We start from the raw sequence: 144179 nt of genomic DNA on the forward strand, positions 1-144179 counted from the left end.
ACACACCAGACAAATCCAAAGAGGTCAGAAACCTAAAAAGAAAAGAAAAAGAAATTACAAGAGGGGGTGGAGAGAGAATATAATCTCCCGGGTGGACGAAACATGGTGATCCACTTGGTCCTGGGTGTATTTTGGTCTGTTTGTTACAAGGCACTAAATCCCAACATTGTAAAGAAAGCAAAACTTATATACACACAAAAATAAAATTGAATACAGTAAAAGGAAGCCAAAAATGAAGAATATATCTATAAAATGTAAATATAAAAAATGAAAGTTAAAAAAAGACTTAAAAACAAAGAGTTGAGAAAGTAAGAAACTAGTTGAAAAGGAAAAAAAGAGAAAAAGAAAAGGAAAATTTTGAACTGAAAGATAAATCATGACAAAAAACTCTTGAATTCTATATATTATTTTCCCCTAGCCCTGGAGTTTTGCAGTCCTGCATGCTCTGTAAACTTGGTTTTCCTCCGTTGTTTCAGCTGGTCTGGGAGAGGGGCCTGCGGTGCTGATTCTCAGGTGTCTTCGCTTGGGTGGAGTTGCACGGCCCCTTGCCCGGGGACTGGGCTCAGCGGAAACCGCTTCTGGCTGCTCTAGGTGACTTTTGTTCCCTGCAGGCCTTCGCCTCTCTAGAGGATGAAAACAAAAATGGTTGCGCCACGATCTCGGGTCCTGGAGCTGAAAGACCTAGGTCCCCTCTCCTCAGCGAACCCTCAGGTACGAGCGGTATTCACTTCTGTGTGTGCCAAACTCTGCACTCTCCTGCAGTGCGCGCCGGCACCGATCCTCTGGGGAAAGGCAGAGGGTCCCCGTGTCTTGGTCCTTTGCAGTACGCCCACATTGCAAATGGTTGCCTGGTCACACGAACTCCCATGCTGCCCTTCCTGGGGAAGGCGGAGGTCCGCGGGTCTGTCCTTTACAGGACCCTGCAAAAGAGCTCTCACTCCATCATGCTGTGGCTTGCAGTTCATGGCAAGATGAGCTGAGAGCCCCCTCCCAGTCTCGCTGACCCTAATGGGTTTCCATGCTTCAATGCTTGGGAACTCTGCCATCTCAGGCACCCCCATTCTTTGTGTGACCCTGGTGGACCTGAGACCGCACTGTCCCGCCAAGGATTCTGCCTCACTTCACCACCTGAGCACCTTTCAGGCAGGGACATCTCTCACTGGAGCAGATTTCTAAAGGTTCTGATTTTGCACGTCAGCTTATGGTAGCCAGCTTATGGAGGCTCCCTCCCCCACTAATTATCTTCTGATATATCCCCTCAGATTCACTTCTTCCTACCTCCTACCTTGCAAAAAGTGGTCACTTTTCTATTTGTAGAAGTCCAGCAATTCTTTTCTTACCTCTCAGGTTGAATTCATAGGTATTCAGAATGATTTGATAGTTATCTATTTTTTTTTGTTAAGTTCAATTAGCCAACATATAGCACATCATTAGTTTTTGATGTAGTGTTCAATGATTCATTAGTTGCATATAACACCCAGTGTTCACGAGATCACGTGCCCTCCTTAATACCCATCACCCAGTTACCCCACCTCCCACTCCTCCCTTCTACAATCTAAATTCAGGGGACCAGATGAAATGAGGTTCCTTACTCTTCTGCCATCTTGCCTGCCTTCAGAATTTTCTAGAACTTCCCGTTATTGGACTGTGTGATGGTTAATCTTATATGTCTGCTTGGCTGGAGTCTGGTGATCCGTTGCATGGTCAAACACAAGTCTAGATGCTTCTGTGAGGGTATTTTAAAGATGTGATTAACATTGAGGTCAGTAGACTTTGAGAAAAGCTGATGGCCCTCCATAATGTGGGTGGGTATCATTTAATCAGTCAAAGGTCTTTTGAGCAAAACCTGAGGTTTCCCAAGGAAGAAGGAATTCTGCTTCCAGACTGGAACATGGAAATCTGGAAATCCTGCCTGAGTTTCCAACCTTCCGACTCAAGATGGCGGCATCAACTCTTACCTGGGTCCCCAGGTAAGATGGCTGGCGTACAGATCTTGGACTTGACAGCTCCCACAATCAGGAGAGCCAATTCCTTGGGATCCCTCTCCTGTTGCTTTTGCTTCTCTGGAGAACCTCAATACAGAATTCTTCGAGTGTTTCCTCTTTTGTGTCCTTTATGTTTGGCTTCTTTTCCTCATCATAAAGTCTTTGAGATTCATCCATGCTGTTGAGGGTCCTAGTAGTTCCTGCCTGCATTACATAGACATATCCCCTGTCCACGGACGTCCGAACTCTGTCCAGCATTCAGCAATTGTGAGCAAAGCAGTTGTGAACAAGCACTATATGGTCCAGTGATCCCACTTCTGGGTATATAACCATAGGCAATCAAAACCGGATATCAGAAAGATAATCGGCACCTCCACATCCGTTGCAGGATTGCTCACAAAGCCAAGACATGGAAACAATCTAAGCCTCCATCAGTGGATGAATGGATAAAGAACATATCATACACACACACACTGGAATATTATTCAGCTACGAGAAAGAAGGGAATCCTGCCATTTGTAACAATGTGGGTGACCCTGAGAGCGTTAAGTGAAAGAAGTCTGACAGAGAAAGACAAACGATGTATATCACTTAACATGTAAAACCTAAAAAAGTGAAACATGTAGAAACAGCATAAGATAGCCATTACCAGGAGTGGGGGTGGTGGGGGAACTGGGGAGACATTGGCCAAAGGGTACAAACTTGCAGTTAGGAGAGGAGTGAGTTCTGGGGATCGAATGCAGAGCAACGTGATTACAGTTAACAGTACGGTATCCTAGACTTGAAAGTTGCAGAGATACTGAATCTTAAACGTTCTCACCAGAAACAAAACTGGCAATTACATAACATGATAGAGGTGTTAGCTAATGTTCTGGCAGCCATCAGATTGCAATATACAAACATATCAAATCAACATGTTGTAACCCTTACGCTTAAGAAGATATGGAAATATTTCCATTCTAGTTGGTAAGTAGTCTTGACTGCAAGCCAACTGCATATCTAGCCTTTACCTTAAGATACCCCATGATCCAGCTGCTGATGGGTTAGTGGCTGGCACCAGAGCTGGCCCCTGGATCTTGTCTGAGGTTCACAGCCAGCATCGATTCTGACCACACAGTGCCCTGCTTAGACCAGGTATCTCATACTTTGGATATCACCTTGTAGGCGTGCTGACCGCACTGACTCCTTCTCTGGTCCTCCGCCCTGCTCCTGCCTGTGCACTGACCTTCCTGGGGACTATGTGTTCCAGGCCCCATGGAGGTTAATGTGTGCTCTGACCGGAGAGTGGGAAGGCTTCTTCTGATCTTCCCTAAAGTGATGCAGAGAAGGCCTCACTTCAGGCAACCAGTAAATATTCTCCGGCGCACAGATGACCCCACTTTCGGTAACTACCCTGTGACCTCACTGCCATGCCCGTCGCTCCATAAATGCTGGGGATGACGTCTGGACTGGCTGGAGAGTAGCTGTGGAGAATGGCTATGTACCCCGTGGGCAGTCATCTGCCCAATCCCCCTGTCCGTAAGTTACCCTGAACACAGCCCTGTGCAAGTGCTATGGAGAGGCTTGCTTTGTTTTCCTGTCTTAAAGTGCCTTCTTAGGAGCGTAGAGGACCATAGGGGCAGGGAGGGAAAACCGAGTGGGAAGAAATCAGAGAGGGAGACAAATGAAATGAGACTCTTGACTCCGGGAAACAAACTGAGGGTTGCGGAAAGGGAGGTGGGTGGGGGGATGGGGTAACTGGGTGATGTGCAGTAAGGAGGGCACGTGATGTGATGAGCACTGGGTGTTATATGCAACTAAAGAATAGTTGAACATTATGTCAAAACTAATGATGTACTTTATGTGGGCTAACTGAACACAATAAAAAATAAATTAAGAAGTCCCTTCTTGGTCTAGAGGATACATTACTGACTTTCCTCCAGTTTCTAACACACCTGTTTAGAAAAATGTTAACGTAGTTGGCCCTTGGTTGGGGTCTAGGAGCTCGGACCCTGCCGTGAGGACTCTTGTGCACCGGGTTTGCTGGGTGGCAGGGTGGGGGAAGCTGGGTGAGACAGAGAAACAGAGCTAAGCAAGGAGGTGGTCTCCGCTGGAATCTAGCCTCATCCTGATCCCATGGGGAGCCCGGAACCTAAATACCATCATGAGGGATCTCACTGTGGGGCTGGCCTTCTGCAGCTCTGTGACCGTGGGTTACTAGCTGGGTGGGGTCTGAGGGTTTGTGCAGGCACCAGGGAAGGGGAAGTTGGGAGCTGTTAGCAGGCACTGCTCACAGCAGCTGGGGGATGGGCGCTCCACCTGCTACAGGGTGGCCGTAGGGCATCAACAGCATCCACTAGGGGGCTTCAGTTGATACAGGATGGCTATGGTTTTAGGGGGAAGGGGAGAAATGAGGCCAGCAGGGGAGACCAGTGTAAGCCTAGCCAGGGTCTTGAGTGCCATATTAATGATCCTGGAGTTCATTCTGAGGATAATAAGGAGCCATGGGAGGATTTAGAGTGTAGGAGGAACATGGTCAAGTTGAGTAAGTCTGTCCTAGAATAGCCCTGCCACATTTAGCATGGGGAAGAGTGACACCTCTAGGGCTTCTCCAGGCTGATTTCTTCAATCTCGAATGTCTCTTATGTTCCCCTTTGCTGGGAAAGACATAAGAGGTTAGGTTTACCAAGCCACAGGGCTAGAAACCACATTTCCTCTACTCTATCCTTCGTCTTCTCCCTCTAAGCCTGTCCTCTGACTGGCGGGATCTCTGAAGTGTAGATTTTATAGCCTTGGTTAACTGTCTGGGGTTTAATAAAGGGTAGCAGGCATCTTGTGATCCTCCATCCCTGACCAGGACCCCAGACCCATGTATAGGTAGAATTATAAGACTCCCCCAATATCTCCCTGCCAAGTTGTCCACATCCAAATCCCTGGAACCTGTGAATATGTGACCTTACATAGTAAACGGGGCTTTGCAGATGTGATTAAGTTAAGGATTTTAAGACGAGGAAATTCTGGATTATTTGAGTGGGTCTAATGTAATCACAGGGACCCTTTTAAGAGGGAGGGAGGAGGGTCAGAGAGAGAATGAGAGAAGGATGTTGAAGGATGTTGAAGGATGTCTTCACTGCTCTGTGAAGACAGAGGAAGGGGCCTCCAGAAACTGGAAAGTACAAGGAATGGATTTCCCCTGGAGCCCCCAGAAGGATCACAGCTCTGTTGATGAATTGATTTCAGTCGCGTAAGACTCACCTGGGACTCTGACCTCTAGATCTATAATGTAATGAATTTGTGTCATTTTAAGTGGCTGCTTGTGGTGCTTTATTATGGTGGGGGCAGGAAAGTCACACGTTCTCATCCCATGTCCATCCCCATTCTGAATATCCGCTATTCCTTCCGTCTCAGACTCCCTGCTCACCAGACATTTCCCTACTTCTGCTTGCCCTGCTTCCTAAACTCCTGTCTCCACAGCCCCTGCCCTAGACCAGACCACCATGCTTTTCTCTTTCCCCCGGACTCAGCCCCAGCCTCCTCCATGGCCCCGCCTGGTCCAGCGTGCAGCAGTTGTAAAACCCAACCTGCCCCTCACTCCCTTGCTGAAATCCCTTCTGGTGCCCTGAAGATCAAGTCCAAACTCACCCACCTTAGACGGTTCTGCATGAAATGATCTTTGCTGGCTTTTCCAGTTGAGTCATTGCTGGTACCAGACCTTCTTTGAGTAACCATGACAATTAGCATAGCAAAAGAATAATGTAATAACAATGAATATTATCAAGCATTTAATCTGTGTCAGGCAGGATATTGTGATTTTATTACATTAAATCTCAATCCCTATGAAGCTGGTGTTGTCTTCATTTTGCTGATGGGGAAGATGGCTTCTAGGTATACCAGTTGTCTCTTGCTGCGTACCCTACTACTCCAAAACTGGACAGCTTTAGACAGCCAGGTCTTATTTTCTAGTAGTTTCTGAGGGTCAGGAATCTGGAGGAGCTCCGCTGGGTGGTTCTGGATCAGGGTCTCCCCATGAGGTCACAGTCACGCCATTGGCTGCAGACCTCAGTTCCTCCTCGTGTGGGCTTCTCCACAGTGCTGCAGAGTGTCCTCACAACACAGTGATGGGGTTCCCCCCGTGAATGATCCCAGAAGGAGAGGGCAAGCAGGAAGCCACAGTGACCCTCTGTACCTCAGATGTCTCAGATGGCACAGTGTCACATCCTCCTTTTCCTGTTCACCAAGTCCAGCACACCCTCAAGGAGAGCAGGATTAGGCCCTGCCTCTTGAAGGGAAGAGTATCAAAGAATTTGTGGGTAAAGTTAAAACCACTGCATTTGTTTTTCTGCCTCTAGTGTCCACACCCTGGATGCACTGAACAAGGATTATAGAAGAAAGTGCAAATTCCACAAGTTGCTTCCAGTTGACAATATTACCCCACATTATGGAATCCCTTCTGCAGCGATCCTTTGGGACATGGCCTACTGTTACCCTCATTCTCCAGACGAAGAAACTGAGGCCCAGAGAGGCAAGTCACTTTCCAAGGTCACTTTGAGACTACCTTGTAAAATCAGGATTTGATCCTAGGTCTGATTCCAGCTCCTGGGGCCATAATAGCCAACACTCGGAGTTTTTCCTGCATGCCAGGTTCTGTTCTAGGCACGTCATGTGTGTCCCCTCCTCAAAGGCTCACATCAGCCCTATGAAGTAGACCTGTTATTATCATTGGGCCCATTTTACAAATGGGAATGTTGAGGCACAGAGAGATTAAGAACTTGCCCAGGACCACACATGATTAGAAAGCAGAGGAGATGGGATTTGAACCCCTGGTGATCTGGTTCTAGAGTCTGTGTATCCTCCAGTGCTTCTCCTTAGCACAACACGGCTTTTGTTTCTCCTCTTTCTTGGTGGAACTTGCTGTGTTTTTGTGCTGTCTCTTAACTGCAACCTCACCAGGTAGGGTGTCTTGACACACACATGGGGGACCACTGATGAATCTTCTTCAGTGATCATAATTGCAAGGTGGATATTTTGCTTTGTGCAGAGCAAAAGAGAGAACGCAGAAACACGTGGGGGCTTTTCTTCCCAAGAAGTTGAGGCTGGACTTTGTGCCTCATTTTTAGCTTGTGGCAGATGCTTTTGGTGTCTACCCACACCTGTGACCCTCAACCCCTTGGGTCACACTAGACCGATATCTATCAGCTGCTGCATTTTGTTATCAACAGAGTTACATTCTGGTTATACCCATTCTCTCTGCTTGGAGGCCAGGCCCAACGTGTTGTGGGTTGATGTAAGCCTCAACGCATGACTGGCAGCAGCTGGTGGATAGATACCCCAGCTCCCTCGCCCTACTGTTGGGGTAACTGAAGACTACTCTGGGCTGCCTTTCAGAAGTCCCCAGTGAGATCAAGCTCTAGTGAAACTTGTTAGATGGCATGGCCACCTGGGACCACTTCCCATCCCCATCTCACTGCTCCCCCCCCATAACTGGAGTTTTCTGAGGTCACCTTCCTGATAAACTACTTTCACTAGAATCCTGGTCTCAGCATCTGCTTCGGGGGACCCTGGCCAAGCCATTACTAGACCTCTGTGTGTGTGAGATTGTGTGTGCAGGTGTGTTAAGGCTGGGAATGTGGTGGAGTGCTGCTGTGCAGGGGTCAGATATAGGAGAGCTGGAGGCAGATGGGATGGTTCAAGTGCTAGACCTTGGAGCCAGAGGGTCCTGGATTCAAATCTTGACTCCAAATAACCTTGTACAAGTCCTATCCCCTCTCCATGCCTCAGTTTCCTTTTTAATTTTTTAAATTTATTTATTTATTTAGTAAAATAGGTGGGGGTCAGAATCCTTATTTGATGATATTGATGTGATGAAATTAAATTTTGTTGGTAATGTGTCTAGCATGGCACCTGGTCCATGATGGTTGTGATGGTTATTTGTGTGGGGTGTGCTGGGAAGAGACCTTTGAGCCTAGGATTTGCTTCATTGGGGACAAGTTGTGGTAGTTTATTTATAGTTGGGGGCAATGAAAGAAGGTTGAGAGATAGGTGTTAGTGGGGAAAGAAAAGCAAGAATGGAGGGAAGGAGAGCGATTGGAGAGAGAGAGAGAGAGAACACAGTGACACATCAGCTAGACCAACTTCTCTTCACTGTGGCGGAAAGAGAAAATTAGGGACTTGCCACACTGTCCTCATCCAGCGGCAATTCAGCAAAAAGGGCTAAAGGGCTGTCTTGTTCTGCGGCATTGAGCAATTCTGGCTCCACCCCTCCCCTCTTCCCACACATTCTATTTACTGAAAACCCCAAGACCGAAGAAGAGGTTCCCTCTTCGAATGAGAGAAACACAGCACCATGTGGAGCTTCAGCTTGCTCCTCTTCTGGGGTGAGTGTGGGGCTGAACGATGATGGGAGGGTTGGGGGAAGTCTACACTGGATTTAGACTGTAGGGAAAAGGGAAGGCCATGGGGTGTCTAGCCAGAGACCCCAATTCTAGTTGGATATTGCCAATACCTTCATTGGGGGACCTTTGACAAAAATTCCTGAGCACAGGGAATTCCATCTGTCAAGGTAGACTTTCTTTATAGTTATTCATTCGGCATGTATTTCCTGAACACCTACTATGTGCCAGGTGCTGTTGTAGGCAGTGAGGGGAGAGCAGTAGTAAACAAGCAGTTCCTGCTGTCATGAGGTTAACATCCTCATAGGAGGGACAGACAGAAAAGAAGCCACTGGCCATAACTGCCACCACCCATCTAGCACTAGTTATAAGTTCCTCAAATATCTTCACAAAATTCCTCCAAATACTGTGTCACTAATAGCCCCATTTTACAAAGGAGGAAACTGAGGCAGGAGAGATTAGATGACTTGCCCAAGACTACGTAGCTAACAAGGGGTCGAGCCGGCAGTCTAGCCCCAGAGTCTCTACGCTTTATTGGTTATCACTATGCTATGCTGTCCCAAATAATGACAAAAAGCATTTCAGGCAGTGAAGTGCCACAAAAGAAGAGAGTGACTGGGGGTCATGTTGAAGGGGGAAGTCAGGGAAGACCTCTTGGAAGGGGTGACATTTGTGCTGAGGCCTGAGCCATGAGATGGAGCCTTCCTGTCTGTTCTCTTATTTCCCTTTCTTCAGGCGTCAGTTTGAACTGGTCTTATATATGGCCTATGTTGTGGTTTTCTTCCTGTCTTTCAAATTTTATTCACTGGTTCAAATCTATGAATGAGATAGATGAGCGCTGGGTGTTACATGCCATAATGAATCATTGAACACTACATCAAAAACTAATCATATACTGCATGTTGGCTAACTGAACATAATAAAAACAACAAATCTATGAATGAGGGACAATGTTTTGAACAACAAATGTGGGCTTCCTTGGCTGTGGTCTAGTCCATCTATTTGTGGAAGAGAAAACGTAGGCCCAAAGAAATTAAACAACTTTTCCAAGGCCATGCAGTCAGTAATTAGTGAAGCCAGATTTTCAAACCCAAACATTTTGACTCCAGAGTTGGTATGCCTAAAAACAGTGCTCTGTTGCCTCTAAAATGATTAACGAGCAAAAGAATTTTGTTTGGTGATAATGAATGGGAGTGTCAGGAGTTTGGGTCTGTGGGACTTGTTGATTGGCAGCCTTCATTAGAAGGAGCAGGTAACTCATGGACCCCAAATGCAGGAATGCCGGGTTGTTGCTTTGGGTGTCAGCACTGGTATTAGCTATTAGGGCCCCTTATTCTGCCCTGAAGTTAATTAGCAGAGTAGTGATGATGACATTGATGATGGGGATGGTGGGGGTGAAGATTGGGGTGGCGGAGGTTGGGTGGTGGGAGTGTGGGGGGTCGGAGTGGTGGTCGTGGGGGTGGTGATGGGGGTAAGGGTGGGGGTGGTAGTCATGAGAAGGATGGGGGTGGGGTGAAGATGGGGTGGTGGTGGTGGTGGGGTTATGGAGGTGATAGTGTCAGAGAAGAGCTAAGTGCTGGGGGGGGGGACTTCACTGCGTTTTAGAAACTTTTTTCCATCTCTCCCTAAGAACCAAGTTTTGCCCTCTTGGGGGAGATGTCATTTCTTTTGAGAATACATGTTGTAGTGTATATTTTTGAAAATCAGCTGGAACTTCGTAATTGAAGAGAAAATTAAGATAATACAAACAAAATGAAAAACATAAAGTGCAGAAAAGCAGGAATGGCTGCTGTGAGTATTAGGTGAAATATTGTGTTTGTCATTTGGTTCAATTTCTCATCTAGGTTCATCAAACGTGTTTCTAGGAGGCCATTCCAGAGATACTTTTTCAGGTTGAGCTCCCATTGCTCCTTGGTGTTTCATTGTGTTTTCTTTTCTTTCATCACAGAGTGTGGTGTACTCAGCTGGGTTATGTTCCCATTGGAATCAATTACAGATGGTAAGTTGGTCAAAGAGAATCCATACGCTCAATGCGCGGGAGGGTGGGTTCTGGGGAGGAGAGCCTTCTGTCCCAGGAGGCTGAGCCACAGCCGAACACTTGCTGGGAGCTGCTTAGTGGTAGAGCAAGGGATAAAGAATATCCAGGTCTCCTGGTTCCTGCTCCAGGCTCTTACCTTTGTGCCTTGGATTCACTGTGTGACCTCAGGTGAGTCACACAAAACCTCTCTGATCGTCACTTTCCTCAGCTGTGCAATACAGTTAACACAGGTTCCTATCCTACGGGGACATTGTGAAGCTGAAATCAAAAGAGGTAACTTTTAACCACTTGGTATGTGTGGTAAGAACTTCATAAAGGGTAGTGTGGTGGGCATGGGGATGGAATTTACTCCAATTACAACTCAATGTGGGAAAAGTGCATTTTAAAAATGTATTAAGCGTTCTCATCTTCTACACGAGCTGCTGCTGGTTGGACAGGAACAACATTGCCAGTTCTTCGGGTTCTCAGTGTCTCAGGTTCCTGGCTCAGCCTTATTTGGGAAATTCAGTCCGTACTGTACAGAGTTAATCTTTCAAATTTCTTACCCTACTCTTGGTCCTCCCAAGATGGTGGCTGGGTGTGGGTGTAGGGGCAACTTACGGGACCTTGCGGCTGTCCAGGGTGGACTCTGGGTGGGATGTTTTGTCTACCGGCAGAGCATGGCCCCACCTTGCCTGTCTGGTAGTCCTCTCAGCAGCTCTGTACACCCCAGGGTCCACGCAGGGACTTCTGCTTTCCGCATTCAGGCTATGGGAACCCAGAAGAGTTTTCATGGACCACCTACTGGCTACCTCCCTCTGTGGGTTCTAATCCTTGGCTCTCATACCCTGCTAGATGTGGCAACAGCAGAAAGCAAACTTCTCTTCTAGACTGGGAAACTCCACCTGGCTTTTGTTGGGAGAAGTCAGCCCTTAGCCTTGATACCCCTAAATTCACCCATTCCTATCTGGAAGTTTCTGAGGTGCACTGGCAGAGGAGTAGGGCTCCTTGTGGGTCCCTCTCATCTCCTCTCTTTATTAGCTTCCCACAATTTTTTCTCTTCCCTTATGATGGGTATTTCCCTTACACCATGGCTTAATGAAGACTCTAGCTTCCAGTCCTTCAAGCCTGGCTACTGCAAAATCTTTTCATGGAGATATGACTGACGTATAACATTGTGCAAGAATAAGGTGTGCACGTGTCGATATGATACACATATACTGAGAAATGCTTATCACCGTAGTGTTCACTAATGTTTTCATCACCTTACATCATTACCATTTTTTTTTCTGGTAAGGATATTTAAGATTTACTCGTAGCAACTTCCAAGTATATAATACAGTATTGTTAACCGGAGTAACCATGCTGTACACTGATCTCCCAAACTCGTTCATCTCATAAGGCTTTGCTTTCAAGGCTATTGTTTTGCTGGGAACCCAAACATCCAGTCTGGTAATTAAAACCTGAACATTCCTGTTTTGCTTTCATCTGTGTCTGCTGCCGAGACATCTTAATTTTTTCTGAATGAGAGTAAATCCTTCAGCAGAATGTGTTGGGGCAGGCGGGTTCACATCCATATAACTGGAAAAGAGAAAAATCATTTCACTATATTTCCAAAATGGTCACCTTGATCAAAAAAAATTGATCATTATTATTGATTCCAGAAAGCCCTTGGCTGGTGAGGAAGTCATTCTCCACAGCTCTGGGACCTGGGCCCGACACTGTGCAGGAGAGTTAGGTAGACAAATCAATAAAAGAAAGAATCTGCCTCACATAGAGAGTGGGAGAGATGTTACAGTCAAGGCACGTACAAGGAATTTGTAAGCGGGAATTCCAAACGCTTAACATTTGAAAAAACTGAGCACCATTGGAATTAAAAATGTACAAACACAGGGATGTTAACTTTGTGATAATTCATCAAAGTGCAGGCTTACAATATTCGTGCTTTTCTCTCTATATCATACTTAATAAAATACTATGAAAATGCCCATACGCTTTGAAACAGAGATTCCTGATCCAGAAATGTATTCCAAAGAGATACTTGTAAAGTGCACAGAGATACCTCACCGTACACGCAAGGAGGTGTTTCTTATGTTATTCTGGTAACAACTTGGAATTAAACAATGTTTGTTTGCACGGGGGGGACTGGTTGGATAAAAGTTGTTTGTTAGAGTAACCCTAGCTACTGTAACAAACCCTAAACTGTCCACGGCTTAATAAACAGAAATTTAATTTTTGTTTGTTTAAGAGTCCAATGCAGATATTTCTGGCCAGTGGGTGGCTTTCCTCCAAATGGTAATTTGGAGACCCAGACTCCTTCTGTCTCGTGGCTCAGCCATGCTGGGGTCTCGGAGTCTTCTGCAGACCTTGGCAGAAGGGAAAAGAAACAGTGGAGAAGGCACACCCACTTTCTAAAAACCCAGGTCTGGCAGTGAGGCATGCGGTATTTGCTCAGGTTCATAGGACCATAGCTGGACGCAAGGTGAGCTGGGAAATGTAGTCCATGGTGGGTAAGCTGCCTGCTAGTGACAGTTCCATACCATGGAAAGGGGAGTGTGGACTTTCTGCTTGACCTTTGGCTACCAAGCCAATCCCTGGCGCAGTTAATGCCCATGGACACAGTGGAAACCACACAGCTGTTCAAAAGCATGAGTTGGGTCTGTATGGACTGACTGGGAAAGGTGCCCCAAACATAGGTGCCCCTTCTCTTTACTTTTTATTATAGAAATATTTAAACATTCAAAGGTAGGGAAAACAGTACAACAAACTCCAATGTACTCATTACCCAGCTTCCACGCTTGACAAATTTTGCTGCTCTTGGTTTGCAAGACGTATTCCTAAGTGAAAAAGCAAGTAAGAGTACGACAGAGTTGTCCAACAGAACTTTCTATAATGATGGACGTGTTCTCGATCCACAGTAGTCAGTGGCTACTGAGCCATTGAAATAAAGCTAACAGGACCAAATAATGGAAAGTTTCATTTTATTTAATTTTCAAAGATTTGTTTTTAAAAAGATTTTATTTATTTATTTCAGAAAGAGAGAGAGAGTGCACGTGCATGAGCAGGGGGAGGGGCAAAAGGAGAGTGAGAAGCAGACTCCTCAGTCCCAGGACCTTGAGACCATGACCTGAGCTGAAGGCAGATGCTTAACCATCTGAGCCCCCCAGGCCCCCCAATATTCATAGATTTAAAAGCAAACAGCCGCATATGATTAGTAGCTACTGGTTTGGAGAGCAAAGTAGATTGTGTATTGCATGATCTCACTTGTGTTAAAAAATTGTGTGAATTCGTAAATTTATTCATATTTAATAATATATTTCCATGACTGAGCCTGTGAGTAGGACTAGGCTGGAGGGGATTCACTCTAAGCTTTTGACAGTGGTTGCCTCTGGGTATAAGGATGGCAGACTGAGAGATCTTCGCTTTTAATTTTATATACTTTTGCATTGTTTGAACTTTTTTTAAACAAGCAATTATTCCCTTCTCTTAAAAAGATACAAACAAAACAAAAATGCACCAAAATCAGGATGACCATCTGCTTTCGGTCAGTTTCTTTTTTCTTTCTTTTTTTTTTTTTTAAAGATTTTATTTATTTATTTGACAGAGATAGAGATAGCCAGCGAGAGAGGGAACACAGGCAGGGGGAGTGGGAGAGGAAGAAGCAGGCTCATAGCAGAGGAGCCTGATGTGGGGCTCCATCCCAGAACGCTGGGATCACGCCCTGAGCCGAAGGCAGACGCCTAACCGCTGTGCCACCCAGGCGCCCCTTTCAGTCAGTTTCTGTAGGAAGCAGAGCCTGGTAGAATTCTTGTGTGAGTCATTTATTGAGGGAGAACTCGCAGGACACGCTTGCAGGGGAATGAGGGAAGCAGGACAAAGGCGGGGGAGAAACCAGCCTCCCAGAAGGTGTTTCTAGAGACTTTCAGCCACAGCCTGGTCTCACAAGAGCCCTGGAGTGTGAAGTGCCTCGCAGAGGTTCACCTGCTCAGAGGCGAGGCAGAGGCTGTCCTGTAACTCACCTGCACCTGTCTGCCAGTCTGCCTGGGGGATGGGTATGCCGTCCGGTAAAGCGGATGGGGGGTGGTGGGTGCCAAGAGTGGCCACTGTCCCACCCCTTCTTACCTGGCGAGTTGTGAAGGGCTCATGAGCTGAGGTAGGAGAATCCCCAGCAGGAGACTGGGTTTTCCCCTTCACATACCCACTCCTGCTTTTGCAACTTGCTGCTGTAATGACTGGCGCTCGGGGAAATACGGAGACTGGCTGGCTCACGGCCACTTTCAAAGGGATCTGATGGCTTCTCATTGCTCTGCTTGTGGGCTGGTGGCAGCTGCGGGGCACGTGCTCTGGGAACCGACCTCCCAGACAGAAGGCGATCAGACCTTGGGCAAGCACCCTCAGCTCTCAGTTTTGTCATCTGATTAATGGGTATTGCGATGACCCCCCCCCCCCCACACACCTGATGGGATAATTGTGAGGATTTGATTCCATGTGCAGTTGTTAAGAGGTGGGTTGTGGACCCACATTTCCTGGGTTCGAATCTTGGTTCCAGCACTCACGTATTTCAGTAAATTCCCTAAAACTTTGGTTTCCATGAAAATGAGGGTCAGAGGGGTTAATCCAACTGGGCTTTGATGAGCATTGTATGAGGTAAGATACAGGCAGTGCTTCAAATGGTACCTGGAACACAGCAGGTGCACAGCTATGTCTACGCTCCCTCTCCCCAGAGAAACCTAAGTTATCCGGTTTGTACTGGTTGGGCCAAAGCTGTAGTGAGCGAGCACAGTCAGGACAATGCGCAGGACCCCTGGACGCCCTGCCAACCTTCACCCATTCTACTTTCTCTTCTCCTGCGTTCTCGCTGGTGGTGTGACCAGGGGGAGGCTACGCCAATGCTCTTGGGCCTCTGTTTCCACATCTGTAAAACGGAGTCCTAATACGGCCCCGTGATGTAGGGTGACCAACTGTCCTGGCTTGCCTCTGAACGGGAGGGGGGCTCCCGGGACTCTGGACTTCCAGTGCTAACACCAGGAAAGTTCTGGAAAAACCAGGGTTACTAGGTCAACCCATCTGAAAGCATTATTTTGGGGCCTGCAGAAAATGCATGGAAGGGGCTGGTGCTAGGGAAGCACCAATGAACCGGAAGCTCTAGTTCTATCTTTAAAAGTCTTTTTGCCCCTTGGAATCTCTATGCTTGGGTCTATTAGGTGGTCATGCACTAAGTTGTCTGGCTCACGATCGAGGATCATGTGTCTGTCTCGGGGGATTGTTGAAGGGCTTTCCTGGCTTCTTGCTCTTGCAGTGGCCACCAGAGGACACTAGGGAGTGCCCAAGTCAAGTTCTGCCTCCTCTGCCCACAGCCCTCCAGGGCTCCCACCCCCCCTGGGGTTAAAGCCCAAATCCTCCCGGAGGCCCCCAAGGCCCTGTACCCTCCCTGCCCTGCCCTCTTCCCTCTTCCCCTTGCTCACTCTGTTGCAGCCACACACCCCTCCTTGCTGTTCCTCCAATACCCCACCCCTGTCCCGCCCCAGGGCCTTTGCATGAGCTGTGCCCTCTGCTTGGGATGTTCTTGCCCTACATACACACTTGGCTCTCTCCCTCCCCTTCTTCGTGTTTCAGCTCATGCGTCATCTTCTCAGTGACTACTGTATTTTTGACATTGTATCCCTCACCCTCACCTCTCCAGGTTATCAGCTCTGTGAAGGTGGGGAATTTTGTGTGTCTTGTTCCACTGCTGAATCCACAGGGTCTAGAATAGTGCCTGACATATAACAGGTGTTTGTATTTGTTAGAGTTATCCAGAGAAACAGAACCAATAGGATGGAGACATAGAGATAAAAAATTTATTATAAGGAATTGGTTCATACAATTACGGCGGCTAGCAAGTCCTAAGATCTTTGGGGTGACATCCAAAAGTCCTGAGACCAGAAAGAATCTGGGGAACTGAGCAAAGGTGAGCATGGCTGATGGGACAAGGTAGGAGATGAGCTGGAGAGGTTGGCAGGTGCTGAGTCACACAGGACTGGGTTGCGATTGTGGTTTGGGGTGGGTTGGAGTTGTGAGCAATTGAGCCAGAGGAAGAGGGTAATGGGAAGCTCAGATGAGAGACCGCAAGTTGGCAATGTGCCGGAAGTTTGCAGAGAACAATGTTGCCTCGGCAGCTGAAAGAGGAAACTGTTAATGAGAAAAGACACAACTGAGATGTCCTGCAGGGAAAAGAAATAAACAAGGCATGTTGCAGGAAGTGAAGAGCCTGGCTCTCAACGCCCTGAAAATAAACCATCCCTTAAAGTTTTTGCAGCACATTGTAAAGTGCTTTCCCACTCTACCAACCAATGTTGGCATTACTGTTACTCCTCTTTCTTTCACGCCCCACGTCTAATCCGTTGGCAAATCCTGTTAACATCACCTTCAGAATAAACCCCGAATCTTATTTATTTATTTATTTATTTATTTATTTATTTATTTATTTTAAAGATTTTATTTATTTATTTGACAGAGATAGAGACAGCCAGCGAGAGAGGGAACACAAGCAGGGGGAGTGGGAGAGGAGGAAGCAGGCTCATAGCAGAGGAGCCTGATGTGGGGCTCGATCCCATAACGCCGGGATCACGCCCTGAGCCGAAGGCAGACGCTTAACGACTGAGCCACCCAGGCACCCCTGAACCCCGAATCTTGTACCTTCCACGGCTCCCAGTGGGGTTGCATCCATCATCCCCACTTACCTGGACAGGTGGAGGTGCCGCCTCCCAGGTCATCCTGTCCCTCTACAGCTCATCTTCCAGCCAGGGGCCACAGGATCCTGTTAAAACCTCAGTCCTGCTGCGTCCTGCCTGTGGCTCCCAGTGCTCTCCGTAGAAAGCCGAGGTGTGCCGGCATCTAGCAGATCTAACATGACCTAGCCAAGTCCGGGCCTCCCATTCCCCCACCCCCCCGCCCCCTCTGCTCCAACCGCACCGACCTCCTTGTATCTCCACCAGGTCTTCAGGTGTGGTCCTGCCCCTTCATACCCTTGCTCTTTCCTCTGCCCTAGGAACCTTCATAGCTCACTCACCTCCCTCTGGTCTTCGTTCTAACGTTAGCTTCTCAGCGAGGTCTTTATTATTGAGCACTGACTGCGTACTGGGCACTGTTGTGTGCACTCAGCACATAGCAGTGAATGACACAGACACAAATCCTTGCCTTCCAGGAGCTCAAAGTCCATCAGGGCAACAGACTTAATCAGTCGCAAAATGTTTTTTACAAAGAATTGTCTTAGAAATTGCCTGAACGTTGATTCCATTTCCAGCCAGATCTACCTCTTCTTGGGTAACAGTAGTGAAAATCACTCACTTCAGGTTCCGACAGGCTTGGAGCTGCCACTTACCAGCTGTGTGTCCTTGGACAAGTTACTTAACCTCACTGAGCCTCAGTTGTCCACATCTGTGTAATGGGAATTGTGTTAGCATCCTACGGCTGCTCTAGCGAATTACCACAAACTTGACAGCTTCAAACATCAAAAACATTACCTTACGGGTCTGGAGGTCAGAAGTCCAAAGTGGGTCCCACTGGGCTAAAATCAAGGTGTCAGCAGGGCTGCGTTCTTTTCTGGGCATTCTACGGGATAATATGTCTTTTTGCCTTTTCCAGTCTTTAACTGGATGGTCATGTTACTAAAGGGAAGCAGGAGAGATGGTTCTGGGGGAAGGGCTGCTGTTCTCTGCTTGGAGGTTTGCTGCTGGAACTGTAACCTGAGTCTTCCACGCTCCAAAGGCTAAAATGTCGAGTCTCAGACTCTTGCGTCTAGAGCTCTGATGCTCATGGTGCGGTGTGGTCCATGGGCCAGCATCGGCATCATTCAGGGGCTGGTGAGAAATGCAGCATGTCGGGCCCCTTCCTAGACCTGCGAAATCAGCGTCTGCTTTTCCCAGATCTGGGACCCGCGTGAGGCAGAGGCTGTTGGTCTGAGGACCACACCTGGGTTAGCAAGTGTTCATGTCAGTGCATCTCACACTTTCCTGTGCACATGGCTCACCCAGGGTCTTGCTCAAATGCAGATTCTGATTCATCAGTTCTGGGGTGGGGCCTGAGATACTGCATTTCCAGCAAACTCCCAGGCAATGTTGACGTTCCCACTTGACAGCGCTGAGCACTTTCTCAGGGCTGATGTCACCAGTTGCCACAAACTGGGGGACTTAAAAGAACAGAAATCTATTCTCTCACTGTTCTGGGGGCCGGAAGTCTGAAATCGAGGTGTCTGCAGGCCCATGCTTTCTCTGAAGGTTCTAAGGGAGTGTTTGTTCTGGGGTGGCTGGCAATCCTTGGTGTTCCTTGGGCTGTAGGCACCGCACTCAGTCTCTGCCTCTGTCGCCCACGTGGGGTTCTCCCTGAGCCCGTCTCTGTGCCTCTTCACCCCTTCTTAAAACGACGTCAGTCGTATCCGATTAAGGGACCATCCTACTCCAGTAGGGTCTCATCCTCACTGAGGTCTTTTCAAAAGAATTTTTATTTATTTATTTGAGAGAGAGAGCAAGCGTGAGAGAGAGAGAGAGAGAGAGAGAGCATGAGCAGGGGAGGGGCAGAGGGAGAGGGAGAAGCAGACATCCCGCCAAGCAGGGAGCCCAAAGCAGGGATCAATCCTAGGACCCTGGGATCACACCCCGAGCTGAAACCGGACGCTTAACCGACTGAGCCCCCCAGGCCTCCCCTTCACTGAGGTCTTAAGTACATTTACGAAGACCCTATTTCCAAATAAGGTTGCATTCTCAGGGACCAGGGTTTAGGGCTTCAGCATATTTCTTGTGGGGGGCACAGTTCAGCCCACAGCAGTCCCCTTCACACTCTCATGTTGGCTCCCTTTGAAGCCCACCCTGGGGCTCTAACTTGACCTCTTCCCTCTGTGCTTCCCAGACGAGAATGAGTGTCTGGATACCACCACGTGCCCCGCTTACGCAACCTGCACCAACACTTTGGAGAGCTTCTACTGCACTTGCAAACGAGGCTTTCTGTCCAGCAACGGACTGACGCATTTCAGGGGCCCAGGAGTGACATGCGAAGGTAAGTACGCAGCCCTTCAAAACCCTCTGGTATGTTGTAGGGAGATCAGACCGAAGCTTGCTGAGTGGTGCATGTACTTTTCGTAGTACTTTGTCTTTTCCCAAATGTTTTTCCTCCCCGTCTCCTTCCCTTATCCTTCTTTTCTTTCTCTTTTTTTTCTTTAATGTTTTAAAAATTTAAATTCAATTAGCCCACAGAACATCATTGTTTGCTTTCTTTTTCTATAATGACAATGATTCCTGCTTACTCCACATTCCGACAATTGAGAGCTAGCATGAGGATGAAAATAAAAGTAAAAACCGTGCTATTGGGGCGCCTGGGTGGCACAGCGGTTAAGCGTCTGCCTTCAGCTCAGGGCGTGATCCCGGCGTTCTGGGATCGAGCCCCACATCAGGCTCCTCCACTATGAGCCTGTTTCTTCCTCTCCCACTCCCCCTGCTTGTGTTCCCTCTCTCGCTGGCTGTCTCTATCTCTGTCGAATAAATAAATAAAATCTTTAAAAAAAGAAAAAAAGAAAAAAGAAAACCGTGCTATTTGTCAATATCCAGAAATAACCACCGATTTCCTTTCAGGTAACCTCCTTTTGGTTGTCTCTCCATGCAGAAAACCAGAATTTCTTTTCTTTTCTTTTTTTAAGATTTATTTATTTATTTATTTGACAAAGAGAGAGAGAGAGAGCCAGTGAGAGAGGGAACACCGGCAGGGGGAGTGGGAGAGGAAGAAGCAGGCTCCCAGCGGAGGAGCCTGATGCAGGGCTCCAATCCAGAATGCCGGGATCACGCCCTGAGCCGAAGGCAGACGCTTAAGGACTGAGCCACCCAGGCGCCCCAGAAAACAAGAATTTCTAACATTTACTGAGTACCAGGTCTCCTGTGGAGGGCTCTCTACGCATTTTTTTTTTTAAAGATTTTATTTATTTATTCGACAGAGAGAGAGACAGCCAGCGAGAGAGGGAACACAAGCAGGGGGAGTGGGAGAGGAAGAAGCAGGCTCATAGCGGAGGAGCCCGATGTGGGGCTCGATCCCATAACGCCGGGATCATGCCCTGAGCCGAAGGCAGACGCTTCACCGCTGTGCCACCCAGGCGCCCCCTCTCTATGCATTTTTTACATTAAACTGAGTTCGGTCATTATGATGATCTCCACTGCACAGATGAGGAAAGTGCTTGGGGCACTGGAATGACTCATTCACAGGCGTGCGGTCAAACTGGCCTCCAAACCCACATCTTTCCGACTCTCACAGCAGTTTCTGAATCACATCGCCTTGTTGTGAGGAGTTGTATTTACCCTCTCCAAGCCTCCATGTTTCCATCTGTTGAATGAGCGTATAAGAGTACTTACCTCAAAGGATAGTTGGGAAAATTAAATGCAGTCGTGGGAATGCAGCGCGCTAGGTGCAGTACTAGAGGACTACTGATGGGAGTAATATAAACGGAAATAACCCCCAGAGTGAGCGAAGGTCTTTGTCTGCATTTCTTATACTTAGATCCCAATTCTCCCTTAGACAGTCACAATCTGTCAAGATCTTTGACAGTCAAGATCTGGTCTCTGAATAAGACCAGGGGTCGGCAAACGTTTTATGCAAGGGGCCAAAGAGTAAGTATTTTGGAGGTTGCAAGCCAAATGATCTCTCTCATGACTACTTAATACTCCAGTTGTAGTGTGAAAAGAGCCATAGATGATACACGAATGAATGGATGTGGCTTTGTTCCAACAAAACCTTATTTATACAAACAGGTGGTGGACTGGATTTGACCCATGTGCTGTAGTTTGCTGGGCTCTGAATAAGAGAATTCATTTCTATTGTTGTAGTAGCCAGGGTGCCCCCAAATCCTTCTCTGTCTTTGGGTTACAGTTCATGGGGTATTTGGTCAATTTCGGTAGTCCTGATGGGCCCCGGTTTCAAAATTTGGGTTGAAATCAGCATTCCCCATCTAGAAAATGATGGCTCCTATAGCAAGGATTTCATCCCCTTTATGCCTTTGACCGCCCCCCCCATGGTGCCTGACGTCTTGTGAGTAGTCAGTAGGTACTTGTTGAATGAAGGAACACATTACCTTATTCTTTATGTCAGCTACAGATTTAATCAGCCTTAATCAGCTGTTTCTAATGTTTTACTACTTCAAATGCAGGTGGAATGAACATTCCTGTGGTCTGATCTTGATGCAGCGGGGTAGCTCCAGATTTCTGTGTAGGAGAGGCACGATTTTCTGGGAGGAGCTGTAAGAGACTTGCCTTGAAGCTGTATTTACATAAGTATGTAGCAAGGGTTTAGGATGACTTGGCAGACCAGGGCTGAAGGAGACTTGGGCAGGACCCCCCCATGGTACCACGACTGCACAATTTATGGGTCCTCCCATGAGTAAATTGCTCTACGTGGCTTTGCAAATTGTTCTTTTTTATCTACTGCTGGGTAGCAGAGTACCCGTAAACTTAGGACATCAAAGTTATGGCAATCATTTATCTTGTTCATGAATGTATCTGTCATTTGGGTTGAGTTTGGTGAGTGTGGCTTATCTCTGTTGCCTGCGGTGTCAGCTGAGTTGGCTCAAGTGGGGGCTAGAGGATCCACTTGAAAGACAGCACACTCACATGAGCTGGCGCTGGCCTTAGGCTAGCTGCTCCACCAGGGCTGTGGGCTGGAGGACTTGGTTCTTCTCCATGAGAGCTGCTTTCCTCATAGCTGGTTGGGTTTCCTCACAGTACGGGGACTGAGTTCCAAGGGAACAAGGAGGGAGTGCATGGTATCTTTATGACTTCGTGTCACCACCCTCACAGTCGCAGCATGCTCAGATTCCAGGGGAGGGAATATAGACCCCACTGCTTGCTGGAAGGAATACAGATTCACATACAACGAAGAGGATAAGCGTGGAAGACACCGTTTCCGCCATCTTTGAAAATGCAACCCGCTACGCAAGATGAGGCGAATTTGTAACTCCCAACTCTTTCTGTGTCCAGATATAGATGAATGTTCTCAAAACCCCCCACCATGTGGTCCCCACTCCATCTGCAGAAACCTTCTGGGGAGGTACAGGTGCAGCTGTGTCCCTGGTTTCTCTTCTCCCACCGGAAATGACTGGGTCCTGGGAATGCCAGGTCGTTTCTCCTGCACAGGTAATGCTCTCAGGCATGGGTCTTTGGTGGACAGTGACCACTTGAGTTGGGTACATGTGTCTCTCACCTCAGACACACCATCTTTGGTCTGCTCACTCCCCTCCACTGCTCCTCAGATGTCAATGAATGCCTCTCCACCGGCGTCTGCCCACAGCACGCTGAGTGTATCAACTCCTTGGGAAGCTACAGTTGCAGCTGCCGGGTTGGATTCATCTCTCACAACTCCATCTGCAAAGGTAGAGAGGACCTGTTTTTCTTTATTTACCTGCTTAATTAGTTAAGAACCACCTCACTTAATGATCCTGTGAGGTAGGGATTATGATCTTCATTTGGGGCATAAGACAATGAGAGCTCAGAGCATTGAAGTAACTTCCCCAAGGATACACAGCTGTTCAGGAGAAGAGTCAGGATTTGAACTCCTGCTGAGGGCCTACCATGAGTCAAGCAGTGGGTCAGGTAGTGCTTGAGAGTAATGAAGGGCTCTGTCCCTAGAGTGAGATCCTCCCAGGGGATACTGGCAATGTCTGGAGACATTTCTGATTGTACGACTGCTGGTGGGGAAGGAGGGCTGTGGGTGCAACTGTGATCTAGTGGAGGAGAGGCCAGAGATGCTGCTAAACACCTGAAATACATGGAACAGCTGCCCTACAACCAAAAATGATCTGGTCCCAGATGCCAGTAGTTCCAAGGTAGAGAAACTCCGTCCTAGGGGGAGATCAGACTCAAACTTCAGAACTTTTTCCAAAACGGTATTTGACTCAACACCTGAGAGGTATTCTTGACCCCCCTCCCCACACCTCTGTATTAAATCAGCCATCATATCTTGGGGAACTCACCTGCTAAATATGTTTTAAATCTCTCCGTTCTTCCCCAACCTTGGTTCGGGCTTCACTATTATTTTAGCAGCCTCTTCACTGAACTTTCCCTTCTTCCAATCTTGTCCCTTGAATCCATCCTCCAAACCATAGCCAGAATATTCTCACAAGATGCAAGGGCTCCATCTTCCTGAGTCTGGTGCAGTGCTAGTGTTCTCCGTGCTCATTTGTAGGGAGGGTGACCCCATCAAGCAAGGTATGCAGTGATCAAGCCCTTATCACATCCCCTTGGCTTGAAGTGAGAGCTATTTGAAGTCCTCTCTGATTTTTCTAATCCATTTGTATCAGTTAGCTATTGCTGAGTAAGAAATCACCCTGAAAGTTGGTGGCTAGAAACAAACACCACCTATTTGGCTTTCTATTTAGTTCATTGAAAGTTTAGGCTGGGCTCTGCTGGTCAGTTCCTTGGGTCTCTATTGGGCTTGTTCATGTGTCTGTGGTCAGCTGTGGGTCAGCTTTGCTCATCTTGGCTGGGCTGGGGGGTCATGTGGAATGATCCGTCTCTCTTTTACTTTGTCTCTCATTCTTCATTAGGCTAGTCTAGTGCTTGTTCCTATGGAAGAAGCAAGGGCCCCAAAGAATGAGCAGGAGCAAATAACTCTCTAGAAGTCTAAGTATGGAACTGGCACCACGTCATTTCTGCTGCATTCTATTGGCCAGTGAAAGTCATAGGCCGGCTAGATTCAAGGGGTGGGGAAACAAGCCCCACATCTTAAAAGAGGAGTGGCAAAAAGTCACATTGCACCACACCGTCTGCATCCTATGTTGTAGGTACAGGGAAGAGTAAAGGAGGGCAGCCTTTTCTATGGTCATTATGTTGTGGAGCTATTTACCACTCTCCCCTTATACATGTTGGGCCAGAATTAATTCTCATGGCCATGCAACTGCAAGGCAGGTGAGGAGGAAGGGGAGAACATGCACGGTACATCTCTGCAGTCTCCTGTTCTCATTTCTTCCTCGGCTTTGACTTGGGTTTTCATTTCCACTGATCAGATGTGGATGAATGTGCCGATCCCGGAATCTGCCCAGAGCACGCGACTTGCCACAACAGTCCTGGAAGCTACTCTTGTGTCTGCAACCTAGGATTTGAGTCGAGCAGTGGAAACACGAACATCCAGGGCCCAGGAGAGACCTGTGAAGGTAGGTGGGAGAGATCTGTTGGGGAACAAGATCCAAGTCTGTTGGCAAAGACAGCAGTGGAAGGGGAGGGGTCAGGAGGAGTCTGGGCTGAGCACCCTCACCTGCTAAGCGGAAGCCAATAATCACTTACTCATTCATTCATGCACCCACTCAACAAATACTTCCTGAGAACCTACTATATGCCAGGGACTACTCTAGGGCTGGTGGATACAGCAGTGATTAACAGAGGCAGAATTATTTGTTCTCCTGGAACTCATCTTCCAGTGTCGGGGGAGAGAGAAACATAAATGCATGAACATATTGTGTGTCAGGAATAGTTGAAGGAGATAAAGATAAATAAGGCAGGGAAGGTGGATAGGGAGAGCTGGGGATGGGGGTCTCCATGTAATAGAGTAGTAAGGGAAGACCATGCTGAGCAGCTGATATTGAGAAAAGAGGTGAAGGACGTGAGGGAGAGAGATAGTGGGTATCTGGGGAAGGGTGTTCCAGGTGGAGGAAACGGCAGGTACAGAGGCCTGGAGCAGGATCCCAGCCAAGGGATGTTAAGCTTTTCCACTCATGTGCTCATTGTCTTCTCAACAACCTGATGGTATCAGTGTATTTTGTACCCATTTTACAGATGAGGAAACTGAGCCTCCATTGTGATGGAACAGCTCTCCCATAGTCCAGTAGATAGGAAGTAGGGGAGTCAGGATCCGAACTGTGCCCAGTGTGACTTCACACCCTGTGTTCTAACTATCAGGCTATTCTGCCTCCAAATGAGGCTGCGACATCCGACAACCCAGGGTGGGGCCTCGCCTAGGGCCAGCGTTGACTTAATCCCCAAATTCCCAGACTCTGACTCAAGACAGCCTGGGAAGTTGTCCTCCAACAAGTCCAGAAGCAGATAGAGGCTGATTTTAAATCCTGGGTGTGCCTTTCCCAGGCTGCGTGACTCTGCACTATCGTGAAGCCTCCGTTTCCTTATCTGAAAAACAGAAATAATGTTCATGTGCACTCACAGGGGCTGCTGTGAGGCATTCCTTAAACAGGTGCATGCAGGACCTTCCTTAGCACCTGTCACAAAGAAGCTCAACATGCCACCAGTTAGTTTTTTATTTTAGTTAACAGATACTTCCCTCATACTTGCTGTTCTCCAGGCTCTTTTCTGAGTCCTTCACAGATACCACCTTATTTAATGCTCCAAAACCCCTATGGGGTGAGTATTATCATTATCCCCATCTGACAGATGATGGTGCCGAGACACACAGAGGTGAATTATCTTGCCCAGGCATTAGTCAGCTTGGGGCCACCAGAACAAAACACCGCAGACAGAGCGGTTTCAACAACTGAGATTTATTTTCTCTCTCTTCTGGAGGCTGGAAGTCTGAGATCATGGTCAGAGAGGGCTCTCTTCCTGGCTTCTGGACGACTGCCTGCATTCTGCGTCCTCATGGAAAGCGAGCTCTGGTGTCCCTTCCTCTTCTTTTCAGGGCACTAATCCCATCTTAAGATCTCCTCTTAACCTCATCATCTTGCAAAGGTCCCATGTCCACCCACCACTGAGTGTTAGGGCTTTAACATATGAATTTGGGGGTGGGGGACATCAGTCAGTCCACAGCACCCAGTAACACACAGCCTATAGGGACAGAGCCAGACTTTGAGCCCGGACTCTCCATGCTCTCCACCCCTCCACTCAGACACGTCTCAATTATTTTTTGATAAAGTAGTGATTCCTTGGAAAGCAATTGAGATTTATCAAAGAAAGAGTGAGGCAAGTGAGTTCAAATGCTGAGGGAGCAGAGAATACACCTTCAAGAACCTACAGGTCATCAGATAATCTGGATCAGGAATTGCTGAGGGATTAGAAAAGAAAGATGAGCTAAGTGAGCTTAGGTGGGACCAGACTCTTGGGGTCTCATGTGTTCCAATGAGGAGTTTGGATTTTATCCCGAGCTGCAGAGAGCCTCATCTGGAGATTTGTGTGAGTCATAGAGCTGCCTCTTTGCACTTCCTTTCAGTAGAGTTTAAGGGGGGGTGCAAGCAGAGCCCGGAAGACTCACTGGCTCCGGTCCGGGTGGGGCTGTGCACTGCCACGGCCTCGGCGTCCTTCATCCTTTTGACTTAGACGGGTTTTCTGCCTAGATGTGGACGAATGTGCCAGGAACTCAACTCTTTGTGGCCTCAGCTCCATCTGTATCAACACCCTGGGAAAATACAATTGCTCCTGCCTGCCTGGGTTCTTTTCACCTGCTGTTTGGACCCCTGAGAAACCGGAGGATTTCAGATGTGCAGGTAATGCTCCCAGGCATGCTGAGCCCTTTCAAAGGATGTCAAACCATCCTGAAATGTAATGGCTTACAAACAACGCTTCGTGCTTGCTCTTGACTCTGTGGGTTGACCGAATGGTTTATCTGGGGCACTAGGATGGCTGCCAGGTCCAAAATGGCCTTGCTTACATGGCTGGTAGCTGGTGCTGGTCTCTGGCTGTGAGCTCAGCTGGGTCTCTCAGTTTCCCTCATGGGGCCCATCCTCATGGCTTCTTGGGCTTCCTCAGAGCATGGCAGCTGGTTTCCAGGAAGGGAAGTTGCAAGGGGAAGAAAGCAGAAACTGCGGGTTCTTATAAGACCTAGGCTTGGAAGTCCCAGAACGTTACTTCTGCCACAGTCTCCTGGCCAAAGTCATGGGGCCAGCTTAGAAGCCAAGGAAGGGGAAATTAACACCCTATCTCGCTGGCCGAGCAACACATGCACACAGGAAATGGAGGAATTGATGGCGGCCATCTTTGGAGGATCTACTCTACTGCAGAACATATGTTATGTTCTTTGACACCCCCCCCAGGGAAACGCATGGTTCTTTTCATTAAAAATATTCTATTTCTTTTCACTCATTGATCTTCACCATCTGCTGATGCTGTTAGAGGCAGAACAATAGAGAGGCAAATATGAAAGGGACCTTAGAGATAAACCAATACAGCACTCCAGGCCCCTAGGCATCTTTTCAGGACCCCATTTCAGTCAATTATCAATGCTTTTGGTTTATCTACTCGTAGGTTTCACTTTGCACGAAGGAAGTTTCCCTCCGTCAAAACAGTTTTGAAAACCACGCACCTAGTCCAGCTCTGTATGCAAAATGTGAATTCCACTTGTGCTGTTTATTTTATTATTATTATTACGTTCAATTAGCCAACGATAGCACATCATTAGTTTTTGATGGAGTGTTCAATGATTCATTGGTTGTATATAGAGTTGCAGTGGGTGCTATTTCTTTTCTTTTTTTTTTAAACATATTATTTATTTGAGAGAGAGAGAGAGCACAAGCAGGGGGAGCAGCAGAGGGAGAGGGAGAAGCAGGCTCCCCACTGAGCAGGGAGCCTGATGCGGGACTCGATCCCAGGACCCTGGGATCATGACCTGAGCCAAAAGCAGACCCTTAACCGACTGAGCCACCGAGGCACCCACCATTTGTGCTATTTCTTTTTCTTTTTCTTTTTTAAAGATTTTATTTATTTATTTGACAGAGATAGAGACAGCCAGCGAGAGAGGGAACACAAGCAGGGGGAGTGGGAGAGGAAGAAGCAGGCTCATAGCGGAGGAGCCTGATGTGGGGCTCGATCCCATAACGCCGGGATCACGCCCTTAGCCGAAGGCAGACGCTTCACCGCTGTGCCACCCAGGCGCCCCCTCTCTACGCATTTTTTACATTAAACTGAGTTCGGTCATTATGATGATCTCCACTGCACAGATGAGGAAAGTGCTTGGGGCACTGGAATGACTCATTCACAGGCGTGCGGTCAAACTGGCCTCCAAACCCACATCTCTCCGACTCTCACAGCAGTTTCTGAATCACGTCGCCTTGTTGTGAGGTGTTGGGGAAATGTATTTACCCTCTCCAAGCCTCCATGTTTCCATCTGTTGAATGAGTGTATAAGAGTACTAACCTCAAAGGATAGTTGGGAATTATTAAATGCAGTCGTGGGAATGCAGCGCGCTAGGTGCAGTACTAGAGGACTACTGATGGGAGTAATATAAACGGAAATAACCCCCAGAGTGAGCGAAGGTCTTTGTCTGCATTTCTTATACTTAGATCCCAGTTCTCCCTTAGACAGTCACAATCTGTCAAGATCTTTGACAGTCAAGATCTGGTCTCTGAATAAGACCAGGGGTCGGCAAACGTTTTATGCAAGGGGCCAAAGAGTAAATATTTTGGAGGTTGCAAGCCAAATGATCTCTCTCATGACTACTTAATACTCCAGTTGTAGTGTGAAAAGAGCCATAGATGATACACGAATGAATGGATGTGGCTTTGTTCCAACAAAACCTTATTTATACAAACAGGTGGTGGACTGGATTTGACCCATGTGCTGTAGTTTGCTGGGCTCTGAATAAGAGAATTCATTTCTATTGTTGTAGTAGCCAGGGTGCCGCCAAATCCTTCTCTGTCTTTGGGTTACAGTTCATGGGGTATTTGGTCAATTTCGGTAGTCCTGATGGGCCCCGGTTTCAAAATTTGGGTTGAAATCAACATTCCCCATCTAGAAAATGATGGCTCCTATAGCAAGTATTTCATCCCCTTTATGCCTTTGACCGCCCCCCCCCCATGGTGCCTGACGTCTTGTGAGTAGTCAGTAGGTACTTGTTGAATGAAGGAACACATTACCTTATTCTTTATGTCACCTACAGATTTAATCAGCCTTAATCGGCTGTTTCTAATGTTTTACTACTTCAAATGCAGGTGGAATGAACATTCCTGTGGTCTGATCTTGATGCAGCGGGGTAGCTCCAGATTTCTGTGTAGGAGAGGCACGATTTTCTGGGAGGAGCTGTAAGAGACTTGCCTTGAAGCTGTATTTGCATAAGTATGTAGCAAGGGTTTAGGATGACTTGGCAGACCAGGGCTGAAGGAGACTTGGGCAGGACCCCCCCATGGTACCACGACTGCACAATTTATGGGTCCTCCCATGAGTAAATTGCTCTACGTGGCTTTGCAAATTGTTCTTTTTTATCTACTGCTGGGTAGCGGAGTACCCGTAAACTTAGTACATCAAAGTTATGGCAATCATTTATCTTGTACATGAATGTATCTGTCATTTGGGTTGAGTTTGGTGAGTGTGGCTTATCTCTGTTGCCTGCGGTGTCAGCTGAGTTGGCTCAAGTGGGGGCTAGAGGATCCACTTGAAAGACAGCACACTCACATGAGCTGGCGCTGGCCTTAGGCTAGCTGCTCCACCAGGGCTGTGGGCTGGAGGACTTGGTTCTTCTCCATGAGAGCTGCTTTCCTCATAGCTGGTTGGGTTTCCTCACAGTACGGGGACTGAGTTCCAAGGGAACAAGGAGGGAGTGCATGGTATCTTTATGACTTCGTGTCACCACCCTCACAGTCGCAGCATGCTCAGATTCCAGGGGAGGGAATATAGACCCCACTGCTTGCTGGAAGGAATACAGATTCACATACAACGAAGAGGATAAGCGTGGAAGACACCGTTTCCGCCATCTTTGAAAATGCAACCCGCTACGCATGAGGCGAATTTGTAACTCCCAACTCTTTCTGTGTCCAGATATAGATGAATGTTCTCAAAACCCCCCACCATGTGGTCCCCACTCCATCTGCAGAAACCTTCTGGGGAGGTACAGGTGCAGCTGTGTCCCTGGCTTCTCTTCTCCCACCGGAAATGACTGGGTCCTGGGAATGCCAGGTCGTTTCTCCTGCACAGGTAATGCTCTCAGGCATGGGTCTTTGGTGGACAGTGACCACTTGAGTTGGGTACATGTGTCTCTCACCTCAGACACACCATCTTTGGTCTGCTCACTCCCCTCCACTGCTCCTCAGATGTCAATGAATGCCTCTCCACCGGCGTCTGCCCACAGCACGCTGAGTGTATCAACTCCTTGGGAAGCTACAGTTGCAGCTGCCGGGTTGGATTCATCTCTCACAACTCCATCTGCAAAGGTAGAGAGGACCTGTTTTTCTTTATTTACCTGCTTAATTAGTTAAGAACCACCTCACTTGGGGCGCCTGGGTAGCGCAGTCGTTAAAAGCGTCTGCCTTCGGCTCAGGGCGTGATCCCGGCGTTCTGGGATCGAGTCCCGCATCGGGCTCCTCCGCTGGGAGCCTGCTTCTTCCTCTCTCTCACTCCCTTGCTGTGTTCCCTCTCTCGCTGGCTGTCTCTCTGTCACATAAATAAATAAAAAATCTTTAAAAAAAAAAAAAAAAAAGAACCACCTCACTTAATGATCCTGTGAGGTAGGGTTTATGATCGTCATTTGGGGGATAAGAAAATGAGAGCTCAGAGCATTGAAGTAACTTCCCCAAGCATACACAGCTGTTCAGGAGAAGAGTCAGGATTTGAACTCCTGCTGAGGGCCTACCATGAGTCAAGCAGTGGGTCAGGTAGTGCTTGAGAGTAATGAAGGGCTCTGTCCCTAGAGTGAGATCCTCCCAGGGGATACTGGCAATGTCTGGAGACATTTCTGATTGTACGACTGCTGGTGGGGAAGGAGGGCTGTGGGTGCAACTGTGATCTAGTGGAGGAGAGGCCAGAGATGCTGCTAAACACCTGAAATACATGGAACAGCTGCCCTACAACCAAAAATGATCTGGTCCCAGATGCCAGTAGTTCCAAGGTAGAGAAACTCCGTCCTAGGGGGAGATCAAACTCAAACTTCAGAACTTTTTCCAAAACGGTATTTGACTCAACACCTGAGAGGTATTCTTGACCCCCCTCCCCACACCTCTGTATTAAATCAGCCATCATATCTTGGGGAACTCACCTGCTAAATATGTTTTAAATCTCTCCGTTCTTCCCCAACCTTGGTTCGGGCTTCACTATTATTTTAGCAGCCTCTTCACTGAACTTTCCCTTCTTCCAGTCTTGTCCCTTGAATCCATCCTCCAAACCATAGCCAGAATATTCTCACAAGATGCAAGGGCTCCATCTTCCTGAGTCTGGTGCAGTGCTAGTGTTCTCCGTGCTCATTTGTAGGGAGGGTGACCCCATCAAGCAAGGTATGCAGTGATCAAGCCTTGGCTTGAAGTGAGAGCTATTTGAAGTCCTCTCTGATTTTTCTAATCCATTTGTATCAGTTAGCTATTGCTGAGTAAGAAATCACCCTGAAAGTTGGTGGCTAGAAACAAACACCACCTATTTGGCTTTCTATTTAGTTCATTGAAAGTTTAGGCTGGGCTCTGCTGGTCAGTTCCTTGGGTCTCTATTGGGCTTGTTCATGTGTCTGTGGTCAGCTGTGGGTCAGCTTTGCTCATCTTGGCTGGGCTGGGGGGTCATGTGGAATGATCCGTCTCTCTTTTACTTTGTCTCTCATTCTTCATTAGGCTAGTCTAGTGCTTGTTCCTATGGAAGAAGCAAGGGCCCCAAAGAATGAGCAGGAGCAAATAACTCTCTAGAAGTCTAAGTATGGAACTGGCACCACGTCATTTCTGCTGCATTCTATTGGCCAGTGAAAGTCATAGGCCGGCTAGATTCAAGGGGTGGGGAAACAAGCCCCACATCTTAAAAGAGGAGTGGCAAAAAGTCACATTGCACCACACCGTCTGCATCCTATGTTGTAGGTACAGGGAAGAGTAAAGGAGGGCAGCCTTTTCTATGGTCATTATGTTGTGGAGCTATTTACCACTCTCCCCTTATACATGTTGGGCCAGAATTAATTCTCATGGCCATGCAACTGCAAGGCAGGTGAGGAGGAAGGGGAGAACATGCACGGTACATCTCTGCAGTCTCCTGTTCTCATTTCTTCCTCGGCTTTGACTTGGGTTTTCATTTCCACTGATCAGATGTGGATGAATGTGCCGATCCCGGAATCTGCCCAGAGCACGCGACTTGCCACAACAGTCCTGGAAGCTACTCTTGTGTCTGCAACCTAGGATTTGAGTCGAGCAGTGGAAACACGAACATCCAGGGCCCAGGAGAGACCTGTGAAGGTAGGTGGGAGAGATCTGTTGGGGAACAAGATCCAAGTCTGTTGGCAAAGACAGCAGTGGAAGGGGAGGGGTCAGGAGGAGTCTGGGCTGAGCACCCTCACCTGCTAAGTGGAAGCCAATAATCACTTACTCATTCATTCATGCACCCACTCAACAAATACTTCCTGAGAACCTACTATATGCCAGGGACTATTCTAGGGCTGGTGGATACAGCAGTGATTAACAGAGGCAAAATTATTTGTTCTCCTGGAACTCATTCCAGTGTCGAGGGAGAGAGAAACATAAATGCATGAACATATTGTGTGTCAGGAATAGTTGAAGGAGATAAAGATAAATAAGGCAGGGAAGGTGGATAGGGAGAGCTGGGGATGGGGGTCTCCATGTAATAGAGTAGTAAAGAAAGACCATGCTGAGCAGCTGATATTGAGAAAAGATGTGAAGGACGTGAGGGAGAGAGATAGTGGGTATCTGGGGAAGGGTGTTCCAGGTGGAGGAAACAGCAGGTACAGAGGCCTGGAGCAGGATCCCAGCCAAGGGATGTTAAGCTTTTCCACTCATGTGCTCATTGTCTTCTCAACAACCTGATGGTATCAGTGTATTTTGTACCCATTTTACAGATGAGGAAACTGAGCCTCCATTGTGATGGAACAGCTCTCCTACAGTCCAATAGATAGGAAGTAGGGGAGTCAGGATCCGAACTGTGCCCAGTGTGACTTCACACCCTGTGTTCTAACTATCAGGCTATTCTGCCTCCAAATGAGGCTGCGACATCCGACAACCCAGGGTGGGGCCTCGCCTAGGGCCAGCGTTGACTTAATCCCCAAATTCCCAGACTCTGACTCAAGACAGCCTGGGAAGTTGTCCTCCAACAAGTCCAGAAGCAGATAGAGGCTGATTTTAAATCCTGGGTGTGCCTTTCCCAGGCTGCCTGACTCTGCACTATCGTGAAGCCTCCGTTTCCTTATCTGAAAAACAGAAATAATGTTCGTGTGCACTCACAGGGGCTGCTGTGAGGCATTCCTTAAACAGGTGCATGCAGGACCTTCCTTAGCACCTGTCACAAAGAAGCTCAACATGTCACCAGTTAGTTTTTTATTTTAGTTAACAGATACTTCCCTCATACTTGCTGTTCTCCAGGCTCTTTTCTGAGTCCTTCACAGATACCACCTTATTTAATGCTCCAAAACCCCTATGGGGTGAGTACTATCATTATCCCCATCTGACAGATGATGGTGCCGAGACACACAGAGGTGAATTATCTTGCCCAGGCATTAGTCAGCTTGGGGCCACCAGAACAAAACACCGCAGACAGAGCGGTTTCAACAACTGAGATTTATTTTCTCTCTCTTCTGGAGGCTGGAAGTCTGAGATCATGGTCAGAGAGGGCACTCTTCCTGGCTTCTGGACGACTGCCTGCATTCTGCATCCTCATGGAAAGCGAGCTCTGGTGTCCTTTCCTCTTCTTTTCAGGGCACTAATCCCATCTTAAGATCTCCTCTTAACCTCATCATCTTGCAAAGGTCCCATGTCCACACACCACTGAGTGTTAGGGCTTTAACATATGAATTTGGGGGCGGGGGACATCATTCAGTCCACAGCACCCAGTAACACACAGCCTATAGGGACAGAGCCAGACTTTGAGCCCAGACTCTCCATGCTCTCCACCCCTCCACTCAGACACGTCTCAATTATTTTTTGATAAAGTAGTGATTCCTTGGAAAGCAATTGAGATTTATCAAAGAAAGAGTGAGGCAAGTGAGTTCAAACGCTGAGGGAGCAGAGAATACACCTTCAAGAACCTACAGGTCATCAGATAATCTGGATCAGGAATTGCTGAGGGATTAGAAAAGAAAGATGAGCTAAGTGAGCTTAGGTGGGACCAGACTCTTGGGGTCTCATGTGTTCCAATGAGGAGTTTGGATTTTATCCCGAGCTGCAGAGAGCCTCATCTGGAGATTTGTGTGAGTCATAGAGCTGCCTCTTTGCACTTCCTTTCAGTAGAGTTTAAGGGGGGGTGCAAGCAGAGCCCGGAAGACTCACTGGCTCCGGTCCGGGTGGGGCTGTGCACTGCCACGGCCTCGGCGTCCTTCATCCTTTTGACTTAGACGGGTTTTCTGCCTAGATGTGGACGAATGTGCCAGGAACTCAACTCTTTGTGGCCTCAGCTCCATCTGTATCAACACCCTGGGAAAATACAATTGCTCCTGCCTGCCTGGGTTCTTTTCACCTGCTGTTTGGACCCCTGAGAAACCGGAGGATTTCAGATGTGCAGGTAATGCTCCCAGGCATGCTGAGCCCTTTCAAAGGATGTCAAACCATCCTGAAATGTAATGGCTTACAAACAACGCTTCGTGCTTGCTCTTGACTCTGTGGGTTGACCGAATGGTTTATCTGGGGCACTAGGATGGCTGCCAGGTCCAAAATGGCCTTGCTTACATGGCTGGTAGCTGGTGCTGGTCTCTGGCTGTGAGCTCAGCTGGGTCTCTCAGTTTCCCTCATGGGGCCCATCCTCATGGCTTCTTGGGCTTCCTCAGAGCATGGCAGCTGGTTTCCAGGAAGGGAAGTTGCAAGGGGAAGAAAGCAGAAACTGCGGGTTCTTATAAGACCTAGGCTTGGAAGTCCCAGAACGTTACTTCTGCCACAGTCTCCTGGCCAAAGTCATGGGGCCAGCTTAGAAGCCAAGGAAGGGGAAATTAACACCCTATCTCGCTGGCCGAGCAACACATGCACACAGGAAATGGAGGAATTGATGGCGGCCATCTTTGGAGGATCTACTCTACTGCAGAACATATGTTATGTTCTTTGACACCCCCCCCAGGGAAACGCATGGTTCTTTTCATTAAAAATATTCTATTTCTTTTCACTCATTGATCTTCACCAGCTGCTAATGCTGTTAGAGGCAGAACAATAGAGAGGCAAATATGAAAGGGACCTTAGAGATAAACCAATACAGCACTCCAGGCCCCTAGGCATCTTTTCAGGACCCCATTTCAGTCGGATTATCAATGCTTTTGGTTTATCTACTTGTAGGTTTCACTTTGCACGAAGGAAGTTTCCCTCCGTCAAAACAGTTTTGAAAACCACGCACCTAGTCCAGCTCTATATGCAAAATGTGAATTCCACTTGTGCTATTTATTTTATTATTATTATTACGTTCAATTAGCCAACGATAGCACATCATTAGTTTTTGATGGAGTGTTCAATGATTCGTTGGTTGCGTATAGAGTTGCAGTGGGTGCTATTTCTTTTCTTTTTTTTTTAAACATATTATTTATTTGAGAGAGAGAGAGAGCACAAGCAGGGGGAGCAGCAGAGGGAGAGGGAGAAGCAGGCTCCCCACTGAGCAGGGAGCCTGATGCGGGACTCGATCCCAGGACCCTGGGATCATGACCTGAGCCGAAAGCAGACCCTTAACCGACTGAGCCACCGAGGCACCCACCATTTGTGCTATTTCTTTTTCTTTTTTAAAGATTTTATTTATTTATTTGACAGAGATAGAGACAGCCAGCGAGAGAGGGAACACAAGCAGGGGGAGTGGGAGAGGAAGAAGCAGGCTCATAGCGGAGGAGCCTGATGTGGGGCTCGATCCCATAAGGCCGGGATCATGCCCTGAGCTGAAGGCAGACGCTTAACCTCTGTGCCACGCAGGTGCCCCTGTGCTATTTCTGTTAAGAGTTCACCTCGGGGATGCTTAAATATGTTTGTAAGTGGGGAGCTTACAGAAGGGCACTCTTTGGTTAGAGATTTTTTCTGCGATACCAAGAAGATAACAACTTCCCTGTACCTTCCAACTGTGGGTCATCCTCCTGCCCTGTGAGACCTCCAAATTAGTCTACATGCGCATCCCAAGGACTTCTCCCAACACTCCATGGTACAATATACTGTATACTTGCACAGGCTGCTAATGGATATTGCCTGTTTATTCCTCCTGTTTTGTGAATTGACAGAGGAATATGACGACTTTTGCCCTTACCTCTCTCCTGATTATTTTTTCCCAGGACATTCTATTCCGTATATCCCCTATGGCTCAGAACCCCCCAGAGGGAGCAGTAATTCCATATTGCCACAGTGACCTGGCATCACCCTATATTAGTAGGCCAGGGCTCCTCAACTCTGGTGCTACTGACATTTTGGGCTAGATAGTTCTTCGTGGTGGGGGGCTGTCCTGGGCACGGTAGGATGTTTGGCAGTATCTGTGGCTTCTGCCTACTAGGTCACTCCCTACCCCTAGCCCAGTCACGGCAACCAAAGATGTCTCCAGACATTGCCCAATGTCACTTGGGGGTAGAGGAGACACACTGCCCTCAGTTGAGAATCACTAGCTTAACATGATAGAAATTTCTTACTCTCATTACCATCCAATATAGACGTACCATATAGACATGGCCAGGGGGCAGCTTTTCTCCACATGGTGATATAGGGATCAATTCCCCTGCATCTGTTGGTTTTCATACCCCTTGGGGCTTTGGAATCCCTGCTTCAGCCAGTGGTGAGGAAAGAGAGAGGAGGCACACCCATTTTGCAACCACTTTGTCTCAGAAGCGACAAATGTCATACCCGCTCAGATTCTGTAAGTGAAAACTAGTCACATGGCCCCACCTATATGCAGAGTGTTCTGGGAAATGTCCGTGCTTGGGCTACCTTTTTTAGAGACAAACCGATGCGTTGGAAGCATGACTTTTGTAGGATTGCTAGCCAGCTCGGCCTCATGCCCATTCTCTACGCTGTAGATATCGATGAGTGCCTTCACATGTGCCCTTCCAACGCAACATGCACCAACACCCCTGGGAGCTACTTCTGCACCTGCTCTCCTGGCTTTGCACCAAGCAATGGACAGCTGAGCTTCACAGACCAAGAAGTCGAATGTAGAGGTGAGAAGAGGGTTGGCTGAACACCCGTGGAAAGAAGTATCTCCAGGTTCTTTCGGGTTGTTTGATATTCTCAAGTTCTTTGCAGATGTTGACGAGTGCTCCCAAGATCCATCACCATGTGGCCCCAATTCTGTCTGCACCAATGTCCTGGGCTCCTACAGCTGTAGCTGCCCTGGGGGCTTTGAACCCAATCCAGAAGGCTCCTTGAACTTCAGCTGCAAAAGTAATCATCTCTTTGTGTCTCTTAGTGATGGAATCTGTGTCTTGGTTTGGTTGTGAAATCCTCAATCTACTCAGACTCTGGATCTTCCTCTTACCTTTACCTCATCTACAATTCTCTCTTTTCTAATGTGTTCATTCACTAATTGATTAGTTCACTCATTCATTAAATTATTCTTGGGGCATCTATTAATTAATTAGTCAAACAGGCCCCTGCGCTAGGTACTGATGATTCAATCCTGGATGTGATGGACGTGATACTCGCCTTCATGTAGTTTATAGTGTAGGGAAGGAAGTAGAGAGCACACACATAATTATTTAATAAGCACGACGAGTGTGACCCCCGAAAAATCATAGTGCAGCACTTCAGAGTGAGTAATGAGATATTTAATATACTCTGGGCAAGTGACATTTAAGCTGAAGCTTGATGGAAGAGTAGGAATTATCCAGATGAAGAGTGGAGATCTCAGTGTGGGGGGGTTGTGGCATGTGCAAAGGCCCTGAGGCTAGCACAGAGTGAGGACCAGGGGAAATGGCATTAGGTGCACCTGTGGACATGGGCAGAGGTCAGATCCTGCAGGAACTGGTGAGCCATGTGAGGAATTTTGGAGATGGGTTCCCCCCCCCCCCCCGCCCGGGAACAATAGGGAACAGTGAATGGTTTAAATTTTTTAGAACTGTGGATGACTTGATACATTAAAAATAGGGGTAGCTTATATGGAGGCAATGAAGCATAATAATAAAATGAGTACCGGTGAGGCCCTTGCCAACACGAGAACTAGGATATCATTGATGCCATTGTGTTTCCTGCATGTTCCTTCCCCATTGCATCTCTTAGTTCTCCCCAGAGGAGACTACTTGGAACTTCGTGTTTATAATTCCCCTACTTAAAAAGAAGTGCCCCCCATGTATGTATCCTTAAACAATACTTCACTTAGTTTTGTTTGCTTTGGGGCGTTATAAAAATGGCATCATGCTCTGTATAGTCTTTTCCTACCTGTTCTTTTCCCTCGGTCTCTTGCTTCTCAGAGTCCCAGGTGTTTCAGTGTGTAGCTGCCATATAATCTGGTAATGGATGGATTCGAAGCAGGGGATAATGAAATCAGACCTGTCTTTTAATCATAGCTTCCTGTGGTTGAGCTTTAATTTGGTTGCTTTTGTTTTCTTCCTAGGGATTCCCTTCAAGTGTAAAGAAGATGTGATACCCAACAACGAGTGGGTCCAGCTCTGCCAAGTGGGAGGAGTAGTGGAGCCTGAATATGTAAGTGTTTTTAAGGTTCCTAGCTCTTGAGTTTCCTAGAAGAACTTCTAGAAGTTCCTAGAAGGTTCCTAGAAGCCACTCAGGTAGGATGATGTTTTGCAGCTTTAACAAAGGCTAAAAGAACGGTGACCTAAATTGTACAGCAGTTTATTTCTCTCCCTGTAAACAATCTGAGTGTCAGCTGTGGAGAGTTGATGTGCTGGCTCCGTAAATGCTCTGCCATCATCAACACAAGTCTCCCACTTTGTGGTCCAAGATGGCTGCTCCAGCCCCTGCCATCACGTCTGCGTTTCGGTTGGTGGGCAGGGGGGGAGGAGGGGAAGTGAAGGGCATAGTTCTTCTCTTTAAGAGTATAACCCAGTATCACTTCTGCTTATACCTGGCTTCAAGGAAAGCTGAGAAGAGAGGACATTTGTCTAAGACTTGGGAATTCTTTCACTAAAAGAAGAAAGGATGTTGAAGTCTCGTTACCAGTGAGGGTGCTGGTACTGCGTCTGTGTGATGTGGGAGGGGTGGCACACAGCCCCTGGGCCAGGCAAGGAGGAATTGGGGTGTCGTGATTCTCGATGAGGCTGTTCCATCTTCGGGGATTGATGTTATGATTTTCAATATGCGCTTATGAATTAGCTTGGGAATTCCCTTGGACCACTGCTGTTGTTTTTTTGAAAAATTGTGGTGAGATACGCCTAAAAGTTCACCGTTCTAACCACTTTCAAGTGCACAATTCGGAGGCATTTAGTATATTCGTAATGGTATACAATCACCACTTCTAGCCCTCAAACATTTCGTCCCCTCCAAAGAAACTGTATCCCCAAAACATTGCCCTCCGGTTGCCCCTGCCCCTGGCCCTTGGTAAACACTGATCTGCTCTCTGTGTCCATCAATTGGTCTATTCTGCATATTTCATATAAATGTAATCATACAGTACGTGGTGTGTGTGTGTGTGTGTGTGTGTGCGCGCGCGCGCACGTGTGGCTTCTCTCACTAGCACGATGTTTTCAAGGTTCATCCACATTATAGCAGGTGTCAAGGCTTTACTCTTTTTTGTGGCTGAATAATACTCGATTTGGACCCCTGGATTTTTTCCACCCTTTCCCCCATCTTTGACCCCACGAAGTAGTTTTGCTGTGTCTTTGCATTTGTCTCTTCTATTCATTGAACAGAAAGGTGCTGTGGCCCCAGGTCTGCTCAAATGACGAGTTTCTATTTTTCTGAGAACTCCAGAGCCTCCTGGCACCTTAGGAGTTTAGGGCCACTCTTACGGTGGACTGGATGGCCAACGCGCACTTGACATGCTGGGGGATCGATCGGTCTGTGGCTCACTCGTGCTCTTTCTCTGGGGCACAGGGCTCCTTCTGCACACTACTGAATGCCACCTTCGGTGTTCTGGACGATGCCTGCGGAAACAGAACGGCCACGGTGTCTCTGAAGGTAACGACAAAGTTTTCGTAATTGTGTTTTGAACATCTTGGGAGACACTTTGGATATAATTAATGGGCTCAGTTATCATATAATTTATTACAGTTGCAAGTTTTTAAAATTTAACATACAGTAAAGTTACCCTTCTCTGTCCAGCTTTAGGAGTTTTATTACCTGAATAGATCTGTGTACTCACCACCACAACCAGAACATAGAACAGTTCCGTTTCCTTTCCAAACTCTCCCTTGGGCTTCCCCTTTATTGTCAGATGCTCCCTCCACCACCAGCCCCAGGAAATCTCTGTCGTTAGTCTTGTCTTTTCAAGAATATTATATAAATGGAATCACACAGGATATGGGTCCTTTTCTTTCTTTTTAAAAGATTTTTATTTATTTATTTGGAGAGGGAGAGAGAGAAAGAGCATGAGCAAGGGGGAGGGGCAGAGAGAGAGGGAGAAGTAGGTTCCCACTAAGCAGAGAGCCCCGGGTGGGGCTCGATCCCAGGATCCCGGGATCATGACCGAAGTTGAAGGCAAATGCTTAACCAACTGAGGCCCCCAGGCGCCCCAGGATGTGGCTTCTTTCACTCAGCATAATGCCTTTGAGTCATCAAGATTGTGATCAATAGTCCCAATTCCTATTTTTTTATAACTGTTAGTGACATTGTCTACATTCACAACATCGTGTAACCACCATCACCGCCATCCCCCCAAAAGGAAACTTGTACTCAGGAAGCAGCTGCTCCCCGCCCCCGCCCCAGGCCCTGGCAACCACTGATCTGCTCTCTGTCTTTGTAGACGTGACTGTCCTGGGTATGTTATGAAAAAGGAGTCCTACAAAATATGGTCTTTCGTGTCTGGTTTCTTACGCTGAGTGTAATATTTTTAGGGTTCGTGCACATTAAAGCACATGTGACCAACATCTCCCCCTTCCCCTGACTCCACCTCAGCTATGGGCAGTAATCAGCAAGCATTTACATACAGTTTGTATGTCTGTGTGTCTGTCTGGGGGGGATGTTTGCATGTCCCCAATTTTTCATTTCTTCAGGGTAAATACCTAGAGATGAGATTACTTGGTCATTACAATTGTAGATTTGAAAACCCGGTTTTTCTTAAGACTTTCAGTTGAACTTACAGTTGTTGTTAGTTTATTAATACATTTGGTTGGTTTTGTACCAAAGTAAGAATAATGCTTTCATTTGTAATTTGATTTAAAATTAATTTATTGGTAAAACATATTTGTTCATTAAGTGTACATTCACTCATTGGGTTTTCAGATTTAAATTTCAGATTACATTTCCATAAATAAGTACATTCACTTAGGGTTTTCAGATTAAATTTCCATAAACAAACCGTTTTTACAAATTTAGTTAGATTCCTTCATTTTATACTATGTATACGAATATTCTTATTTCCCTCCAAATTTCAAATACCTAATGAGGAAGATTTACAAACCTAAAAGGCAAAGTCACTACGCCTTCAAGGGATTCATAAATCCAATCGATCAGATGTGTAAATGTAATAATTCAGATTTTTTAAATGTTCAAAACCATTAATCCACAGCTGTGCTCTCTTACAGTGTTCATATTAAATACACGTTTACCGCACATCTAATTGCTTTGGGCAGTGAAATCACGTGGTTAATCAGCTTCTCTAATGTGTTGAATTGTTCCAAACCCTTTCAACAACCACTTTCCAGATTATGCCAAAGATCACAAAACTTTCTAAATCGAGCACAAAAGTGTTAACACTATGGAGTCTTAGCTTGCCTACCGATTTTTTTTTTTTTACCTCCCCAAGGAAATAAAACAGCGTTCCCAGCTAAGACTATATTTCACATTTCAAAGGGAGTTTTAATGAGGTTTCCTCAACCATAGAGTTGAGGACCACATTTTCGCAGGATGATTCTACCTGAGATTTTTTTGTGTATCTTGGTGGGGAGGGACCCCACACGCATGCCTTGTGCTTGGGATATGGTTACAGAACTCAGTGCGTCCTGTTTCTCCAGAAGGAACAAGCTGTGCCCTCATCCAGTGTTTACTGAAATTCTGTGTAGTTTTTTTTATTTTTTTAGAGATTTATTTCTTTATTTTAGGGAGAAAGAGAGAGAGTGTGCACAGGGGAGAGGGTTAGAAGGAGAAGGACAGAGAGAATCTCAAGCAGACTCCCCACTGAGTGTGGAGCCCAATGTAGGATTCGATCCCACAACCCTGAGATCATGACCTGAGCAGAAATCAAGAGTTGGACCCTTAACTGACTGAGCCACCCAGATGCCCCTCTTTTCATGTTTTAACTGTCCAATTTGGATAGATAGAAATTGGTATTCCTGCTAGGATTTCAGTTAATTTCCTTCCTCATCTGACTGGAGTCAATTAATTTCTTCCTTGTATTTATTAGGTTGTGAATATTTTTTTGGGGGGGGATCAGAGTCACTTTGCAGAAGTCAATTTATTGATGATCAGTAAAGGAAATCATATCAACATTAATAGTAATATTATTATTGTTATTCTTTCCTTAACTCTATTCCTCAGACATAATCAATGTTAACATTTAGATATGTATCTTTCCATACCATTGCACTTCGTGAATGCCTGTCTTTCTCACACACACACACACACACACACACACACACACACACACACGCCATTTAGTGAGCACCTACCAGAAGGATTCAGCCTCTGATACCAGCCTGCCAAGGTTCAAATCTTGGTTCTGCCCCCTCCTAGATGTGTGTCCTGTTTCCCCATCCAAAAATGGGCATCACAGTCTCTACTTCACAGATATCTTCCTAAAATTAACATAGGTAAGACACTTAACACCTAGCTTATAATAAGTATTGATTATTTTTTATGTCTATGTGCCAGAAACAGTAGAATCAGAAGTAGAAACATTTTAATGAAAGTGCTTGTTTTTTAAGTGAAATGAGATATCATATACATGTTATCCTGCAATTTGTTTTATTTAATAGCTCATGGACCTTTTCGCTTGTTAATACATCTATCTATCTATGTTTACACGTGTATGTATATTAAATATGTACGTATATGTGTATATATGTATATGTGTGTATATATATATCTATATAACACCATTCTTTTCTTACAGCTGCATACTATCCCATGATTTGATTTCATCATCATTTATTTAGCCAATCTGTTAGACTTTAAGACTTTCTGACTTCTTGCTATCACAAGCCATACTGAAATAAACATCACTGGGCAAGATCCTTGCATGATTTTTAAGCATTTCTGGAAGAATTAATTCTAGCAGGGGAAATCGCTAGGTCAGAGCTATGTGCAAGCAATGCCATTCCAGGTGCTGATTTAAAGGTTACACCATTTTTCATCCCAAGGGGGCCTTTGGGTTCAGGAGGAAGCTCAGTAGATGCCCTTTTAATTCTTCAGTGGCCTTGACTGTCAACCCACTTTCTTGAGGAAAGAGAGAGAAGGAGGGAGGGAGACAGAGGGAGGGAGGGAAAGAGGGAGAAGGAGGGAGGAAGAGGGAGGGAGGGTGGGAGGGAGAAAGGAAAGAGAGAGAGGGAGGGAAAGAGGGAGCGGGAGGAGGAGAGGGAGGGAGGGAGAAGGAGGGAGAGAGAGGGACAGGGTTGAGAGAGGAACAAGGAACAGCTGCTGTCTCAGGGGCGGGGGAAGAGGGAGAGGGTGCACAGTGTGCAAACACCTTTCCTTGCAGAACACAGTTGAGAGCTTTGCCTCTGTGCTCGAACAAACATCCACGTGGTCCATCTTCACCAAAGAAGAGACCTCCGCGCTGGCCACTGTGGTCCTGGAGAGTGTGAAAAGCACCACCTTGGCAGCTTTCCTGAAACCCTCAGCAAATGCCAGTCAGACTGTTCGGACTGAACGCTTAGGTAACAGGGCAAGGTTACACCCGGGCACTGACTTTGAGGCGGGACCTTGGGTGATGCGATTCTCCGTGGCTTCCCCGTATCCCATTTCCCCAACTGTTTCAAACCTCTGAACTCACGGAAAAGTCAGTCCAAGGACTTGAACAACATCTCCCATTTACCGAGTGGCTGACATTGTTATCGATTCAACAACTCTCTGAGTCCCACAATAAATAAACACCTAGTATATGAAACACAGAGAGTGCTATGGAGAAGAGTACAGCCGGCTAAGTCAGCGAAAGAGGGTCAGGCTTGGGGGAGCATTGCTGGCTTACAGGGGAAGGGAGCCACGTACGTATTTGGGGAAAGATCAGGCACAGAAATACCTGGTGAGTTCAAGGAACAATCTAGAGGCCAGCATGGCCAAAGTGGAGTAGAGAATCATAGAGCCTGCAGAAAAGGAGGGGAGAGGTGGATTTTGCAGGCAAATGTAGGGACTCAGGATTTTATCAGAAGTGAGATTGGAGGCAGGGTACGGAACTGGAGAGTTTGAGAACAGGCGTGGCATTACCTGGCTTATATTTTAAAAAGATACTTCCAAACTAGAGAGTATTATGCTAAGCGAAAGAAGTCAATCAGAGAAAGACAGTTATATGATCTCACTGATACGTGGAATTTAAGAAACAAGGCAGAGGCTCATAGGGGAAGAGAGGAAAAAATGAAACAAGATGAAACCAGAGAGGGAAACAAAACATGAGAGACTCTTAATCAGAGGAAACAAACCCGAAGGTTGCTGGAGGGGAGGGGGGTGGGGGGATGGGGTAACTGGGTGATGTAATGAGTGCTGGGTGTTATATAAGAATGAAGAATCACAGAGCTCTACCCCGAAACAAACAATGCATTATATGTTAATTAATTAAATTTAAATTAAAAAAAGAAAAGGAAGGAAAAGGATACCTCTAGTTCCATTACCTATTCCATTATCCCAAGACCCCTGTAATTGTTGCCGTGCCCCAGGTGAGGGACCTGAGGTCATAGTTCAGGTTGGAACGGCTGGTGGGTGGCAGAGCCCTGGTCCACTCTGCCGGGTTCGCCCCAGCCCCTTCCTATTTCCTTTGGCTTCGGAAAACTTGTCTAAATGTAGAGTAGCCAGAGGGTACTGTTGCTTTCCGTCACTGTTGACTTCAACCCCATCTTTCCCTGATGCCCCCCTGTGTGGCGAGAGCTCGCCCCCGCAGCTGCAGTTGGGTTTCTTAGCAGTCTGCTGCTACCATCCTCCTGTCACTCATCAGGGGCTCAAGGTCTCCCCCATGATGAACTGGCCTTTTAGTCTTTGCTTGCAACTAGGTATGTATAACTTTTTTGGACGGAAACCTAATTCAGGACTCACTTTCTGAGTAACCTTAGGCAAAGTCTCCCTATTTCCTTTTAAAGATTTTTACTTATTTGTCAGAGAGAGAGAGAGAGAGAGAGAGGGAGAGAGCACAAGCTGGGGGAGCAGCAGAGAAGCAGATGCCCCGCTGAGCAGAGAGCCTGATGCGGGACTCGATCCCAGGACCCTGGGATCATGACCTTAGCTGAAGGCAGATGCTTCGCCGACTGAGCCACCCATGTGTCCTGCTGTCTCGTTTTAGAAATTGAAAGCAAAATTATCAAGGAAGAATGCACCGAAGAGAATGTGACCTTTCACTTCAAAGCCAAAGGGGACACGATGGAGATTGGGTGTTCCACCATTGAGGAATCTGAATCCAGAGGTACGGACGTGCTCCTGGGAATCAAGGAGGGTGGTTACGGTACATTCAATCACACACATTTTTCAGTCAATTCGTAGGTGCCAAGACTCGTGAGGGGATCAGTGAGGTGAGGTCCGTGTCCTCAGGGAGTTTCCCATCAGCTGGGGAAGTCAGATATTAAATGAATAGATACTCTCCCAATAATGCAGCAAGACCTTCACTGCCCAGTAAAGCGGCCACTGGCCCCCTTTTGTCATTGACCACTTGAAACGTGGCCAGGCTGTGAGTGTAAAAATATACACCGGATTCCAAAGGCTTGGTACAAAAAATGAAAGATGGAAAAATCTCATTCACACTTTTTATATTGATTATAGGTTGAAATGATAATAGTTTGCATGTATTGAATTAATATATCATGAAAATCGATTTTTACCTGTTTTTGATTTTTCTAAAAATGCGGCTACTAGAAAATTCAAAATTACCTGGGTTCATGTGCTATTGGTAGTGGCCGGTGCTAGTCTGCATCGGGGTTGGCGAACTTGTCCTGTGGAGGGCGGGTTAGTACTTACGTTAGGCATTGAGGTGCAAAGGGATTCCTGTGTGAATGGGTGTGGCCGTGTTGCAGTAACACTTTTATTTATACAAAAGAGGCAATGGCCCGATTGGCCTGTGGGCCACTGTTGGCCATTCCCCAATCTACCTGAGGTCTGGAGGGCTCAGAGAGCAGGCCTGGGACATCCCTGAAGACCACCAACGTTGAAAGGGGAAGCCCACCAAAAAGATGGAGCAAGAAGGGGAGGCTAATAACCATTAATTATTTCCCACTGCTCAGTTTGTCCCTTAAAAATACAAATTCAAATTTATTTTTAAATGTAGCCAGCATTTCTCCAGGTGGTGGCAACTCAGGATTTTTTTTTTTTTAATGGTTCCTGCGAGGGCCACCAATCTACAAGTCCATGGTTGCACTGGCGTTGCAATCCTCAGAGCAGGCCAGCAGAGGTAGAGAGATGCGTGGGATGTTAAAGCGTGTATGTGTGTGTACATGTTGGGTCGTCTATAATGACTACTAAGCAAATGATTCCTTTTTTTTTTTTTTTTTTTTTTTTGCCTTTGGGGGAAATCCTAGGGACCACTGGAGTGGCTTTTGTCTCCTTTTCGGGGATGGAGTCTCTTTTAGATGACAGCTTCTTCCAAGACCCTCGGACCCCTTTGGCCAACTCCCAGAGGAAGTTGAAGTCTCGCGTCGTACAGGGCATCATGACTGGGGTGAAGAAAGCTGGCTTCTCTGAACCAGTCATTTACACACTGGAGAACATTGAGGTTTGTGAAGAGGTCCCTGCTGAGCCCCCATCTACCTATTGAGAATGCCCCATTCCCCAGCGGGCTTAACTTTCATTTCTGAGAGGGACCCCCGAAGGCAGCAAGCTCCCACAGTCTCTTGCAACTCAAGTCAATGCCCAAAATCCACCTCCGGAGGAGGGGGCTCTCCTATTTCTACGTGTTATTCTTTCATCCATCACTGGGCAAGATTGGGCTCAGATTAAGTGATGTTGATGCAGGAACATTTATAGGGATGGTATGTACATTGGCTATGACCAAGGCAGTGCCAGAAGCAGGTCTGGCATCTGAGACCTTTCTCTCCCTCCTTGCACGCTGAAATACCGCAGTTCCTTCCCTAGCATACCTCCATCTTCTTGCCCCAAATGACTCTTGAAGTTGGTTGTACTGAATCCATTGGAAAGAGAGTCTCAGGTGACCAGAGCTTTTCTGTTTTCAGCCAAAGCAGGAATTTGAGAGACCTATCTGCGTTTCCTGGGACACCGATGCAGAGGGTGGTAGGTGGATGCCCTCTGGCTGTGTGGTCCTTGAAGCTTCTGTGACGCACACCGTCTGCAGCTGTTACCAAATGATGAACCTGGCCATCATCATGGCTTCTGGGGAGCTCACGGTCAGTACGGATTCTCTGTGTTCTGGCTCCCCAGACTCAAGGGGAAACTATTGAGTACACATCCATGGTGTGTCTCTCGTGGCCTTGGGTGTTGCGGGAGGGAGTCGAGGGGGACAGAGCACCTCTGCCCTTGGAGAATTCAGGGTCTGGCTGAGAAGCCATGACGTTCACATATAAAATGAGAAATGCCCCTGAGCTGATGTTGGGATAATTATAATCACAGATCCCATTGCCAGAGCACCTACTGTGTTGGACCCTTTATTTTAAGTTAAGTGTTTTCAGGCCCTTGTACAGGATGGGGGCTGAGGCTCCGTAGCCCACCTACTTGGGAAACTCGAGGCGAGACTCGAACCCAGGACAGTCTAGCTCCAGAGGTCTCTTCCCATAAAACCATGTGCGAGAAGTAGTGCTATGGGCGTTGCTGAGAGCCAGCAAGCAATCAGGGAGGGGATGGGCTGTGAAGTGAGCCTTGATGAGCGGGTGGATTCAGTGGAGAGGAAAGACATACAGAGCACGAATTACATTTCCGGCACAGCTGTGGGCACTCTAAGGATTTTCATTGAATCCTCCTGCGACAAACTTACAGGGTCGTTACTGTTAGTATCCTCTTTTAACAGATGAGGAAACCGAGGTACAGAGCAGGTAAGTGTCTTCTTGGCCAAGCTCATAAACTGGGAACTGGCAGAACTCTAGTCCGTTCTCTTAGCCACCACATCACAAAATCATAGGCAGTAGCTGGTGAGACGGTACCTTGGCACATCTTTAATACCCAGAAGGAACTCAAAAATTTAAAAGGAATTGTGAATAAAAATAACTGTGACTAGGGGAAGGACTCGGCTTGCCATTTCCGCTCTCAGAAGGTGGGGCACCTCTGAACACCTGTGTAGCAGCCCTGGTTCGAGGCAGGAAACGGTAACCACTCCAGGTATTTCACACAGGGAATGGGATGCTCACAAAATCACGGGAAGGGATGGAGGAGTGGAAGTCAGGGACTGCCACTTGGGGTCTGGCTTCAAGATCACCCCTCTGCAGCTGTAATCCAGAGGTCGGAAATTGCTGCTGTCAGATCACCCCACATCCATGCGATCGAAGAAGGGACAGCTGGAATGTGGGGCCCGGCCATAGCTTGCTCCTGTCTGCAGAAAGCTGGTATCTGCCTCCATTCTGCCTTCCAAAACTTCTGTGCATATATCTCACTGGAGAACCTAAATGATGTCCAGGACCCAAGCCCCAGAGGATTCTGGGCAATGTAGTTTATAGACATCCTGCTCTAGTATAGCATGAGATGGGGCACAGGACAGGGGTGGGAATGGGTGCTGATGGATTCCAAAGGATGATGATGGACAAGATCTAGTTCACTCCGAGTGTCAGAGGGAGAAAAGGTCCCCGAGGCCTTTCTGCCCCAGTCAGGAGTCTGGATAATTCTTTTTTCCTCCTAGAGGGATGTCGGTCCCTCTCTGAGCGGTGTATCTCCTTCCTGACAGAGGGATTTCTCCTTGTACATCATTAGCCACGTGGGCATGATCACCTCCCTGGTGTGTCTCGTCTTGGCCATTGCCACCTTCCTGCTGTGTCGTGCCATTCGCAACCAGAACACCTACCTCCATCTGAACCTCTGTATCTGCCTCTTCTTGGCCAAGACTCTCTTCATCGTCGGTATAGACAAGACGGACAACCAGGTCCCGTATCCCTTAGACTGTGTCCTCACTCCGCCCCCCCATCTCTGCATCTGCCCCTGCTCATCCTACCCAACAACGTCTATGCTAGTTCCCACCTCAGGACCTTTGCATGTGCTGTGCCCTCTTTTGATAATACTTGTTCCCAGTTCTTCACCTGGTTGACTCCTTCTTGTGATAAGTCTCGGTTTAAAATCATTTCCCTGCTCCTGTTATATATCGCGGTGGTCCCTCCTATTACTGTTTAAACCATTGGTTCTTATTTTGGAGGATTCTGCCCCCTAGAGGACCCTCGGTGGTATCTAGGGACAGTATTGGTGGGCTGGCATCTGGTGGAGACTAAGGATGCTGCCAAACACCGTACAGTACACAGGACAGCCCCCATGACAGAAAATAATCTGGCAGTAGTGTTACTAATGCCAATAATGTTACAGCTGAGAAACTCTATCCCTTACCAGTCTTTTTTGCTTTCTTTCCCTGCATTTATTTGAAATCATATTGATTCCTTGTTGTTTTACTTGTTGTGTATCTACCTCCCCTCCCCCACTAGACTATGAGCCCCATGAGAGCAAGGACTTTGGCCAATTTACCCCTTATAACTACACCAGAAACATAGTAGGCTCTCAGGATTTTTCCAGAAGGAGCATTAGTGACATTTTAGCTGTCCCTCACTGTGGAATGTTTAGCTTCCCAGAGCTCAATGCTGGTAGCACATGTCACTCCCACCGTTTGACCCGGAGTGAGCACACTTTTTCTGTAAAGAGGCAGTTATCAATATTTTCAGCTTTGCAGATCCTGGGGTCTCTGTCGCAACCACTCAACTTTGCTGTTTTAGCATGAAAACAGCCATAGAAAATATAAAAATGGATGTGGCCGTGTGCCAGTGACACATTATTTACAAAACAGCCCGCCCGCCCGATGGCTACAGTTTGCGGACACCCCCCCCCCATAGCTTCAAACACCCTCTGAGGTAGGGTGATCGACTCCCCGTTCTTTTCAAAACTCTCCCAGTTTTAACTCTGAAAGTCACATGTCCTGGGAAACACCGGTCCCAGGCAAACCAGGACCATTGGTCCCCCTACCAGAGGGATGATAGCACCTGTAGGGAAGAATATCTCTCTAAAGGTCTGTGGAATGAATGAATGGGCTGTGGTTGGGGAATTCCAATCAAAGTGTACCCTCACTATTGTCTGAACCTGCTTCTGGGGCGGGGGTGGGGGCAGGGTAGTGGGAGGATCCTGAGTGTGCATGCTTCTCCTCTCCAGATGGGCTGCGCCATCATTGCAGGCTTCCTGCACTACCTTTTCCTTGCCTGTTTCTTCTGGATGCTGGTAGAGGCTGTGATGCTCTTCCTTATGGTCAGGAACCTGAAAGTGGTGAATTACTTCAGCTCTCGCAACATCAAGATGTGGTACCTCTGTGCCTTTGGCTACGGGCTCCCAGTGCTGGTGGTGGCTGTCTCTGCCAGTGTGCAACCTAAAGGTTATGGGATGCACAATCGGTAAGTGATACCCTTCTGTCTCCCTGAAGGGCCTGCTGCCAGGGTTCATGATGGTGTTTACATAAACAACAAAAAGAGCAAAAACAGTAGTGGTAATTGCATCTACCATCTATCGAGCTCTTTATGTTTTGTTGGTCTCAGGGCTGCCATGTAGCACTGCACAAATACAGGAGCCATGGTTTGCGCTATAGTATAGATGAATGGTGGTGCTGTAAACCATGAATTTGGTTGTAATTTTTTAAATCATGGATTCTGGAACCAGCCTGCTTGGGTTCGAATCCTCACTCCACCACCTTCTAGCTGTGCTACCTTGGGCAAGTTAGTTAACCTCTATATGCTTCCATTTCCTCATCCATGCAACAGGGGCTGACAGCAATGCCTACATCATAGTTATGAGGGTTAAATGAGTTATTATCTGAAAAACATTTAGAATAGTGTCTGGCACCACAGGGTAAAGCATTATACATACCATCATCATCATTACCATTGTCTATTTTAAAGCAAGTTTTATCACATGGTTCCATGTGGGAGGATTTTGGGTAGTATGTTGGTGAATATAATTTTAAAATATTTTTGTATTTATCTTCTAAGACATTAGGAAAAAATTGCCAGCATACCAACTAAACTCATGATATCATAGACATGATTCCATTGTATAAGTAAAAAAAAAGGTGAGTCAACTCTGTAAATGACAGCCCAAGCAGTATGTGGCTAGGGCAGAGATTGGAACTCACTGCATCATGTCGTGTAATTCTACCATCCTTGAGATAGTGGTGCTGTTCTAATTTACAGATGAGGATAGCCAGGCTTTTTTGCCATTGCAGTGAGAAAGGGGTTGTGTGAGGACATGAATCTGGCCCTTTCCAATCCCAGGGCCCGTGCTCATCACTCTGTGTTAGGAGCACTACTGAGCTGTGGTTAGGGTACTAAATATCCAGGCTTTCTGCCTGACTGCTACTGATGGTTTATATTTCAGGTGAGGTCATGAGATAAGAGGTGAGGGGAAGGAATCCATAGTTAAGTGAGCATTCATCGAACCTAAATCCTGCAAGCTTTACAAATGTGTATTATCTCTGGTATTTCTCAAGAGAAATCCTCTGTGTGAGGGCTACGAGTCTCCATTGTGTACTGTGTGAATAGCGTCCCCTGGGTTTGTGCAGTGTACAACCTGTGCTGCTGCACATGGTGATACATAGAGTAACAGCTTGATAAATGGTACTTCAGAGGAAACTGGGGCTCAGCACAGTTGCAGAACTTGCCCTGGGCCACATAGCTAGGAAGTGTCCAAACTGAATTCAGATCTGTCTTGTCAGGAGGTGGTGGTGACAATGCAAGGCCACCATGATGAAGTGTCTGATGTTGGTGTAGGTAATATAAGTACTGACACAGGCAAGAGAAGGATGATAGCATGGGGGAGTGGGAAAGTTCATGGAAGGCTTCCTGGAGGAAGTAGAATTTGAACAATTCTTGAAAGCTCTCCTGAAATGTACATAGGCAAAGAGGAAAGGGGGTGGCAACATAAGTGAGGGCAATAGCTCCCCAAAGGAGGGCTCAAGGTGTGGTTGGAGAACAGATGGATTGGGCTGAAAGAAGGGGAAACTGGGGCAGGGGCATGGAATTTGGAGAATACCTTCCAGGTGGTGAGAACGACAGAAAGTTTTGGAAGAGAGGAGTAGTATTGACAAGGATTTGAGATGGCCTTGGGAAGAAGCACTAGGTGTGGGGAAGAGAAAGAGCAAATACGGGGTGCATTTCTGAGCAGGTGTGGCTGCAGGTAATAGGCTCCATCCCAGTGGGTGCCTCTGGGAAACTGCGGAGGACATGTACCTCTGATGTCCCACCCACGGGGCATATTTGTCCGCCATCTCCCTCCCAGCAGCCATTGGTTGAGGGTTGCTCCTGGAGAACTAATTCTCAGAGCTTTCAGTCTGATGCCTCCAGCCAGAGATGCAGAAGCTGATAAGGGAATTGGCCAGTGTTCACTGAGGTGGTTGTTCCTGAAAGAGCAGGGACGGCATTTTCTATGCACTTTACAGCTTTTACTCTGTGGGGACTCACGTTCCAGGGAGAGAACGCCTGCTTGGCCAAACTTGATTATTTTCCTTCTCTTGTCGGGGGAGGCACACTTTTGCTAAAGGAACCTTGGGCTGTTACTGAACATGGTGGAATGGTTATCCAACGGTGAAACTAACAAATTACTAGAGACATGATGGAAAGAGGCAACGAATTCTCTCTTCCTTCTCTCCTTCCATTCGTCCCTCCTTTTCTCCCTTCATTTCTTTAAAAAAATAATTATGGAATGCCTCATCCATGCCAGGCTTTGCACTGAGTGCTGGGTATTCAGAGATGAACCAAAGCGCAAGGTCCGAATTCTCACACAGCTCATAGTCTTGTAGGGAGAGAAGGACAATCTGCAAGGAAACTAACACCACCATGATTTATGATACCAATAGATGCCATAATAAAGAGAAGCAGCAAGTTCTGCTAGAGACAGACCAGGGGTAGGGATGGTCAGAAGTGGCTTTTCAGAGGAGGTGACATTTGAACTGAGATTTGAAGGAACAGGTGTCCCAGTGAAGAGGTCTGAATAGAGGGGAAGGGGTTACAGAGGTTATGAATTGAGGACGAGCTCTACGCAGGGCACCAAGTGAATACTTCAGGAATATTTACCCAGGAAGAAGGTCTGAAAGAAGACTTGCTGTGGCCCAAAGAAAACTGAGCTGTAACCTGTCCCATCATGAGAATTTTCATCTCAGGGTCAGCTCCCTATACTCTCCTCCATTAGTGCATTTGTTGGGGTATGAGGAATTGTAGGGTCAAGACTGAGACAAGCGCGGACTCCTGTTTCTCTCCACAGCTGCTGGCTGAATCTAGAGGCAGGGTTCATCTGGAGTTTCCTGGGGCCAGTCTGCACCATCATCATGGTAAGCAAATTGTTGGCACAGTGTTCCAGGGCAGGAACAAGGAGACCCCGGGGGGACTGGGAAGTGCCAGTGGAAGTGGCAGAGCCGAGGTCACTTATTCCTCTCAAACGTTTTCCTTTCTGATTCCCGGTTCTTGAGATTTCCAAATTAGAGTGTAATTGCTTTGACTTGTGATTTTTTTTTCTCTGCCAACATGCAAATCCCCTGGAAGGGACCACAAACTTATCTGTCCTTTGTGTTTCAGTAGGAATGGGTCTATTGATGGCTTCTGAGGATAGACATTGAATGAGAAAAAAGGCAGAAAGAAATTAAGAGTATTTGGTGGTCACGGAGGAGAGGAAAACAGTGGGATGGAAGCAAAAGGAAGTCTCATGTTTTTGGTTTTTTTTTTTTCAGCTTTATTGAGGTGTAAATGACAAATAAAACTGTATATACTTAGGGTGTGCAGCTCGATGTTTTGACTTCTGTATACATCATGAAATAATCACAGTCAGCTAATGACCATATCCATCACCTCACCTAGTTACTGGTTTTCTTTCTTTTCTTTTTCTTTCTTTCTTTCTTTCTTTCTTTCTTTCTTTTTTTTTTTTTTTGTGGTGAGATTACTTAAGACCTACCCTTTTAACAAATTTCAGGTATGCAAGTCAGTATTGTTAACTATAGTCACCACACCGTACATGAGATCTCTAGAACTTACCTTGTGTAACTGACACTTTGTAATCTTGGACCAACGTCTTCCCCATCCACTCCCCCAGCCCCAGCACCCACTGTTCTGCTCTCTGGGAACCTGGGGGTGTTGTTCACCATGTCCTTGCCTTCTTATCTCCAGCCCAGATTCAACAGTCCTGCAAGATGATGTTTCTTCTGACTCTCACTCATGGTGGCTCTTTTCCTTGTGTCACTTGTAATTGTTAATTGTGAGCTCCTATCTTGAGATTGTGTTCCTCCACAGGGGTTTTGCTCTGACTTCTGTAAGACTTGGGGGGGGGGGGTCATGTATTAGTTTCCTAGGCTGCCGTAACAAAGTAGCACAAACGGGGTGGCTTAGAACAACCGAATTTTATCATCTCACAGCTCTGGAGGCTAGAAGTATAAAATCGAGGGGTCAGCAGGGCCATGTCCCCTCTGAGGGCGCAAGGGAAGGATCCATTCCAGTTTTCTATCCAAGAAGACTGGTAACCTCAGGAGTTTCTTGGCTTGCAGATGTTTGGCTTCTCTCTGTGCACGACTCCCCCTGTGTCCAACTTTCCCTGCTTTATAAGGTCATGTGGGATTAGGGCCCGGCCTATGACCTCGTTTTAATTTGATCACCTCTGGTAAAGACCCTAACCCCAAATAAGATCACATTCGAGGTCCTGGGGGTTAAGTAGTAAGGAGGGCACATATTGCATGGTGCACTGGGTGTTATACGCAACTAATGAATCATCGAACTTTACATCAGAAATCAGGGATGTACTGTATGTGACTAACATAATATAATAAAAAAATATTATTATAATAAAAAAAAGTTTCAATATTTCAACCCAAGCAGGGCACCAATCTTGATTCTAACTTTCCATAGGTATCCAGTGGGAATAAGTGGTGATCACCAAATGAGAACCAGCAAAGGCCATTTATTGCTATAGTGAGGGAATCAGCCACCATCGCTTGGATTTTTCAGACTCAAAAGCAGGCAGAAGAGTGGGAAAGCTTTATAGGGGTAAAAAAGGAAAGGCTTCGGGGACCCTATAGCAGGCTAACTCAAAGGAGGACATCCTACGAGAATGCTTAGGGGAGTGCATTGGCTTTTTCCTTCTGGTCCCAAGTTGGAAGTGAGGGCGGAAATTAGGGAGGCTGTCAGTTACCATTCAAGAGCTGGTTGTTTAGGGTCAACTGCTTCCTGGAGTGGTTACTGCAGACTATGGGTCTTTTACAGGGAGTCTGGCCATTGTCCATTTGTATATCCAACCTCTAAGTCTTTTCTACTTGACTTTGTAGGTCAATTCCATCCTCCTGACTTGGACGTTGTGCGTCCTGAGGCAGAAGCTTTCCAGCGTCAATGCCGAAGTCTCAACGCTCAAAGACACGAGGTGCAGACCCTCCTTCCTTTTCTCTCCTTTTCCAGTCTCCTTCATTCTTCCCACAAACATTCACTGAGTACCTTTCATATGCCTGGTCCTGTGCCCAGGACAGAAACGCACAGTGTCTAGATCTGGGATCTCAAATGCCAGGTCTGCCACTTATAAGCTGTGTGACCTCAGGCAAGTTACATAACCTCTCTGAAACTTGTTTCCTCATCTGTACGCTAGGGATACTAACATTGCGCACTTTATCTGGCTTATGAAGCAGTAACACAGTTACTAGGAAGACCGTTTCCTATATTGAACCTATTAATACATTTTCTAACTCATCTACTGTGTATAACAATATGTGTGTATTTACAAAAACAGAACCATGCCATCTCCTTTATTTTTATAACCATTTTTCTCTTAATAATGTCATGAATATTTTTCAATTTATCTAGACCATTCTATTACAATATTTTTTTTTTTTGTAGAACATTTCATTGTAAGAATGCAGCACAACTTACTTAAATCATGCCTTATTCATGGACATTCAAGTTGTTTCTGATTTTTGGGGGCAGGGAGGGCTATTATAAGCAATGCAGTCTTGAATACCCTTGTAGATAGATCTTTTTCCACATCTGTGGTTATTGAATCATAACAGTAGGCATGAAACTGTCGGAGTCAAATGGCAGGTTGGATTGTTACACTTTTAGTATATATTGCAAATTATTTTCCAGAAAACTTTTTTCCATTTGCAAGAGTACTTTTTTACCCACAGCTTTGCCAATACTGGGATTTATCATTTTTGTTGTGTCATTTTGCTGATTTAATAGGTGAAAGATACTATCTTATTATTTCAGTTTTGTGTATATTATTTTATCTTACAGATGTGGGGCATTTTCATACTTTTATAGGCCATTTGTGTTTCTTAACTTCAGCACTCAACTAATCTTTTTTTGAAAAAAGATTTTATTTATTTGAGAGAGAGAGAGAGAGAGAGAGCACAAGTGGTGGGGGAGGGGTAGAAGGAGAGAAAGAAGCAGACTCCCTGCTGAGCAGGGAGCCTGATGAGGAAGGCTCAATCCCAGCACCCGAAGATCATGACCTGAGCCAAAGGCAGCCATTTAACCGATTGAGCCACCCAGGCGCCCCTCAAATAATCTTCATTTTAAGAACCTACCAGACATTGTCTAGGTTTTACTGTCAGGAACCATATGATGTCCTTTTCTTGTTTTCCTTTCGGTATCCAATCCCTCATCCATCCTAAATAATTTTTCCTAAAAATTATTTTTAAAAAGTTGATGCAAAAAAGTATAAAACAAACTTAACACATGCCATGGTAAGAAAAATTAAACAGCGATAAGGGAACACATGGAAAGTAATTTCTTCTCACTTCTCTGAGCCCCAGGTCCCCAGATCTCTCCCACCTTAAGCAACAGTTATCACTTGAATTGAGCTTCCTTCCAGAATATTCTTTTTTTTTTTTTTAATATTATGTTAGTCACCATACAGTACATCCCCGGTTTCCGATGTAAGGCTCGATGATTCATTAGTTGTGTATAACACCAAGTGCACCATGCAATACGTGCCCTCCTTACTACCCATCACCAGCCTATCCCATTCCCCCACCCCCCTCCCCTCTGTAGCCCTCAGTTTGTTTCTGATAGTCCATAGTCTCTCATGTTTCATTCCCCCTTCTGATTACCCCCCCTTTCTTTATCCCTTTCTTCCCCTACTGATCATTCTAGTTCTTATGTTCCATAGATGAGAGAAATCATATGATAGTTGTCTTTCTCTGCTTGACTTATTTCACTTAGCATTATCTCCTCCAGTGCCGTCCATGTTGTAGCAAATGTTGAGAACTCGTTCTTTCTGATAGCTGAGTAATATTCCATTGTATATATGGACCACAACTTCTTAATCCAGTCATCTGTTGAAGGGCATCTCGGCTCCTTCCATGATTTAGCTATTGTGGACATTGCTGCTATGAACATTGGGGTGCATATGGCCCTTCTCTTCACTACGTCTGTATCTTTGGGGTAAACACCCAGTAGTGCAATGGCTGGGTCATAGGGTAGCTCAATTTTTAACTTTTTAAGGGACCTCCACACTGTTTTCCAGAGTGGCTGTTCCAACTTGCATTCCCACCAACAATGTAGGAGGGATCCCCTTTCTCCACATCCTCTCCAACAATTGTTGTTTCTTGCCTTGTCTATTTTTGCCATTCTAACCTTCCAGAATATTCTATACCTACACATCCACCTTCTATTACATAAGTGATAGGATACTATACATATCATTCTGAACTTTGGTTTTTTTCCGCATAATACATAACTGGTTTCATATCAATACTTATGGTTAAAAACAAGTAACAAAAATGTTTTTGTGTCAGACACTGTTGTAAGCACCTTAGAGCTTTGTTATCTCATTTAATCTGTAAAACAAGTAATAGCACCCTGTAGGAATTGTATTATTGTCCCTGTATCGATTTGAGGAAACTGAGGTACAGTTTCCCCTGGGGTTGTTTTAGTTGGGGAGGATGGGGAATGAATGCTCAATAGGTATGGGTTTTTTTTGCAGGGGGGTGATAAAAATGTCTTAGAACCAGGTGGTGATGATGTTTGTACAGCATCATGAATGTGCCAAACGCCACGGAATTGCACACTTGAAATGCTTAAAATGCTGAGTTTTATATTATGCGAGTTTCTCTTCAATTAAAAAAAATGTCCTTGGGGTGCCTGGGTGGCACAGCGGTTGAGCGTCTGCCTTCGGCTCAGGGTGTGATCCCGGCGTTGTGGGATCGAGCCCCACATCAGGCTCCTCCGTTATGAGCCTGCTTCTTCCTCTCCCACTCCCCCTGCTTGTGTTCCCTCTCTCGCTGGCTGTCTCTATCCCTGTCGAATAAATAAATAAAATCTTTAAAAAAAATGTCCTTGTATTTCATACTATGACATTCCCATTCATTTAACGTGTCCTCAGTTCTTGACCTGCAGGTCCCTTGAGCCTTTTCATCACTATGAACACTATGACATTAAATATGTGTGTCCGCACATCCTTGTGCCATGTGTATCTGTAGGCCAACTGCCTTTTATTTATTTATTATTATTATTTTAAAAGATTTTATTTATTTATTTGACAGAGAGAGACAGCGAGAGAGGGAACACAAGCAGGGGGAGTGGGAGAGGGAGAAGCAGGCTTCCCGCTGAGCAGGGAGCCCGACGTGGGGCTCGATCCCAGGACTCTGGGATCATGACCTGAGCTGAAGGCAGGCGCTTAATGACTGAGCCACCCAGGCGCCCCCCAACTGCCTTTTAAATGCCAACAGGACTCGATTTCCCTGCCTCTGGGCTTGGAGACTCCACTGCACGTTTATTCCCACTCAGGTGGCAGGTGACATGGTGGCACCCTCAGACTTTGCGGTGGGAGAACAGTCCACAAGGACGGCGGCCTCTGCCTCTGGCCACTACCCAGAACTTTATCCTCTTCTCCCCTAGGTTACTGACATTCAAGGCCTTTGCCCAGCTCTTCATCTTGGGGTGCTCCTGGGTGTTGGGCGTTTTCCAGATTGGACCCATGGCTGGTATCATGGCCTACCTGTTCACTATCATCAACAGCCTGCAGGGGACCTTCCTCTTCATCATTCACTGTCTGCTCAACCGCCAGGTACACAGCTGTTGCCCTTCCCAGTCTCATTCTTCCGGGGAGCATGCCTGTGTCGGCCCACATCCCTGCATCTGGGAATAATTCACCTCCCTGTGATGCGTCTCTTCCCCCAGGTACGGGAAGAATACAGGAGATGGATTACCAGGAAGATCAAACCCAGCTCCGAGTCCCAGACTTCAGGGATGTTACTGTCCTCTGTCCCCTCCACTTCTAAAACGGTGAGACCCTCTGTGTTTTATGTGGCTTCTGTTCAAATGGAACCACTACTTCTTAGCGATACCAGACACCACTGGGTACTGAGTACCTACTGAGAGCTAAGTGTGTCCATGTCTATTAGTACATTTGATAAAGTGTGGTGTTCAGGAGTTGGGGGTCAGGAGCCAGGCTTCCTGGGCTGAAGTCCCAGCTTTGCCCCTTAGTAGCTGTGTGAACGAAACAAGATAAAATCATGACTCATACAGATATAACATAAGCATACATTAAGGATTTTATTCTGCTCATTAGTCAGTGAGGGAGTGAGGTGGCTATTAAACTGGCTCAAGAGACAATGCACAGAACAGACATATATATATATTATGTAATATATATTATGTATTATGTAACACGTATCGTATATATCTCATATTGTGCACATTATATACAAATTATATAATGTTTTATATGTTTCGTATAAATTATATATAGTATATAATATATGTATTATGTAATACATACATATGTCTGTACTTTGCATTCTTTTCTGAGCCAGTTATAATATCTGCCAGGTTCTCTGGTTGATAATTATATATATACATATATATATATATACATACACACACACATATATAAATATATATGAGACTATATGTATATATACATATACATATATTGTATATATACATATACAATATATACATATGTCTATATACAATATATACATATAATTATAAAGCTATATATTATATAATTATTTTACAAATACACAATACATAAAATTTCATATTATGTATTTAAAAATGAATTAAAAATATATTAACATATAAATTATATGAATTATATTACACATATATAATTTCAGAAACATTGAAATGAATGTGCAAACAGAGACAACACTCCTTTTCTTCCACATAATTCCACATAATTTTGCATTGCTATCATCACTATTTAAAATTTACAGAATTGTATTTAAATTCAATTAGCCAGGTTATAGTACCTCACTAGTTTTTGATATAATGTTCAATGATTCATTAGTTGAGTATAACACCCAGTGCTTATCACAAATAAATAAATAAATAAATAAATAAATAAATATTAAAAAAATAAAATTTACAAAGTTGTAAAACTTTGCTCTACACATGGCTCTTCCATCCCCCATTAGAATTTTTTATATTTTCAATGATTTATTCCAAACACGAGTAACTAAGATTCAGTGGCTTAATTAAATAGGAAATTATTCTTCCTTTTTTTTTTTTTTTTTTTTTGCAAGAACAGAAGCTCAGAGTTTGGTGCTGCTGGTATTGGTTCTGTTGCTCAGGGGTGTTACAAAGGATCTAGGTTTTCCCTACTTTTCCATTCCGCTAACAACATGTTGACTTCAACAAACAATTTTTATGGTTGCAAGATGGCTGCCATAGCTCCAGACATCATGACCATGTTGAAGGCAAGAAGAGAAATGGGGCAGAAGTGGCGAACACTTTCTCCCTTTCACAGGAAACAAAAGCTTTCCCAGAACCCCTTGGTCGATTTCCCTTTCACTTAGTTGGTCAGAACTATATCATGTGATGACACATAGTTACAAAGGAATTTGACAAAGCAAGTCTTTGGCTTCTTTGCTTCTAGAGTGGAAGCTATCAATGGTGAGGAGGTTGAGAACAGCTTTCAATTTGCCATTAGTGCCTGCCACACTAGAGACCATCACTGTCAACATTTTAATGTTTATCCTTCCGGGGTTTGTTGCCGTATTTCTCTCTCTGTATTTATAAGACCCATGTATTTATAAGACCTCTAGAATGCTGATTCTAATTCTGATTTCTCTCTCACAGGGTTAAAGCTCTTTCTTACTTTCAAATATGCTATGAAGCAACATTTGGGGAAAGCAGATGCCTACAGGAGCCCACTCTGAAACCTCTTCACAGCCTAATACACAGAAGTGGGATCCTGCCAGCCCCAGAACTCTTTGGAAAACAAGAATTTCTGTTACAGATGATCAGTTCATCTCCCGTGTTCTGCTCTTCGAGTTTCTAGAGTTTTGTGGAAGTAACAGATCCCAGTGCAATGGCATGACCAAGGTTATCTGGCTGCCATTTTGGTTTCTCCTAAGTTCGTTGGTGCGTGGCTGCAAGCAAGCCTCTCCGGCACCTATCATGCACTTGACACAGAGCAGCCCTCAATAAATGATTTGTCATATGACTGACTGACTCACCCTTTGACAAAGCCTCCTCCTGCTTTTAAAGAAATGGTCAGTAAAAACAGTAATCATGGCCCCAGGGGATGAATAAAACACACAGACCTACAGGCTACTTTTGCACAAACACTTATAACAGTGATGTTGGTAGGTAAGAGTGGTGGATGGAGCAGAATCCTAGCATTTCGTGGAGGGTTGCAGGGCTTGATGACAACACCATTTGGGAAGTGTTTTGGTTTCCTGGGACCTTTCAGGGAACCAACATCTCTCTTCCTTCCAGGAACTTTCTTGGGACTTGGCTACGATTCACACTGCTCACAAAGTTATCACCACCCCACCTGGCCCTCCATCCTGCATAAAATCTTGATTGCCAGGGAGAGAAAAGGGAGATGAGACTTTAAAATGTAGATATGCCCTGTGCTCGTTTTGGAAGCACATATACTAAAATTGGAACGATAAAATGTATCTATCCTCCCTTCCATGGCCACTCTAATACCTCCCTACTCAAAGTGAGGTCCATGGACCAGAAGCATCTGCATCACCTTGTTAGGAAAGCAGGATCTCAGGTCCCACCCCATACTGGCTGAACCAGAACTTGAATTTTATTTTTTTAATTTAATTTAATTATTATTTTTTTAAAGTTTCATGATTCATTACTTGTGTATAACACCCAGTGAACTTGAATTTTAATGAGAACCCCAGGGGACTTGTGTTGTACACATGAATGAATGTTCTAGAATATTCTGGAATATTCTTTATTTGTCATGCTGATAGCAGAGCTTGTCTTTAAAACCAGAAAGGAAAATATCTTCTTGACTTTTGCACTTGGCATCTGCCATTCCCTCCTCCTAGGATACCTTTCCTCAAAATCCGACTAATTTCTACCTTTTCTTGAGTCTCAGTCATCACTTCCACCAGGGAGCATTCTTTGAATCTCCTGAAGTAGGATTAGGTGTCCCTCTGTGTGTCCCTAGGGCTTCATGCTTTCTAACCCCGTATTATAACTTCTCTTTTTCTTAGGCATCTCCAGCTTAGACTGTGAGCTCTATAAGTACAAGGAATTGTATCTAGGAGATTCTCCATAAATATGTTGAATGAATGAGTAAATGAATAATTGTTCTCCATTCTGAGGATGAGGAAACCGAGTCTCAAAGAGGTTAGGTAACTTCCCCAGCATCACACAGCTGTAGGTGGCTGAGCTAGGCTGTGAGCTCTTAATCACAGAGCTCCTCTTCCAGACTCTGTGTCTGTGTCTTTCTCCTTCTCTTCCTTTAGCCCCAGGAATTCTTAGTTTGGGGATACAGAGGAAAGACTAAATATTTACTTTGAGTCCACTTACCATCTTAGATTCAGTTAGCTCAGTAATGATCATGGTTTAGACAATTTGATAACAACATTAAACTTGGCTGATGGAGGCTCAGTCTCTATTATTTGTGGCAGCCACAGCTTGAGAGGGAAGCTGGCCCATGAGTTCATTTATGATAGGTTTGTCTTCGGTGCTTGGCTTGTCCAGAGTGTTCAATTACAGAGGCCACAGTTCTAAGGGATAGTAAAGCAAGAGATGGCACGGCTCTTACCCATCACCAGCTGTGGTAGATTGAATGCCATCAATGGCCCTGGGAGGTGGCCTGCATCTCTCTACACCCCTTCCCTGTCACTCTGTGACCTCTTACTGCTCCACTCAGGCTTGGCCTTGAGACTTGCTTTGGTCAATAGAATGACTCAAAGGTAGAGGGTTTCACCCTTGGGTGTGCATTTCTTCTTGGCCTGTATAAGATTAGTCTTACTTGCCCTGGCATCCCTGCCTCCACCCTGAGAACATATCCAGCTAACCTGAGGGAGGGTGTGAGAAACATGGAGGACAGCTACATCATCCCATTATACCAGCTGAGGCTGTCCTCGATCAGCCACCTGGCGGATCTGTAGCTGTCTGTGGTCAGGTGAGCAAGCCCAGCTAAGATAGCAGACCCGCGCAGCCAACGCAGAGACTCGGGAGTAGCTATCAAGTATCACTGTTTTAGGCCCTGAGTTTCAAGAGAGGTTTGCTATGAAGTATTATTTGCGGCAATTACTAACTGATAGAGTAACCAATGGATCATCAACATTTCGTATTTAATTGTAACAATTTGCAATATATAAAAAGAATGATTGGGGTCTTCATTTCCTCTTAGCTATCAGGATCTATAAATTTGTAATAATTAATTTTCTTCCTGATAGAAGACTTGCACAAAGTCTTGTCTTCACAACAGTGTTGCACATTGGTCTAAAATACAGTTGCCTTAAGGAACTATATATATATATAACATATATATGTTATTAATATACATATTAAAGGGACATATGCTCTTATTTTTTATTTTTTTAGAGAGAGAGAGAAAGTAGGGGAAGGGTCAGGCAGAGGGAGAGAGAGAATCTTAAGCAGACTCTGTGCTCACTGCAGAGCCTGACTCGGGGCTCAATCTCATGACCCTGAGATCATGACTTGAGCTGAAAACAAGAGCCAGATGCTTTTTTTAAAAAATTTTTTTATTTTTATTTTTTTAAAAGATTTTATTTATTTATTTGACAGAGATAGAGACAGCCAGTGAGAGAGGGAACACAAGCAGGGGGAGTGGGAGAGGAAGAAGCAGGCTCATAACGGAGGAGCCTGATGTGGGGCTCGATCCCATAACGCCGGGATCACACCCTGAGCCGAAGGCAGACGCTTAACCGCTGTGCCACCCAGGCGCCCCAAGAGCCAGATGTTTTTTTTTTTTTTTTTAAAGATTTTATTTATTTATTCGACAGAGATAGAGACAGCCAGCGAGAGAGGGAACACAAGCAGGGGGAGTGGGAGAGGAAGAAGCAGGCTCATAGCGGAGGAGCCTGATGTGGGGCTCGATCCCATAACGCCGGGATCACACCCTGAGCCGAAGGCAGACGCTTAACCGCTGTGCCACCCAGGCGCCCCAAGAGCCAGATGTTTTAAGTGACTGAGCCACCCAGGCAACCCAGGAACTCTATATTTCTAAGGTAAGTAAAAGTTGTGGCCTCCACAACAAGAATGTTTCTTACCGTAAGCATCGAGCTACGTTGGGTATGGTCCTTCAATCCCGCCACCTCCGGTGCCTCCCCTAGAGGGAGAAAAGAGACCCAGAATAAAAACTACATCGTTCTCCAATCCCATAAATATAAAGATCCATTCATTCAAGAAATATTTGTTGACCACCTACAATGCGCTTCCCCCAGAACATTAAAATAATTGAAAAAATATTGAAAAATTGAAGTTAAGGATATTAGAATGGAAAACATTTCAAATTTAAATATCTTGTTTTTTCCCCCAAACCAGAATTTATTATAATTTTACTTTCTCGGTTTTAATGGAAGTAAACTCAATCAATAATATTTTCAAAATCAAGTTCTAGAAAAAAATTAGCTATTAAAAAGTACATTAAGAAGGTGTATGTAAGGGTGCATATTTTTCTTTTTTTGCCACGGGCAAAAAATGGTAACCTGGCACAGCACTGGATATTTCTGGATGTTTGGTTTATCATGCGTTTTCTTGCATTGATTTTTGATGTTTTGAAATGTTGCATTGATACAGTATTTATCTTGATTACTCAAGGGGTTGCCTCCTTTTATATTGTGCCTGAGGTGGGTGCTTGCTTCTCCTTGTCCTTGTGCCAGCTCTGAACATGACTGTTTGGGGGAAGATTTACAGCTAGGTTTTCAGGAAACGGCACAACATTCTTGGCGCCTTTTTCCTAAAAACACTTAATTATTAATAATACTCTGTTAGTCACACCTGTCTACACGTAAAGGGAAAACCAGACTGTGACAATGCCAGATGTGTCATGCCCACCTGGGGATGACCTAAAACAGGCATACCTATGCTATTCTGAAATTGATCATGTTTTTTGCACTTGTCACATTGTGAACATCTTTTCAACTTTAAACCTTTTAAAACTCTTGTTTCGTTTTGACGGCTGCGTGGTGGTCTGTGGTATACATGTGTCATAATGTATTTAATCTGAGTTGTGTCATCTCCAACTTTTCAGTATAAACAACACTGTAAGGAACATCTTTAAGCTAAATTTCAACCACTCTACCATTTAAATGCTTTGGAGACCAGTTATAGGCTGTGAGTGGGAAGTAGCTTGTATGTCTTGCTTAATGTCTGGTTGAAGAAACACATAACTGTACCAAAGCTGTCAAAACTTTCCCAAACTGGCAAAAAAAAAAAAAAAAAAAAAAAAAGAAAGAAAAAGAAAAGAAAAGAAAGTAAACCATTAGAAACAGTAATTTGAAGTTTACTTAAGGTGTACTGAAGAGCTGAAGAGAAGAGTTCCATCATCAGTTCTGAGTCCTCTGGTCACCGCCCTGCCTTAACCTTCCATTCCATTGTGCCTAAAGCTATCAACCTTTTATTTGTAATACTCAGCATGTTGGATTATCATCAAATGTTTGTGTGTTTTATCTCATTTGTCTCTGTATGCCTATGACCAGCAGAAGACTGGGCTCACAGATGGAATCTGTGATGTTTGTGGAATGAATGCATTAAGAAAGTGCTGTGTCAGTCTGCTGCTCAGTAATGGAACAGTGTTCTGATATTCTGCCCCCTGGAGGACAAGTTCTCCTGGTTTTCCAAATCACGTCCTGCACTTGCCCTGTGACCGAAACAGGCTCCTTTCCCATTTCCAAGAACAAGTCCGTGATAATTCCATTACAAACACTACTATTTCTAAAATGACAATGGGTGACTTAGGGCAGGTTCCCTAAAGGCAGAGCCTGAGACAGGGATTTTGGTGCCCATGATTTATTGAGAGAATGCTCTGAGAAAAGAGAAAGTGAGGGAAGCAGGATGTGGTAGGAGAAGGACGTGGGTTCAGCCAGATCCCTTGGTGATCTCTGATGTCTGGATTGCACCTCAGCGTCAGTCCCCCTTTGAGGCAGGTGACCCGCCTTTCATAGCCCTGTGTCAGTCAGTTTCTGGCTGTGTGTTGCCCTCGTGGTGGTGGGAAGGTGTGTGGCAGCTCACCTGTGTGAGGCCAATCTGGAGAAGGGACAGCTGGCCCAAAAAGGAGCTTAACGACGGACATCAACAATATTGACTACTCTGCCCCACCCCCATGACCACCAGCTACGAAAAAGAAAGTTGTGTTAATCACGTAGATACTTGCTCTCAGCTCATTGTAATGAGAGTTTGAATTGCATTTTTATTTATTTTTTATAATATTTTTTATTATGTTAGTCACCATACAGTACATCCCTGTTTTTGATGTAAAGTTCCATGATTCATTACTTGCGTATAACACCCAGTGCACCATGTAATGTGTGCCCTCTTTAATACCCATCACCAGTCTATCCCATTCCCCCACCCCCCTCCCCTCTGAAGCCCTCAGTTTGTTTCCCAGAGTCCATAGTCTCTCATGAACTGCATTTTTAAAATGTTTCTTTCAAATGATGCTCCTTAGACATTCCGATAAAACCTTCCTCTTACTTAACGATCTTAGGGATTGCTTACCATTATCATTTGGCTTTCTTGAGCCTAGAATGTAATGGTGTTTATATTTCTAAATATACCTTTAATCAAGTGCTTTCTTCTTTAAAAAATATGAAAAGCTTCAGAAGGAGATATTTATTTTTTTTATAATAATATTTTTTTATTATATTATGTTAGTCACCATACAGTACATCCCTGGTTTTTGATGTAAAGTTCCATGATTCATTAGTTGCGTATAACACCCAGTGCACCATGCAATACGTGCCCTCCTTAATACCCATCACCAGCCTATCCCATTCCCCCACCCCCCTCCTCTCTGAAGCCCTCAGTTTGTTTCTCAGAGTCCATAGTCTCTCATGCTTCATTACCCCAGAAGGAGACGTTTCTAAGAGCTTATCCTGGGAGGGGGATGCCTTCTCTTTGAAATCCTATAACGTACAACGAGTGAGAGAACTTGCCACTTTTCTCCCTGAATGTTACATCACTTTATAATCAGTATTAACCTTTGTAATGTCTCATTTCTGTGATCTCACTTCATGAGTAATTCCTCACTTTGATAAAATCATCCACTCTGTGTGATTTGAAGCCCTCAAGCTGCATCTTCCTGTGCTACAAATATGGGCTGGCTCGACTTACAGATCTAGGTTTTTGACCACGGGGTCTCAGATTGTGCTTCTTCCTCTTCCCTACTTCTCAGGAAATCCCTCCTCCGGAGTCTGTGGGTGCTGCTGAAATGGCCTCTGGTCTCTGCTTCGGATGTGTTTCTCCCATCTTTACTTCGATCTCCTCGTCCAAGTTCCTCAGAGGCTTTCCCCAAGCATCTGTTCCACCCAGCACAGTGATCCTCACGCATGGCCAGGTCCCGTCCACAGAATGCTGAGACTCCTCCTGACCTGTGTTGTAGGAAATAGGTTCTGTCCCCAGCGTGGCACTGCCATTGTGTCCTGGTCCCCAGAGCTGCTGTACTTGGGCAGAGAGTCACTTCTGACTCATAAACATGGCACCACCTCTCATTCTATCCCTTCACTTAAGGGATCTCCAAGTAGCCACATAGGTCTGCTTGCTGGACACACAGACACTGTCTACCTTTTTGTCTTCTGTCTTTTTTTCTTCCACGGATTCTTCTCAAAACCTCTGTGAATATCAACTCATGCAGGGAGGTGTTTTGGAGATGTTGTAAGGGTACATCCTGATAGTTTGCCAAAAGCATCTAAATTCTACCTCGCTTCCAGCCAAAACACTGAGCAACATGTAGATAGGAAAACTCAGTAGTTTTGGAGATGTTAAGGAATTTGCACAAATTCATTTATTCATCTTACGAATATTTACTAAGTCTCTACTCTCTCGAAACTGGAGCAATGTAAGCAAGACATACATTGTCTTTCCTTTCATGAGACTTGCATTCTGATGGCAGGGGGCGACTCAATAAACAAGAAAGTGAAATCTTTGAAATCTTTAGTTTTGCATTTGTCACAGTATGAACATCTTTTCAGTGCATCAAACTTTTTAGATTTTTTAAAAAACTTTTTGTTTTTCTGTTTTCTGGGTGCTTTCTGTTGATGCCTCCAAATGCACCCAGTTGTCTGCCTGGAATGCTGACATCTTCGGAGAATAACAATAATCTTCCTTGGCCTCTGGCTTCCTGTTGGTTTTAGCCAATGGGGAACACCAACAGGATATCGGAAAAAGGGAGGAGAGTGAGGTCAGAGTATTTGCTCTCTTAGCTCCTTTCCTGCAGGTCACCACAGGTTGTCTGTTTGTTGAATGAAGACCACCGTTCCATACGCTAGTACACCAACTCTTACCAATTACAGTTTCTTACTCCTTGTCCATGCTGAAATTTTCTCAAGAGCATTACATGTAATTCTGAAACCTCCTCATCTTATCCTGTGATTTTATTTCTACACAAAATAAAAAGAAAATTTAGAAAGCTTCAGTTATGAAATGTGGGGATTAATATTTATATATTTTTGCATGAATTACAACACATCCTATTCTTCCCACACATCGCAATCACTACTTGATCACCATAAAGATAAAACAAAAGGCCAAAGTTGTCTGGATTTTATGGAAAATAATGTCCAACAAAATCCACTGGGTAAGGAATATGATTTTGCTGAAATCCAAACAGATCAACCAGGTTCCCTGTTTAAACTTGAATGGGACCAGTAATTTCTTTATTTCTTTATATTTTATTAAGATTAAAGTGACATAACATAAAATTAATCATTTCAGCCGTTTTAAAAGTGTACAGTTCAAAGGCTTTTAGAACAGTCAGAATGATCGGGCACCTGGGTGGTTCAGTCGGTTGAGCGTCTGGCTCTTGATTTCGGCTTAGGTCATGATCTCAGGGTCATGGGATGGAGCCCCGCGTCAGACTCCATCCTCAGTGGGGAATCTCCTTGAGATTATCTCTCTCCCTCTGTCCCGCGTCCTGCTCACACACCTCGTGGGGCCATGTTATACCATCCCGGGTGGCAAGAACACTTTGCATGAGAGATTTGTTTGAAACAAAAGTGACAGTACAGTTGACCCTTGAACAACACGGGGGTTGGGGGCACTGATGCCCTGCACAGTTGACAGTCCGTGCGTATCTTTGGACTCCTCAAAACTTAACTATTAACAGCCTATTGTTGACTTGAAGCTTTACTGGTAAAATAATCACCACGTATTTTGTATATTATATACATTATAGACTGCATTCCTACAGTAAAGTAAGCTAGAGGAAAGGAAAAGTTAAGAAAATCATAAGGAAAATAAATTTACAGTACTGGACAGTATTTATTTATATATAAAAATCTCTGTGTAAGTAGACCACACAGTTCAAACCCATGTTGTTCAAGGATCAACTGTATATTCCAAGGGCAAGGTTCAGTTGGTTTCCAGGGAAGAAGGTGCTGACTAGTATTGTTTTAGTATTAAGTCTAAGCTGCCATTCTGATAGGCAATAAACACTGGACTCTGCTTGGTTCTTGCGTCCTGTTTCTGGAGGGTGGAACACCTTCACCGTATTTTCCATTTCCAGCCGGTGCTTCTGTGGAATACCACCATTTCAAAGTGTAGGAAGTTTGCTGAGAAACAACTGTGTTTTGGGTTTTTTTAGAGGCAGAGAGAGAGGGAGAACACTCAAGCTGGGGGGTGGTGGTGGGGAGGGCAGAGGCAGAGGAAGAGAGAGAATCTCAAGGAGACTGTGCTCAGCGTGGAGTGGGAGGCAGGGCTCATCTCAGGACCCTGAGATCATGACCTGAGCCAATATCAAGAGTCAGATGCTCTACCAACTGAGCCACCCAGGCGTTCTAGAGAAACAACTGTTTTTAAATGACAAGCAAAAAGGGGCCCCTGGCTGGCTCAGTTGGTAGAGCATGTGACTCTTAATCTCAGGGTTGTGAGTTTGAGTTCCATGTTGGGCATGGAGCCTGCTGTAAAAAAAAATGTAATAAAAATAAAAAAATAAAAAAGGTTGCTTTGGCCGATGTTGTAGAGGTTGCTGCCTATGTTTTCCTCTAGGATTTTGATGGATTCCTGTCTCACATAGAGGTCTTTCATCCATTTGGAGTTTATTTTTGTGTATGGTGTGAGATAGTGGTCAAGTTTCATTCTTTTGCATGTAGCTGTCCAATTTTCCCAGCACCATTTATTGAAGAGACTGTCTTTTTCCCACCGGATGTTTTTTCCTGCTTTATCAAATATTAGTTGCCCAAAGAGCCGAGGGTCCATTTCTGGGCTCTCTATTCTGTTCCATTGGTCTATGTGTCTGTTTTTGTTAGAATGGCAAAAATAGACAAGGCAAGAGACAACAATTGTTGGAGAGGATGTGGAGAAAGGGGATCCCTCCTACATTGTTGGTGGGAATGCAAGTTGGTACAGCCACTCTGGAAAACAGTGTGGAGGTCCCTTAAAAAGTTAAAAATTGAGCTACCCTATGATCCAGCCATTGCTCTACTGGGTGTTTACCCCAAAGATACAGATGTAGTGAAGAGAAGGGCCATATGCACCCCAATGTTCATAGCAGCAATGTCCACAATAGCTAAATCGTGGAAGGAGCCAAGATGCCCTTCAACAGATGACTGGATTAAGAAGTTGTGGTCCATATATACAATGGAATATTACTCAGCTATCAGAAAGAACGAGTTCTCAACATTTGCTACAACATGGACGGCACTGGAGGAGATAATGCTAAGTGAAATAAGTCAAGCAGAGAAAGACAACTATCATAATTTCTCTCATCTATGGAACATAAGAACTAGGATGATCGGTAGGGGAAGAAAGGGATAAAGAAAGGGGGGGTAATCAGAAGGGGGAATGAAACATGAGTGACTATGGACTATGAGAAACAAACTGAGGGCTACAGAGGGGAGGGGGGTGGGGGAATGGGATAGACCGGTGATGGGTAGTAAGGAGGGCACGTATTGCATGGTGCACTGGGTGTTATACACAACTAATGAATCATCGAGCCTTACATCGGAAACCGGGGATGTACTGTATGGTGACTAACATAATATAATAAAAAATCATTAAAAAAAATAAAATAAAATAAAAAAATAAAAAAATAGGGGCACCTGGGTGGTTCAGTCACTTGAGCGTTGGACTCTTGGTTTCTGCTCAGGTTGTGATCTCAGGGTTTCGAGATCGAGCCCTGCATTGCGCTTTGCACTCAGGGTGGTCTGCTAGAGATTCTCTTCTTCTCCCTCTGCCCCTCCCCCCTTCATGTTCTCTCTCTCCAGTAAATAAATAAAATATTTAAAATTAAAAAAAAATACCAGTGGTTAAATGACAGGCAAAAGAGGAAGTGATGTTTGTGTTTGTTTCAAGTGCACACGTCGGTAAAGGGTGATGTTTCCTTCTTCTCTTGAAATGTGGTTTCCTCTTGCATGACAGTTAAGAAGAAAGGCTTGGTTTCTGGTTAGAATGGGTAGAGCCAGTGTAAGTGCCAGGGTGTGTTTGGGTGGCAGCTTGGTGAGAAGCAGCTTGGCTCAGCCAAAGGAATTAAATGAAGAGGGTTTAACAAAGAGACTATTTATACAGGTGTGTGGAAGTAAAGGGGGTCTGAACCCAATTCTAGTGTGTGAGTGAGGTTTTTTCCTCACCACCAAGTGAGACTCCAATGCCAGCTGGGTGCTCTACAATTCAATTCTGTTGTAATACTATCTACCTGGAGTGGCACCATGTCAGATTCCATAGGTGAAATGGCTCAGTTCCACAAGACTGCCCCCACCCCACCTCTGAAGCCAGAAAAGCCCAGGTGGTCACAATTTCCCCCTTGGAGTTTGATTAATTTGCTAGAGTGGCTCATAGAACTCAGAGAAGCATTGCACTTACTAGATTACTGGTTCGTTATGAAAGGATAGAACTCAGGAGCAGCCTGATGGAAGAGATTCACAGGGCAAAGTGTGGGGAAGGGGCGTGGGGCATCCCTGCCCTCTGCGGGTGCACCACCCTCCCCAAATCTCCACATGTTCACCAACTTAGGTGCTCCCTGTACCCCATCCTTTTGGGTTTTTACACAGGCATGTTTGATCAAATCATTGCCCATTGGTGACTGAATGCCATCTCAACCCCTTTTCCCTCCCAGGAAGTCAGGGGGTAGAACTGAAAGTTCCAACTCTCCGTTTTTGTTTGGTTCCTCCTGGCAACCAGCCCCCATCCTTAGGAGCTTTCCAAAAGTTACCTCATTAACATAGTTAATAGTTCACCAGTTGTGGTGAAAAGGGGCTGGTTACCCATTTCAGTGTCTTATGATACTGTCCTTCAATGTCACAAGAGACCAAATACTATAACAAAAGATGCTCCCATTGCTCTCACTGCTCAGGAAATTCCAAGGGTTTTAGGAGCTCTGTGCCACAAGCAGGATGAATGCCAAATATATAGTTCTTATTATAAATCACAATATCACAGCAGAGCTAATGGAAACCAAGAAAGGTTGGGGAGAGGAGAGGGAGGGAGTAGAAACAGGGGGTAATTCTTATCAGTCCTAGTCTTAAAGGGGCAAGGGAATGGAACAGGTATAGGAACCTGGAAAATGCCTTAGCCTATGACAGAAGAATCTAATCACTGCCCAAATGTGCAGTGCCTGCAGGGAAGGAGGAGCTTAGAAAATGAATATCCCCATCTCTCTCTCCTCCAGCTTTATTCCTTCCTTCCACAGCTACTATTGGTCAAAAAAGGTTGGAAGGCAGAGCACAAGAGAAGCCTGATAATGCAGTCCATACAGGACAACCTCCCAGTGCACACAGCAGGATGGAGAAGGATGGAAAACAGATTCTTTCACAGTCACCCAAAATGAATTGCTATGAGCTTGTTAAAGTTTGAGAAGCAGCCATACGCTATTGAACTGCTCCTTAGATTGGGCATTTGCTTCCTTGGATTGTGGAACCCTAACCCTAACCCTAACTGACTGGGATTCTCTTATGGTGACAGTCTACTGCTCCATCAAGGAGAGGTGAGATAAACAAGTAGGGATTAAAGAAGAAGATCATCAATGGATTCTTCCTTCTGATGGCACCTGCTTTTGTTATTTCTCAGCTTGTTCACTGTCTCAAGGACCACTCTACTGTCTATTTGTGCACCTCTCTGGGGCTTTGCATTCAGACTCTCCAAGAGAGAAACAAGCTGAATGGATTGGCCAGTCAGCATCCAATATGGAGAAGTACTCTAAGGTAGATTTCTCTGCTTGGGCCACCTCATAGATTGTTGGTGCCAAATGACCAAACCATGGTCCCATCAATTGTGGTTAGAAGGGGAAGTCACATGGTACCATGCCTGACAACATGTGTGTAAAGATCGGCTTTCAGTCCACTTTGTGGTGTGTATCAGTTAGCCTTAGCTGTGTAACAAACCACTCCCGAATTTCATTTGCTTAAGATAACAACTATGTTATTTTGTTCATGATTTTGTGGGTTGGTTAGACATTGCTTCTGGTCTAGTCCAGCCTGGATGGTCTCTGGTGAGCTCTTTCATGCATTTGTGGACAGTTGGTGGGTCAGCTGGTTGCTGGATGATCTAGCATATTCTCACTCCTCATCTGGAAGGTTGGCAACCAGAGTGGTGGATTGTTGATTGGTGAGCCTTGGCTCTCTTCCACATGGCCTCTCATCCTCCAGTAGACTAGCTTGGGCTCATTCACATGATGACCTTGGGGGCTCAAGTTCAGGAAGAGAGGGCAAGCCCCAATATGCAAGCACTTTTCAAATCTCTGTTTCCATCCTGTTAGCTGTTGTTCCAGTGGCCAAAGCCAGCCACACAGTCAAGTCTAGAGTCAGCATGGGAAGACTACACACCAAGATGGGGGAATTCTTGCATCTGTTTGTGCAAATATTCTGTCACTTGCAGAATACTTGTGGGCACATGAAATGCTCAAAATTTCAGGGACGTCTCTTGGATTCAGGATTTCAGTTTAACATTCAGACACTTTTCACTTCAGCTCAGCTGACAGTGATAGGCCTACACCCTCTTTCATTTGTCATTCAGAAGCAACATTTTGAGTATCACGTGAGCAAATATTTTGAGTCTTACATGGAGGGGCTAACTGCCTGCACACCATATCTGAGTGATTATTTGAATATTTTATTGCACTGGCTCTAATTAATTTATAAAATAAATGGGACACCAAAAAAGGAAAATATTTATGTTAGGGATAATAAAGCTATGCCTCATAAATGCAACAAATCAAGATAAGGATTAAATCACTAGGGGTGTATTTGGACTTGATAAACTAGGGTTTTGGGGGGAGGAGCCGTATTTGTGCTGGCTCTTTCAGAGATTCTTCTAATATGAGCAAGAAGAAAATTTCGGGACACCATGCTAATGGAACAAATGAAGAATTTCAACAGCCAAGTAGATGAGTGTAATTATGTTGGGTGACCCTATCTCAAAGTCCAAGAATGTGGATATGTTGTTTTCTCAAGATGGTAAACTGAGAAGCGATACCTTTATAGGGAACTGGGTGATACATAGAAACACTAGCACAGTGGGATACACTGTCTCACAGTCTGGCCTTCAACTTTCTTTCTAAGAAGTTCACCAACTAAAGGAGCCTGCCCAATGTTGGATCCATTTTCTTTCTTTTTTTTTTTTTTTAAGATTTTATTTTTATTTATTTATTTGACAGAGACAGCCAGCGAGAGAGGGAACACAAGCAGGGGGAGTGGGAGAGGAAGAAGCAGGCTCCCAGCGGACGAGCCTGATGTGGGGCTCGATCCCAGAAGGCCAGGATCACGCCCTGAGCCGAAGGCAGACAGACGCCCAATGACTGCGCTACCCAGGCGCCCCGGATCCATTTTCTTGATGTAGAAAGAAGTTGGCGGCACTCTCCGTTAAGGGATTTTCTGCACTGAACACCGTCGGCATTTCCAAATTCACTCTTTGAGGCACTTTAATGTGATCCACCCTAATGTAATGCACTAAGTAGCCCAAATGAAAAGAGAACTAAGGGACCCTGCATTTTGCAAACTGCCCAATCAACACCCTAAGTCTTCTCATGCACTCACAAGACTCCTTGAGAAAGTGGAGCTCAAGATAAGAAGTGATGTACTTCCTTCTTTGTTAGCTTTGAGAAGCTACTGAACTGGGCACGAAGCAAGAACTTGTCATCTTGTGGGTAAGAACGGATTAGTGTCTTTCAAGAGAAAATAGAAAATGTTTCATGTGTGATGCTGGGTCTAGAAAAATGTCTGATACTGTAACAATGTTCAAGGGGACCTCCTTTTATGTCCTGTGGCTTTGTTTTTGAAAGCTGCTCTATGGGCATCATTTACAGCTTCTGCTTGGGCAATGTGGGTATTATGTGGTGCAGAACACACTGAAATGCTTTGGTATTCTTGACAGAGATGGTGAATTGTGTATTAAGGAGCTTAAGGTGAATTAAAGTACAGGCATACCTTGTTTTACTGTACTTCACAGATACTGCATTTCTTTCTTTCTCTCTTCCTTTTTTTTTTTTTTTTAACAAATTGAAGGTTTACATCAAGCAAGTCTACTGGCACTATTTGTCTGACAACATTTGCTCACTTCATGTCTCTGTGTCACATTTTGGTTATTCTTGTGATATTTCAAACTTTTCATTATTATTATATTTGGTGATTTGTGATCAGTGATACGACTCTGAAATCTCAGATGATGGTTAGCATTTTTCAGTAATGAAGCAACTTTTCATTAAAGGATGTACATTTTCTTTAGACATAAGGCTATTGCATACCTAGTACATTACAGTATAATGTAAACATTTTTTATATGCACTAGGAAACCAAAATATTTATGTGATTCGCTATATTGAGGGAGTCTGGAACCAACCCTGCAATATCTCTGAGGTGTGTCTGTAATAAAGTTTCAAGAAACAGAGTCTGAAGCAAATGTAGCATAGAATCAATTTGCTATTAAAAATGAAGAAAACAAGACCTAGAAAGAGAATAGGTTTACCAAGGTTGCACGGTGAATTGACAAGCTTTGTCATACACCACACGCCTCACCCTCATGATAAACACATCAGCACAGTTCACTGTCAAAGGATTGTATATTTTGGCCAAAGTGACCTACTGTCCAGGTCAGGGTTTTTCCAGCTGCTGTGACCCGCTGGTGGGGGAGCAGGGTCATGAAACCAACTTGATGGGTAATAACTAGTATTTGAAAATAAATTAAAGGGACTACAATCATAAAATATCAAATGCAGCATACTGATTTGTGAAACTTGGTTGAGTTCTCTCTCTCTCTCTCTCTCTCTCTCTCTCTCTCTCGGATGTAAAATGTATTTCTTACAGTGGGTCACCCTCAAAAATCTGGCCAAGGCAGCATTGCTAGATATGTAATGAAAGCCAGACACAGAAAGACAAATACTGTATGATCTCGCTTATATGTGGGACTACAGTGCTCAAATTCATAGAAGCAGAGGGTAGAATGGGGGCTGTCAGGGGTTAGGGGAAACGGGAAGTGATGGTCAAAGGGTATGAAGCTTTGGTTACGCAAGATAAGTAAGTTCTGGAGATGTACGATACAACACGAAGCCCATAGCTAATCCTACTGTAATTGTATACTTCAAATTTGCTGAGAGGATAGATCTTATGTTAGATATTCTTACTGCACACATACACAACTAACCACAGAGGGGCAGGAGGAAACTTTGGGAGGTGATAAATATCTTTATGGCCTTGATGGTGGTGATGGTTTCATGGGTGTGTACTTATGTCCAAACTCATAGAGTGGTACACATTGAATATATACAGCTTTTTATATGCCCATCATACCTCACTTTACAAAGCTAAAAGACCAAATCAGCATTGCTAGAGGTCTCGGCAGTTCTGAAAAACATCATCACCTCTTTCATAAAAAACATGGAGCACTGGGTGTTACACGCAAATAATGTATCATGGAACACTACATCAAAAACTAAGGATGTACTGTATGGTGACTAACATAACATAATAATTATTAAAAAAAAAAAAAGAGAAAAAAAATACTCACTTTAGTTAAACCAGTTTCCAAACAGGCCTCTGAAAAAAATCATCCTCACCTAGACACAATTTCTTTTTCTTTTTTTAATTTTTCAAGTAATGTCTATACCCAACATGGGGCTTTAACTCACTACCCTGAGATCAAGGGTCACATATGCTACCTACTGAGCCCTGGACACAATCTCTTTGCAGTATATTCTGTAATAGGTTTTCGGAAGGGAAGAGAACCAAGAATCAAAACAGGGAAACGGATGTTGAAAGAAGGGAGTGCATCCAGGAAGTGATCAAGCATAAGTTCTCGAAGATGCCCACGTACAGATTTTGACTTGCAATTAGGCGGTATTGTCCATTGCAGAGACTGCAAGCTGGTGGCTCAGTGGTTCTGCATTTGGGGAAAAAGTGGAATTGAATATCTCTAGATGGACCCCAGGGTTTTCAGTTCTCCACAGTCTTCCTTGCTTCCCCAAAATGGCCTTGCTTATTCTTGACATGTTTTGCACCCGTGAGGCAGTGGGGCTTAGGATCATGGTGCAAGGGTTATACGCAGGCTTTGGACTCAGCCTGACTTTTCCAGTCTTAGCTTTGCCTTTTGCTAGCAGCGTCACCTGGAGCAAGTGATAGAATCCCTTTGAGTCTCAATTTCATCCTCTGAAAAGTGGGAAGATACTTTTCGATCTACATTATAAGGCAGTTGTGAGCTTTCAATGAAACAATAGTGTCAAAGCACTTAGTAAGGGACTTGGCCCACCACAGAAAATCCATGAATGTTTTTTGGAAGTGAGAATAGAAGGTTAAGAGAAGTATCTGTGCAAAATTTGATTTACATGCTAGAAGCCAATACATAACGTGTGACTAGCCTGTTCAGGCCATTGGGACTAAGATTTTTCTGGGATGGGCCTTTTCAGGCCACTGCTTTGTTTTGGGGGGAGCTTCACAGAACCCTGTTAATTCTCAACACCACTTGATAATGGATCGGTCAGTCCTTTTTTTTTTTTTTTATAATGATTTTTTATTTTATTATGTTAGTCACCATACAGTACATCCCCGGTTTCCGATGTAAGGCTCGATGATTCATTAGTTGTGTATAACACCCAGTGCACCATGCAATACGTGCCCTCCTTACTACCCATCACCGGCCTATCCCATTCCCCCACCCCCCTCCCCTCTGAGGCCCTCAGGGTCAGTCCTTAACACAGAAAGTCATGTTATAACTAGAGTCAGGAAAGGCATGGGAGACCTCCATGGCCACAGTTGTCATCATCATCACTGTTATCACTATAACCACCATCTCCACCATCACTACCACCATCATGACCACTATCACCATCACCACCATCCCCACTGCCACCATCACTAACACTGCCATCACCATCACCTCCACCACCACCATCATCATCACCACCACCACCATCACCACCATCACTATAACCATCATCACCACCACCACCATCCCCACCATCTCTATCATCAGTATAACAACCACCACCACCACCACCATCATCACCACCATCCCCACCATTTCCATCATCAGTATAACCACCACCACCACCACCTCCACCACCATCACCACCACTGCCATCACTACCATCATAATTACCATCACTACCACCATTACCACTATCACATCACCACCACCATCATCATAACCACCATCATCATCATCACCATAAGCACTACCATCATCAAGATTATGATGTTATTATCACATCCACCATCATCACCACTATCACTGTCATCACCAAAACCACTCCCTCCACTCCCACTACCATTTATACTATTTTCACCATTACTGTCATCACCATCATTGCTGTCACTTCCACCTTCACCATCACCATCACGTCCACCACCACCACCATCATCATATCCTGTCCCCATAACAGTTAACTTTATCCAGCCCTGTCACATGCCAGGGAGGTGCCACATGCTATGAAAGGTCATCTTCACCGCATCGACACAACATTATTAGGAAGTATATGCTCTTTCTTAGAGCCATTTTGCAGATGAGAAAACAAGCCCAGAGACAAAGTCACCACCTCGGAGTGATTGGACTAGTACCTGCCGATCTGTAATCCAAACTCGGGTTTTCCTGGGCACTGAGTTATGTTCTCATCTAACGGCCTATGGCCAACAGCTAGCCGTGGGTGACGTGTTGAGAGAATTGCCCCACAGGCAGACCCCTAAAGATTCCAAACTCAGAGATCAAAGCAGAACCTACGTATGAAAGTAGGGGCAGGGAGAAGGGAAGGACCTGCCAAGAGAATCCATTTTTCAGCCATTTAGTTTCATCTTCTGTGAAAATACTTCACTATTGTTATTATTTTCTTATTGCTAAAGTAATGTATAAAATGTAGAGCTAGTTAAGTAAAAGGAAATTTAAATCACTCACAATGCCATTCCGTTAACATTTATAGAAACTCCTTTACACGTGAGATCACATATTTTGCTCTCTTACCTGCTTTTATCCCCATGCTAGATGACAATCACCTTCCATGTCATGTCGGAGCCTCCTACATGATTTTTATTGATAATATCTAATTATTTGCATTACACATCTTTAAAGGCTGCCTCTCTTACATCTTATGTAAGAAAGCATTTTATCTTTAAATGCTCCCACTTACATTTTATGAAACTGTTTTCTTCAAATTCTGTAGCTATATCTTCCTCATTGGTGCCTTTGTCTTCACTGGCCCCACATCTGATGGTTTAACAGATTTGCAGGGCAGGTAGTCTTTGCTAACGTGCACTGGAGGTTTTATCCTGAGGACAGTGCTCATGGCATTACCTGAGGACAGTGCTTTTTACATTTCAAAATGATATCCACAGAGCAAACACTAACAGCTTAGAGTCTTCTTTGAAAGTCTCATTTTTGTGACGTGCAGCACTTCCATTTTTTTTCTCCAAGAAAGGACTTGAATATGAAATATCTTCACTTGCTTCAAAATTCAAATGACACCAAAAGGTGAAATGTGAAAAAGTCTCCTTGCTCCTGCTTCCCAGTGGCTCAGTTTTCAAAGGCAACCAACAGGTGTTAGGAGTTCCTTAGGTGGCTTCCAGGAAAATTTTATGCAAATGCAAAATCATAATTTGTATATACATGCATATGCATTTATATGTTGTGCTTAGGCATGTATGACCTTGTGCAGGTGTAAGTACACACATACATAACTGTATAGAGAATAGCTCACATTTGTGCCTAGTTTCCCTGTTGTGTAAATATATTATAAATGTATGTATGCGTGTTTCTAATTGTGTATAGTGTGCTAATGTCTTCCTTATCATCTCCCCATCTTTCACAAATGCTGGCGTACATGCTTCTGCCCCGTGGGATCTATCCATCCACTTAATGAACAATATATCTTTAAGATAACCCCCCCTTTTTTATTGTGGAACTTCTCAAACATACACGATTATAGCGACAATGGCCTCAGAAATCCCATAGACACTTTACCCGGTTTTAGTAATCAATGATCAATACCTGCCCAAACTTGGATCAAATGTATTCCCTCTTGGGGCGCCTGGGTGGCATAGCAGTTAAGCGTCTGCCTTCGGCTCAGGGCGTGATTCCAGCGTTATGGGATCGAGCCCCACATCAGGCTCCTCTGCTGGGAGCCTGTTTCTTCCTCTCCCACTCCCCCTGCCTGTGTTCCCTCTCTCGCTGGCTGTCTCTTTCAAATAAATAAACAAAATCTTTAAAAAAAAAATGTATTCCCTCTTGCTCCCCAAACCATTCCCTCACTTCAATTATTTTGACATAAATTCTACATATCATATGATTTTGCCTGCAAAATTTTAGTATATCTCTCCAAAATATCAGGACTCTGTGTATGACTACTTTATCATTCCTACAGTTTCCTCTGGAGCAACTGTCTGAGTTGACAGATAAGGAAACGGAGGTTGAAGTATCATATTCATGAGAATGAACACCATTCTTTAGTGCTGTCACATTGCCAGGCTTCAAACATGTTTAAAAAATTCCATTTGAGGGGCGCCTGGGTGGCGCAGCTGTTAAGCGTCTGCCTTCGGCTCAGGGCGTGATCCCGGCGTTATGGGATCGAGCCCCACATCAGGCTCCTCTGCTGGGAGCCTGCTTCTCCCTCTCCCACTCCCCCTGCTTGTGTTCGCTCTCTCACTGGCTGTCTCTATCTCTGTTGAATAAATAAATAAAATCTTTAAAAAAAAATTCCGTTTGATTTGCGATCCAGTAAGACACGGCAGTTGGTTGATGTATTTCTAAGTCTTCTAAAATCTAGATCTCCCCTATGTTTCTCATCTCTTAAATTTTTTGAGAAGGGTGAAGAAATTGGATAGTATGTCCTGTGGAATTCCTTGCAGTCTGAATCTTGCTGGTTGCACCAGACTGGGAGTTTCAGTTCCAGCAGGATATATGTTCCACGTTTGATGGGTTGTAATCATGTTTCCTATGATCCGCTCTCCTTCGATTATCCTTTCCTTGAGATCATTTCCCAGAAGTGGACTTGTCAGGTCAAAAGATGGGCAGAAATTAAAGGGTTTTGAGAAGCATCGGCCACCTGCCCTCCGAAGTCGGTGACCATCCGAAATTGACTTTCATGGGGCTTATTCATTCCAGACATCCTTGCCACATCCTGCTTGAGAGCGCTTCTTGTAGCTCCTGGTATCTCAGTGCAATGGGAAGCAGGTGCCTGCCCTTGCTCTCAGGTGAGTCCAACAAAGAATTCTCTCTTCTGCCCATGACCCCAGCATCCTAGGTTGGGTTGCTCCCCCCGGTTTGGCACTTTGTACAGAAATGACTGTGTGCACCAGTCCTATTTAGAAACTCTCACGCTGAGTCTCTTAGCTGCTGTCCCCAAGCAGACCTGAGACAAAGACTTGGATGTAAGTAGTTTATTTGGGAAGGGATCCCAGGAGGCACAAGGGAGGGAGTGGAGGATGCCAGACTGGGAAGAGACAAGAGCAGATGGGTGTGTGTTAACAAGGAGTTACCCTGTGGGTAAGTGGTACTCAATCCTGTTGGGGCATCTCCAGGAGGGAACACCTTACGTGCCTTAGCAGGGCAAGGAGGCTGGGCTATTTACCGGCGGTCCTCATCCCTTGCTGCTAGAGAGCCACTCCAGCATAACTCCCAAATATTTTAGGCTTGCCCCCCACAGGCTGCAGAAAATGCCCTCTTACAGGGAGACAGTTATTTGCATGCACAGGAACCCCCTCTGGGGAAGGCAAGAGGGGACACTTCAAGGGTCTGCTACACTGATCAACCACCACCCAGAGGGTCCGCATCTGGAGTACTGTAGCTTATCCAGCCAATGACCTGGATCTACCCACTCTTCTGCTCTGGAATTTTGGGTCTTCAAGGTAATACAAAAATATCACAGGAGGACTCAAATACAGTTTAAGGTAGGTTTGTTAAGGAGATCGTATGAGCAAGCATGTGACGTCCAATGCTCTATGTCAGGGACGGGCAAACTTTTTCTATAAAGGGCCAGATAAGGACTGTTCTCAGTTCTGTGGGCATTTGGTCTCTCTCTGAACTCACCAGCTCTGCACGGCCACGTAAGAGCAGCCCCAGGCGTTCCTCAGACGGACCGGCATCTCTGTGTTCCAAAAAAACTTGATTTATAGACATAGGAATTTGAGCTTCGTATCATTTTCATGTGCCATGAAATCTTGACTGTTTTTAGCCATGTAAGAACTGTGAAAACCATTCTTGGCTCACAGGCCATATAAAAACAAACATTGGTCTGGATTTGGCCTGAGGGCCCTAGTTTGCTGACCCTCGCCCCATAGGAATCAAATACTTCTTTTTGTGGAGAAGGCATTCACAGGGAAAGTACGGATGTTTGAGCATCATTTGACTTACAGAAATGGCCATGTCATAGGATTCAGCCCAATATCATGAATCCTTCTAAAGGTGATGTTTTTGTCAGTTCCCATGATACAGAGCACAGTAAATACTACAGAGGGCATAGGAAGAGCAGGTGTTGACCTTGTCCCGGGGACTTGTCCTGGTCTATGATAATCCAAATGGGCCATAGGCAGATTTCTTACTCCTCCCTCTTCTGTGTGATACAAATCCCAATTACCTCGATTTTACTTGTCATACTTAAACCATCTGGGGGCTAGTGTTAGCTGTGAAAGTGGATGCCTCCAGATTTTTCTAAAAAAGATTTTATTTGGGACACCTGTGTGGCTCAGTCGGTTAAGTGTCTGCCTTCGGCTCAGGTCATGATCTCAAGGGTCCTGGGATTAAGTGCCACATCCGGCTCCTTGCTCAGCAGGAAGCCCGCTTCTCCCTCTGCCTGCCACTGCCTTGGGCTCAAGTCATGATCCCAGGGTCCTGGGATTGACCCCACAGAGCAGAGAGCCTGTTTCTCCCTCTCCCTCTGCCTGCCACTCCCCCTGCTTGTGCTTGCTCTCTCTCTTTCTCTCTGTCAAATGAATAAATTTAAAAACTTATAAATAAACAAAAAATAAAACATTTTATTTATTTGAGGGAGAGAGAGAGAGTGCTTGCACGTGTGAGTAATGGGGAGCGGGTAGGGGTAGAGGGGGCGGGAGAGGGAGAGAGAATCTGAAGCCTACTCCGTGCTGAGGCCTTATGGGGCTCCATCTCACAGCCAGGGGATTATGATCTGAGCGGAAACCAAGAGCCCAATGCTCAACCGACTAAGCCACGTAAGTGCCTGTAGATGCCTACAGATTTTAGCAAAGGATCCCAGCACAACCTGGTTGCAATGAAAGGGATGCAGGAAAATCCATTTTTCAAGTGCCTGGTTATTTGCCACCTATGTACCTTGAGGAAGTGACGCTAGGAAATATGTGGGAAAGTTTTCTGCATTTCTGATTTCGTCCCCAACTTTAATATAAAGCTTCATTTAAAAATGTGGGAGACATTTTTAGATCATTCTCAAAATGGACCATGCCCCAAACATACTCATGCATTCCAAATCTGCCATAGTCCTGGACTCCGGGGATTCTTATGGTCTGTGCTATTCAGATCCCCTCTTACTCCAGAGAAACACAAGTTATTAGGGGTCAGACCTGTGCTGTGCAGGACCACAGCCGCTGGTCATGTGTGGCTCCTGAGCGCTTAAAATGAGGCCAGCCCAAGTGGAGATTACCTGCACATGCGAAATGCAAAATTCGTTTCAAAGACTATCTTACACAGAGAAAGGATCGTAAAATACTATATGAATAATTTGTCATATGAATGCAGGTTGAAATGATCACCTCTTGGCTCTGTTGGGTTAAATATGATGAAATTAATTTCACCTGTTTTTCTTTGCCTTTAAAAAATGTGGCTACTAGAAATTTTAAAAGGACCTATGTGGCTTGCACTATGTCTCCATCAGACAGTGTGGGGTAGAGGTCTGGATAGGTCCAGATGGACCACTGCATATGGAAAGGAGGCTGGCACTTGGCCTCTTGGTACTAGATTTGGAGAAAAAGCTTCCTGAGCCACTGGTTTTTCAGAAATCGGGACACACAGCTTGTGATATTGTGATTTATAATAAGAAATGCATATTTGGGCTTTGTCCCCAGTTCAGGCACAGAGCTTTTCTTCTTTATTTTTTTTAAAGATTTTATTTATTTATTTGACACAGAGAGAGAGACAGCCAGCGAGAGAGGGAACACAAACAGGGGGAGTGGGAGAGAAGAAGCAGGCTCCCAGCAAAGCAGGGAGCTCGATGCGGGTCTTGATCCCAGCACCCCGGAATCACACCCTGAGCCGAAGGCAGACGCCCAACAACTGAGCCACCCAAGCGCCCCCCCCTTTTTAAGAAAGATTTTATTTATTAGAGAGAGAGAGCATGAGCAGGGTGAAGGGCAGAGGGAGAAGCAGACTCCCCACTGAGCAGGGAGCCCAGTACAGGGCTGGATCCCAGGACCCCATCCCAGGACCCCAGCCCACGACCCCTGGGAACCAAGACCTGAGCCAAAGGCAGGCGCTTACCCAACTGAGCCACCCAGGGGGTACCGAGCCCTTAAAATCTTTGGCATTTCCCCATTTCCCGAGGGCAGAGTGATAAAGGTGTCTTCTGTTATGGTAATGAGGTGATTTGGGAAACTCACGGCGGGGGGCGGGGTGGGGGGGGAACACTAGGGGCGGGGCTGGGGGAGGAGCCAATCATGTGATTCGAAGGTTGGCCCTTTCAGCCCCACCCCCTGATTTCACGAGAAGGGAGAGCTGCTGGAGAACAAATCCTTGGCCAAGGGTCAAAGATCTAATCAACCCTGGCTGTGTGAGGTGGCCTCCTGAAGCCGGGAGAGTCTGGGCTGCTGGGGCTGGTGAAGCTGGAGGTCTGGGGAGAGTGGCCACCCAGAGAGGGCATGGAGGTTCTGCGCGCTACCCCTGTACCTTGCCCCATACCTCACCTCCCTCAGGTGTTCCCAAGTGATACCTTCCCCTAATAAACCAGCAATCTAGTACTTGAAATGTTTCTCTGGCGTCCTGAGTTGCTCTAGCTAATTAATGCAACTCAAGGAGGTGGTGATAACCTAGGCTTTCCATGGCTTTTAAGGGGGGGGGGGCAGGCTTGTGGGAGCGAGCCCTTAAACTGTGGGATCTGATAGTCTCTGGGTAGGTGGTGTTGGAATTGAGTTGAAAGGTAGGACACCCAGCTGGTGTCAGAGCACTGATTCTTGGTGTGGGGAACACCCTGCCCCCCCCCACATTGAAATTGGGTGCAGACCCTCCTACGGCTGCAACCAGATGAACCTGGCGTGTTCAGTAGTATATAATACCCTCTGTAACTCGTGTTTGTAGCCTGCCTGGAAGGGCCTGCAGTGAAGTTAGCACACACATGCCCGGGCAGTGGGAGACGAAGCCCCTAACCCCTGTGGGCTTCAGCCAAGCTGAACTGTCCCCCTCTCTCTGTGCCAGGTCTCAGTGTCCTGCTGGTTCTGTCGGGATCAGACGCCAAGAATTCTGGAGGTGAGTTTACTCATTACCAAATGCCAGGGAAAGGCAATTAGGATCAGCAATCTGCCTTGAGGGGAGGGAAGGGGCCCTTTTCAAGGGAGACAACAGAAATCTCTGCCTCCTTCTGCCTTTCCTTGCAGCTTCCAAGAACCGCTAACCCCTTCTCCATCGTCACTGGCACTTAGGCAGCTCTTGCTTTGCACCAGGCTCCATGCTAAGTCTACACACATCCTTTTCGGTCCCAACATTTCTCCAAAGAAGGTCTGGACAGTATCCTCATTTGACCAACAGCCCTCTAGGGAAGTCGCTGGCTCAAGGTGGTACAGCTGGTGGACGGTGGACCTGTGTCTTTCCCAGAGCCTGTGTCTAAGTCATGGCAGGAGATACTTTGATTTTTACCCCATGTCTTGGTTTGGGTTCCCCCACCTGAAGCACACCCTGAGAAAAGAACCTGAGAGCAAGTTCTTTATCCTGGAGGTGATCCTGGGAAGTACCAGCTGGGAGTGGGAAATTACCCAGAAAGGTGAGGAGCCATAAGGATCCATTGTCAATCAGATTACAAGCAGGGAGGTGGGGAGGACGTAGTAAGGAGCATGCCCCCCAGCATCCCGGCCTGATTCCCCTCCAAGGGCAAGGAAGCTGTTATCTTCTCGTTTACCTTCTTAAACTTGTGGTAAAATATACATAACATAAAATTCACCATTGTCATCATTTCTAAATGCACAGCTCAGGGGCATCAAGTACCTTCCCATTATTGTGTAAACATCACCACCATCCGCCTCCAGAATGTTTTTTTCCTCTTGCCAGACTGACATTCCCCCATGAAACAGCAATTCCCCATTTCCCCTCCCACCAGCCCCAGGATCTTCCAAGCACTTTCTGTCTTTAGGAATTTGACTCCTCCAGTGGCCTCCTCCAGTGGCATCAAACAGTAGTTGTCCTTTTGTGACTGCTTTATTTACATATCGTAATGTCTTCAGACACTATGGAAGCAGGTGTTGAAATTTCCTTCTTTCTTAAAGCTAATATTCCATTGTATGGGTGGACCACATTGTGTTTATTCATCTGTCAGTGGACACTTGGGGTGTTTCCACCTTTTGGCTACTATGAATAATGCTATTAGGAACATGGGTGTGCAACTATCTCTTCAAAATCCTGCTTTCAATTCTTTGGGCTATACACCTAAAAGTGGTATACGGTATTTCTAATAAAAAAATTGTTAAGACTTGCCAAACTGTTTTCCACAATCATTTTACATGCCTACCAGCAGTGCATAGGGTTACAGTTCCTCCACGTCTTGCCAATACTTGTTTTTTTTTTCTGATGATAAAAAAGCCTTTTTTTTTTTTAACACGCTGACTCATGTCAGTCATTGATTGAGTGAATTGCTCCATGGCTAGCTAGCCCACCATGTGGTGAGCTCAGAGGACTCTGGTGGCCAGAGAAAACCCTCAGGGAAAGACACACAGGTGCTGACAGTTGGAAGTTCTACTGTTAAGTGGAAGCGGAGTTGGTGGCACAGGCTGGATGTGGGTGGGGCAGGCACGCAAGCATCTGTGTTCAGCAGGGGGAGGGGTGCATGGTGGAGGGGAACAGAGCTATTCCCAAAAGGATATTCTTCTGACTACAGCATCTGGGACATCGTGGGGGAATGAAGCATGAGAGACTATGGACTCTGAGAAACAAACTTGAGGACCTCAGAGGGGAGGGGGGTGGGGGAATGGGACAGACTGGTGATGGGTAGTAAGGAGGGCACGTATTGCATGGTGCACTGGGTGTTATACGCAGCTAATGAATCATCGAACTTTACATCGGAAACCAGGGATGTACTGTATGGTGAATAACATAATATAATAAAAATATTATTATGAAAAATTAAAAAAAAATTTCTTGAATGAATGAGTAAATTAATGAAAGGATCTTGTGTTCTCTGCAGCTTTCTGTCCCATGTGCCCTGAAAATGCCAGCTGCTCCAACAGCACCCACTGTGCGTGTAAAGATGGATTTCAGTCTCCGTCTGGGAGCAGGTATATCGAGCCCCATGAGAAATGTGAAGGTAGGGACTCCTCCAGGACATCCTGAAACCTGGAATGGGGTGGGGGCATGTGTGGGGCACTAGTGAGGCAAAGACGTGGTCGTACTTCAAGATAGAACATGTCCGAGCTGTCTCAGTGCCCTTTGAGAAGTCCCTGTCCCTTGTGTCCCCCTCGTTCTTTCTGAAGCTGGTTTGATGTCTTTCTTTAGAGCAAGGTAGAGTTCCCAGGACCCTTGAAGTTTCAAGCATCAGTTTTTGTTGGTCTGTCTCAGAATCCCACAAGAGTGGGGACCATGTCTATTTGGTTCATTACTGTAAGCTGAGGACAGAGAACGTGTCACATAACAGAGGCCCAATAACAATGTGTTGTCCAAGAGAACAAATGAATAACTTACTATCTTGACACTCAGTATCTTCCATGATCTGGCCCCAACCCAGATCTTGACACTCAATATCTTCCATGATCTGAGTATTCCAACTCAGATTCCGGTGTCCCTTTTCACTACTCCTTTCTGCTCCAGCCAAAATCCTTGTCCATTTCCACAAATTCTAAAGATCCATTTGACTGCCAAAGAGAAAAACCACTCCTGAATATCTGATTGGTGGAGTTGTGTAGATTCGGAAGGCAAAGAAGACCATGGTGAACTACTGAGGATTTATTTTATTTTATCATGGCAAAATATAGATAACGTAAAATTGACCAGTTTAACCATTTTTTGTGTGCAGCCCAGTGGCATCCAGCACACTCACACTGTTGTGCAACCATCCCCGCCACCTATCTCCAGGACTTTTTTTATCTTAAAAAACTGAAACTCTGTCCCCACTAAACATTAACTCCCCATTCTCCCTCCCCCGGCCCCTGGCTTCCACCATCTACTCTCTCTCTCTCTGTTAATTTGACTCCTCTAGAGACCTCCTATAAGTGGAATCATACAACATTGGATGTATCTATTTTTAAAACTTTTTAAAAGAGCTTGGGGAATTCTCTGTTACCCCTTCACCCAATTCCCCTAAGGTTCACCAACAGCATGGCCATACTACAATGATGAAAACTAGGGAATTAATATTGGTATAAAGATGTTAAACAAGCAACACACTTTTTTTAAACAGTTTCATGAGTTTTTTTCCCCAATGTCCCCCTCCCTTTTTTTTTTTTCTCCTTCAAGAACCATTTCAGGGTCCCGTTTAGTTGCCATGCTCCTGAGTTGACAATCTGTGATGGACCCTTAGTCTTTTCTTGTTTTCTGTGACTTAGACATCTTTGATAGGACACCAGAGATACCCTTTTGCACTTTGCTTTTTTCACGGAACAGTATTTCCTATAAATTATTCCAAACCACGTAGAGATCTTCCCCACTCTTTTATATAGCTGTGTGGATGAACCATAGTTATTCAACCTTCTTCTGCAGAGGGACATTTTACTTGAATACTTAGGCTCTTTCCAGTATTTGTGGGAGATGTGTCTTTAGAGTAGACTCCTGGAGGTGAGGTGCCTTTGTTAAAAGGTAAATCCATATGTAGCTTGATTAGCTCTCCCAAATTTAATTCCAGAAATGTTGTACCAATTGACATTCCCACCAGCAATGCATGAAAGCACCAGTCTTCCCCACAGTCTTGCCTACAGAATACGTTGTCAGAACACATTGTCAGTCTACTAGGTGAGAAATGGTTTATCAGTAGATTTTTCATGATCTTCTCTAATTATGAACAATTTTTTTAAGTAATCTGTACACCCAACATGGGGCTTGAACTCAGGACCCTGAGATCAAGAGTTGCGTGTTCCCCTGACTAAGCCAGCCGGACATCCTTAATTATGAACAATTTTGAACATTTTATATTAGAGAATCATTTTTATATCTTCTTTCTGAATTGTCTGTTCATGTCTTTTCCCGATTTTCTTTTTGAGCATTTGTTTCTTTTTCTCCCAATTTTTAATTTTTTTATATGTTAGAGATTTTGGTCCCTTGTTAGTAGTATACATTGAGAATATTTTCTCTCTGTTTGTTAGTTGTCTTTAGACTTTGCTTGTATTTTTTTTAGCCATGCAACTAATTAAAAAAAAATTTTATGTGGGCAAATTTATCAAGGTGCTTAAGTCATCATTGAAATGTTTTTCTTGGAGCGCTTGGGTGGCTCATCAGCCTGACTTTTGATTTTGGCTCAGGTTGTGATCTTGGGGTCATGAGATCGAGCCCCACCCTGGGCTCTATGCTGGGGCATGGAGCCAGCTTGGGATTCTCTCTCTCCCTCTCCATTGGCCCCTACCCTTCCTGTGCTCTCTAAAAAATAAAAATAAAATGTTTTTCCCTACACTGAGTTCAAAGAATTCACCTCTGTTTAATTCAAGTACTTGTATGGCTCCATTTTTATATTTAGATCTCTGATCTATGTAGAGTTTATTCTTTTTTTTATTATGTTCAATTAGCCAACATATAGTACATCATTGGTTTTTGATGTAGTGTTCAACGATTCATTACTGTAGAGTTTATTCTTAAGAATTGTGTGAGATCTGGGTCTCATTTTATCTTATTAAAAAAATCCATCCTGAACCAGGATAAAGGCGAACCCCATTCTAGAGAAGGGAATTGTGCAGAAGTGTAATGTGCATTTGTTATACTGCTTGAGACTATTTGGTTCTGCTGCAGAAGAAAGAAAATCCAATGGGATATATGAAATGTATAAGATGTGTTAAAATAGGTAAGTCATTGGTGGGTAGAGCATGTGTGTGTTAAACATAGAATGGAATGGAGAGACCAACAGTAATATTCATGAAGCAATTAATATACACAAGGCACCAAGGTGCTAAATGCTCATGACAAATAAATGAGAGGCATTTAATGCCCAAGACACACAATATAAACAAAATATACACAAGCACTTCATATTTATGAGGTCTTAATTCAGTCACTCATTGGTGATAACCATTCTGGCCCATATAACCCTCTACCCAAAACACAGACCCATAGCCTGATATAACCCATAGACTAATAGGCAAATTACAACTATTGGTTAAATGTACTCGTCCAACAGAGAGAATAAGTGTGAGTCATTGGCTCAGGGCAACTTCTGTCTGTGGGTTCCTTTGCTTGAACCTCAACTCTGGTCCACCAGAGAGATGTGGCAGATAGGTGTAGAACACATGAATATTGCACATGCCAGGACTTAGATGGTGGGAGCCTTTTGCCTCACTTGTACCATTTCCTAAGGGTATATGAACTTGCCCTATCTCTTTCCTTGCTACTTGCTATGTGTTTTAAATCGATTAATGTGATCCAAATACTGAAAGAACCATTTGTCCTAACTTCAGTGGTTTGACATACCACCATCATCATACTCTAAGGCTCCATATGTACTTGGGTCTAATTCTGGACTTTTAGTCTATTTCACTAGCCTCAATTCATATGCCAGCACTCATTTTATTGAGGCTTTGAAGTGCGTTTCAGTGTCTAATAAGATGAGTCCACACTGCAGAGTTTTTCTGGCTATTCTTACATGATTGTATCCACCGTTTTACTCCTTAAAGTCCGGCTAGATGTTTTTCACTAGGATTGTATTGGGTTTATAAATTAACTGGAGGAGAACTATCACTATGATATTGAGTCATCTTATCCACGAACAGATGCTTATGAATGATGGTGGGTACTCAAGACTCCCTGTGCAAGGGAAGATGGTCTAGTTTGATGAGAATGAAAAATGATGTTTTCTCTTGATTTGCAGATATTGATGAGTGTAAGACTGGGCTGGCGAAGTGCAAAAAGGAATCATACTGCAGAAATAAAATTGGAAGTTACTACTGCAGCTGTTTCTCAAATCGTTTCTTCAACTGGCTGGCTAGCTTCATTAAATCAGATCGTGAAGCGTGTTATGGTAAGGATTTCCAAATGCTCTCCACCATGAAAAAGGAGGTAGGGGGAGACTTTGAGAGCTTCATTGATTCCAGGAGAGGATAAGAGAGCAAAGATCTGTCCAGGCCCTTGTCCTGCATCCTACTATTGTCCCCGGTAATCTATTTCCCAGAAGGCACCACCCAAGCCCCCAGCACCAATCACTGTGTTTATGTGGCTGCCTTGCAAGAGTAGGCCTCCTGTCTGGGTTTCATTCCCGGGCTTCCAAAATGACATCTCAGATTTTCTGCTGGACTTCCCGACTTGTTTCTCCCTCTCTCACTTTAAATTCAGTTTCTACATCTATTTATCTGTCTATATACTAAACCCTATGAGTTCACACTGCTACCTCAGATTCCCATCCAACACCAGGGCTCCTTCTTACCTTCCTTCTGTCCTTATTTGTGGTGCTTCTGTGACACTGAGAACCTGGCTCCCAAAGACCACAGCACGTTTACCTATTTGCTCACTCCTAGTATAATTCCATGTTTTGAGTTCAGTAGATTGGACTTAACTTCTGGCTCTACAACTTATCCGCTGACTTTTGGGTAATGACCCAGCTTCTATATGCCTCACCTGTAAGTGGGAATAATACTAGCATCTACCGTGTGAGTTATGTATTGCTGCATAACGAATTACCCTAATGGTAGTGGCTTAAAACAACAATATTGTCTCAGTCTCTGTAGGTCAGGAATCTAGGTGTAACTTCCCTGCGTCCTCTGCTCCAGGGTTTCTCACAGCTTCAGTCAAAGTGTTGGGTGGGTCTGCTTCCAAGCTCGCTCACGTGGTTGCTGGCAGGACTCAGTTCTTTCAAAGCTACTGGACTGAAGGCCTCAGTTCCTCTCTGGTGGTTGGTGAGAGGCTGCCCTCAATTCTTAGATATGTCAGCCTCTCCAGCTTGCTCTGTTGTAGCGAGCACACGAGAATAGCCAGAAAAAGGGTGTGAAAAACATATAGAAGTTGTAGTCTTTTAAAACCCAGTCTCGGCAGTGACATCCTATCACTTTTGTTGTGTTCTATTCATTAGCAGTGAGTCACTGGGTCCAGTCAGGGGGAGGAGGGTTCCAAGTGGCAGGGACACTGAGAGTCACTTCAGAAACCTACTTACCTCATGGACTGGGTGGAACAGAATCTCCCCAAATTCACATCGATCTGGAACCTGGGAATACGATCTTATTTGGAAAGAAAGTGTTTGCAGAGCTACTAAGATCAAGAGGAGGTCATACCAGATGAGGGTAGGCCCTCAATCCAATATGATTAGTGTCCTTTTAAGAAGAGGGGAGTTGGGTTTAGGGACACACACACACATATACAGAGGGACATGCAAGGACTGACGAAGAGGCTGGGGTTCTGCTGCCACCAGCCAAGGGACACCAAAGATTGCCTACAACCACCAGAAGCTCAGAGAAGCAAAGAAGGATCTTCCTTAGAGCCTTCAGAGGGAGGGTGGCCCTGCCAATAACCTTGATTTTGGACTTTTAGCCTCCAGAACCATGAGAAAATAAATGTCTATTGTTTCAAAGCAACCCAGTTTGTTGTAGTTTGCTATAGCAGCCTTAGGAATCTCATACACCTCACCTACCCATTTTGATTATTAAGCTGTGTAAAATATTCAGTACAGTGCCAGGCACCTCGGAAGGCTCAATAAATATTAGCTATTAAGTTACATAACCCCGTTCTAGAATCTTCTGTGTTTCTTTACATGAGATAGTGTGTATTAAGGCACTTTTTATGTCATGTTGTGTAGACAACTGCAGGTATTATTACTGCTTTTGTATTATTATTATTTTTTAAAGATTTTATTTATTTGACAGAGAGACAGCGAGAGAGGAAACACAAGCAAGGGGGAGTATGAGAGGGAGAAGCAGGCTTCCCGCTGAGCAGGGAGCCCGATGCGGGGCTCGATCCCAGGACTCCGGGATCATGACCTGAGCCGAAGGCCAACGCTTAATGGCTGAGCCACCCAGGAGCCCCTGCTTCTGTATTATTAACCCAATTAACACCTATTCCTTCAGGAAGCCTCCTCTACACCTTCCATATTCTAGGGCTTCTCCTTGTGCTCCCAATGTATCTTGTCCTATATATTAAGAACATGCTGGACCCTTGCAATCATTTAATCATTTATTTGTCATTATTTACCTAGTGGCTCTCCCACCAGACTGAAAACTCCACAAGGGAATACCCTTTATTTCTTTGTCAACTTACTTTCATAAGGTTTAGTATTGTTCCTGGCTTTTAGTAGGTGTGCAATAAATACTATTGACTGAATTATTGAGCTGGAGGCCCCACCCTAATCCCCTTTTAAATTTTTACTGTAGAAGACATTTGGGACTTCTTGGAGGGGACTTGGGCAAGGATGGGAAGTATCAGGGAAAGACCCAACGCAAGAGTGATTGGAAAGGGCTATGGGCCAGGCATGTTACCTCCCACATTCCACTCAATGGCTACTTTTCTTTCCCAGAGGGTGCCGGTGAGGAGACACCATTCTCAGGGAACATTCAGGTGAGTGAAGTGAAGCCTAGGTCTGGGAGACAGCAGACCAGTCTTGCCATGTTATTCTCCTGCTCAAATAACTACCATGGCTCCCTCTGCCTTTTAGGACACACCAGCTCTCATGCAGGAATGATTTGTCCTTTCTCCCAGGGGACATCTGGCAATGTCTTGGGACATTTTTTGGTTGTCACAACTAGGGTGTCACTGGCATCTAGTGAGTAGAGACCGAGGATGCTGCTAAATATTTGATTATGCCCAAGGACAGCCTCCCACATTATCTGGTCTCAAATTTCAATAGACATTGAGAAAAGGTGGGAAAGGTCTTTAGTGCGTCAGCTGTTGTTCAAAGACCAGCACCAGAAATCTAGAGCTTCACTCCACCCCGTCACCATTTCCCATCTTCTGTCCTCCTCTGTAAGGCACTCTTCATGGGTTCCAGACACCTCATCCTTTAGGCCCTCATATTCCCATAAATACAATGTAGTGAATGATATGCCCTTCAGAGGGCTGTGTGTGGTCAATGAGAAGATACATATCAGGTTGAAAGTGCAGAGCCTACACCTTAATCAATGTTATTGCCTTCTGGGCTCACCCAATGACAGACAAGTATATTCCTGCTTTCTCAAATTTCAGGAAGAACCTACCTAATTAGCTTTATTTCTTTGAAAGGAAATTTTGAGAAACAATGGAAGCAAAGAACACATTGCAAAAATGGCTACCCAAATATTTCAAAAAATAGAAGTGATCATATGGACTGAGGATTTAGCTTCTCCAGGAAAGCATGAGAATTCTACACTTGGTATAGGTAAGAAACATAGAGCACTTTCCTTATGACCAAAACACTTTATGAGGATGATCTTTTGTCAGACCTTGTGTTTATACATTTATGTGACATGGAGAATTCATTCAAGGGGTTCTCCCCAAATGCAGAACTGCTCCCAGGTGACTTTCCTTGGAAAACTTTTAACTGTTTAGCTTCTCGTGCTCAAAAACTTAAGTTATCCCCTCACCAGGTACTCCAGTATACATTATTTAAAATTTTTTGATCTTTAAATATTATATGTAAAGGCTGAGCTTGCCCACCCTGGTTTCAGCTCCAGGAAGCATGGCCATCCCCTCTCTTCTCCTGGGTTGATGTGACCAATGGATACTGCTTAGACCATTTTGACCATCTCATCTCCATCAGCCAGAGATGTGGAAGGGAATGCCATCTGGTCTACCTTGCATGCAGAAAAGGAAATCACCAGTAGGGGGACTTTCAAAGAGGAAAGTTCTTCAACAGATTTCTTATACACGAGAAGTGAGCAAAGCAGGACTCACTTTCTTAATGTTTCCAGTCTATGAAATCAAGAGGTGCAATGAGACAAGTGAGAAGACTGTTCTGGAAGCTGGAAATAACACTATGGATATCGACTGTACTGATGCTTTCAAAGGAACCATAGAAGGTACTGTGTTTAAGATGGAGTCTCCTGACCTCTAAATCCTAGGCACTGTTGTCTCATTTCTAGGTGATTCGGCCAACTTACAAAGCCTTCAAGGCAGGGGGGACTCTACATGGTGACCACTAGCCAGGCAATTTGGGGGACACAGTTAGTGGGTACTTTGTGACACGCTGAGGTTCAAACAGGGATCCCTTGACATGCTTCCTTAAAAGGGACAGGCTGATTCATGCTCTGTTTCCATGTGATGGTCTGAAAAGGCAGCACTTGAAAGCAGCAGATGATTGTTGCCTTGAACACTCTTTCCCTTGAGAAGTGTTTTACGATCGCCCTATTTAAAATATCCCTAGCCTTCCTCTGTCCTATGAATTGGCAAGCTTTTTCTATGAAAGGACCAGATAGTAATTTTTTTCTCAAGTTCTTATTTAAATTCCAGTTAGTTAACATACAGTGTAATATTAGTTTCAGATATAGAATTTAGTGATTCATCACTTGCATAGAACACCCAATGCTCATCACAAGTGCCCTACTTAATACCTACCACTCATTTAACCCATCCCTCCACCCACCTCCCCTCCAGGAACCCTCAGTTTGTTCTTTATAGTTAAGAGTCTGTTTTATGGTTTGCCCCTCTGTTTTCTTTTTTTCCCTATGTTCATCTGTTTTGTTTCTTAAATTCCACATGGGAGTGAAATCATATGGTATTTGTCTCTCCCTGACAGACTTATTTCATTTAGCATAATACACTGTAGCTCCATCCATGTCATTGCATTCTCTTTTATGGCTAAGTAATATTCCATTATAGATAGATACATAGGTAGCTAAATAGATATGGATAGATATAGATGTAGATATAGATATAGATAGATAGAGATATAGATATAGATACAGATATACACACACGCCACATCTTACATCTTTATCCGTTCATCGGTTGGTGGACATTTGGGCTCTTTCCATAGTTTGGATAATGTTGATAAACATCGGGGTGTGTGTATACCTTCAAATCAGTATTTTTATATCCTTTGGGTAAATACATAGTAGTGTAATTGCTGGATCATAGGGAAGCTCTATTTTTAACTTTTTGAGGAACTGCCATACTGTTTTCCACAGTGACTGCACCAGTTTGCATTTCCACCAACAGTGTAAGAGGGTTCCCCTTTGTCCGCATCCTTGCCAAAATTTGTTGTTTCTTGTGTTATTAATTTTAGCCATTCTGACAGGTGTGAGGTGGTATCTCATCATCGTTTTGATTTGTATTTCCCTGATGATGAGTGATGTTGAACATCTTTTCATGTGTCTGTTAGTCATCTGTATGTCTTCTTTGGAAAAATGTCTATTTATGTCTTCTGCCCATTTTTCAACTGGATTATTTGTTTTCTGGATGTTGAGTTTTATAACTTCTTTATAAAACTAACCCTTTATCAGATATGTCATTTGCAAATATCTTCTCCCATTCCAAATGTTGCTTTTTAGTTTTGTTGATTGTTTCCTTCACTGTGAGGAAGCTTTTTATTTTGAAGAAGTCCCAATAGTTTATTTTTGCTTTTGTTTTCCTTGCCTTGCTTGTTATAACTACTCAGCTCTACCATTGTAGTGGGGACCATAGATGATATGTAAATGAAGGGGCATGACTGTGCACCAATAAAACTTTATGTACAAAAACAGGTGGTGGGCTGGATTTGATTCTCAGGCCATAGTTTGCCCCTGCTTTATTCCACCATCTCATTTAAATTTCTGCACAGCACGTACACTATGCATTTTTTCTTAATTTGTTTGTTGTCCATCTCTCCCACTATAATATCAGCTCTCTGATGGCAAGAACTTAGCCTGTTTTTTTTACTTTTGTATTGCAATGCCTAGAACACTGCCTGGCACACACTATTTATTATTTGATGAAAGAGTGAATAAACATTAATGAAAGAGTACATGAAAAATATCTCAAAGAGAAAGACCTAATTCTCTGGTGGGAGTGAAATACCTGCTGTATTTTCTCCAGAAAATTCCCAGTTACTGATTACTCTTCACTCCTTATTGTGAGCTGTCAGATAGAGAAGGGCGAGGGAAAAGATCTGCAAATGAGTTGGTTTTTTAAATGGAGTAAATAATAATATAGGCAGATAGTGGCTTTGGCTAAAACTGGGATGGTGGCCCATGAATAACTGCAGTTTAAGAAATATTATATCATCCTACATGCATCTAATGTGAATTTACCTTCTGTGAATTAAATTATTCTTGTGTGAAAAGGGGAGGGAACAAGGATGGAAGGGAGAGAAACAAAGACAGAGAGAGGGAAGGAGAATGAGAGAATGAATTAAAAGAATGTGTCATCCTGCATACCTTTCTAAATTAGACACCCCAGAGTGAGCTTGAGATGAAGGATGGGAATGTGTGGTTTCCTCTTTCCACCTGAGTTCCACCTGCTTTTTTGAGGACAAACATCTTGCCTCATGGCTCTAAGGCCTTGTATATATTTTTACAATACATTAATGGATATTTTGCATACATATTTCCACTATAACGTGTGGGACATTATAGTATGTATTACATATACAAAATGTTGCACCCCAAACCACATATAATGTATTGATGGAGCAACATAAGGAATTTCCAAGGGCGATTTTGACTATACGTAAGGTTTGCCCTATGACTCTCACACAAGATACTAGCATACTGATTTCCCATAATACAGATGCCTTCTAAAGTGACTTCTCTTCTGTTTTCTCAGAAAGAAGTGCAGTTGCACTTATCACTTACCAGTTTCTTTGGGATATTCTGAATGGATCCTTTTTTAATGATGGAAGAGGGACACAGGAAGTGAAACTGAACTCTCGTGTCGTGAGTGGAGCCATTAGTACGAAGAAAAAAGTATCTCTGTCTGAACCTGTGTTCCTGACCTTCCAACATATTCAGGTGAGCAAAATCCAGAGCTGGTTCTCTGTGCATTACCTCAAAAGGATGTGTTATGAGGGTCCTGCCAAGAAACTGAATCCAACTCTACTCATTCAGAGTTAACAGAACCAATAAGAAATGTTGAGGCACACAGAGATTGCCACCAAGGGAAGCTATTATCACATTTAAGCCTAAAAAGGCATTGGAGTAATGAGCATTGTTGAGCCCAGTGACAGCTGGAGACATGAAAGAAGGTTGCCCTGCTGGAGATGGAGATATCCTGAAGGAGAAGAAGCATCTGGAAGAAACACCTGACTTCCTCCTCTTCTCATCTAAGGACTTCTCACCAGTTCCTCTCATCGGTTGTCCCAATGACAAGGAGCCTGGGTAAAGCAGTTCATAAGGCTCAATCCCTGAGGCTCTGAGATGACCAGAGAAGGGCAGAATAAAGAAAGAATAAACCCCACAGCAGGTGTGGTCATATGAAACTCTTCCCCACAAGTGTTCTAGATAATGGGATTTTCCCATTCCAGTTTCCAATGCAATGCATCCATGACTAACCTATAAAATTGAGATAATAAAACCAGAAAGAGCCCCCACTTTCATCCTATTCTCTTTTCAGCCTGGTGGTGCAAGAACAAAATATTTCTGTGTCTACTGGGAAGGATCAGAGGAGGGGGGCACCTGGTCAACAGACGGCTGCTATCATGTGGGCAGCAACGATTCACACACCGAATGCAAGTGCTTCCACCTTTCCAGCTTTGCTGTCCTCATGGCCCTTGTTCCCAAGGTACCAAGATTCACAGTCCACTCCTGGTATCTGATTGTGTCCAAGAAACTCTCCATGTCTTAGAAAAAGACTCTGAGATAAGGAGTCAAGTGGAAGTAGTTTACTTGAGAGGTAATTCCAGGAAGCACCAGTAAGGGGCTGGGAACTGAAACAAGAAAAAACAGAAGCTAATGCAGAGAGCATTATCAAGCCACTCACCACTTTGGGCATCTGGAACTTAATTCCCTCTAGGGTACTCTGGGAGTCAGCGTAGGAGATGCACCTGAGTCGTCCTAACTGAACTGCAAGAGAGCTAGGCTATGTATACACCACATCCTCTCAGGCGTTGGTCGAAAACTGCATCCAGGGGGGAGGGGTTATTGATTCTGGCATGTCCATGGGCATGGGCAGAGTAAGCTCAAGCTAGCAGAGAAAGCCCCCAAACATTGGAAAGTTGGGTTGTCAGCCCCTACAGTGGTGGGGTCTAAGATGATCTGGAATCGAACATCTGTTACTCTGCGAGAGACAGTTATAACTGGTCAGATGGGAAAGAAGGCAACTGACTGTCACCAATGAAAAAGTATAGGTCCTTGAAGTTCCCAGGTCCCAACTACATCTAGGATAGGCCAGATTTAAAGAAATTTACCTAACTTCTTCCCCTATTTCTTTTAAGCTCTCAATTATTGAACATTTACTGTATGACAATCATTATGTTACACATTTAAATGCATAGCCTCATTTTATTCATTTAACAAATTTGCATATGACTGCCTGCTATATGCCAGATGCTGTTCTAGGCATTGAGGATACAGCAGAGAACAAAACAGATAAAGAAATCCCAGCCTTCGTGGAGATGACTTTGGAGAGCTATGTTGTCCAATAAGATCACCAGCCACATCTGGCTATTGGGTACTTGAAATGTGGCTAGTGTGGCTGAGAACCAACTTTTTAATTTTATTTAATTTTAATTTATTTAAATTAAGAAGCAGTGTGAATTATTTTTCCATTAAATACAACTTCATTGGTAGGACTTCATTTCACTTTTATCATTGACAATAAAAGCATCTGAATTCAGATGTGTCGTAAGGATAAAATACACCCTAGATTTCAAAGGATTAATATGAAAACAATATAAAATAGCTCATTAATAATTGTTTTACATTGATTGTAATTTGAACTGATTGCAGTTTTGTCATATTGGTTATATTATATTCAATACTTTGGACTGATAATATTTTGAATGTATACTATTAAATTAACTTGACCTGATTTAAAAAGATATGGCTACTAGAAATTTTTAAATTCCACATGTGGCTCACATATTTCTTTTGGACAGCACCAGGCTAGTAGTTTTGGTTTTTCAATAGCCTTGTGTGGTGAGTGCTATTAGTGCACTCATTTCGAAGATGAGAACATCAAATCTCAGAGAGGTTAAGTCAGTTGTTTAAGGGACTGAACTGGGAAGCCCATCAGACTCTCCATCAGAAACATAACTGCAGAACTGGAAACTATAATGGATTTTTCACTTGGCGGCTCATAGGTGGATCCTGTGCTGACCATGATCACATATGTGGGGTTGAGCCTCTCTCTGCTGTGCCTCCTCCTGGCAGCCCTCACCTTCCTCCTGTGCCAACCCATCCAGAACACCAGCACCTCCCTCCACCTGCAGCTCTCCATCTGCCTCTTCCTGGCCCACCTGCTCTTCCTCACGGGCATTGACCAGACAGAGCCCAAGGTAGGTGATTTAACCAAATCACCTTGTTGTCATAATCAAATCTAGCCATCTTGTCTTGGGGAAGGATGGGGAGAAGGCAAGAGTCAGCAGTAATGGTAACAACATGGATGGAACTAGAGGGTATTTTGCTAAGCGTAATAAGTCAGTCAGAGAAAGACAAATACAATATGATTTCACTCATATGTGGAATTTAGGAAATAAAACAGATGAACATAGGGGAAGGGAAGGAAAAATAAAATAAGATAAAAACAGAGGGGGAGACAAACTATAAGTGACACTTTTTAATTTTTAATTTATTCTATTTTTTATTTTTTTAAGCCATCACATTTTTATTATGTTCAGTTAGCCACCATATAGTATATCATTAGTTTTTGATGTAGTGTTCAATGATGTAGTTGCGTATAACACCCAGTGCTCATCACAACACATGCCCTCCTTAATACCCATCATCTGGCTACCCCATCCCCCTACACCCGTCCCCTCTAAAACCTCAGTTTGTTTCTCAGAGTCCATAGTTTCTCATGGTTTATCTCCCCCTCTGATTTCCCCTCCTTCAGTTTTCCCTCCCTTCCCGTATGGTCTTCCATGCTATTCCTTATGTTCCACATATGAGTGAAACCATATGATAATTGTCTTTCTCTGCTTGACTTTTTTCACTTAGCATAATCTCCTCCAGTTCCATCTATGTCAGTGCGAATGGTGGGTGTTCATCCCTTCTGATGGCTAATATTCCATTGTATATATTTACCACATCTTCTTTATCCATTCATCTGTTGAAGGGCATCTTGGCCTCTTCCGCAGTGTGGCTATTGTGGACATTGTATCTAAGATCTTCAAAGAATTTCTCAAACCCAATACACGCGAAAGAAATAATCAAATCAAGTAATGAATCATGGAACTTTACATCAAAACTTGGGATGTACTGTATGGTGACTAACATAACATAATAAAAAATTATTATTAAAAAAAAATACCTAGTAGTGCAATTGCTGGGCCATACGGTAGCTCTATTTTTAACTTTTTGAAGAACCTCCATACTGTTTTCCAAAGTGGCTGTACCAGCTTCCATTCCCACAAACAGCGTAAGAGGGTTCCCCTTTCTCCACATCCTTGACAACATTTGTTTCCTGCCTTGTTAATTTTTGCCATTCTAACTGGTGTAAGGTGGCACCTCATTGTGGTTTTGATTTGTATTTCCCTGATGACTAATGATGTTGAGCACTTTTTTTCATGTGTCTGTTGGCCATTTGTGTGTCTTCTTTGGAGAAGTGTCTGTCTGTTCATGTCTTCTGCCCATTTTTTGACTGGATTATTTGTTTTTTGGGTGTTGAGTTTGAGAAGTGTATAGATCTTGGATACCAACCTTTTATCTGTAGTTTCATTTGCAAATATCTTCTCCCATTCCATGGGTTGCCTCTTAGTTTTGTTGACTATTTCCTTGGCTGTGCAGAAGATTTTATCTCGATGAAGTCCCAAAAGTTCATTTTTGCTTTTGTTTCCCTTGCCTTTGGAGATGTGTCTTGAAAGAAGTTGCTGTGGCTGATGTCAAAGAGGTTACTGCCTATGTTCTCCTCTAGGATTTTGATGGATTCCTGTCTCACATTGAGTCTTTCATCCATTTTGAGTTTATCTTTGTGTATGGTGTAAGAGAATGGTCTGGTTTCATCCTTCTGTATGTAGTTGTCCAATTTTCTGAAGAGACTGTCTTTTTTCCATTGGATATTCTTTCCTGATTTGTCAAAGATTAGTTGACCATGGAGTTGAGGGTCCATTTCTGGCTATCTATTCTGTTCCATTGATCTGTTTTTGTGCTAGTATCATGCCGTCTTGGTAATCACAGATTTGTTTTAAAGATTTATTTGTTTATTTTGAGAGAGAGAGATATTGAGAGAGAGAGAGCAAGCAGGGGGAGGGGCAAAAGGAAAGGGTGAGAGAGAATCCCAAGCCAACTCCCTCCAACTCGGGGTTTGATCCCACAATCCTGACATCATGACCTGAGCTGAAACCAAGAGTTGATTGCTCAATCAACTGAGCCACTCAGCACCCCAAGAGACTCTTAACTATAGGAAACAAATTGAGGGTTAATGGAGGGGAGGTGGGTGGGGGAACGGGGTAATTGGGTGATGGGCATTAAGGAGGGCACTTGATGTAATGAGCACTGGGTGTTATATGCAACTGATGAATCACTAAATTCTACCCCTGAAACTAATAATGCACTATATATTAAGTAAATTAAATTTAACTTAAAATCTTTTTAAACAAATAAAAAAATTAAAAAATAGAGTCAGAAGTGATGGTGTTAGGGGGAAAAAGCAAGTTTCCATTTCAACTCTCCTCAGCTGTAACTCTGAATAAAACCTGTACTTTCGTTTCTCTTGCCTTTGGAGATGTGTCATGAAAAAGGTTGCTTTGGCCGATGTCGTAGAGGTTGCTGCCTGTGTTCTCCTCTAGGATTTTGATGGATTCCTCTCTCACATCAAGGTCTTTCGTCCATTTGGAGTTTATCTTTGTGTATGGTGTGAGAGAGTGGTCAAGCTTCATTCTTTTGCATGTAGCTGTCCAATTTTCCCAGCACCATTTATTGAAGAGACTGTCTTTTTTCCACCGGATGTTTTTTCCTGCTTTATCAAAGATTAGTTGCCCAAAGAGCCGAGGGTCCATTTCTGGGTTCTCTCTTCTGTTCCATCGGTCTATGTGTCTGTTTTTGTGCCAGTACCACGCTGTCTTTGTGATCACAGCTTTGTAGTACAGCTCAAAATCCGGCATTGTGATGCCCCCAGCATTGTTTTTCCTTTTCAACAGTTCCTTGGAGATTCAGGGCCTTTTCTGTTTCCATACAAATTTAAGGACTGTTTGTTCCAGTTCTTTGAAAAATGTCATCGGTATTTTGATCGGGATAGCATTGAAAGTGTAGATCGCTCTGGGTAGCATGGACGTTTTAACTATGTTAATTCTTCCGATCCATGAGCATGGAATATTTTTCCATCTTTTTGTGTCTTCCTCAATGTCTTTCAAGAGTGATTTATAGTTTCTAGAATATAGATCCTTTACGTCTCAAGTTAATTCCAGACACATGAAAAAATGTTCAAAATCATTAGCCATCAGGGAAATTCAAATCAAAACCACACTAAGATACCACCTTACGCCAGTTAGAATGGCAAAAATAGACAAGGCAAGAAACAACAATTGTTGGAGAGGATGTGGAGAAAGGGGATCCCTCCTACATTGTTGGTGGGAATGCAAGTTGGTGCAGCCACTCAGGAGAACAGTGTGGAGGTCCCTTAAAAAGTTAGAGATTGAGCTACCCTATGACCCAGCCATTGCACTATTGGGTATTTACCCCAAAGATACAGACGTAGTGAAGAGAAGGGCCATATGCACCCCAATGTTCATAGCAGCGTTGTCCACAATAGCCAAATCGTGGAAAGAACCAAGATGCCCTTCAACAGATGAATGGATTAAGAAGTTGTGGTCCATATATACAATGGAATATTACTCAGCTATCAGAAAGAACGAGTTCTCAACATTTGCTACAACATGGACGGCACTGGAGGAGATAATGCTAAGTGAAATAAGTCAAGCAGAGAAAGACAACTATCATATGATTTCTCTCATCTATGGAACATAAGAACTAGGAAGATCGGTAGGGGAAGAAAGGGATAAAGAAAGGGGGGTAATCAGACTATATATAATAAGTATATATGGGGGGGAATGAAGCATGAGAGACTATGGACTCTGAGAAACAAACTGAGGGCTTCAGGGGTGGGGGTGGGGGAATGGGATGGGCGGTGATGGGTAGTGAGGAGGGCACGTGTTGCATGGTGCACTGGGTGTTATACGCAACTAATGAAGCATCGAGCTTTACATCGGAAACCAGGGATGTACTGTATGGTGACTAACATAATATAATAAAAAAACATTTAAAAAAAAACCTGTACTTTTTGAGAAGTCATTTAGCAAGCTTACTGAGAGTCAGACTGATGGCATTAGGTAAGGTAACAATAATTCCTATAACAAATAAACTCCAAAATATCATCGACTAAGCACAAGAGTGGCTAATTTCCCCTTCTGCATCAGTAGAGGGTGGACAAATAGGTTTGAAGGGTGTCTATCCTCCAACCTCAGGCTGATGGAAGCCCTTCTGTCTTGTATGCACAGCTTTTGAGGTCATCCAAGAGTCCTTTCTATTTTCATTAACTGAAATAAGAACATGGCAGAGTCCCAAAAGGAAAGTTTATATGGGCCATCTTAGAAAGTGGTGCGCATCATGTCCCTTCACGTTCTACTGGCTATAAGTCAGTAAAGTGGTCCCACCTGACAGCAAGGGGAGCAGCGAGATGTAGTCTCTGCCTGGGAAGTCCCATCCTAGTGACAGGTCTATAGTCTGGAATCAGGGGTGGAGGGAGTTTTGAATTCTGGGTGGACAGTGCCTTTGCTACACTAATGACTTTAGCTTTTGTCTCCATTATGATCACAGTCATCAGCATATCCAGGAAGAATTGGAACTAGATGTTTTCCAAAGCTCCTTTTGACCCTAAAAGACTATGATCTCACAGCCAGAAGGTTATGAAAGCACTACTCCCCCCCCTCCCCGGGAGACAGTACACTGCTAGGGTTAAGAGTAAGTATAGTCTCTGGAGACAGTTTGGATTTCAAATCCATTTTTAATTTTTCCTAGCTATGTGATCTTGGGTGAGATTTTACCTTTTGGGCCCCAGTTTCCTCATTAGGAAATGGGCAGGGTTGGCAGAGTAGTGCTGATGCTGATTTTGGCCCACCCTCTGTTTCTGTTTAAAAAAAAAAATCTGTTTTATACAACAGTCTGTTTTGTTTATTGGAACCACAGCCACCAATGTCTGAGAGCTGGATGTCCCAGCTCAAGCAGAGTGAGCAAATTCTCCCTTCCTCTATATAAGTTTTTTTTAGACCCTCAGGTGGATTGATGATGCCCGGCCTCATTGGTGAGGGTGATCGTTACTCAGTCTCCTGACTCAAATGCTAATCTCTTCCTGAAACACCCTCACAAACACACCCAGAAATGATGTTTTCATGTTATCCGGGCATTCCTTAGCTCAGTCTAGTTGACACATAAAATTAAGCATCACACCTGCCCAAAGGGCAAGGGACATGGACTATTCATCTACCAACTCTTGTCTGTCACGGATCTGAGGACTGTTTCCAGAGCATTCATTCCTCTGCATTACTGGCCTGCTCCACACGTGGGGTAAGGATGGGGTCGGTGAAAGCTCCACAAAAGTGTGTTGCCCCCAGGCATATAGTCACAGGTGTTAGAATTAAAAATGCAGGCCAACATCCAGGAAATGCTAAGTGCTAAGGACATGACGAGGTACAGACCACATTCCTCACTCTTGTCTCCCCTCCAGGTGCTGTGCTCCATCATTGCAGGGCTGCTGCACTACCTCTACCTGGCCTCCTTCACCTGGATGCTCCTTGAAGGGCTGCATCTCTTCCTCACCGTTAGGAATCTCAAAGTGGCCAACTACAGTGCAGGCAAATTCAAGAAGAAGTTCATGTACCCTTTAGGCTATGGGATTCCAGCTCTCACTGTGGCTGTGTCTGCAATAGTAGGACACCAAAACTATGGATCACATACTTAGTAAGCATGATGTGTGCCTTTATGGTGGAAGTGGTGTCCATTTCAGTCCATTTCCTTTTGTGAATTATACTTCACAAAACCAGTCCCGTTTTAAGCAGGAATTCCTAGAACAATGGTTCTCAGCATGTGTGGGGTAGGATCCTTTTGAGACTTTTGGTGAGATCCTGAGCCTATTTCCCCAAATAGGGAAATGTACCTCTCAGACAAATGTACTTACACATAAAAATTTGAATACAACTTCAGGACACTCAGGACAAAAAATACACTTAGGAAATTCAGGGCCGGAAAAGCCCAACTGTGACCTCTGTGCATGAGAGATAGTGCATATTATGTCTCATCTTCCCTGTGATCCTGTGGGGTCAGCATCTCATACACAGGACATCTTGGTCTGAGTGCATCTAAGGAACTTTCTTATGGTCTCAGCTAAAAAGAGAGTAAGTCAGAATTCCCCACTAAAGGAATTTCTGCCTCACTGAAGACGTTTGCAAAGCTCTGCAAAGTTAGCTGAAGATGTTAGTATTTTGGCAATGGAGCTTCAGTTAGGGAGTAGGCGTGCATGTGCTAAAACAACGTGATGAAGGAGTCTCTCTTGAAGGAAAAAAAGATGTCCTGTCTCCAGCCAGAACCCTATGTCCTGCCAGAATGATTCTGGAGATCTCATGGTAGCATAGATCAGGGGTTGGCAAACTTTCTATAAAGGGCCAAATGTTAACTGCTTCTGTCTCTGTGGGCCATATGGTCTTTGTGGCAATTACTCAATGTTGCCCTTGTGGTGGGAGAGTGGCCAATTCATAGACCACATGTAAATGGATGGGTACGGCTATGTTTCAATAAAACTTTATTTACAGAAACAAGGGGTGGACTGGGTTTGGCTTCTGGGCCATCCTTTGTAACACTTAGAATAGAACGTAAGCATGGGAGCTTTTCTGCTCACTGAGTGTTGGCAATTGATTATTAGATTTACTAGTTTTACGTGGCCAGGTCGTTGTTCAGAATAATTTATACTCTCTTTGCCAACATAAGGCATGACATAATAAAGTGTCTGAGCAACAGAGTACTTGGTACATGGACTATGCTTAGTTAATGTTGGTAGGTTTTCTTGCTGCAGTTAAATAACTACTTTTACTCTCTTTCTGATAGCAGTCATTATTTTGGGGTATTACTTATTGAGCTTTACCTCTTTGCCAGGAACCATACTCAAAAACTATATACACATTATCTCATTAGATCTTTCCTACAAGATCTATATGAGGAAAACGGCCAAAGTCTGATGAAAGAAATCAAAGAAGATTCAAATAAATGGAGAGATAGACCATGTTCATGGATAGGAAGATTCAATATTGTCAAGAAGTCAGTCAGTTCCTCCCAATTTGATGTATAGATTCAATGCTTTTGAAATCACAATCCCAAAAAATTATTTTGTAGGTAATGATAAACTGATTCTAATGTTTATATAGAGAAGCAAAAGATCCTGAATAGCTAACACAATATTGAATGAGAGAAACAAAGTCAGAGGACTGACCCTCCCTGACTTCAAGTCTTGGCATATAGCCACTGTAATCATTTCATCTTTTCAATACTTCTGTCTGCCCCACTTTACACTTGAGAAAACTGAGGCTTTGAGCATACAGCTTCTATCAGGTGAGAACCCATGTCTGATTGTATCTAAAATCTAGGTTCTGAACTAAATGGTTCCCAGCGCTGGTTTGATCTTGCTACAGGAGTCTGAATTCAAGCTCTCTGCCCTCTGAGAAATAGGCAGCTCATGCATATACTTTTCTCTCAACAGCTGCTGGCTTAAGCTCGATAAAGGGTTCATCTGGAGTTTCATGGGGCCAGTGGCAGTCATTATCTTGGTGAGTGACTAGTGATTGTTATTTATGGGTGTGGCTGCCCTGGGTTGGCCAAGCATGGAGTGTGTCTTTCTGCAGAGATGGAAATGAAGTGAAGGTAAGAAAATAGAGCCTAATGTGATTAACTCCTCTTCCTGGAAATACTGTCTTCATATGTTTTACTCTTGCTCCATTATGATTCACTTGTTGCTCTGATATAATATAACTCTCCTGGGTATCCTAAAAATCCCATGTTTGTTCATTCAACAATTATTTAGCAAGTATCTACTCCGCACAGAGTGACATGTTCTCCTCTTTGCTTGCAACTTCCTGATCACATCCATTGTCCTGATATAGACACTAATAGTAACCTTTCACTTTCAAGGTGTCTTGATTTGAAGGATACATTATATAGTCACCCTTATCAAGCACCAAGTGCCACAGGTATACATACACACAATGTGCTGTATCAAAGACTAGAGCATATGCGCATAGCATCCTATGAAGCCTGTATCTTTTGGGAAAAGATACTTAGGTCTACCTCAAGTTAGGTTGCATTGCATGGCCTCAAAATAAAATTCCAAGTCAATATTTCATTCTGTGTCCACAGATAAACTTGGTGTTTTACATCCAAATTCTGTGGATTTTGAGAAGCAAACTTTCATCCCTCAATAAAGAAGTTTCCACCATTCAGGACACCAGGTAAGAAGGTCCCAAAATCAGTGGTATCTGCAGATTCTTCCTATGGGACTACTTTTCTTTGTGCCTGGGAAAGAAAACCCTATACAAAAATCTGATGTAATATTTCATGGTACTGGATAAAGGGTGTGTGCGGTACAACTTCTAGAAGTAAAAATTATAATTTTCAGGTAGCTTACTGTACTCCTTGATCTCTTCATTCGACAAATATTCATTGAATGGCTCCTTTGTGTAGCACACTCTTCATATGAAATTCATGCCAAGCGTATCAACATTATCTTCCCTCCCCCACCCCATGAGTCCACCCACTTCTGGGAACTCCATTATCCTTGGCTGTAGATGCTCAGTTCTTACTGTACTGAACTAAATGATTAAAAATAATGAAAAGCACAACTAACATTAACTAGGAACTTAGTAGATATTTGGAATTTAGCAATATTCGTTTACTGAATGCACATAACTCCAATCTATGTGGTGGGCATGACTACCATCCCCCATTGATAAGAAGAGCAAGTGCTTATTTTACCCTAAAGTAGCAAAAACCTTGTATTGGTGAGTCACGTAGAAAAAATTTAAAGGAATATCTTTCCAATTTCAGACCCTGACTTTGATCTCATCTACTTACCAGACCAATCTGACATCTCTTCGCCTTAGTGTTTTCCATCCTGGAGGGTCATGGCCTCACCCTTCTTGGCATTTCTTCATCCCTCTACATGGGTTGGATGAGGGCAGGCTAACACCCCTGTGTGCATGCGTACACACACACACACACACACACACACACACTCACACACACACACACACTCACACACTCACACATGTCAGCTCTCCCAGACAGGTGCTACTAACAACCCCATTCTGTTTTATAAAACACAATTGTCATTTGAAGAAACACAACAGCATGTTATATTCTGAAGTCATGATAGCATCATCAACACATTTCCAATACAAATTTCAAGAGGGCACTTCCACACATTTTCCAATAGATCCAGGTAAAAGACTTGCAGATAAATCACTTCCAAGTATAGGAGAAAGCATTATTCTCAGAAGCAACCATTGAAAGCATAGATTCTTCTTCATCTTTGAGTCGTATGACTGCATAGGTCACTTAGCACATGAGGTAGATGTGAAGTTAAAATCAGGTAATGTGGGCCAAGCATTTAGCACAGTCCCCAGCACGTAGTGACGAATGATACTTATTATAGCTCCTGTTCCTTTTCAGAGTCATGACATTTAAAGCCATTGCTCAGCTATTTATCCTGGGCTGTTCTTGGGGCCTTGGCCTTTTTATGGTTGAAGAGGTCGGGAAGGTGATTGGATCAGTCATTGCATACACATTCACCATCATCAATGTCCTGCAGGGTGTTTTGCTCTTTGTGGTACACTGTCTCCTTAATCGCCAGGTAAGGGTAATTATTTTGTCTTCACCAGCCAACTCCCAAAGTCTTATTGAATGGTTGTTCCCATTCTCACCCTTCTCTGACCTTGTATATTTGTATTTGGGGTTGCCTTCATTCTGGTAAAAGGGTTTAGGTGATGATTTGGTATGCTGTGTACTCTGGGTTTCATTAGCATCTGGAAATCTGAGTTCAGGGTGCCTGTGCGATTGGGTTCTGGTGAGACCTGCTCTTTTTTGCAGATGGACACCTTCTTGCTCTACCCTTACATGGGAGAGAGAAGGAGAGAGAGCTTTTATGCCTCTTCTTATCAGGACCCTAATCCTATTGGATCAGGGCTCTACCATTATGACCCCATTTAATCTTTTTTTTTTTTAAATTTTGGAGGATATGTTTTTATTTTCATTTCAGGATATGCCTTTGGATGTGTTCATAAAACTGGAATTGATATTTTTGAAGGTTGGACATCTTTTCAAATGTTTACTAGTCATTTACAGTTCCATTTTTGTGAAATGTTATGTCCTTTGCTTATTATCCTTGGGGTCTTATGATTTTATTTTTTATGTGAGTTTTTAATATACTTGGGGATATTTATCCTTTTTTATATTTGTTGCAATTTTTTTTTTATTTTGGAAAGCAGGATAAAGTCAGGCTCTAGAGTCAGACAGACCAGTGGATTACAACTCCACTAATTCCTTGCTGTGCGATCTGGATAAATTCTGTAAAATGAGGATTAAAATAATATATTGTCTAAAAATGTAGGACTTGAGTCAATGCTTGTAACTGATAAACTTAAATGCCAGTAAATGGTAACTACTGTCAGCTTGTAATTAGGAGTGTCTTAAAATAAGTATAGACCTCATTTAATCTATAAAAATCGTCATATCTTCAAATACAGTCATACTGGGAAGTTAGCGCTTTAACATATGAATTTTGAGAAGACATATTTCAGTCCATAGCAGAGCATGTATCAGTCAGCGTAAGGGAGACTCTGATGCAGTAACAAATAGCCACCGCCCCCTAATTTCAATGGTTCATAACAATAATGGTTATTTCTTGCTCATACTACATAGCTGTGGCTTGATCTACAATGTCTTTACTCTGGGATACAGGTTGAAGGGCAGCCCTTATTTAGAACTTCTTGTGGCAAAGAGAAAGGAAATCCTGGGGAAGTGTAGCTTAATTAGCTCTCTTTCATTGGGTGGAGCAAGTTGCTTGGCCATACCTGAGTTCACCAGAAAGAGGATACATAAGCCTCTTATAGTGAAGTTAACTTTAGGGAGGGGCACTGGAAAATTGGGCATAATATTCCCAAAACAGAAAGACTATAGCTCTAATGTCAGGTTATCCACTAAGTAGGTTGCTGTGTGACCTCAGCCAGCATTCTTATCCTCTCTGAGGTTCAATCTTCTCACCTGTGTACGTGGAAATATCTGCCTTACAGGGTTGAGAAGTAAAAGAATAAATCTCCTAGCACAGTCCTTGGCACACATTAAATTCTTAAATTCTTGTAAGGGTCATCATTCTATTTTTACTCCACTTAGAAGATTGGAAACAGTTTTCCTGGCTTTTTCCCCTTTGCTATTGAGCAGAACTACCATCAGTTAAGATGCTGGTGGCGAAGAGAACATCATAATACTTCATTAATTTCTCTTTCATGTTCTAGTGCCTTCTAAATGCTTGGTACTCTTCATACCCAGAAATAAAGTACAAATAAGTGCCTTGGTGAAATAATGTTGAAGATTACATATTTAAAATGTCTTTTTAAAACATGTTAAGCAGGTTTCAGGAAGGAATCTATGCAATCACAAGGAGTGGTTCAGCATAGTGGTTAGTATCAGGGCTCTGATGTGAGAGTGAGGAGGTGCTGAATGCTGGCTGTATGACCTTGGACAAGTCCATTTACTTCCAACAGTGTAAGCTTCTTTACCTTTAATTGGGAGTAAGAGAAGAACCTTTGTCATTTGGTTTATTTAGGGATGATACTATAAATTGTGTATAATAAAGTGTATTGAGATTGCTAGTGTTCAAGAAATGATGACCATTGTTATAATCACCACCACCACCACCATCACCTGCACTGTCATCATTATCATCATGACCATCATCACTTCCATGATCACCACCATCATCTTCACCTTCCTCCTCCTTGTCATTGTCAGGATCATCATCACCACCACCACTCTATAGACTCTATAGAGACTTTGTGATGCCCCACATTAAGTAAATACCCTTTCTACAACAAGGAAGTGGAATTTTAGAATGAATCAACAAAAGGATGTCCAAGACTATACAGCAAACCAGTGAGAGGATAGTTGTGGGGCTTGGCATGTGTATCTCTAGCCTCCTATTCAGGGTCCCATCTCCCTAAGCAAGCTCCTGATGTGACACAAACCTCTATATTCCTCAGGTGCGAATGGAATACAAGAAGTGGTTTAGTGGAATCTGGAAAGGGGTTGAAACTGAAAGTTTTGAAGTAACGCACTCTACGACCCAAACCAAAATGGTAAGACCAGCTTCTCTGCAATGCCGTGTACTGGCTGAACCCAACCTCTTGTACTGCCAGGAGTTTCCTGGTCTCTTGATCTGAAGGAAAAGAGAAATTGCATTACTTCCTCCATTATGCTGGTGGTTTTGGTTTTTGAAACCAAAACCAGTGGAACTCTTTTCTTTTGTCTTTTCCTTTTCCTTTTCCTTTCCCTTCCCTTGCCTTCCCTTGCCTTCCCTTGCCTTCCCTTGCCTTGCCTTGCCTTGCCTTCCCTCCCCTCCCCTCCCTTCCCTTTCCTTCCCTTCCCTTCCCTTCCTTTCCTTTCCCTTCCTGTCCTCCTTCTTCCTCCCTTCCTTCCTCTCCCTCTCTCTCTTCAGTCTTTCCATGAATATTCAAATGATATTTATCAAAAAAATTAAATTTATTTAACAATGTTCATTTAACAAAAATTTACTGAGTGTTCAGTATGTGCCAGACACTGTTTTAGGTGCTGGGGAAACAGCAGAGGATACACTGACAAAAATCCTTGCCCTCACAGAACTGATGTTCTGGAAGGGGGAGGCCAACAATAAACTCCCAAACATGGATTATACAGTATTTCACAAAGTGATGTGGGCTATGGAAAAATACAGAGCAGCAAAGAGAAATCAGGACTCATGAGGTGGAGGGCCTTTTATTTCTAGTAAGGTGGCCACGGTGACAGTCTTTCACTATCTATCATCACCTTCTATTTTAATTCTCTGCATCATGTGCCTCTCTGTATGATATCTGTCTTACTCTGAAAAAATGAAAGTGTTTACCTTTGGTCAATCTCTGCCCCCTGTAAGTTTTAGTGCTGTGGTTACTATCATTTTCCTTCTACCTAGGGCAATGCCTGGCCCACAAAAGACGCTCACTTGTTGAGTGTCTAAGATCCTTGTTTATAGATGAGGATGCAGCCTGGGAAAGTCCACATGGTTGGCCCGAAGCTACTCAGCTGGGTACCAGGGTTCAGACTCAGGTCTGTTTTCCTCTGAAAGTTGACAGCTTTCCTTGGTTGTCACCAGAGTTGTTTATCACTCCAGATCATCAACAACTTTTGGGACCAGCTTCCTGGGACATGCACTTTCAGACCGAGGACAATTCTGTTTATTGGCTGCTGACTGTGTCCTAACAGTATATGTCACTTGTTCACCCCTTGGCTGAAACCGCCAGCAGCCAAAGGATATGTCAACCTGAACTGTGTCAAAGAATTGTCCCAACACATGTGGTCTCCAAAAACACGTCGCATAGTGGAATCCATTGCATGGACTCTGGGGTTCACCCGATTTGAGTTTGAATCTTGATTCTTTCAGGTTCCAGCTGGGCAAGTAGGTTAACCTCCCTGGGCCTTGATTCATTCGTCATTGAAATGTCTGATTGACTGAGGAACTAAACAATGTACATGAAAGCACTTTGCTCTACTCTGAACCACGTCAACACTACTTGTGTGAACACCGCATTATCAGAATCAACTATATACAGGGCTCCAAACAGTAATCCTATCCCCTTATCTTTGGACAACACTTTACATTCCAAAAAGCACGTACTCAGGGTGTCTAAGTGGCTCAGCTGGTGTAGCGTCACACCCTTGGTTTCAGCTCAGGTCATGATCTCAGGGTTGTGAGATCGAGCCCCACGTTGGGCTCCATGCTCAGCATGAAATTTGCTTGAGATTCTCTCTCTCCCTCTCTCTGTACCCCTCCCACAACTTGCTCTCACACTCTCTGAAAAATTAAATGTAAAAATGAACAACAAAAAGCAGATATTCAACCTTACAGTCTTCACTGACCCTCTGTAGCATTTAGTGATCCCTCACTGTTTGAAAGGAGCCAACATGCCTGAGTTCAAGTCCCAACTCCACCACTTCCAGGCTGCATGAGCCTGTTCTAACCACTTACTGTCTCTGAGCCTCAGGACTTCATCTGTACGATGAGGATGGTTATAGTATCTGTCTCTTCATGAGAAGAAAGCGAGGCCATATGTGTTAAGAACTTCGAATGCTGCTTGGCACACAGTAAACAAACACCCTGTAAATGTTTGTGAAAAGATCAGATAAATAAAAAGACCATCATAGATGGTGTTGGGGGGAGGAAAGGCTCTAGAGTCAGAGATTAGGATCTCTTTACTGAGCTTTGGACCTTAGAGAGATTCTGGCTTGTCATTTCCTGAGGTGTTAATTTCTCTTCAGCTTGTTCTACATATTATCTCCCCCAAATAGGAGGAACCAGGGACATCATCAGAAGTCTTTCGCAGAAGAGACGCGTCTTCCATGCAACCACAGCCTCAGACTCCTGTCTCTGCCTTTTGGCTAGGAGCGGAAAACTGAGCTGCTTCTGAACAGCGCCCCCTGTGGTCACACGTGGATCAGACAAATGCCACCATCTGTATCTTCCTCCTGAAAGCAGCTGAGGCTTTTCTCTATTTTGGCTTCTTGCTCCATGGAAAAAAGGGGTCATGGGGAGACCTCTGAGACCCATACCCAGTATTGTATATCACGTGCCCTTAAATGTTCAAAGAATAATTTTTAATAATCAAGGAAATATGGGGATTTTCTTCCAGGTATCACTATCTTGCCCAGGATTTTTGATCGACGTCTAGATTCACCCAGCAGGTTTCTCTCTCTGGGCATTGGGTTGCATTTTATGCTCCTGAAGATTTTGCAAACTCAACATTTTCAGAATTCAATAATTCCCCTGTGAATTAATATAAAAAAGGGGGTTGCATTCTTGTGATGCAAGATTCCACAATCCCGCTTAGGAGTGTGTTGTCAACAGGAAGGATCTTGTGGTCAGGAGACCAGCACTGTCTTCTTCGCTTGATGACTTTCAAGCCTACCCATTTATTGGGTTAATTTTGTTTTCTTAGTGTCATCTGGAATGTGTTTTTGTGGAAATGCTTCCAAACCAACAGCATGAAGATCACAGTAGTTGTTTGGCCTTATGTGTTTTCTTTTAATATTTCTAATTTCTTTTTCAAAGTAATTGGATTCTAGGAGTGTTTTTCAGCACTGGAATTAATAAATGCATAGCTAACTTTGTTACTAGATGGTGTTTTAAAACCAATTTTACATGATAACATCAGGAAACGAAAAAATAGCAGCCGAGAGTCGCCATGATTCATTTGAAGAGGTTTCATGTGCATGTTTAGGTGGTGGACCAAACTGTGTCCCTTTACTGCTTAATCAGCTCAAGTGTCTCTTCCACATGGCAGCGATGCAACCAGTCTATGATTCACTCCACTTGCTGGCCTTAAAATTATGTGATTCCTCTTGAATAGTTAAAATTTTGGGAGATTCACATGGTTTCAAAAGATGTGCATGAATGAAACTTCCCGGGCAGTTGACAAATCCTTGCACTTAAGACCCACAAGTGTTGCTGCTCTTTTTGTGTCCCAGACAGTTGCCAGAAGAGGATAAACCAGCCGAATGTTCTAGGTGCTGCGGGTTTGGACCTCTCTATTCAATGTTTTTCCTCCGTCTCAACACAAAGTATGCTTTCTTTCTCTTTTCTGCCTCTCTCACCCATTTGCTTTCGTTAAGAACGAACTTCTACATCCTTCAAGAGGCTTTTCTTCTACTAGTTCTCAGAAATCCATCTCCCCTACTTGCTCTATTATCATCCGTATGACTTGACTTACCCTGTATTTTGTAGGCTGTTTCACACATGATGTGTGTGCTTGTAAATCATGCCTGCTTGGATCATAAACTTCTGGAAGGCCAGAATGATAAATGTTTTAATGATAAATTTAAAAGGTGATAAGTGAAATGTTCCTTGCCTCGACTTAGAGCATTACTTCTCAAGGTCCGCACTGTTGAATTTTGGGCTGGATAATTCTTGGTTGTAGGCAGCTATCCTGCACATTGTGGGATGTTGAACAGCATCCCTGGCCTCTACCAGCTGTCAGTAACCGCCCCACCCCACACACCCATTGCAGCAATCAAAAATGTCTCCAGACGTTGCCGCCTGGGAAGGTTGAGAATCACTGGTCTAGGCATTAGTTTATAGTGAACAGGCAACTGCTGAAAAGTCTTTGTGATCAACCAGCTGTTCCAGGAAATGAATAATCGACCAGAGACCAGAACGTAGTTGCTTAGAGCCTACTCTGTACTCAGAGGTGGTGGTATATGTGGGGAATACCTCTTGTGTTGTCTGCCCAGCTTTTCTTTTCTGGGAACTTCCCACCCCACTGAGGCAGAAGCCATTCACCAAAACCCACTTCTGCTTCTATGCAACATGCACTTTTGCTTAGAAGGGCCCATGCTTGAGTTAGTGCCCCAGAGGAGAGGAAAGAAAACTAAGGGTCTCCAAGCTGGGAGCTCTTAAGGTTTTCTTTTATTGCAGCACAGAACAGAAGAGGCCCACTCCTGCCTCAGGAGTGGCAGGGAGCTTGTGTTCCCTCCCAGAGTGCTCTTTATCCCTAATGTCTGCATGACATTAGTCTCTCTTCACACACTATGCTCTCTTCACACACCACCTTGGCAATGAAGCTGTCCCCGATCTCTATCACCTTTCCCTACTTTATCAGCCTCGATGGACTCAGCACTGTTGCACAGACATTTACTTATTATTTGGTTTACTTCTTGTGTTCTCACTGGAGTGTCCATACCACGTGGGCAGGGGTTTTTGTCTGTTTTATGCATCACCGTAATCTTGGTGTTTAGAATAATATCCAGCACATAGTAAGTGCTCAATAAATATTCTTGTTTTATGATGCACTTGCTGATTGGTCCTTCTTGTTCCTGGTTAAGTTCTTACACTCTCTGCTACTGTCTGTCTTGGTCATCATTTCTCACCCCCACGCCTCCTTATATTTTTGCTATATTTATGCATACATACAGATAAACACTCAGTAGAAAAGACAGAAGCCTCGCCTATGTCTACAATTAGAAGACAGCATTGCCAGGGTGTCAGCTGTCTTCCATGATACCTTTGCCTTTGGTGTAGAAGGCGCACCCCATGTGCCACATAACTTTGTCCCTACTGGCCATCACTGACTGCAACAGTGTGGTCACCCAGGAAGGGTCAGTTCATTCACTTGTCCTCTAACCCACCAGATTTTCTCTCTTAAGCCTTTGAACTAAGGGACCAGAATGGACCTGGCAGCTGTTCAAGAAAAAATATTATTCGAACTCCTAGAGAAATGTGATTTAAGGGCACTTGTTAGAGAACAGTAATGCAGGCTTTATTCAAGCGGGGGAACATCGCGATGGGTGTAGGGACCAGTACAATAGGGTCTTGGAGTCAGGGAGGAGATTGGACTCAGTTCTGATTCGAACAGTGACAAGATTTATATCGAGGATTTATATCAAGGGAGCAAGGTGGGGGTCAGGGGATGTAAAATCACCTAGAGGAAACATCAGAACCAGGAGAATTCTTTTTTTTTTTAAGATTTTATTTATTTATTTGACAGAGAGAGATAGCCAGCGAGAGAGGGAACACAAGCAGGGGGAGTGGGAGAGGAAGAAGCAGGCTCCCAGCGGAGGATCCTGATGTGGGGCTCCATCCCAGAATGCCGGGATCATTCCCTGAGCCGAAGGCAGATACTTAATGACTGCTGTCAGTAACCGCCCCACCCCACACACCCATCAACACAAAGTATGCTTTCTTTCTCTTTTCTGCCTCTCTCACCCATTCGCTTTCGTTAAGAACGAACTTCTACATCCTTCAAGAGCCTTTTCTTCTACTAGTTCTCAGAAATCCATCTCCCCTACTTGCTCTATTATCATCCGTATGACTTGACTTACCCTGTATTTTGTAGGCTGGCGCCCCAGAACCAGGAGAATTCTTACTGAAAGAAGCCAGTCTGGTAAGGTACGGAGAGTGTTCAGATACCAAGGGTGGGGGACTTTTGCTAAGCTGATTTAGCAAGATTCTTGCTCAAAATGGATTCTACAAGGATAGAAAGGAAAGGCCAAGGTTGAACCTAGTCTAGCAGAGTCCAAGGCGAGAGTCTTTGTCAGAGGTCCTATTGAGATGGCCATAAGGGACCCTATTTACCAGCTAGAGAAAGTCAGCTTACAGAGTAAAGAGGACAGACTGAACCACATTGTAGGAAAAAGGAATAATAATTATGTGATTCTATAGCACGGAGGTTAATGGCTAGAGCTGAGGGTCAGAGGGACCCAAGTGGGGTTGGGCACGTGGCTCAACCCTCCCAACCCCCACCCTCCTGCCACAATGTGTGAGATCTCTAGGTTCTTGCTGCTCCTCTTGGAATAGCACAGTGTTCCCTAATATTGATGTGAACTCCAAATCCACTATCTAGGAAATAGATAAGAAGTTTAATCCCTACCCTTAAGTATGACATTGACTTCGTTTAACTTATTGGGAGAATCATCCATTCTCCAGCCAGAAGTGGATGCTGGAGGCAGGGCGTCTCTAATGGGGATCTGGGCTGGGGAGCAGGTGAGTCAAACAGGGAGCAGTTCTAAGAAGTGAGCCCTTAGAAGCTAAGAAACTGAGAAATAAGATAGCTGGTATTTCTATGTCTGCTTGCAACAGGCAGGGTCAGGGTCAGTAAGGGAGAGATAAGAAAACCCACTTCAAAGTAATTTCTGCATGGCAGAAATAGCATAAAAAGCAGGAAGAAAAGCAACTTCTCAACATCACAGATCAAATCCTAAAAGTCTGAAGTGTAGACCTGAAATGTTCCTATTTTACTATTATATGTTAACTCATTCTCTCATTTACTTACACTGAGCTGCACACATTAATATTTAACAACTAGTTATGTGGTTTTGATTCGATTTATTTTTTTCTCCCCCCAACAACCTTTACTGAGGTATGACCGGCAAATAAATTTGTATATTTTGAAGGTACACAATGTGATGTTTTGATAGATGCAGACACTGTGAAATAGTCACCACAGTCAAGCTGATTAACACACCCATCCCCTCCCATAGTTACCATTTATTTCTGACAAGAACACTGAAGATGCGCTGTCAGCATATTTCAGGTATACAAGCCCATATTGTTAGCTCTAATCCCCATGCCGTATGCCAGATCCCCCAGATTCATTCATCTTGCACAACTGAAAGTTCACATCCCTCCCTGCCCCCAGATCCTGGCAATCACCATTCTACCCTCTGCTGCTATGTACTCAGCTTTCTCAGATTCCACATATAAGTGAGATCATGCCATATGCGTCCTTCTGTGTCGGGCTTATTTCACTTAGTATCACATCCTCCAGATTGATCCATGTTATTAACAAATGACAACATGTCCGTCTTCTTTCAGGCTGGATAATATATATGCCTATATATTTCTGGCACATCTTCTTTATCCATTCATGCTTCGATAGGCACTTAGGATGCTTCCATACCTGGCTATGGTAAAGGATGCTGCAATGTACACGGTAATGCAGATATGTTTTAGTGTGTGCGTGTGTGTGTTATTTATTTATTTATATTTTTTATTGTGTTCAGTTAGCCACCATATAGCACATCGTTAGTTTTTGATGTAGTGTTCAATGATTCATTAGTTGTGTATAACACCCAGTGCTTATCACAATTCGTGCACTGCTTTAATACCCATTACCCGGCTACCCAATTCCCCCACCCCACCCCTCTGAAACCCTCAGTTTGTTTTCCAGAGTTTATAGTCTCTCTGGCTTGTCTCCCTCTCTGCTTTCCCCCACTTCAGTTTTCCCTTCCTTCCCCTGTGCAGATATGTTTTAAAATGTTGCCAAGTATGCATCATTTGCAGTGTGGTTGCTAGCTTGGCTGATTAGTGCCCCAAAGTCAGCGACGTTCTACTCCTTTGTCCTTATTTCTGGGTCTGACGGGTGACTAAGTGACCAGAGAATTCTATAGTGAGCATGATGTGGCTATCAATGGCCTATAGAGGTTTGTATTAATGACGTTGCCTTTATTTTTGTTGTTGTTTGTTTTATTGAAGCATAATTAACATACAGTGTTATATCAGTTTCAGGTGTACAATATGATTTTACGTTCGTATACATTACGCTGTGCTCACCACTGTATTTAATCCCCTGTAGTTCTCCCATCTCCCCGCGCACTCCTCTCTGGCAACCATCAGATTGTTCTCTGTTTTTAAGAGTCTGGGTTTTTTTGTTTGTTCGTTTGCCTCTTTTTTCTTTGTTTGTTCATTTGTTTTAGTTCTTAAATTCTACATGAGTGAAATCATATGGTATTTGTCTTTCTCTGTCTTACTTATTTCACTTAGCATTCTACCCTCTAGGTCCATCATCTATATTGTTGCAAATGGCAAGATCTCATTCTTTTTTTTTTTGACTAGGTAATATTTCACCCTACATCTTTATCCATTCATCTACTGATGGACACTTGTGTTGTTTCCATATCTTGGCTACTATAAGTAATGCTGCAAAGAACATAGGAGTGCATATATCCTTTTAAATTAGTGGGTAAATACCCAGTATTTAGTGGAATTACTGGGTAATATGGTAATTCTATTTCTAATTTTTTAAGCCACCTCCAAACTGTTTTCCACAATGGCTATACCAATTTGTATTCCAACCAACAGTGCAGGAGAGTTCCTTTTTCTCTTCATTTTTGTCAACACTTGTTTCTTGTCTTCTTAATGCTAGTCATTCTTTTTTTTTATTATAATAATATTTTTTTATTATATTGTGTTAGTCACCATACAGTACATCCCTGGTTTTTGATGTAAAGGGTGATGGGTAGTAAGGAGGGCACATATTTCATGGTGCACTGGGTGTTATACGCAACTAATGAATCATGGAAATGCTAGTCATTCTGACAGGTGCAAGATAATGATATTGCATTGTGGTTTTGATTTGCATTTCCCTGATGATTAGTGATGTTGAGTCTCTTTTCATGTGTCTGTTGGCCATCTCTATGACTTTTTTTGGGAAAATATCTATATGAATCTGCTGCCTTTTTTTTAAAAGATTTTATTTATTTATTCGACAGAGATAGAGACAGCCAGTGAGAGAGGGAACACAAGCAGGGGGAGTGGGAGAAGAAGAAGCAGGCTCATAGCGGAGGAGCCTGATGTGGGGCTCGATCCCATAACGCCGGGATCACGCCCTGAGCCGAAGGCACACGCTTAACCGCTGTGCCACCCAGGCGCCCCTGAATCTGCTGCCTTTTTATTTGGATTATTTGTTGTTTTCTTTTTGGTGCTCAGTTGCATAAATTCTTTATATATTTTGGATATGAACCCTTTCATAGACCTATCATTTACAAATATCTTCTCCCATTCAGTAGGTTACCTTTTCATTTTGTTGATGGTTTTCTATGCTGTGCAAAGGCTTTTAGTTTGATGTAGTCTCAATAGTTTATGTTTGCTTTTGTTTCCCTTGCCAGAGGAGACATATCTAGAAAAAAAATGTTTCTATGGCCAATATCAAAGGAATTACTCCCTATGTTTTTTCCTAGAAGTTTTATGGTTTCAGGCCTCACATTTAGGTCTTTAGTCCATTTTAAGTTTATTTTTGTGTATGATATAAGAAACTGGTCCTGTTTTATTCTTTTGCATGTAGCTGTCCAGTTTCTCCAGCACCATTTATTGAAGATTCTTTCTTTTCCCCATTGTATGTTCCTGCCTCCTTCATTGTAGATTAATTGACCATATCAGTGCAGATTTATTTCTGGGCTCTCCATTCTGTTCCATTGATCTATGTGTCTATTTTTGTGCCATGCTTAAAACCACTTTTGATGAAGACAGCACAGAACTTAATGCATTGAAAGAAGACTCATACAAAGACAGCACACTTATCATGCAGTAGCTTAGTGACAACCTAACATTATGGACATTGGACAATGCAGAAGAAGAAGGTGAGGTGCAGAAGAGGCAGAAAACTAAATGTACACTAAATGTATACACAATTATCCTTTTTTCCTGCAAGAACCCTTTTTACACATCTCCATTCCTTGGATTTTCTTTTTTTTTTTCTTTATTTTATTATTTTATTTAAGATTTTATTTATTTATTTGTTTGTTTATTTATTTATTTATTTTTAAGGGAGTATCCATCAATTCCTATTTTATTTCCTGTTTTTTTATAATAATTTTTTATTATATTATGTTAGTCACCATACAGTACGTCCCTAGTTTTTTATGTAAAGTTCCATGATTCATTACTTGCGTATAACACCCAGTGCACCATGCAATACATGCCATCCTTAATACCCATCACCAGCCTATCCCAATCCCCCACCCCCTCCCCTCTGAAGCCCTCAGTTTGTTTCCCAGAGTCCATAGTCTGTCATGGTTCATTCCCCCTTCTGTTTACCCCCCCTTTCTTCTTCCCTTTCTTCTACTGATCTTCCTACTTCTTATGTTCCATAAATGAGTGAGACCATATGATAATTGTCTTTCTCTGCTTGACTTACTTCACTTAGCATAATCTCCTCTAGTCCCATCCATGTTGCTACAAATGTTGAGAAATTGTTCTTTTTAATGGCTGAGTAATATTCCATTGTATATATGGACCACATCTTAATCCAGTCATCTGTTGAAGGGCATCTCGGCTCCTTCCACAATTAGGTATTGTGGACAATGCTGCTATGAACATTGGGGTACATATGGCCCTTCTCTTCACTATATCTGTATCTTTGGGGTAAATACCCAGTAGTGCAATTGCTGGATCATAGGGTAGCTCAATTTTTAACTTTTTAAGGGACCTCCACAATGTTTTCCAAAGTGGCTGTATCAACTTGCATTCCCACCAACAATGTAGGAGGGATCCCCTTTCTCCACATCCTCTCCAACATTTGTTGTTTCCTGCCTTGTCCATTTTTGCCATTCTAACTGGCGTAAGGTGGTATCTCAATGTGGTTTCTATTTGAATTTCTCTGATGGCTAATGATTTTGAACGTTTTTTCATGTGTCTGTTAGCCATTTGTATGTCTTCATTGGAAAAGTGTCTGTTCATATCTTCTGTCCATCTTTTGATTTGATTATTTGTTTCACGTGTATTGAGTTTTAGAAGTTCTTTGTAGATCTTGGATACTAATCTTTTATCTGTAGTGTCATTTGTAAATATCTTCTCCCAATCCGTGGTCTGCCTCTTAGTTTTTTTTACTGTTTCCTTGGCTGTGCAGAAGCTTTTTATCTTTTTTTGACTGTGTGTCAGATGAAAAGCTATTCTTTTTTATTTATATATTTCTACCGGCCAATAGTTGACATACAATGTTACATTAGTTTTAGGTGTGTATCACAGTGATTCCACCCTCTATACATCCCCTATGCGCACCATAAGTGTAGCTGCCATTTGTCACCATACAATGCATTACGATATCATTGACTGTATTCCATATTCTATGCCTTTTCTCCCCCGATTCATTCATTCCATCACTGGAAGCCTGTTATCTCCCATCCTCTTCACCCATTTTTCCCACCCCTCACCCCTCGCCTCTCTGAAACCACTGATGTATTATCTGTGTTTATAGGTCTAGTTCTGCTTTTGTCTGTTTGTTTGAAAAGCTATTATATATTTTTTTTATTATAATATTTTTTATTATATTATGTTAGTCACCATACAGTACATCCCCGGTTTTTGATGCAAGGCTCGATGATTCATTAGTTGTGTATAACACCCAGTGCACCATGCAATATGTGCCCTCATTACTACTCATCACCAGCCTATCCCATTCCCCCACCCCCCTCCCCTCTGAAGCCCTCAGTTTGTTTCTCAGAGTCCATAGTCTCTCATGAGAAGCTTTTTATCTTGATGAAGTCCCACAAGTTCATTTTTTCTTTTGTTTCCCTTGCCTTTGGTGATGTGTCATGAAAAAAGTTGCTGTGGCTGATGTCAAAGAGGTTGCTGCCTAAGTTCTCCTCTAGGATTTTGATGGATTCCTGTCTCACATCAAGGTCTTTCATCCATTTGGAGTTTATCTTTTTGTATGGTGTGAGAGAGTGGTCAAGTTTCAGTCTTCTGCATGTAGCTGTCCAATTTTCCCAGCACTATTTATTGAAGAGACTGTCTTTTTTCCACTGGATGTTTTTTCCAGCTTTGTCAAAGATTAGTTGCCCAAAGAGCTGAGGGTCCATTTCTGGGCTCTCTATTCTGTTCCATTGGTCTATGTGTCTGTTTTTGTGCCAGTACCATGCTGTCTTTGTGATCACAGCTTTGTAGTATAGCTTGAAATCCGGCAATGTGATGCCCCCAGCTTTGTTTTTCCTTTTCAACAGTTCCTTGGCGATTTGGGGCCTTTTCTGGTTCCACACAAATTTAAGGGCTATTTGTTCCAGTTCTTTGAAAAATGTCATTGGTATTTTGATTGGGATGGCATTGAAAGTGTATATTGCTCTGGGTAGCATGGACATTTGAACTATGTTAATTCCTCCGATCCATGAGCATGGAATATTTTTCCATCTTTTTGTGTCTTCTTCAATGTCTTTCAAGAGTGATTTGTAGTTTCTAGAATATAGATCCTTTATGTCTCTGGTTAAGTTAATTCCAAGGTAACTTAAGATTTTTGGTGCTATTGTAAATGGAATGGATTCCCTAATTTCTCTTTCTTCAGTCTCATTGTTCATGTATAGAAATGCAAGTGATTTGTGAGCATTGATTTTGTATCCCATCACATTACTGAATTGCTCTATCACTTCTAGTAGTTTGAGGGTGGAGTCTTTTGGGTTTTCCATATAGAGTATCATGCCATCTACGAAGAGAGACAGTTTGACTTCTTTGACGATTTGGATACCTTTTATCCCTTTCTGTTGTCTGATTGCTGTTGCAAGGACTTCTAGTACTATGTTGAATAATAATGGTGACAGTGGGCATCCTTGTTGTGTTCCTGATCTTAAGGGAAAGGCTTCCAGCTTTTCCCCATTGAGAATGATATTCGCTGTAGGCTTTTCATAGATGGTTTTTATGAAATTGAGGAATGTACCCTCTATCCCTACACTCTGAAGTGTTTTAATCAGGAAAGGATGCTATATTTTGTCAAATGCTTTTTCTGCATCAATTAAGAGGATCATATGGTTGACTCTTTTCTTGTTGATATGATCTATCACACTGATTGTTTTGCAAATGTTGAACCACCCTTGCATCCCAGGGACGAATCCCACTTGGTCATGATGGATAATCCTTTTAATGTACTGTTGGATTTTATTAGCTAGGATCTTGTTGAGAATTTTGGTGTCCATATTTATCAGGGATATCGGTCTGTAATTCTCCTTTTTGATGGGGTCTTTGCCTGGTTGGTAATACTGGCCTCATGTAATGAATTTGGTAGTTTTCCTTCTGTTTTTTTTTAAACAGCTTCAGGAGAATTGGTATTATTTCTTCTTTGAATGGTAGAATTCCCCGGGGAATCCGTCAGGCCCTGGACTCTTGTTTTTTGGGAGACTTTTGATCACTGCTTCAATCTCTTCATAATTAATAAGTCTGTTTAAAAAATCAATTTCTTCCTGTTTCATTCTTGGTAGTTTATAGGTTTCCAGGAAGGCATCCATTTCTTCCAGGTTGTTTAATTTATTGGCATAAAGCTGTTGATAAAAGTTTCTAATGATCCTTCCTATTTCATTGGTGTTGGTTGTGACCTCTCCCCTTTCATTCAAAATTTTATTAATTTGGGTTCTTTTCTATTCTTTTGAATAAGTGTTGCCAGTGGCTTATCGATCTTATTTATTCTTTCAAAGAACCAGCTTCTAGTTCTGTTGATCTGCTCTACAGTGCTCCTGGTTTCTGATTCATTGATCTCTGCTCTAATCTTGATCAGCTGCTTTCTCCTGTGTGGGTTAGGCCTGTTCTTCTGTTCCAGCTCCAGCTTCTTGAGGTGAGAATATAAAAACTGCATTTTAGATTTTTCTATTCTTTTGAGTGAGTCTTGGATGGCTATGTATTTTCCCCTTAGGACTGCCTTTGCAGTGTCCCATAGGTTTGGGACCATTGTGTTTTCATTCTCGTTGGTCTCCATAAATTGTTTAAATTGATTTTTGATTTCCTGGTTTACCCAATCATTCTTGAGCAGGATGGTTTTTAGTCTCCAAGTGTTTGAGTTTTTTCCAAATTTTTCCTTGTGATTGAGTTCCAATTTCAAAGCATTGTGTTCTGAGAATATGCAGGGAATAATTTCAGTCTTTTGGTATCAATTGAGACCTGTTTTGTGACCCAGTCTATGGTCTTTTCTGGAGAAAGTTCTGTGTGCATTCAAAAAGAATGAGTATTCTTTGGTTCTGGGGTGTAGTGTTCTGTATATATCTATGAAGTCCATCTGGTCTAGTATATCATTCAAAGCTCTTGTTTCTTTGTTGATTTTCTGCTTAGGTGATCTGTCTATTGCTGACAGTGGAGTGTTGAGATCCCCTACTATTAACATATTTTTATCTATATGTCTGCTTATTCCGGTTAAGAGTTGGCTTGTGTATCTTGCTGCTCCCCTGTTGGGGGCATAGATATTTATAATTGTCATATCCACTTGTTGGATACATCCTTTAAGAATAATATAGTGCCCTTCTGTATCTCTAACTACAGTCTTTAGTTTAAAATCTAATCTGTCTGATATGAGAATTGCTACCCCAGCTTTCTTTTGAGGTCCAGTGGCATGAAAAATGGTTTTCCATCCCTTCACTTTCAGTCTGGATGTATCTTTAGGTTCAAAATGAGTCTCTTGTAGACAGCAAGTGGATGGGTCATATCTTTTTATCCAATCTGCAACCCTGTGACATTTTATGGGAGCATTTAGGCCATTCACATTGAGAGTGATTATTGAGAGATATGATTTTAATGATGTCATGTTGCCTGTAAAGTCTTTGTTTCTACAGATTGTTAATTTCTGTTCTGTATCACTCTTGGGGCCTTTTTATTTTATAGAACCCCCCTTAATATTTCCTGTAGGGCTGGTTTCATGGTTACAAATTTGGTCAGTTTCTGCCGATCCTGGAAGGTCCTTATCTTTCCATCAATTCTGAATGACAGCCTTGCTGGATAAAGGATCCTTGGCAGCATGTTTTTCTTGGATAGAGCTTTAAAAATATCCCACTAACCCTTCCTCTCATTCCAGGTCTGTGTAGACATGTCTCACGTTATTCTGATATTTTTGCCTCTGTACGTGAGAAATTTCTTCACCCTGGCTGCTTTCAATACTGTATCCTTGGATCTAATATTTGCGAATTGCACTATGACATGACGTGGCGTAGGTTTGTCATGGTTGACCTTGGGAGGGGTCCTCTCTGCCTCTTGAACACGAATTCTTGTTTCCTTTGCTAGATTAGGGAAGTTTTCAGCTACAGTTTGTTCGAATATCTCTTCTAGACCTCTCTCTTTCTCCACCCCCTCAGAGATGCCCATGATTCTGACATTGGAACGTTTCATTGAGTCAGTAATCTCCCGTAACCTACATTCTTGAGATTGGATTTTTTTGAGCCAAGTTTCTGTCTTAGCTTTCTCTTCTACCATCCCATCCTCCAATTCACTAGTTTGTTCTTCTGCCTCATTTACCCTGGCCGTCAGGGCATCTAGTTTTGACTGCATTTGATTCATAGCATTTTTAATTTCTGCCAGATTCACTCTCATTTCTGCCCTTAGAGATTCTATATTCTCGTTAATATTTTCGTTAATGTTTTTTTCAAGTCTACACATCATCTTGACCATTGTTACTCTGAACGCCATTTCTGATAATTTGGTTATATCCATATCCATCAGTTCTGTGGCAGAGGCCACAGACTCATTATCTTTTCTTTGCTGGGGGGGATTTCTCCTTCTCGTCATTCTGATGAGGAGAGGTTGTGGGCTTGCCCAGAGCCCAAATTCTTTTTTTTTTAAAGATTTTATTTATTTATTCCACAGAGATAGAGACAGCCAGCAAGAGAGGGATCACAAGCAGGGGGAGTGGGAGAGGAAGAAGCAGGCTCATAGCGGAGGAGCCCAATGTGGGGCTCGATCCCATAATGCCAGGATCACGCCCTGAGCCGAAGGCAGACGCCCAACCGCTGTGCCACCCAGGTGCCCCCAGAGCCCAAATTCTTGACCAGGACCCAGGCAGTGTGCACTTGTTTTATAGGGACATTAGGGATGTGGGCTTCTTGATTTTTCAGCCTGCCTTCTGGGGGTGGGGCCTGCCGCGCTTATATTCAGGCAACCCTGTTTGGGTAGAGTCACCCTGTCCCCTGTGGGGGGGTGGGGATGGGCACAATGTAAACTGGTATTTCCGGGCTTTTGTTCTCTGGCGGCTTTCCCTGGCAGTTTGCTGTGCATCTTCTAAGAGTCAGAGCAGCAGTGGCCGTATCCAGCCTCTGTCTGAGAACAGAGGGATCGCAGTCTGCTCTTCACTGAGCTCTCCTGGACTCTTTAACTCTGTTTCTGTCAGTGCTGCTAAAAACCCTGCAGCGTCCCGGGTTGTGTGCCCCACAGCTGGCGTCCCAGCCCTCACTTCCAGGGCCAGCACATCTCTGTCCTTTGTGCTCCTAACGCCACCAGCTGCCAGCCACCCTGGTTCCTGCACTCGCTCCCGAGCTCCCTGTTTCAGTGTGGTTTGCGCACACTCCAGAGCGTCGGATTTCAGTCTGGTCGCACGCACATGTTCCCAGGCTCCCGGTATCAGTCTGTTCTCTCTTGGGTGACTGTCTACGAGTCCGGCCCATTCCCCAGTGCAGGTGACTACCGCTTCCCGGTGCCCGAGTGTGGTGGCTCCCTCCCCCTTCCATTAATCTTCCGGTATCTGTGCGCAGATTCACGGCTCCTGGCTTCGTACCTCAATACTCAGCACTGGAGATGTTCATTTGTAGAGATCCAGAAGTATCTTCCTGCATCTCAGGCTGATTCCGTGGGTGTTCAGGATGGTCTGGTACCTATCCAGCTCGGCTCAGGGGACCAGCTGAAAAAGGGGACCCCTACTCCTCCGCCATCTTTTCCCTCCTCCATGATGTTGCCTTTAATTAGACTTTGACTTGACCCATGGAAATTACACCAACAGATTGTGGTCCTCTCGAACCCCCAGGACTCCTTGAGAAATAGGAAATAAGACTTTACAGTTCCCTTTCTGTTATCAGTTATCAGTTAGAAGCTGGAGGAGCTATGGCCAAGAGGACAAACTTTCTTCTGTGTGGTGAGTGTTCAACATCTTATTTTCTTTGTTTCTAGAACAGCTATAGTATTCAGTTGAGCTGGTGGAGGGCTGGCCTGAGGGGCATCTCCTGAGAGGGGCATGTCCAGATTTCTAAGTGTGTGTTAACAGATACAGCCAATATTTCAGTGGTTTTCATTTGCTTTCAGATACACTGTCTAATGTCCTTGGAAGTAAAAACAACACTGAAAGTAGTGGTTCTCAAATGGGGGCAGTTTGGTGTCCCCACAGGGGACATAGTAAGACACTTGCAGACAGTTTTGGTGGCCGTGACTTGGGACAAGGGTGTGCCTGGGATTTAGTGGGTGGAGGCCTGGGGTGACACCCCACACCCTCCAGTACATGGGCCAGACCCTTCATTGAAGAATTAACCAAGCTAAAATGTCAGTAGTGCCGAGAATGAGGAACACTACCTGAAAGAAGGTGTGAGAATTAAAAAAAAAAAATTCAAATGGCACGAGCTCAAACAACAACAACAACAACAACAACAAAATTGCACCAAATTGGGGGGGGCAAAAAAACTTCATGGGGAGATTCATTGGCAGCAAACTCAAAACCTCCATGAAATTTTTGACCATTGGTCTTATTGATTTTTTTTTCTTAAGTTTCAGTATGGAGTATCTCCCTTCTCTGGACTTGTCAGCATGTATATATGAACATCTGAAGTTGACCGAGGACATGGAATTTGGGGAGTTTGGGGCCAGTCCATGAGCCTCTTCATGGAGTCCTGAGTCATGAAAATAGAGTCTAAAGAGAATTGATTTCTCTGTGTCCTGTTGAAAGAATCTATTCCAAATGGGCAGTGAGGGAATCTTACCACACACGTTCTCTCCTCTCTCTCTGGGACAAAATAGAACATCTTCTGGTCCCCAGGACTATTGGTGTAGTAAATGTAATGTTAATAAAAGGGGCGAGATCCCATAGACCAAGGTAGAAGGAGCACTTAATGAAAACAGCCAGTGGCAGTGTAGCCTAGTGAGAGGTTGGGCTTTGTTGCTTCCGCATTGTGTTATCTTGGACAAGTTCCTGAACCACCATGACCCTCACATTCCTGTGCTGTCAAATGGGGCTGTGAAGAGGCTCTATTCTTGAGAATGTCAGGGGGAATCCATGAGATGGTCTTACCTGGAAGTCACTTATCAGGGGTTAATTCTTACTCAACTCTGTTTTTATGAGGTCAGCTTCAGAACCACCATTGAATTTGATGGGTATGAGAAAGGCTTCCACAGAGAGGTTGAATTTGGGAATCCACACTCTCAGAATCAGGAGAGGACACATTGCTTCTTCAGTCTCCATGGAACCTCACCCTTGCTTATGGGTCTACATGTTCCACCTTCCCTGCTACTCTCCTATTATTTCTTCTCCTCTTTCCTTTTCCCCCTGGTAAAATCTAAGCCAGAGTTACAGGACAAGGTGAGCAGGGAGGAAAGTGTTAGGGAGTGGTCAATCTGTTCCAGTTCCATTAGGGGAAGGCACTCTAGCTCTGCAGGAACCACACCCATCACTGACCACCTGGGTCCAGCTACCATTGAGCTGGCCCCTACCAACTGGGCTGTAGGGGAGGGAGCTGTTCCCCTTATACTGACTGTGGAATTGATAGTGGTTCACAACCCTCCATTTTGGGAAGTTCCCAGGTGTCATCTGAAACAGGCCCCATTACTCCAGGGCAGAGAGACTGAAGAAGAACACTGGCCAGTCCAGGTTGGGAGGTGGCAGTTTCAATAAGCAAAGGGAACTTACATATGGGGTTTGTTTTGGGCAACAGCAAGACAAATGGATCCCCACACCCATCCACCAAATCTTGTAAGTCTACATATACAGAGAGGGGGGCCTTAACTGGGTTCAGTCATGCATACACCACATCACTATCTCAAGGTGATGTCCTTGGAGCAGCCTCTGGTAGAAGGAAAGGCAAGGAGAACCTGCTTTGTAAGGCCAGGGGATGGGGTGAAGAAGCTCTGAGTGCCTGGGTCCAAGTCATGGGTCAATCAGCGGTCATGTCTTTTCGATGACCTTCCTCAGCAGTTGGGTTGGCAGATTTGGGAAATAGGAGCACTGTCTGGTCTAATGGTTTCCCCAGAACAACCAGAGTGACTCACACAAAAAAGATAAGGTGGCGCTTTAACTCCTAGGGCAATCAAACTCTTTGCTTAAAGAGCAGAACTTTGTCTTTAAAATAATCAGGTGGTCACCTTGATTAAAATTCATGAGTGTCACTGAAAAGGCAGGATTTCTGTATTGATGGTGCTGGTGGTGGTGGTGATGCATATGGTATTTTTCTCAAAAGCTGAATACTCTCACAGCTTCTATTCTCAGTATCATTTTATATTCCCTGAAAAGACCCAATAGTACTTCCCAAGTCACTATGGAAGTAACCTATGTTTACTCTAGGAAAAGTCAGACAATGCAGATGAGCAAAATTGAAAACTACCTAGAAATGATCACTCTTCATATCCTGGTCTATATTTCCCCACACATTTTCTCTCCAGTGGTTAATATTTTTTTGTGTGTGTTGGTCTTTTCAGATCGGCCTCCAGCCACACCAACTTAAACCTCATGTTCCTGTTTCTCAGTTTCCAAAGAAGAGTCCATTTTATTTAGTTTGCTAGTAGTCAGTTTTATAAAATTGATTAAAACCTTAATGAAATGTATCCTCATGTTGTTAGAAGAAAGTGAACTGAACCTATTTAAATGAACAAACTATTCTTCCTGGTATGAGTGGGGTCTATGGTAATGACAAATTTACCTATATTTAACATGCTGCCTTCTTTGTAATCAAGACAATAAGTTCTATCTTGTAAATCATAATCTGTCCCAAGGAGAAACATGTGGGTGGCCCAGGAGTATTCAGAAGACCACTGAAAGATTTAAGGAAGATTCCTGAAATGTTAATTTCTTCCTTTTATTTTTCTCAGGGCTCTCCTGCTTGGTGTTTGTCATGAGGACACACAATTCATCAGGCAATGGTATGTTGGCACTTGAAACCAAAAGCAAGCTCTTTTTTTTTTTTTAAAGATTTTATTTATTTATTTGACAGAGATAGAGATAGCCAGCGAGAGAGGGAACACAAGCAGGGGGAGTGGGAGAGCAAGAGCAGGCTCCCAGCAGAGGAGCCCGATGTGGGGCTCGATCCCACAACGCCGGGATCACGCCCTGAGCCAAAGGCAGGTGCCCAACCGCTGCACCACCCAGGCGCCCCTAAAAGCAAGCTCTTTTTAAGTCACCGTCCCATGTATTTGAATGGGAGTGCCCAGAGCAACAGGGAACGGTCCATCAGGATGTGATCTTGCCCCCATGGCCTCAACAACAATTGCAAAGTCTGCCATCATTTCTGAGTTTGGCAACTCTTGGTTAATTAGGATAGGCTACACTGATTGACATTTTTGTAGGTCCAGAGTGGCCAAATACCAACAATTTTATGTGGTTCCATTGACTATTATTCTACAACTTCTGTACTGTGTTCATATGAAAGACTGTGCCCAGATTCATACAAGGGTGTAATGAGAAGACAGTTTTCCATTTTGTCTGACATTTTCTTTTTTTTAAATTTTAAAATCAATATTATTAAATAGATACAATGGCAATAATTTCATCTGTGTCAAAAAGATTGTTGATTAGATGTGAACAGAAACATATACATAATAATAGTCTTCCAACGATGTAATTGAAATACAGTAAAAATTTTAATGACATTTACAAAATCTCTTAGAAGCCCAGAATACCCGTTTTGAGCATTTGATTATCTTAGCATTTCAATATTATAATTATAGCATGTCAGTACTCTATTCAAAATGTAATTATCAAAGCTCAGCGGAGACGGATTCTTGTGCATCCATAATTTCATACAATATAATTTTAGAGCTTGAGCTACTTTTGGTATCATTTCAGTCATAGGAACATAGTTGGAAGTCTAGGGACTTGTAGTTCTCATGTCTCAATGGCTTTTAAAGATAATCTTTTTTTAATGTTCAGTTTGCCAAAATATAGTCCATCATTAGTTTGTGATGTAGTATGCAACGATTCATTAGTTCCATATAACACCCAGGGCTCATCATAACATGTGCCTTCCTTAATACCCACCACCTAGCTACCCCATCCCCACACCCCCTTCCCTTCTGTAACCCTCAGTTTGTTTCCTGGAGTCCAAAGTCTCTCGTGGTTTGTCTCCCTCTCTGATTTCTTCAGTTTTCCCTCCCTTCCCCTATGGTCCTCCACACTATTCCTTATGTTCCACATATGAGTGAAACCATATAATTGTCTTTCTCTGCCTGACTTATTTCACTTAGCATAATCCCCTCCAGTTCCATCCATGTCGATGCAAATGGGGGGGTATTCATCCTTTCTGATGGCTGAGTAATATTCCATTGTATGTATGGGCAACATCTTTATCCATTTGTCTATTGAAGGGCGTCTCGGCTCCGTCCACAGTTTGGCTATTGTGGACATTGCTGCTATGAACATTGGGGTGCATGTGTCCCTTCTTTTCACTACATCTGTATCTTTGGGGTAAATACTCAGTAGTGCAATTGCTGAGTCATAGGGTAGCTCTATTTGGAACGTCTTGGGGAACCTCCATACTGTTTTCCAGAGTGGCTGCACCAGCTTGCATTCCCACCAACAGTGTAAGAGGGTTCCCCTTTTTCCACAACCTTGCCAACACTTGTTGTTCCCTGTCTTGTTGATTTTAGCCATTCTAACTGGTGGAAGGTGTTATCTCAATGTGGTTTTGACTTGTATTTCCCTGATGGCAAGTAATGTGGAGCATTTCTTCATGTGTCTCCTGGCCATCTTAATGTCTTTTTTGGAGAAGTGTCTGTTCATGTCTTCTGCCAATTTCTTGCCCACATTATTTGTTTTTTAGGTGTTGAGTTTGAGAAGTTCTTTATCGATCTTGGATACTAGTCCTTTACTTGACATGTCATTTACAAATATCTTCTCCCATTCCATAGATTGCTTTTAGTTCTGTCAACTGTTTCCTTTGCTGTGCAGAAGCTTTTTATCTTAATGTCTCCCTGTACTTCATGTTAACTTTTGTTTCCCTGGCCTGTGGAGACGTGTCTAGCAAGATATTGCTGCAGCCAAAGTCGAAGGGGTTGCTGCCTCTGTGCTCCTCTAGGACTTGGATGAATTCCTGTCTCACATTTAGGCCTTTCGTCCATTTTGAGTTTATGTTTGTGTCTGGTGTAAGAAAATGTTCCAGTTCCATTCGTCTACATGTGGCTGTCCAATTTTTCCAGCACCATTTATTGAAGAGACTGTCCTTCTTCCGTTGGATAGTCTCTTATGATCTGTTAACCATAGAGTTGAAGGTCCCTTTCTGGGTTCTCTATTCTGTTCCATTGATCTATGTGTCTGTTTTTGTACCAGTGCCACAGTGTCTTGATGATTACAGCTTTGTGATATAGCTTGAAGTCCAGCATTGTGATACCACCAGCTTTCCTTTTCTTTCTCAACATTCCCCTGGCTATTTGTGGCCTTTTCTGGTTCCATACTAACTTGAGGATTGTTTCTTCCAGCTCTATGAAAAATGCTGATGGTATTTTGTTAAGGATTGCTTTGAATGCTCTGGGTAACATAGACATTTAAAAAAAATTTTTTATTATGTTATGTTAGTCACCATACAGTACATCATTAGTTTTGATGTAGTGTTCCATGATTCATTGTTTGTTTATAACACCCAGTGCTCCACGCAATACGTGCCCTCCTTAATACCCATCACTGGCCTATCCCAATCCCTCACCCCCTCCCCTCTGACACCCTCAGTTTGTTTCCCAGGATACCAGCCCTTTATCTGAAATGTTTTTGCAAATATCTTCTCCCATTCCATAGGTTGCCTCTTAGTTTTATTGACTGTTTCCTCTGCAGTGCAGAAGATTTTTATCTTGATGAGGTCTCAAAAGTTCATTTTTGCTTTTGTTTCCCTTGCCTTTGGAGACTTGTCTTGAAAGAAGTTGCTGTATATAATACATACACATAGGACATACATTTGTATTCTGCATGTAGGATATATAGTATAATAATTTCATACATGCATGTGCGTGTGTGTATATGTGTGTGTGTGTGTGTGTGTGTGTGTATCTTTAATCTCCCTTAGTCTCGAGCAGTTACTTTTAGCCTTTCTTTTTCTTGCATGACATTGACATTTTTGTTGAGGTGAGACAGTTATAGCAGAGCATGTGCCTCAATTGAGTTCGAGATTTCCCCATAATTAGGTCTGGTTATGCATGTGGGGCAGGAAAAGGGCGCATATGCTATCCTGTCTTTCTTCGTGCATGAAATTGGAGGTAGGAGATGGCAGAGATGGTAAGTTGTTTGTCTAATATGTCAGTAACAGAATTCCACTGATTTAACCAGCTTCTTAACTAACTCAAGAAACTTTTAAAGTGTATCTAGGAATAGTCCTAGAAGAATCTTTTATTTTAGCTCACTACTGAGTGAAGTCATTTGTGGACATTTTAAGAGACAGGACTTCAAGTGGGGTTAGATTGATTAAATATTGAATGATATAGAGAACCCACAGAGCTGCCTTCTTCTCTCTCTTCTACAGATCCATGTGCAGACCATCCCTGCCCTCCTCATGTTCCCTGTGAATCCAACAACGGAATATACCGCTGTGCTTACCATGAATATACCTCGACCACAGGAAAAGAGGCACTCACAGATCCAAAAGTCACATACAAAGGTGATTCTGGGCTTGTAGTAAAGGTGGCATTACGGCAAGAGTATGCATATGTTGGCAGAGCAGCTGGCCATAGGCTTCTCAGAGGGGAGGACCTTCGGTGTCCTGCTTGAAGGTCATGTCTCTTTACTCTGTAGCGTCATTCATATGAGAGATGGGTAAGAATTTGAGATCCAGGTGAAACTGACTTGCGTTCCATCTCAACTCTAATTAAGTAGCTGTGCAACTTTGGAGAAATTGCTTGAATCCTCAGTTTCAAGTATATAACCTCTAAAATAGAAGTAATCATCATACCTTCTGCAGATCAGGGAACTCAGCTCAGAGGAATATGTGTTCGTTTAAAGGTGTCAATCCCAAAATTAATGAAATACCCAGTTTAAAACATAAGTCCTCCTATGCATCCAGTGTCATGTTGGGCACATTACTTATTTATTTTTATTTATTTTTTTATAAAACTTTTTTATTATGTTATGTTAGTCACCATACAGTGCATCCGAAGTTTTTGAGGTAAAGTTCCATGATTCATTACTTGCATACATTATTTATTTATTTATTTATTTATTTATTTATTTATTTATTTTTATTATAATCATATTTTTTATTGTATTATGTTAGTCACCATACAATACATCCCTAGTTTTTGATGTAAAATTCCATGATTCATTACTTGCGTGTAACACCCAGTGCACCATGCAATACGTGCCCTCCTTACTACCCATCACCGGTCTATCCCATTCCCTCCACCCCCCTCCTCTCTGAAGCCCTCAGTTTGTTTCTCAGAGTCCATGGTCTCTCATGCTTCATTCCCCTTTCTGATTACCCCCCCTTTCTTTATCCCTTTCTTCTACTGATCTTCCTAGTTCTTATGTTCCATAGATGAGAGAAACCATATGATAATTGTCTTTCTGTGCTTGACTTATTTCACTTAGCATTATCTCTTCCAGTGCTGTCCATGTTGCAGCAAATGTTGAGAAATCATTCTTTGTCACAGCTGAATAATATTCCATTATATATATGGACAACAACTTCTTAATCCAGTCATCTGTTGAAGGGCATCTCGGCTCCTTCCACTATTTAGCTATTGTGGGCAATGCTGCTATGAACATTGGGGTGCATATGGCCCTCTTTGCTACATCTGTATCTTTGGGGTAAATACCCAATAGTGCAATGGCTGGATCATAGGGTAGCTCAATTTTTAACTTTTTAAGGGACCTTCACAATGTTTTCCAGAGTGGCTGTACCAACTTGCATTTCCACCAACAATGTAGGAGGGATCCCCTTTCTCCACATCCGCTCCAACAATTGTTGTTTCCTGCCTTGTCAATTTTTGCCATTCTAACTGGCGTAAGGTGGTATCTTAGTGTGGTTTTGATTTGAATTTCCCTGATGGCTTATTTAAACCACATACCAACTCCCCATGACATGGAAGTCTCTTTTAAGTTCGAAGTTAGCAAGCTTTTTCTGTAGAGGGCTATCTAGTAAATACTTCAGGCTCTGCGGGCCATGTGGTCTCTGTTGCAACTATTCAATCCCGTCTTTATAACATAACTGCAGCCATAGACATAAATGAATGGATGTGGTTGTGTACCAATAAAACTATATTTACAAAGACAGGCAGTGGACTAGCCCAGGTCACAGTTTGCAACCTTGGTCTAAGTAATGAGATTACTTGCTATCCCCCTAAATTCCCTAATACCTACAGTAGAAATAGTTATATTTATTTGAAAAGGAAAGTGATTTGTTTTGCTGAGTTTATCTCAATATATTTTCTAGTGGAGTATTTTCTAATAGAAATCTGACAGAAACCACTCATGGGAGCCACACAAGTAATTTCAAATTTTCTAATAGCTACATTTAGAAAGGAAACACAGCCATCAAAAAGAACGATTTCTCAACATTTGCTGCAACATGGACAGGACTGGAGGAGATAATGCTAAGCAAAATAAGTCAAGCAGAGAAAGACAATTATCATATGGTTTCACTCATTTATGGAACATAGGAAGTAGGAAGATCAGTAGGAGAAGAAGGGGAAGAAGAAATGGGGGGTAAACAGAAGGGGGAACGAACCATGAGAGACTATGGACTCTGAGAAACAAACTGAGGGCTTCAGAGGGGAGGGGGGTGGGGGAATGGGATAGGCTGGTGATGGGTAGTAAGGAGGGCACGTATTGCATGGTGCACTGGGTGTTATACGCAAGTAATGAATCATGGAACTTCACATCAAAAACCAGGGATGTACTGTATGGTGACTAACATAATAAAAAATTATTATTAAAAAAGTAAAATAAAAAGGAAACACAGGAAATTAATTTTAATAATATACTTTAACTCAACTTATGCAAAGTATTATCATTTCAAGCTGTAATCAATATTAAAAGCATTAATGAGACCATTTATATGTTCTTTTTCATATTGTCTTTGATTTCCAGAATGTATTTTATATGTATATACATTTCAGTTCAGACCGGCCATAGCCTGAGGTGGCTGGTGCTTCTTGTTTTGGACAATGGACTTCTTGGACCTGAGTCTCAGTTGTTATGACATTTTTAAAAAACTCCAGCTCTTTCCATCCGGGCATCCAGAATGAGATGGAAGGAGAACTCTTGATTTACAATAGTTTTCTCAGAAATTCATAGGTATCTCTTCCTTATTTTTAATATATAGCATTCTCAGTTTGATTCTTGTTTTCTTTATAATAACTGTTTTTTCCCTCTTTCTGGTAGTTTGTAGGATCTCCTCTTTTTCCTTGGAGCTAGGACATCTCATTTTATTTTTAATATATTTTTATATTTCTTTCTTATGTAAATACGTATACACATATGTAATACTTATATAGAGATTTTATTCTCTTCTCCCTTACAAAATCTCCACTTGGGAATATCTTCATTCAGTGTTCTTGCTTGGCATGTTCTAGCTTCTGTTGATCTAAAAATTGTTCCTTTTCACTGTAGGGAAATAGCTGATTGGGTTGTATTACTCCTGGTCATCCTGATGAAATTCCTTTTGGATGGGTACTGGCCATCCTGGATATCTCCTTCCTCTTTACTTTTCCCTCTAAATCCTAGAAGAGCTCCTCAACTTACTTTCCTGGCTAATAATTTGGCCTTTTGCATGTCCATTCTGTTACCGAGCATTGTCATTGAAATTTCAGAAACCACAGCTTTAATTTCTCAGAAACTTTTTTGGTTATTGTTCTTTTATTGTACCATTTCCATAGCAGCTTCTTCTTTCTTTTACTTGTTATAAGATATTTATTGAGATGAAGGGCTTTGTCAAAGGCAAAGACCGTGGTTAGAAACAGCACATATATCAATATACGATATACATAAGCAAAAATTTTTTAAAAAGAAATGCAAATATGAAAATATCTAAGATTAAACCTCTCTGTAACTACACAATATTATTTATTTGTCATGATTGCTATTCATCTTTTCAAATCAACAAATAAGTCATAACTTATATAAGTATTAATCAAATTCACTGTTATAACCTCTTTTTGTGTCTCAGACAAAAGATTGAAATACTTCATGGTAACAGACAGTTCATATAATATGTTACTCCCCACAACATGAATCCTAATAACAATGAATGATATATGTAATATACATAATTATATAACATAGTAATAATATATTCATATATATTCAATATAATAATATAGTTATAATATTAAAATCTGAAATGTTGATAATAATTAAAAACAAATAACTTGTCTTAATTAAAATATAAAATGAGAACTAGGGGGAGAAAGGCTGCTTTATTTTTTGTTATTAAAAATTTGTCCCCAGTCATAGGGAGAGATAATCGACATATAGTTCCGCTTAAGTTTAAGGTGTAGAATGACTTGAAGAAAGCCTATTCTTATATTATCGAACAAATGACTTCTTAAATCTTTTTGGAGATCCTTTCTGAGGATTTTAAGTTCTCTCCTCTTTCCTGTATTAACTGTGTACCTTAGGCCAGATTTTCCTAGAAAACAGAACGTGAGGCACAACATGTATTCAGGCTTTAAGGGGTTATGCGTGCAATCCTAAGGCAGCAAGAATGAGGGAAGAAGAGGACGTGAAGCAGGGAAGGAGGGAAAGGAAATTCAAGATGGTGCATCCCTGTGCTGAGCGCTGCCTTATAAGACAATGCAGATGGTTGTGTGGCTATGCAAGACTTTCCAGAGGCCACGTACAACTGTGTCTTGGGACAGGACAGTCCTTGGTACAAGGAGAGAGGGAGAAAAAGAGAGAGGCCAGCTCCTTCTCATCCTGTCCCTCCCCTTGGTTAAGCTTTGCCTCATTGGACTTTCCCTGACTTATTTTGCTCAGCAGAATACCCTCCAGTTCTATCCACATCAGTGTAAATGGTAAGTATACATCCTTTCTGATGTATACACATTCCATTGTGTGTATATCTATCTATCTATCTATCTATCTATCTATCTATCTATCTAGATACATACCATACATACCACACACATACATACCACATCTTCTTTACCCATTTATCTGTCAATGGACATTTGGGGTCTTTCCACAGTTTGGCTATTGTGGACATTGCTACTATGAACAATGGGGTGCAGGTGACCCTTTGGATCATTACATTTGTAACTTTGGGGTAACACCCAGTAGTGCAATTGCTGGGTCATAGGGTAGCTCTATTTTTAACTTCTTGAGGAACCTCCATACCGCTTCCCAGAGGGGCTGCACCAGCTTGCATTCCACCAAGAGGGTAAGAAGGTTTCCCTTTCTATACGTCCTTGCTAACATTTGTTGTTTCCTGACTTGTTAATTTTAGCCATTCTGAGTGTTGTGAGGTGGTATCGCATTGTGCTTTGATTTGTATTTCCCTGATGGCAAGGGATGTGGAGCATTTTTTCTTGTGTCTGTTGGCCATTTGTATGTCTTCTTTGGAGAAATGCCTGTTCATGTCTTCTGCACATTTCTTGACTGTACTATTTGGGGGTTTTGGGTGTTGAGTTTCATAACTTCTTTATAGATCTTGGATTCTAACCCTTTATCTGAATTGTCATTTGCAAATATCTTCTCCCATTCCATAGTTTGCCTTTTAGTTTTGTTGACTGTTTCCTCTGCAGTGCAGAAGCTTTTATCTTGATGAAGTCCCAACAGTTCATTTTTGCTTTTGTTTCCCTTGCCTTTGGAGACATATCTTGATAGAAGTTGTTGTGGCAGACACTTCTCCAAAGAAGATACATGAATGGCTATCAGACACATGAAAAAAAATGTTCAACATCATTAGCCATCAGGGAAATTTAAATCAAAACCACATTGAGATACCACCTTACACCAATTAGAATGGCAAAAATTGACAAGGCAGGACAACAAATGTTGGAGAGGATGTGGAGAAAGGGGAGCCCTCTTACACTGGTGGTGGGAATGCAAGCTGGTACAGCCACTCCAGAAAACAATATGGATGCTCTTCAAAAGGTTAAAAATAGAGCTACCCTATGACCCAGCAATTGCACTACTGAGTATTTACACCAAAGATACAGATATAGTGAAAAGAAGGGGCATATGCACCCCAATGTTCATAGTAGCAATGTCCACAATAGCCAATCTGTGGAAGGAGCCGAGATGTCCTTCAACAGATGAATGGATAAAGAAGATGTGGTCCAGATATACAATGGAATATTACTCAGCCATCAGAAAGGATGTTTACCTACCATTTGCATCAACATGGATGGAACTGGAGTGGATTATGCTAAGTGAAGTAAGTCAAGCAGAGAAAGACAATTATCACATGGTTTTACTCATACGTGGAACATAAGGAATAGCACAGAGAATATTAGGAGAAGAAAGGGAAAAACGAAGGGGGGATACGAACCACAGGAGACCATGGCTTCTGGGAAACAAACTGAAGGTTTTAGAGGGGAGGGGATTGGGGGTTGGGTTAGCCCAATGTTGGGTATTAAGGAGGGCATGTATTGCAATGAGCACTGGGTGTTATATGCAAACAATGAATCATGGAACCCTACATCAAAAACTAATGATGTACTGTATGGTGACTAAAATAAGAAAATTAAATAAATAAATAGATAAATAAATAAATAAATAAATAAATAAATAAAGAAGCTGTGTGGCTGAAGTCAAAGATGTTGCTGCCTCTGTTCTCCTCTAAGATTTTGATGTATTCTTGTCTCACATTTAGGTCTTTCATCCATTTTGAGTTTATCTTTGATACATGGCGTAAGAGAATGGTCCAGTTTCATTCTGAATGTGCCTGTCCAATTTTCCCAATGCCATGTGTTGAAAAGACTGTCCTTTTTCCATTGGATATTCTTTCCTGCTTTGTTGAAGATTAGTTGATAGAGTTGAGGGTCCATTTCTGGGTTCTCTATTCTGTACAATTAACCTGTGTGTCTGTTTTTGTGCCAATACCATACTGTCTTGATCATTACATCTTTGTAATAGAGCTTGAA

The 144179-nt window shown here is 43.7% G+C and overlaps 2 protein-coding genes across 2 annotated transcripts; both read left to right on the forward strand.

Annotated features, from left to right (window-relative positions):
• The first annotated feature begins 8257 nt into the window (after positions 1-8257).
• On the forward strand, positions 8258-61935 carry ADGRE1 (adhesion G protein-coupled receptor E1). The gene is made up of 26 exons (XM_048227162.2): positions 8258-8338; positions 10302-10352; positions 19257-19403; positions 22361-22516; positions 22633-22752; positions 24385-24531; positions 26656-26805; positions 30068-30223; positions 30340-30459; positions 32299-32445; positions 34568-34717; positions 37176-37316; positions 37402-37539; positions 38708-38796; positions 40144-40227; positions 43904-44081; positions 45692-45811; positions 46917-47110; positions 47568-47738; positions 49223-49417; positions 50680-50915; positions 53773-53839; positions 55817-55908; positions 59379-59547; positions 59661-59765; positions 61569-61935. Exons 1-26 carry the CDS (start codon positions 8308-8310, stop codon positions 61572-61574), a joined length of 3360 nt encoding a protein of 1119 aa, XP_048083119.2. The 5' UTR covers positions 8258-8307; the 3' UTR covers positions 61575-61935.
• Positions 61936-75961: 14026 nt separating this feature from the next.
• Positions 75962-118768, forward strand: LOC113242891 (putative adhesion G protein-coupled receptor E4P). Its single transcript, XM_026481222.4, has 17 exons — positions 75962-76008; positions 82443-82531; positions 86715-86765; positions 88690-88809; positions 92506-92655; positions 95134-95174; positions 95835-95970; positions 96503-96610; positions 99333-99517; positions 100119-100286; positions 101806-102000; positions 107385-107617; positions 109407-109473; positions 110060-110151; positions 111371-111551; positions 113956-114051; positions 116273-118768. The coding sequence occupies exons 2-17, from the start codon at positions 82501-82503 to the stop codon at positions 116378-116380; spliced, it is 1962 nt and encodes a 653-aa protein (XP_026337007.3). The 5' UTR covers positions 75962-76008; positions 82443-82500; the 3' UTR covers positions 116381-118768.
• Positions 118769-144179: the final 25411 nt, after the last annotated feature.

The sequence above is a fragment of the Ursus arctos genome, unplaced genomic scaffold (genome assembly GCF_023065955.2).
Source record: "Ursus arctos isolate Adak ecotype North America unplaced genomic scaffold, UrsArc2.0 scaffold_14, whole genome shotgun sequence".
NCBI classification, from domain to species: domain Eukaryota; kingdom Metazoa; phylum Chordata; class Mammalia; order Carnivora; family Ursidae; genus Ursus; species Ursus arctos.

Coding starts and splice junctions, on each gene's coding strand:
- ADGRE1 (XM_048227162.2), top strand. CDS start 8,308: ATGTGGAGCTTCAGCTTGCTCCTCTTCTGGG. Junction 30,460..32,298: donor TCACAACTCCATCTGCAAAG/GTAGAGAGGACC, acceptor TCCACTGATCAG/ATGTGGATGAATGTGCCGAT. Junction 47,739..49,222: donor TGGCTTCTGGGGAGCTCACG/GTCAGTACGGAT, acceptor CCTTCCTGACAG/AGGGATTTCTCCTTGTACAT.
- LOC113242891 (XM_026481222.4), top strand. CDS start 82,501: ATGGGAAGCAGGTGCCTGCCCTTGCTCTCAG. Junction 88,810..92,505: donor GCCCCATGAGAAATGTGAAG/GTAGGGACTCCT, acceptor CTTGATTTGCAG/ATATTGATGAGTGTAAGACT. Junction 99,518..100,118: donor TGACCTTCCAACATATTCAG/GTGAGCAAAATC, acceptor TTCTCTTTTCAG/CCTGGTGGTGCAAGAACAAA.